At 38.0% G+C, this 127,872-nt stretch overlaps 2 protein-coding genes across 15 annotated transcripts; one reads left to right on the plus strand and one right to left on the minus strand.

The window, feature by feature from the left end:
* The first annotated feature begins 4,916 nt into the window (after positions 1-4,916).
* On the plus strand, positions 4,917-118,489 carry SLCO1A2 (solute carrier organic anion transporter family member 1A2). 14 transcript variants are annotated; one of them, XM_069585574.1, is made up of 18 exons: positions 4,917-5,288; positions 38,000-38,101; positions 61,275-61,384; positions 64,150-64,336; positions 64,686-64,802; positions 69,017-69,158; positions 71,171-71,303; positions 78,855-78,961; positions 84,772-84,918; positions 89,112-89,210; positions 90,292-90,507; positions 92,406-92,570; positions 94,964-95,159; positions 98,762-98,924; positions 101,254-101,426; positions 109,114-109,178; positions 109,725-109,842; positions 115,931-118,489. In XM_069585574.1, the coding sequence occupies exons 5-18, from the start codon at positions 64,743-64,745 to the stop codon at positions 116,145-116,147; spliced, it is 2,001 nt and encodes a 666-aa protein (XP_069441675.1). In that variant the 5' UTR covers positions 4,917-5,288; positions 38,000-38,101; positions 61,275-61,384; positions 64,150-64,336; positions 64,686-64,742; the 3' UTR covers positions 116,148-118,489. The 14 variants fall into 14 exon arrangements, with proteins under 14 accessions (XP_069441675.1, XP_069441669.1, XP_069441676.1 ...); XM_069585570.1 differs by lacking the exon at positions 38,000-38,101 and adding an exon at positions 48,070-48,130 and having other exon boundaries at positions 4,936-5,288; positions 64,681-64,802; XM_069585566.1 differs by having other exon boundaries at positions 4,942-5,288; positions 64,681-64,802.
* On the minus strand, positions 21,412-26,809 carry IAPP (islet amyloid polypeptide). Its single transcript, XM_069585590.1, has 2 exons — positions 26,724-26,809; positions 21,412-21,601 (listed from the first exon to the last, which is right to left on the minus strand). The coding sequence occupies exons 1-2, from the start codon at positions 26,807-26,809 to the stop codon at positions 21,412-21,414; spliced, it is 276 nt and encodes a 91-aa protein (XP_069441691.1).
* Positions 118,490-127,872: the final 9,383 nt, after the last annotated feature.

Below are 127,872 nucleotides of genomic sequence, written 5' to 3' on the forward strand. Positions count from 1 at the left end.
AGGTTGTAGGTGGGGGAAAAGTTTGGGTTTAGAGGTAAAACAAAACAAAAAGCGGGAGAATAAAATCTTGGAGGAAGGCAAGAGTAAGGAGAGTTGGACTGCTATTTTCAAAATGATAAGTCATTAGGTTTTTGAAGGAAGTAAGGCCAGTTATCAGGCTTTGAAAGAAAGTAAAGCCATGCTCCTATGTTCAGGGTCAGGTTGTCTGACTCGGTGGTAGGAGCTTACCTCTGCCTTCTTCCTGAGCCGTTAGTGGAGGATACGGCCTGAGGCGGTCACCGCACAGGATGATTCCCCTCAACAGTTTGAGAGATGAGTTTTCACCCCAAATCTCACTAAAGCTGTTCATTTCTGTTCAGAGTGTCTCTGATTTCCAGAAAGGAGGCGGAGAAGCTGATGATTTGTGTAGAAAGGTTTGCTGAACGTGTGTTGATTTACAACCTGGCCTGAGGTGATGGAGCCCTGGCTCACCGGACTCTTGACCACAGCGCTCCTGGAACTCTCGCGCCTTCTGGGTCAGCCTCAGGGTGGTCACTGACCCACCGAAGCTTCTCTCCAGATGTCCAAGAGATCTGACACACTGCTGTGACGGGGCTGAAGGAGGTACGAAGTTTTAATACGATGAGAGAAAACGGGACGACAGGACAAGATGGCTCTCTTCAGCTGCTGCAAGAGAGACTGGAGTAGTTTTGTGGCTTTAAAGAGCAAAATCCGAGCTGACAGGAGTTACCAATCTGAACTCAAAATGGTTCAGAGTCGGGGAGAGGAAGAATTGGATGAAGGTGGTTCAAAGTATAAGCTTCCAGTTATAAGATAAATAAGTCCTAGGGATGTAAGGTTAAACATGACTCATCTGAGTAATACTGGATGTTACATGAAAGTTGTTGAGAGTAAATCCTAAGTGTTCTCATTACAAGGAATAAATTTTTTTTTTGGTCTTAAAAAAAAATCTCACAGAGAACTACTTTTTTTTTTTTTTTAAACGGTTTTGGATTGTGAACTCATCTTCAGTGGAGTTTTTCTAAAAAATGTATTTGTTATATTTTTGGCTGTGTTGGGTCTTAGTTGTGGCATGCGGGATCTTCCTTTCGGCACAGGGGCTCCCCGCAGTATGTGGGATCTTAGTTCCCCAACCAGGGATCGAATCCACATCCTTTGCATTGGAAGGTGGATTCTTAACCACTAGACAACCAGAGAAGTCCCAAGAGTCCCTCTTAATCTTACTATGTTGACTTGCTTATTTTCATCCTTCCTTTAACCAGAATTAACAAAGTAGAAATTTAAACTACTTTGCTTATTATTATATCCTTAGTACCTAGAATAGCGTTTGGCATAGAATGTGTGCTAAGTCGCTTCAGTTTTGTCGACTCTTTGCAACACCATGGACGGTAGCCCTCATGGCTCCTCTGTCCATGGGATTTTCCAGGCAAAATACTGGAGTGGGTTCCTGTGCCCTCCCCTAAGGGAGCTTCCCCACCCAGTAATTGAACCCTCGTCTCCTGCATTGCAGGCGGATTCTTTACTGCTGAGCCTCCAGGGAAGCCCTTGGCATAGAATAGGCACTCAACAAGTGTTTGTTGAAAGAAAGAACTGTAATCTCAGCAATTCTTTTTGATTAGTGCTATAACTATCCCATGGCATAGATAAAATATTGAGGCTAATGAACTTGCTCAAGATCACAACTCATCAGTGCTGGAGCTGGGTCCAGCTGGCACTTTTAAGCATCACAATACATTTGTATTATGTTTCCCTGTTTTAACAAATCAGTCCAAACTATGCTTCAAACTTCATCTCAAATTCCATTTGGATAAGACCACCTTAGCACCGGACACTGTCCCTAATATTTCGCTCATCCAATTCTGCAAGCAAGTTGTGTGTGTGCTCAGTTGCTCGGTTGTGTCCTACTCTTATGACCTCATGGACTGTAACCCTCCAGGCTCCTCTTTCTATAGGATTCTCTACACAAGAATACTGGAGTAGATTGCCATTTCCTTCTCCGAGGGATCTTCCTAACCCAGGGATTGAACTCGCCCCTTGCATCTCATGTGTTGGCAGGCGGATTCTTTACCACTGAGCCACCTAGGAAGCCCAGGTAGAAAGTAATCATAAGAATAATTGGTAAATGGTGTTTTTCTCACCTCAGTCAACTGTTCAAAAATAGTGGTGGCACCCAGTAGAAATGAATGTTCCTGCCTAAAACAACTCTGTTCTTCAAGTTTCTGTTTGTGATATTATCTTTTCTTACATTTTCCAGTCACACAAGAAATTGAACTCATGCTTAGTATATTAGCGTCTTACTTTACTGAATGAGTAAGTGAAAGCAAAAGTTGCTCAGTTAAGTCTGACTTTTTGCGACCCCATGGACAGTCCATGGAATTGTCCAGGACAGAATACTGGAGTGGGTAGCCTTTCCCTTCTCCAGGGGATCTTCCCAACCCAGGGATAGAACCCAGGCCTCCTGCATTGAAGGTGGATTCTTTACCAGCTGAGCCACAAGGAAGCCCAAGAATACGGAGTGGGTAGCCTATCCATTCTCCAGGGGATCTTCCCAACCCAAGAATTGAACTGGGGTCTCCTGCACTGCAGGCAGATTCTTTACCAACTGAGCTATCAGGTAAGTCCTACTGAATGAGTAAATCAGTAAGTAACTCTTTGATTTACAAAAGACTTCTTAAAGCACAAAAGAAAAAACTCAGAATAGAGGTTCAGCTAGTTTATTAATGTGAACAATTTAACTGAGTTTTCCTATAGTTTCTGAACACAATGTCATAGTCAGAGCTCTGGCCAGGTAAGGGTTAACTGTTTGGACAAAACAACACAGAAAGGAGGAGCCTCTGGTTCCAGTTGACTAATCTTTTCTCTCACCTGTTTCATGCAGGCTTCAGAGCCAAAGAAATTTTACCAAAGGATTAAAACTTAGGTAAACAGAGATTCTTTTATTTCCAGCTCTGATTCTCTGGAGAGCAAGAAGCTCCAGCTTACATGTATTCAGATGTTAATTCATATTGGTTACTCAATATATAATTTTAAAAAGCCTGCTTATCTTACAGTATAGAGGCAGCAATGAATGAAGGTGATGGTGAATGCTAAGGTAAAGGAAGTTCATTTATTTGGGCTGTTGTGGGTTGCAGTTTATCACTTCTGGTTGCAAAAAGTAAAAGGTAGACTTAATGCTGAGAAATATAAGACTCCTTGGGTTTTCTAATTTGTCTTTAATTTCCTGATAGTGACACCAATTCTATTTAATGCAGGATCGTGTAATAGTAGCACTATTACTTGTTCGAAGACAAATCTGGAAATACAGATGCTGATTTTCAATCATGGAATATATTGATTTTTTTCAAATACGTAGTTACCAGTGGTTTAGAATATCTGAAGTGAGTCTAAATGAGCCAGATAATATTTCCTTCCTGCTTTTTTCTATTTTGTTTTCTTTTTTCTATTTTGTTTCTATTTCCTATTTTGTTTTCTTTTTTGTTTATCCAGTTCCTCCAAGTTCATCCTTCAAGTTTTGATCAAGCCATATGTTTTTCATATACCTGTCTCCTTCCCATGAAATCCTAGAGCATTAGTGGTCTATACTATACTGTATTACACAGATGTACACACACACACACACACACACTTTGTTGGAATTTTCTTTCAAAATTCAAAAATGAGAAAGTTAGTTTTTTAAAGCGAAATAGCACAAAAAAAGTGTAAAAAGACAAAGTCAACTTGGTGAATATCTTTTTACATGTAAAAATATATAGAACAAATATAATTGCATGAATTTATATACGTGTGTTCCCCTACTTTTATTCACAGGAATAGGATCATCATTAGATACGTGACTTGACTTGCTACTGTATTCATTTAAACTGTGTACTCTGGGTATTCCTCTAGGTCAGCACATGTGTCTCAGTCATTCTTGGCCTACTTTATTTTCTTTGAAATATGTCTATTTCTATAGAGCAGATTTCCAAAACTGAAATTATAGAACAATGTGTGCCGTAATTCACAACCCTACTGTTTCTATAGCCCGTTATGTTGAATATTATAATTCTTTAAAATTTTGTTAACTTATTATATGAAACAGTGAGAGTATTGTGTTGTTTTGAATTGTGTTTCCTTGTCTATTAGTGAGACTTAGCATCTTTTATAAACTGCTTTTAATACATTTTTTGTTTATTTGCATTTCTTCTTTTATGAACCTCAGTCCATACCCATGTTTGTTTTCTTAAATCAATCTGTAGAAGCTCTTTTTTTCACATTAGCGATATAACCTCCTGCTTCTTATATATATTTTAAACATTTCTTCCATCTCTGTTTTTCCAACATTATTTATGGTAATTTTTTTGCCTTTGTTTACTTTGTATTATGATGAATTCAACTTTGAGAACTTTTCCCATTATAGTTTCTTAAAGTTTCTTTGGTCTTTTTGAAGAAATTTTTTCCAATCCTAGCACTTTTCTATTTAAAAAAAATATGTATATATATATATATGTTTTTACATTGAAGTCTTTCATCCTTTGCTTTTTTAATTTTAAACATGATATTTAGACAGGGCTAGCAGTCTATGGGGGCTGCCGTATATGGAGTCGCACAGAGTCGGACACGACTGAAGCGACTTAGCAACAGCAGCAGTCTATTTTCTTTTCAGATAGCGATTCAATTATGATATCACTATCATTCATTAGATAAGCTCTGTTTTTTCCTGATGAGCTATCATTAATGTATTTATCATATACACATTTTCTGGTTTACTGGATGTTGTAATGCACTCAGTTTTGCACCAGTGACCCGTGTGCTTGTTTTTTTTGGCTCAGAACGTGCTGTTCTAATCAGACTAATGTTACCAATGGTTTCAGTATCTCCATGGCAGTTTCCTACCATCCTTTTTGATTTCAGGGCAGGGTGGGGGCGGTCCTTCTCTCAAACTCAAGCCCAGTGAGCAAGCATGACTTTAAGAAATTCGCTGTGAGTGGTTAATCTGTCCTCTGCAATTTGGATGACACAGGGACTGGTGTCCAACTCCTGCTGAAGTAGTTTAAAAGGTTGTGGGAGGATCCACCTGCCAGGAGGTGGAAAGAAGAGAGGGCTACGTTCAAAAAGGAGCAACGTCCCAGTCAACTGTGGGTCAGCCAGAGCTAGTTCGGGGCTGTCTTACATCTGGACTGGATTATATGGAGCAATGCTGAGATCCCAGTAGAAAGAGGCTAAACGTGTACGCTGCTCCTCGAAATTTGAAGGAGAAATTGTTCCTGATCAATTAGCGGAGGTGCATTTACCCTGCCAGGACACTGCAGGTGAGAGATGGTGAATGAGGGGTGGGATTGCCCAAGAGCCCTCAAAATGGCCACCAGAGAGTGTCAATTTCAAATATGAATCCTGGCCAAAGGAGGCAAGGATGGCATTTCCTGCTTTATTAACCACCACACCGACCCCCATCACACGCACACACCAACTCCTACAAGTTTCAAGTTTCAACTCTGCAGGAGACAAAGGCAGGCTTGTTCTACTGAGGAGGAAGAGAGGGGTGTATGGGGATGGGGAGAGGCTGGAAGAAGCTGATAGAAAACAGAAGCAACCTGTTTATGGTGATTTCAGGAATGAGTATAGAATTTTAAATCTTCAAAATAGCCACTTACTTCTCATAAGTCAATAAATAAATAGAATTACATGTCCTGTATTTGAAATGAGGATAGAAAGTAGAAAATGTCTTGCTTGTGCCAAGTTGCTTCAGTTGCATCAGACTCTTTGCCACCCCACAGAACCCTCCTCTGTCCATGGGTTTTCCAAGTAAGAGTACTGAAGTAGGTAGCCGTTTCCTTCTCCAGAGGATCTTCCGGACCCAGGGATCAAACCCGCATCTCTTGTCTCCTAGATACTTAGAGGCAGGATGTGGACAAGATGAAACTCAAGCTTGACAACTTCACTTTTCAGTTACTTTGTTAGCAATTGAGGCAGCTGAAACATGTCAGGCTCTCAGACTGGCAGTTTACATCAATCATCTCATTTTTTTGTTATATGCCAGGTGGAAGTCTAATCTTTTTAGGATCCAGCAAGAGATTTACATATCTCCTATTTAGTCGATCTAGGAAGCCTAACAAGACTTATCAAGATGTTTTCTTGGCAGTTTCTGATGCTTCAGAGAAATTTAGGTCACTTGGATTTCAGTGTTAGAATTAATTCAAATGCTGACAGCAGCTGCTTCAGTATTCCAAATATACGAAGTAAATGACAATGTAGGACAAGTATGAAAAAATGTAGACTGAATTCTGCATTGGCTTGGTTCACCAACATTTTTATTTCACAAATTAGAAATTTTTTGATAGCAACAATCTATCATTTCATCTACTTTTATGAGAATATAATATAATGATTTTAGTGAGATGGTGTAATTTTTATTTGCATTCTAAAATGGGAAAAGTGAAAGTTGCTCAGTCATATCCAACTCTATATAGTCCATGGAGTTCTCCATGCCAGAATACTGGAGTGGGTAGCCTTTCTCTTCTCCAGGGGATCTTCCCAACTCAGGGGTCAAACCCAGGTTTCCCATGTTGCAGGCAGATTCGTTACTAACTGAGCTATCAGGGAAGCCCAACAGCATATGAAATACAACAATTTATGAAAAGTCCATACAAGGCACTTTGTTTTGAAAAAGTTCTGGTTTCTTTTTCTATCCACTTTCTTCCTTTTATCTCTGTGTTTACCAGCGAGCTTATGTCATTTGTGGTTTCTAAGCTCCTGTTCTTTACGCTGTAAATCTTGTTAAAACCCATGCTAGATGAGGCTAGTTGGTTGAACTACCGATGTGAATTCAGATATTCATTCAGAATAAATAAATTCAGAAATGTCAGAAACATACACAAGTAGTGAACCTCTATCTTTGAATCTGCTATTTTATCTTTTGTTTATTTATGTGGCAGAATGAGTTGTTTATATGTGAAAGGAAGAGGGCAGAGGGTAAACTCCGTTTGAAGTTTCTGTTTTCTGGTAGGGACACTGATCGTTTGCTAAATTGGACCTTAGCCTAGTAATGTCTCAATGTATCTGGGAGCTATTGTCACATTTGGGGATAATTTTAAGGGTAAATTAAGTTTTAAATATATAGTCCTAGGAAAGGCTAGAAAGAAAAGTGTATAGGTGACACTAAGATGTAAGTTTTTCTGGAGCAAATTTCTGGATAAAAACATATTATAAAAAGTAACTCATGATTATAACTATTTTCAGACAGGTAAATGTTACATCCTATTGCCTTCCTGTATTACAAATGGGAAGACAATCTGCCTCAGATTACTGGTCATAGCCCAAGCTCATTCCTGGTGGCAAAGCAGTGCATTATCCATTTTGGGTGATTTAGCTCCTAAATGGCAACCCACTCCAGTGTTCTTGCCTGGAGAATCCCAGGGACGGGGGAGCCTGGTGGGCTGCCATCTCTGGGGTCGCACAGAGTTGGACACTACTGAAGTGACTTAGCAGCAGCAGCAGCAGCTCCTAAAAAACTCAAAAGTAACAAAAGAACAACATGTACTAGAGATATATAAGATTTAAAAGATTTTAAAGAGCTTTGGCACATCATGTCTTAAGACAGCCACATTTAAGCATACATTGTCGTTTAGTCACTACGTTGTGTCCAACTCTTTGGTGACCCCCATGGACTGTAGCCCACCAGGATCCTCTGCGCATCAGATTGTTGTATTATGGTGTTTACAATGATTAAGTACAGAAGGGTCTTTTCTACATTTGAATACACTCTAGAAGATTAATCCTACACTTGCAGATTTTCCCAGTTGTAGCTATTAGACTGTCCTAAAGCCTTGACCTGGGTTTATTTTTTTCTTATTTTTTACTCAGAAGTCTTAGAATCAAAATGGGGCCACATGTGGTGGTAGTGAAGTTGAATAGTTTTTTTTAATATCTCATGCTTTGGTCAATGCCATATTCTAGAATTTAATGAATAATAATCACAGTTAATATTTGTTAAATGTGGCTGAGACAGGTGTAATTATATTCTGAGACTTTTTCATGAATCGTCTATCTTCATATCTCTGCCAAGAAGACACACACACACACACACACACACATATATATATACATGCATGTATATGTATTTTCATATATAAATGAAGCAACTGAGGCTAAAAGAAGTTAAGAAATATATATAAAGTTTTGAAAAGGAACTAGGATTTTAACAAAGGTCAGTTAGCCTGATTTTGAAAACCCTGCCCGTCCCACTATACCAGTGGTCTTACCATAGTAGTTTTCAGCATCTTGTTGATATTTTACTCTCAAAAGCACAACTGGGAATTTTTAGAATGCTTAATTGTACTTTTAATATTATAACATTTGAACACATTTAGACAATCTGTGCTGGTACAGACAGTTATTATTCTTAAGCTCAAATTCAAATAAAGCTCCAGAAACTTTCAAGTAAGACTCCAATTATCCTGGAACTCAAAGGCTTTGGTTCTGTTTCATAGCCTCTTTTATTTTCCCGTATCCTTTCTGCAGGAGGGACTCTGGAAACAGAGAGTTCCTGAGTATGCAATACTGTCTGAGGAAGTCTGAAGAAGCTTCAGAGAAAACCAAATGATTTCCCTTGTCTTGTTCTTTTCTCTTGCCCTGCTCGCCTTTTCTACCTTGTTGGCCAGGTTAACATTTAGGATTTTCATAACTAGAGAACAACTGGTACTTTCAATATTGTTCAGGCATAGCTGTTTGCAGGGAAATGGTTGCAAATGTATGTAGGCCCCCATGCACGAACACAGATATTTTAATTGGTAATCAAGGCTCCTTTATGCCTTTTCCCTCCTTGCTCCTTTTTCTTTTCCTTATAGCTCTCCTCCTTTCTTCCCTAATCATTTTTTGTGTGTGTGTCTGCAGGAGTGCATTCCGTTCTTCTAGGCCTTTGCTCTCAGCTCCTGTTATGTGATTTCAACTAGGGCATTAGTAACAGTGATAAAGATTTCCCTGTCAAGAGGGATTTGTCTTTCAATAAGAGACTCGAACTAAAAAGTTTTTAAAATGCAAAAGAATGAATTTCAAGTTGTAGGAAGTTTGGGAGGTTAATTTGGGTCATGAATTCTTCTTGAAACCTACTTGTTATTCAGATAATTAATATTTCAAAAGTGGAGGTATGTGTTCAATAAAGAAACTGAATTATTACAAGCCAGAATCTACTTTTTTTGGCTTCTCTGGTGGCTCAGATGGTAAAGAATCTGCCGGGAGACCTAGGTTTAATCCCTGGGAGGCGAAGCTCCCCTGGAGATGGGAATGGCAACCCACTCCAGTATTCTTGCCTGGAGAATTCCATGGACAGAGGAGCCTGGCGGGCTACAGTCCATGGGGTCACAAAGAGTTGGACACAACTGAGAGATTAACATGTACACACACACGAACACACACACACAGAATCTACTATTATCACAGTTATAATTGGGACCACAGCTTCCTAGCCTTCATGTAAGCTGACAGTATTCCATCATTTCACTTATGTAGGCCTCATATTCACACGTTTATAGGATAATCAGGGCATTATACCCTTGAAGATGAAGAAGAGATTTTTTTTTTAATGTAAAAATCTCCAAATTTTAATTAAGTTAAGACAGTTACAGGAATTCCCCAGTGGTCCAGTTGTTAGGGCTCCGTGCTTTCTCTGCAGAGGGCCTGGGTTAGATCCCTGTTTGGGGAAATACAATTCCACAAGCCTCTAATCACGGCCAAAAAATAAAGATACTGCTTTAAAAAAAAAGGGTCATGATAGTTTTTTAAGTTGAAGTGTGATTGATTTACAATATTGCATTAGTTTTAGGTGTATGGAAAATATATATTTTGGTAGTTTTTAAGGATAATTTTCCGTTATAGGTCATTATAAGATGCTGAATACAGTTCCCTGTACTATACAGTAAATTTTTGTTGCTTAAGAAAGATTTTTAAAAACTTGTCTACAATTTTTTGATAAAATTCATTTTCCTTCTTATAATGCCTATCCATGATTTCAATTTTAAAAGTATTGAATTCATCAATATATGATTTGTTATGTAGGAGGTAACATTGCCAGTTGCTGAAATTCTATCCCTTTAGACATTTCAGAATTTGCTCTCACTCTTCTAATCTACTTACAAATCAGGTAATCTCTACCAGATGAGCTGTTTCTGCATTGTCTGAGATTTCCTTTATAGGATTTGTGTGACACTTCTTACTGAGCATAACTGTTGTTCTCAGTAACAAGGAATGTTCCCACAGGGAAGAAAGAGGGGGTATTTTCAGAACCTGCATCTCGTGCAGTCCTGTCAAAGATTTTGTAATTCTAGATGCGATGGTGTGGGACAAATGCCTTTGCATCATTGGTTATTGGAGCAGGCAAGGTATCCAGTGATACAAATCCTGTTTAGGGTTTGGACAGATTATTGTCATTATCCTAGTTCTCTTTTTGTTTCTTTGACCATTTCCCCATGCTCTTTTGTGCTCACTTTTGTTACCCACTTTTATGCTCCCCCCATTTCTCTCTCTTTTTAAATCCTCTGGTCTGGTTTCCTATTCATAACAAAAGTACCCATGTAATATTATATCAGTTTTTTGTTTGTGTAGAGTTATGATGGCCAGAATAGTTACCACTGACTGAATACCAGAGACATGCCCCACACTTCATGTATTTCTTTCCTAATCTTTAATATAACCCTACAATTATTATTATTATTTTTACTAAGAGACTATAAGATGTCATACTCTATCAGCATCATCATTGTGCGATATCAGAACTTTACATTGAAGTTCACGCATGCATTTTCTTGTGCTTTATTCATAGAATATATTGATTCAGCCAAAATTGATTGAGTGCCTGTTATGTGCAAAGTTGGGATTGAAATATTGTGGGGATTACCAAGGTAACTCACACATCCTTGTCCTAGATTACAGGCTAGATGAGAAAATAATGCCTGTGCATACATAACCAAAAATACAGGGCAAATCTGTAAACTTCATGATATTCTCTAAACTCTAGCCACTAAAAGTATATCAAATACCAATGCAAGCTTAATAGACATGCGTTGAATGAATGTTTTAATCAACTGATATCGGAAGAGTAATACAGATAAAAGTCTATGTAACTTAAGAGGAGAGGTTCCTTGGAGACTGTGGCATTTGTGTAAAACCTGGGTGTAAACTCCAACAGGGTGAGGGGAGGATATTGCAAGGTGAGCAAACTGTAGGGGCTGAGGTGTGGAAGTGAGCGAGTGAGGGGTGTGAAATGTAGTCTGAAGTTCCACGGGAAGGACTTTCATGGACTGGCTACTGGAAGTGGGCTTATTCACTTGGTAGAATTTTCATTGAGCCATAAAAGAAAATTTTCTTAAAGGTATACAGAACAAAGAGATGAAAGTCTCAATAGAAAAGGCAATATGTTAGGAGGTTGGGATTTACGTATACACACTGCTGCTGCTGCTGCTACGTCGCTTCAGTCGTGTCCGACTCTGTGTGACCCCATAGACAGCAGCCCACTAGGCTCCTCTGTCCCTGGGATTCTCCAGGCAAGAATACTGGAGTGGGTTGCCATTTCCTTCCCCAATGGAAGAGAGTGAAAAGTGAAAGTGAAATCGTTCGGTCGTGTCTGACTCTTAGCGACCCCATGGACTGCAGCCTACCAGGCTCCTCCATCCATGGGATTTTCCAGGCAAGAGTACTGGAGTGGGTGCCATTGCCTTCTCTGACATATACACACTACTCCATGTAAAACTGGTAACCAATGAGAACCTACTGTATAGCACAGGGAGCTATACTCAATATTTTGTAAAAAAAAAAAAGTCTGAAAAAGAATACATATATATACATATATTTATGTATAACTGAATCACTTTGCTCTATACCTGAAATTAACATGACATTGTACACCAACTATTATTGTTTTAGTTGCTCATTCATGTCTGATTTTTTTGCAACCCCATGAACTATGGCCTGCCAGGCTCTTCTGTCCATGGAATTCTCCAGGCAAGAACACTGGAGTGGGTTGCCATTTCCTTTTCCAGGGGATCTTCCTGACCCAGGGATTGAACCTGTTTCCAGCACTGGCAGGTGGATTCTTTACCACTGAGCCACGAGGGAAGCCCCCAACTCTACTTTGATTAAAAAAAAAGAAAGATCAGTATGAGCATCTCAAGTGGATTTGGGAAGGGGAATAAAGATAAGCCTCGAGCAATCTTTCAGCATTGAAAAATTTTGATAAGTGTATTAGATTTTTCAGACTTTCAGTTGAAACTTTATAAAACAAAATAAAACAAGAAAAAATGTGACACTAGGTAAAGATTGTTATCTTCAACAGCACACAAGTTCTTTATATCCTGAACACAGTTTTTGCCCTATTATTCTTTTGCCTGACTTGTTTGTCCAGTTCTAAGACAAACTTATTTGGCAGGGTTCTACACAAAATAAGCTACAGTAGAAGTAAGAAAAAAAGATTTCTGTTTGGACATGATATGGCAAAATTGCCTGGGCTTCGGAGTCTGATAAACCTTAGTCCCAGTCTTATAATGACCGTTATTAACTGTGTGATCTGGGACAAATCAGCTCATTTTCTTTTATAGCTGCTATCCTTTATTTTGACAGACATGGCTTGTTATGAGAAGGCAAAGAAATCCCTGTCATTTTATTTATTCTTATTCTTATCTATTCAGAATGAAATTTTTACATCAGCCTGTTTTTTATTCCTTGGTTTATATCAGTTAATAGTGTAACAATACCTGCTTGATGGAGTTTTATGAGGATTAACAATAGAATATATATAAAGTGCATGTAGATGGTACTTAGAAAACAGCGACTCATTTTTCCTCCTAATTCTGTCCTGATTTCTCATTTTCCTCAAAGTGCTGTGAAAGGAAGATGAGAGATTTTTACAAATCCCTGTGACTGGGGAAAGTGTTATAGCATAGTGACTTAAGAGTACACTTTTGGTACACACTATCACCCCTTAAAATTAGAAGGTAAATTCCATGAGGACAGAGGATTTTGTCAGTCTGATTTACTGCTGCTAAGTCACTTCAGTCGTGTCCGACTCTGTGCGACCCCATGGACGGCAGCCCACGAGGCTCCCCGGTCCCTGGGATTCTCCAGGCAAGAACACCGGAGTGGGTTGCCATTTCCTTCTTCATTTACTGAGACATCCCCAAAACTTTAAAGAGTATCTGGCACATAAGCGGTACTAAGCAAACATATGAAATGATGAATAATTGGGTTAATATCTTGGCTCCACCGTTGACTTGGTTTGTATTTGGTATAAACTGAGGCAGAAGAGGGTGCAATGATTTACCCAAGATCAGAAAGCCTCAGTTTCTTCATCTGTAAGATGGTGACAATAATAATATTTTTATTGAACAATCATCTGCATATAACATTAAATTGGTTTCAGGTTTTCACAGTGTAGTGATTTGATTTGTATATATGTTGATAAAGATGACCACCATCAGTCTAGTCAACATCCATCACCAAACACGGTTACACATTATTTTCTTGTGATGAGAACTTTTAAAGTCTACCCTCTTATCAACTTTCAAATGTGCAATATATTATTACTTAGTCACTGTGCAGTTCATTACATCATCACAGCTTATTTCATAATTGGAAATAACTTCATTTCACAGGGTTTTATGAGGAGTAAATGCATATGAATTTGAATGAGTTTAAAACAGCATCTGGCACATAGTGAGACTACCGTAAATGAAGCTCTAAATGGGAAGGCACTGGGGCTCAGAAATTAATAGGTACCATCGGAATTCTGCCAAGTACAAGCTGAGATAGAAAAATAGAAAGGGGAATTCAAAGGTAGGGTAGAATCTCTATTATTAAAAGGATATATCAACTGCTCCCTCAAACACCTTCCTGAGCTCTGCAGTGGGCAGATACCACCCTCTTCCAAAGTGTGATCCAATGCCATGTGCTGTGGCAAGGTGACCCTTGTGAGAAACACATCCCAGGGAGAAAGAGGGACCTTCCTCTACAAGGAGAAAGGGGGAACCAGCATTTATTGTAAGGCAAATTTGCAGCCAAAGTCTTAGCTATTCTCATCACTGACACAATCTCATTTTTTCCTCACTGCCAATCTCTTTGGTGGCTCAGACGGTAAAGAATCCACTTGCAATGTGGCAGACCTGGGTTCGATCCCTGGGTTGGGAAGATCCCCCTGAGAGGGGCATGGCAACCCACTCCAGTATTCTTGCCTGGAGAATCCCCATGAACAGAGGAGCTGGTGGGCTACAGTCCACGGGGTCACAAAGAGTCTGACATGACTGAGAGACTGAAGTACCAGCAGCAGGCAATCTCTGAGTTATTATTCTGTTCATGTCACACAAGAGGAGACAGAAGTCCAGAGTAGCTTGATCATAGTCACCCAAGTCTATGCGACTCCAGGCTACATACACATTTAGGATACACCCTTACTGGCTGTCGCTTGGTTCTCCCAAGCCGCTTTGCTGTAGAACAAACACAAATCTCTCATCTTCCAAAGCATGGTTGCTGCTGCTGCTGCTAAGTCGCTTCAGTCATGTCCGACTCTGCAACCCTATAGACGGCAGCCCACTAGGCTCCTCTGTCCCTCCAGGCAAGAATACTGGAGTGGGTTGCCATTTCCTTCTCCAATGCATGAAAGTGAAGTCACTCAGTCATGCCTGACTCTTAGCGACCCCATGGACTGCAGCCTACCAGGCTCCTCTGTCCATGGGATTTTCCAGGCAAGAGTACTGGAGTGGGTTGCCATTGCCTTCTCTGCCAAAGCATGGTAACTAACAGCAAAATGGTGTTTCCCTCCTCTGAGAAAGAAAAAGATTTTCTACTCCATCCCAGGAGAAATATAGTATCTTTCCTAAGACATATAAAAAACTTTGGATCAATAATGATACATCAAAACTCAAATCTCTGGTTCATACTGTTTTTTTTTTCTACTTCATAAGCATTTCTATGCTTGTCATTATGAAGAAATGAAAGTGAAAGTGTTAGTCGCTCAGTCGTGTCTGACTCTTTGAGATCACATGGACGGTAGCCTGCCAGGTTCCTCTGTCCATGGAATTCTCCAGGCAAGAATACTGGAGTGGGTAGCTATTCTCTTCTCCAGGGACTCTTCCCAACAAAGGGATTGAACCTGGATCTCCTGCATTGCAGGCAGATTCTTTACCATCTGAGCCATTAGGGATGCCGCATGAAGAAATAGCAGATTTGAAATGATCAAGAGTGCTATTGACACCTCTTATACAATAAAGAAGAGGTGAAGAATTTGACTGCAATTTTTGAAGAAGCTACCATTGTTTTCTTAATCCCAGCAAAGTTGTGTCTCAAACCATTAGAAGATGCCCAGAAGTAGAACAGACCTTGAACGCACAATGAAATTTTCCACTGAATCTTGTTACTCAGTGATTTCTTTAGCAGAAAAAAGTCACCGTATAATAAAGGATTTCTCCCTAAGTATAAAAAGAAAACTTAATATTAGTTGCTATGTGATAACTGTCACAGCATAATTTAATTTTCTAAGAAATTGAGAGTTTTCCTAATTCCAGATAATATAGAGTATGACAATCTTTGTAACTTTAAGAATATTAATTGCAAGCCAAATGATAAAGCTATTTTAACTCATTCACAAGTTTTTATTCACAGAAAAACATTTGGTTGTCAATATGTAAACTCTAAGCTTTTGTTTGGCTTCTAAATTGATAAATATACTTACCATGACTGCTTAATCCATTTCTCTCTTGTTTGACCATAACTCTTAAGTTTAATTATTAAGGCATGTTTGAGTATAACAAACGAATTTCAGGTGTGTTATGTGTCTTTATTTCTTCTGTTGAAAATTTCGCTGAACTATGACTCACTGTGTTTTTTGATATCTCATTGTGCTCTATTAATAGATGTTTCAAAGCAGAAACTTTCTCAGAATGTATAAAGAGCAGCATGTAGATGACTGACCAACGTATATCACTTTGTTGTCACAAAAAAGATCGAAAATTAATTTTCAGAGTTTGTCAATAGGCAAAGATTTGAATTTTGTTTATAAAATTTGCTCATGAATTAAACTTGCATTGTGAATCAATCAAGGGGAAGGAATGTATGCTAGCATACAGTATTTTTCCAGTTTTTCCAAGAAAGTGAGAAACATGACCATTTGCTCCTATCTCATTCCCCCAGAAAACCCTTTATTTATGGAATTTACTTAATCCTACTTATTATGAAAATTTAGAATCTTTATTTTGATAATTATGCTATAGAATTGAATATTGTAGAGTACAATATTTAGTTTATTTGGAGATGTATTCATTTCATAAATGGTTTCATATTTCAAATCAAGAAAACCTGTTAATGAAGATACATTTCACAGCAATTTATCAATTACATGGTAAAACACCACTGGGATAGAATGTGTTCTATAATCTTTATGATATGTTTAGAAAGCACAGTTGCTTGATTTGTTGTCAACCAAAAGATGTTGGTGGTAAATATCAAGTTATTTTCAGAAGAGGGGTTGTTTAGCTGTATGCCAGCACAATATCAAGAACAGAATATGGGAAGTGCTCAAGTAGTCCAAATTTCTCCAGATTATGTAGATAGGCTTAACTTCTTGATTGTGAAGTAATGTGTGGAATAGAAAATGACTAAGTTCCAGTCTCTTGTCCTTAGGGACCTAGCAGTATCGAAGAGTACTGTGTCATTCACACACATAATACAGCAGTAATATAATTATAATGCAGTATTTTATGAAAATAAAATACTAATAATATAATACTCTAATATCAAACTTCTTTTGAATATTCACAGTGTGAGGAGAGCTCAGTGAGTGGGGAAATCATATTCAGTAGGGCAATGATGGAAGATTCTTGACCTTGTTATTGAAGGACGTCAAGAGGTTGCACCACGGTATAGTTGTTCAATTTGGAGGAAATGGAGGAATGAGCCAGAGCCTGGGAAATAAGAGGAAATGTGATGATATCAGTTAAAGAGAAACTAAAGCAACCAGAGAATTTGGTTCAGCGTAGGAATAGGAAAAGAAATGATGTGGGGAGAAGCTGGAAAAGAGGACAGGGGTTATTTTGTGAAAGGACTTAAATGTCAGGCAAAAAGAATTGATGTACTTTTGTAGATAATGACAAGGCTTTGAAAAATTTTGTATGGAAAGATTGATTCAGTAAGAAATGTGCATTTGGAACTTGTTCTGTATCAATGTATAGAATAGCAGTAACGATTGAAGTTGGAGAACTATTTCAGCAGCCTGTTGCAGGAGTCCTGGCTTGCAGTAAAGAGGACTGGAGCTATATTACTGGCACCAGGAGAAGAAAGGAGGACGTATCTTAGTAACAGGAAGGTACTTTAGAGTACCTGTGTCTTGAAGACTAATTTGAATGTGTGGGACAAGGAATTAGAGCACTTGGTGATAATTTTAAGATTCAAGGCTGAATTACAGTGGAAGAATGGTTCTGCTACTATTAGATATCATGGAGTCAGGAGAGAAGTATTAACAGGGAAGTTAGGTATCATGAAGGTTACCTAGCTGATTGATTTTGGTTCTTGTGTGTGTGTGTTTTGGTAGGCGGTAAATAATGTCACAGAAGTTTATTTCTTGGTCACACTCCATGTCCAAGACAGATGAGAGGGAATCTTTTTCTCCATGAAGCCATTTAGAGTCCCAGCTAGAGGGACACTCATCAGGAACTGCAGTAGCAAAGGAAAGAGAAAGACTGAAAATTTTCTCATAGATTTTTTAACATATTGTGTCAGCCTAGGTGCGAAACACATCATTTCTGCTAATATTTCATTGGCCAGAATGAGCCTCATGGCACCACCTGAATATGAGGGAGCTGAGAACTACATACCCTTGTATGCTCAGGAAGAAGAGGATGTTGGTGAACGCTAACAGTGTGTATTACACATTCAGTGAGTGTAAGGAAGATGGATTTTTCCATCACTGTGGGTTATGTGTGCGTAAAAGGGAGGATAATGGGTAGAAAAAGAAAGCTTTCTCCTACTTTATATGAAAAGCTCTCCCTGCACTCAGCCAGAGGAGGTTTAGACTCACAGGCATTTATTTCTACTCTTAACACGACTGAGCGACTGAACTGAACTGAACTGATTCTTTCATTTCAGCATAATATTACCAGGTAATGATACTCAAGATTGACTGGTTTGACCAAACCAGTCAGTCCTAAAGGAAATCAACCTTGAATATTCATTGGAAGGACTACTGCTAAAGCTAAAGCTCCAATACTTTGGCTACCTGATGCAAAGAACTGACTCATTGGAAAAGAAAGACCCTAATGCTGGGAAATATTGAGGGTAGAGAGGAGAAGGGGGTGGGGCAGAGGATGAGATGGTTAGATAGAGTCACTGATTCAATGGACATGAATTTCAGCAAACTTCAGGAGATAGTGGAGGACAGAGGAGCCTTGTGTGCTATAGTCCATGGGGTCTCTAAGAGTTGGACATGAGTTAGTGACTGAATAACAATGATATTCAGGCTTCAGAAGAGTAAGAGGCTTATTGCAGAATGTTCTCTCACAATGCCTAAGAGAATTTCTGGAAGTTTTAGAAAGTAAATTCTTTGTTCTGGGTCAGTATTGCAACAGGGAACATAGGATCATTTGTATTTCTAAATCTTCAATAAAATTTAATTTGTGGCATGTACATAAGTATTTGGAAGGCTACTCAGTAGCACCTATGATTTCATGTACTACAGGCACAATAAGAAGAGTTGGAATAAGCTTAGTCACAAATATTTACTGTTGATATCACCAGTTACATCAATAAAGAAAAACTAATTATTTTCACAGGGTAATTATGAGAGGCCAAGGGAAGTATTTGTTACATTCCATGGCATAAGGCATTCCCAACCTTTATATATTATGATTTCTATTGGTTTATGAATACCAATGATGGAAAGAATGCTGACTGTGCTCAAATGTTTCACTTTGTTAATAAACATAATGAGTAAACTTTATAATAACATCAACTATTTATTTTTATTGTATCAATGTAATAAACTCTTTCCTTCTCAAAAGTCTCCTGGTTGGAGAAGTGACATAGCAACCCTAACTCTATCCTATTCCTTAGCACCAGAAGTCATTAGGTTACTATATGTTAATTCTTCTTATCTTATACCTGGGAATTGTGTCCTGTTATATACAATGTCCTTGATTACTATATGAGCTCATTAAAATTTAATTAACTCTTAAAAGATAGATTGAAAGTGAAAGTGAAAGTGAAGTTGTATCCGACTCTTTGTGACCCCATAGTCTGCAGACCACCAGGCTTGACTGGGGAGTTGATATAGATGTGAGATGCAATGCTGTTATTTAATGTAGACTATTATAGGAAAATTTTTAACTGAGTAAGTTTAAGAGATTAATTTAATTGTACCTTGCATGTGTGCTAAGTTGCTTCAGTGGTGTCCAACTCTTTGAGACCCTATGGACCATAGCCTGCCAAGCTCCTCTGTCCATGGAATTCTCAAAATGTTGAGCTTATGTCCACTCTGAAAGGGGGCTAATAGTTGAATATTACAAATAGAATTCAATCACTCATTTATTTCAGTATGCGATTCATGACATAAAATCATTATAACTAACATCTGTTTTCTCTATACCCTCCCCTCTGAGAAAAAACCAACCAACCAAACAACAATAACAAACTCTAAAGATGATAATCTAAGGTAAATTTTATGAGGAGCAATTTTAATGTAGCAGTTAAGTCAGTGAGCTGCATTCTCACTAAGACTGAAATGCTGCTTTTTTTTTTTTCAGTTTTTTAAAATAAAAGCTGAGCCCTGAGCAATGCATAATGCAGCATAATAGCCATTGATATGAGTTAATGATGCTTCCAAAATTATGGAACTCCCAGTCAGGGAAAAGCAGATACCCTGTAGGAATTTGACTTAGAGCAAAATATTTCATTTCATTTCTAGTACTGCTGCTGCTGCTAAGTCACTTCAGTCGTGTTCGACTCTGTGCGACCCCATAGACGGCAGCCCATTAGGCTCCCCCGTCCCTGGGATTCTCCAGGCAACAACACTGGAGTGGGTTGCCATTCCCTTCTCCAAGGCATGAAAGTGAAAAATGAAAGCGAAGTCGCTCAGTCGTGTCCGACCCTCAGCGACCCCATGAACTGCAGCCTACCAGGCTCCTCCGTCCATGGGATTTTCCAGGCAAGAGTACTGGAGCGGGGTGCCATCGCATGTTCCTTCAAAAAAAGTCAGGGAGGGCATCACACACATGGAACCTCTGCCAGAAAAGTCCAATTAATAAAACAAAGACAATAAGTTGCTATACAGTACATAATTTCCAGAAATCTATAGTCTTTTAAATGAAGACAGAATTAATAGGAATAAATATTGATTTTGTAGTACTCTGTATAAAAATGTGGCTAAGATTTGCTGTAAGCCACTTAAACAGAATAAAGGGCATATACATTTAATATAAGCTCACTGATAATAGCAGACAATAAAACTCTCAGGGACATTGTTTCTTTTTTTTTGTCTTAGTTATTTACTTTTAAACTTCTAATTTTGTTTTGGGGTATAGCCGATTAACAATGTTGTGACAGTTTCAGGTGAACAGCGAAGGGACTCAGCCATTCATATATATGTATCGGTTTTCCTCCAAACTCCCCTCCCATCCAGGCTACCACATAATATTGAGCAGAGTTCCATGTGCTATACAGTAGGTCCTTGTTAGTTACCCATCTTAAATATAGCAGTGTGTACAAAAACATTTCTTTTTAAATTTTGAAGCAACTTCTTAGTACCAGCAAGTACAACAAAAAACAGAATTATAAAAAGAGTATTTTGACTGAGTTAGGAGAATGCTTTAATTTATTTTGTAAGTAAACTCTTCATACCAGCAAATGCAACAAAAAACAGAGTTAAAAAAATATTTTGACTGAGTCAGCAGTAGGCTTTTATTTTTTAAAATAGCATTTTACATCATTTCAGAAATCTAATGCAAAAACGATTGCTTAACAAGGATACTTACAATTGCTAGTTTTCTAATGTTTATAATCATAACTTTATTTTTAGCTGTCTAATAATTTATCGAGTTTATCAAGTTTCAATGATCAAGTATCAAGTTTATCAATTTATGAGGTTTCCAACAACCATTTTCTCAAACTCAGGTAGGTCATAAAGATACAGGCAAAAGAAACAACGTTTAATAAGTATTTTAAAAATAAACACTACAGCAAGAACATTTCATTTTGAAAGACACTGCCTTTTTATTATGGGATCTTAATCAGTATTAATGTAAGCAGTTCTTAACATGGCATTTTATATGCGTTAGCAACAAACATGGGATGCAGAGATTCATATATTTATTCTAGTATCGGAAGAGGTACTGTTAAATAACAAAGGAAATCACTGGAGTAGTTATATAATACATTAAAGCAATAAGAGATGGAGAGGAGCACGGACCTCTAAATGGCTAAGTAACTCAGTGGCTCTCTCTTTAAGATCTCAACTTTTTTCCTCTTGCCGTGTGTATTGGATCCCATCTTCCTAGGTGAGAAAATGGCGCCAAGTTTGTTGCCGGATGGAGCTAAAAAATTTGCCAGGCGTTGAGTCGCCCAAGTGGCAGTGCCGCATTTCCGCTTTTCCATCTGATGACTGGTGACCCTGAACAAACAGGAAAGGTTAGAAACTTAGAGTTAGGATTGGATACAACTATCTCTGTGACATCAAATATCTCATGTTGATGAAAATGAAAGGAAACGTCTTCACGTCAGTAACTCAGTGTTTTGGTTTGCAAAATACTTGGATGATTTGATTGAGTTTCTGGACACCTTGAACATGCAGCTCAGAAATCAGATAGCAAACCCTCCATTATAGTTAATGTTGAATTTCCCAGTGTAATCTTTTTCTTTGGCAATTCAGAATATATTCCAGATAATGATAATAAAAGTTTTTTGTCTTATATTCTTTTAAATGTTGATTAATCTATTTCCTTCATAGCTCAGTTGGTAAAGAATCTGCCTGCAATGCAGGAGACCTGGGTTTGATCCCTGGGTTGGGAAGATCCCCTGGAGAAGGAAAGGGCAATCCACTCCAGTATTCCTGCCTGGAGAATCCCATGGACAGAGGAGTCTGGCAGGCTACAGTCCATGGGGTCTCAAGAGTTGGACACGACTTAGTGACTAAACCGTCACCACCAATCTAGTTCCCAAATTTATAAAAAAGGTCTTGAATTGGAAATTATGCATGTAATCTGGAATATGTGAATATATATATATATTTATTTCTCATACCTTTCAAACAAGAATTAAGCAGTGTTAGTTAATTTTTGTTAAGTTTCCTGATTTCACTGAATTGACAGTGTTGAGAGATGTCAGGTATTATTTCAAGGGAATAAAACTTATCACCTATTCAGGCACTCTAACTACTGTAGTGTGGGAATTCTATTACTATTAGCATAAATACATGAAGATTACTATGTCCCTGCTATGTACTATGTTCCTATATTTTCAACAATTTTAATGATAGGTTAAATGTTAAAACCAAAGGCTTTTTGTGTCAATGGTATTAATATTCATCATGTTCCTTCACTCACCTGGAAAAGTTGCATAATAATATTATGGATAAGTCATAAATGATAACTGTAAATAATTCATTTGTATCTTAACTTCTTAGTATTTATAGAATTTATTTATATCAATCCTATATTTTTGTACCATCTTTTGTTTTAGTGTACTGGAAATAGACCCAATGATTGCTTTTTTGCTGATTATTAGGAGTTCTAGGGAAATTTCAGCTCCTGTAAAAACCAAAATCTTGGTTAAATTTTGATTAAGTGTAAAGTGGAAGAGAGATACTGGTAGGAGGCTAAAAACTCAATGTCCAGAAGCCAGTGTATATACATAATTTGAAGCACTATGCGATGGCTTTTATCTCAATGTGTTTATTTTGTATGGGAAGTACTTCATTGTCTGTATCTTTGTATAGAGATAGCCTAAGAGTAAATATTTTAAAAACTTGTGTGAAACTTTATGGTTTATACTCTCAGATATTCTCCACAGAAAATTTTTCTTACAGAATTACATGAACTGAGTATCTGTTGAGCGTGAGTATATGCTGACAAACCAATTCCTCAGGCAAAGGAAACACACCTAGAAGCTTAATTTGTTTATGTTAGTCATTCAGTCATGTCTGATTCTTTGCAACCCCACGGGTTGTAGCCCACTAGGCTCCTCTGTCCATAGAATCTCCAGGCAAGAATATTGGAGTGTGTTGCCATTCCCTTTGCCAGGGCCAGGGATTGAACCCAGGTCTCTTACACTGCAAGAGGATTCTTTATCGACTGAGCCACGAGGGAAGCCCACAGAAGCCTAACTCCCTGGCTTATATATCAGTCTTATTCATATTATCTGTTTAACTCTTTCTTTTTCATGTGTGGTAAGCATGGCCAATGTGCATTTTCAAAGAACGGTTTAATGCTCCTATAAAGATTGAACCAGCAATTCATACACTGAACATTCAATTCTAAAAGGTGATAAACTTTTCCTGAAAAACAGTAGTAATCAGAATTTGACCCAAACACTTCAAACTAGTAAATTTAAAGTAATAAAAGAAACGTGGGTCAAATTGAGAAGGTTCAAAGGGATTTCTTTTCCAAGATATATTTGGTGAATGCCTTGAACAGAATGTGAAATACTCTTTGTGCTCAGTGATAATTGGTGAATGTTTGATAATTGGTCTCAAGGTCTGTAATAGGATTTAAAATTATTCTAGCTAAAATATTCTCTAATTTGAGTTAACTAGGAGGATCATGATTCTACTTTAAAGAAATATGAAGAACTTTTATGTTTTTTGGTTTCATACCTGTGAAACTGCTTTCCCAAACAGGAATTTTTATGTAAATGTGATAGTCAGGATATACCCTAAATTATCATTAAGATGAAGAAAGTTGACTAAGTTGGTTAGTGAAAGGCCCAACACCCCAACTTTTATGTATTTTCCCTCATTGACTACCAGCCAGACATGGCCTACCAGCCTACCCACCAGCTAATAACAAACACTAGTTTAAAGCTATGACCATTCACACACATGGAAATTCTTGGCTTTAAGATAACTTATTATAGAATCTTGAATATAGTTGCCTGTGCTATACAGTAGGACTCGGTTGTTTATCTATTTTATATATAGTAGTGTGTATCTGCTAATCTCAAACCAGTTTATCCCTCACTCACAATGTAAGATTGTTTTCTATGTCTGAATCTGTTTCTGTTTCATAAATAAGTTTAATATCCTGTAATAAACCCTAATGGAAAAGAACACAAAAAAGAAAAGAATATATAGAGAGAATACATATATATGTATATATATAACTGAATCACTTTGCTATACATGAAAAAGTAACACAACATTGTAAATCAATTATACTTCAATAAGAAGAGAATATAAACAGTGATAATTATAGGCCAAATTGTAACACTTAAATTGTCTCTCTTTAAAAACATCTCAGTTTCAGGGGCTTATGAAACAGTTTTTAAATGGGTCCCTTATCCCAGCTCTGAATAGTTGTCTGTAGAGGTGTGTGAGTTTCTAAAGGGAGCGTTCAGTGACTCTAGCTTGAATCTCATGTAATTATCCTTTTGGTTGCTCTCTTACTATCTGCCAGGCAGATACCACTGAACCTTATTTACTACTGAGTCTTAAAAAGTTGGTGGGCAAGTGTGGGATCTTTCTGCCTCACTCATGAGTGTCAAGTGACATAACCATGTTTTGGTATAGTTGTAAAGTCTGTTACTTCTTAATCCCATCCCATGCAAGTATAAAAGTTGAAAAAGATCTCAGATGAGATGACTGATTTTTGTGAAAAAACAATACTGAAGAATAAATCTTCATCAGCTTTATTTTTTTAAGGTGTTCGTAGTTTGAGATATTTTCTACATAGGCTTTCTCAGCTTTCTATGAGCTTTATAGAATATTATATGGTTGAATGGCTCAAAATGTTAAATTCTCTCTTTCTCCTCAAAAAACTGACCAAATATACTGATTCCGGGAAATTCAATTTCCTGAAAAGTAATTGATGAATGTCTTATAAATATTTCTAGTAATTCAAAAAGGTTGTGAGACCAGCATGAAAATATAATCGTTAATAAATAACATTGTTATTCTATTTCTCAGTGAAATTCACCACATAATTAATGAATTTCCTTAAAAACATATTGGGTAAAAATATTTAGCAGATGAATATATCTAATGAAAGAAAAGATCAAGATACAGACAAATACTACAGAATATTACAGAAATAGACATAATATCACTAATTTTTCTGTCATTGTTCAAATGTTCTGCTAGTTTACCAGAAACTTCGTGGCAGGTTTAAAATTGCTTTTATCCAGGAGAAAACCAATTGAACACTACAGTCAGTTCTGAGAAGAATGTCCCGTAAACTAGGTAAGCCTTGAAAGGAAAGGGAAAAAAACTATGTGTACAATCCATTACACATAGGTGCTTTAGAAACCTTTATGTATCACCAAAGGACCTCCACCTCAACAAAAAACACCCAGAAAGAAAAGAGACAAAATGCCGATAATTCTATGGGAAGAGTTCTAACATGACTTAAAGCAAAGATTTTTCATGAATAAACTTATTCTCCTTGGTCTTCAAGAGAGTTTAAATTCAGTTTTATAAAACCATATGGAATCAAAACCAATTTAGACACAAGCAAATCATATTATTTATGACATATACATGAATTTGGACTTAAGACTTTTTAAATATAGCATTTTAAAATAAATTTATTTTTTACTGGAGGATAATTGCTTTACAGAATTTTGCTGTTTTCTGTCAAACCTCAACATGAATCAGCTTACAGGGCTGGGATGGGGAGGCAGATGGGAGGGAGTTTCAAAAAGGAGGGAATATATGTATACCTATGGACTTAAGACTCTTTTAATAAATGGATAATAACAGTTTTAAAGGCTTTCCACTTGAAAGCTGTAAATACTGCAAACATTTTCACCCTTCACAGTTTTAAACATTTCTTAAAATTACCATTCAAATAAAATGACACCTTTCAAAATAAGCTTTTTTTTAAAAAAAAAATCCTGATGCACATGCTACTTATTGAAAACATTTTCAAGAAATATTATTTTATATTTACAGCATATTGGAAATATTCTCATGAAGAATAATATTTTAATTATAATTCTGTTTCATTAGCAGAGCAGTTAGCAATATAGAAAGAATCCCCTAAAGACTAATGGCTTTTTAACTGGATCTTCTAAATTTAACTTCTTACCAGATTTAATTTGCCACTTGATTATTTCCTAGTTAGATTTCCAGAAAGAGATGTGAAAGTTCAGGATATTGCCAGAGCTGAGAAAAATGTCTATATAAGCACACAGCAAAATTCCACCTCATATAAAATATATACTTTGAGTTTCTCCTAGTTTGCTTGAGAATCGGATTAGTAGAGTAGAAGTTACTACCTTTTGGGTTTTCTTGCTTCGTGTTCTGGATCTGCTCCTTTAAGTTCCAATAGCATATTTCTTGGCAAAGCTGAAAATATCCATTCCTGTCTGTCAGAAGTTTCATCAGAGAGATTTATCAGACTGACTTTATTCTTTAAAGAACATATAATTTAAGAAACAGTGGAAGAGCTTAATGTTCTATTCTTAAATATGACTTGGAAATCTAATGGCACAAGGGCTGTTAATTACATAGCAGTATTTGATTATAATTTTTTCATACTTTCAAAAGAAACTGGGATTTTCAAGTTACTAACCTTTTAGTGGGTTTACCACCACCTTCCAGATGGTTTAACGCAATGAAGAGCACAATGAGAACCACTGGCAGCTTCAAAATGCCCATTGCTTCTCAAATTTTCTGAAAAGAATAATTCAGCTCTAAAATCAAGAAATCTATTGTAGCTTTGTTTAATGACATATTAAACTACAGCCTACTTTAAAACATCTTTTAAAAACATAATTTCCAAGGATCATAATTTTATTGATACAGCTCAGACTGCTCATGCAATTTTCAAATATTTTCAAAATTTTCCTTTACCCAGTTTCCTTCTAAAAACAATCTAGAAAATTGATATCATTATACATTATCTCTTTAGTCTTCCTTTGAAATAAGCCATATGTTTAATCCCAAATTTGTTCTAATGCTAAATAAATAATAGTATTCTAGACACAGAAAATTCCTTACCTTTTAGTGTCTCAGTGTCAGCAATATCAGAAAATGCCTTTGTTAGCAAGGAAGCTTCACAAAAATCCCCAAGCTTGCATCCACTGGAGCATTTACCCCACAACCTGCTAGCCAGTAGTCCAGCTCATATATACACTTCACACTTTTTCTAGCTCTGACATCAGACAGTTCAGAGAGACTCTGTCATTAATTTCCATCCCTACAGAAAGAGCCTTATAGATAGGAATAGCAGGTGGGTCATTATACTAACACATCAGCAAATGTTAACTTAAAAGATACAACGTATCTTGGTGGAGTTAATGGTGTGTCACACACAGCAGAAGTTTGAATTTGCCATCTTTGTAAAATACCAGAGTGAATTTTCAAGGATTAAAGAGAAGTTTCTAGTAGTGTGTGTGGCATGTTCAGTCGTGTCCGACTCTTTGCAACCCCATGGACTGTAGCCCACCAGGCTCCTCTTCCATGCAATTTTCCAGGGAAGAATACTGGAATGGGTTGCCATTCCCTCCTCCAGGGGGTCTTCCGGACCTAGGGATTGAACCCCCATCTCTTTCTGTCTTCCACATTGGCAAGCAGATACTTTATCATTGTGCCGCTTGGGAAGCCCCAAACCATTGTGTACACTTTGTAAAATACATTGGTTATTTTCTTACAGGAAATCATTAGTCTTCTAAATCATGTGATTTTTACATTCCCTTTCAGAGTTTTTAAAAAAAAATACTGAAATTTCAGATTCATTGGTAACTAGAACAAAGATTGGAAAACAGTTTCTTTCCTCCTAAGATCTTCATAAACACCCTCAGACTATATCACTCAGTTTTAAAGAAATATATGAAATCAGAGAACTTAAAATTTATTTGGAAAACTTCCATCTTTTCTGGATTATACAGACATGCCAATTTTCACTGACAGAATTTTAGTTGTTATATATGTTCTTAAGTTGTCATAACTTAGAATATTAACTTAAATATGTCTTAGAAATACAGAAAACAGGAACAATTTGGGGAAAATAAATTTTTAAAAATAATTATAATATTTCTATGCAATAATGAAAAAAGTGAGTGAAAAAACTGCTCGACTAGGGTTGTGAAGTTATCTGTCTCTATTTAAATGCTGACAAATGAATTTGTGTATTGGAAATGATTGCTTTTATGCTTCAAACCCCCCTGCTTCATTATAAATGGCTTTCAATCCTCTTCTGTGTCTTTTTTTCTATATACCTTGCCTTTATACCTTAATATACTATTGAATATCCATGGAATTAAGCCCTTGGGGTTATTTGAATTCAAGTAGATGCTTCAATGTCCCTAGCTTCATTCTTTGCAAATACGTATATTTGTTGATATTTTTAATCACCTTTTCTTTTTTTTACCAATTCTTTGCTAAAAACTGTTGGAGATTCTCAAATGGTACAGTGGTAGAGTCTGCATGCCAATGCAGGAGACTCAGGAGATGTGGGTTTGATCCCTGTGTCAGGAAGATCCACTGGAGCGGGAAATGGCAACCCACCCCAGTATTCTTGGAAAATTCCACGGACATGGACTGTGGGCTGCAATCGGTGGGGTCACAAAGAGTTGGACGCAACTGAGCAGGCATGTATGCTCATACAATGATTTAGAAATAATACAGAGGCCCAGGGGTGTCAAATAATATGTCTGATGTCTCACATTTAGTTTGTGTTGAATCCTGGACCAGATCTTTGCTTTTCTAATTCACAGTGTAGTGTTCATTTAAACCAAAATGCTTGCTTTTAACCTACCTAGTTATTTGTTTTCCTAAATTTTTTTTCCCTCTGAGATGGTAAATGTGTCAAACATACACTCAAAAATTGATTCTCTCTCCCCCTGGGAAATAATGTTATAAGGAAAATGTTCTACCTAAGAAGGGACAGGAGCCTAATAAGGACTACCAGATATTAGGCACAGTTATTTAACTGATATGAGAAATCCACTTCATCTGCTCACCTCTAAGGTGGATATCATTTGCCCTGATTAATGAGTGATGAGACTGAGATCCAGAGAATATACATTACTTAAGGCTGCACAACTACTCAAGGGCAAAATGAAATTCAAATTTCCATCTGTCTGTCCCATGATATTTATCGCTTTGTGAAAAAAGCATCTCTATTCCTATAGACTGAATTACCAATTGCTTCTTGTAAATTTTTTGTTTTATTATAACTCTGAATGATTTTATTATAGCTAGACATTTCTTTATGTTGGTTTTGTGTACTGGCGGGGTAAGGTCAACGTTGACACCAGTTTCAAACAGTTTCCTGTACCAATGAAAGTCATGGTAGTTGTGGTGTTTTAGATAATTTTTCTGAGGCAACTTCTTTACCAGATCATAAGGACAAACACCACTATCACTCATCTTTATAATCCCTCTGACCTTGCTAGTCAAAATGTGAATAAGGCACTGGCAGCTTTGACATCACCCAAGAGTTGAGCATTGGAAAAGACTTTGATGCTGGGAGGGATTGGGGGCAGGAGGGAAAGGGGACGACAGAGGATGAGATGGCTGGATGGCATCACCGACTCGATGGATGTGAGTCTGAGTGAACTCCGGGAGTTGGTGATGGACAGGGAGGCCTGGCGTGCTGTGATTCATGGGATCGCAGAGTCAGACATGACTGAGCGACTGAACTGAACTGAAAGAGTTTGTCAGAAACACCAAATCTCAGGCCAGATCCCAGATCTACTGAATCAGAACATGAGTTGAAAAACAGATCTCTTCTGTGGCTATCTGCAAGCTTTTGAGAAAAACTGTCCTACTGTACATTCCACTCATTCATTGATTCAGTCAGGATTGATCAAGGGCCTGTTCTGTGAAAGGGAATGTTCTAGCAAAGCAAAGGTCCTGATCTCATGCAGCTTAGAGCCTGAGGAGGAAACAAAGACAGGCAAGTGAATAAGTATATATGCAATTACAAATGATAAGTACTGTGGAGAGAATGGATATGGTGGTGAGAGAAAGAAAAATGGCAGCATTTAAGTTGAATCCTAAACAGTGAGACAGAACCAAGAAGAGAGTGCTGGGAAAAAGAGAAGCAGCATGTGCAAATCCAAGGGAAGGATGAGCGAGGGGTGGAAAGATGCCGAAGACATAGTGGAAGCTTGAAGATGCAGGGCTCAGAGGCTGAGTTTAAGACTTGGATTTATTCAGAGAGCAATCTGAAGCTATTGAAGGGGTCCAAGCAGGGCTGTGACTTGCTTTCTTCTTCATCTTTAAAACATCAGCCTGACTGCTGTGTATGGAATGGTGGCAAGAGAGTGGCAAGAGTGAAAATAGAACATCTTTTGGGAGACTAGGCGGTATTACAGTTGAGAGACGATGAAAGCTTAGTTTTAAGAGATAGAGAAATAAACAAATACAAATCACATTCACAGTCATGCACGATGTGGAAAGGATCATGTATGGGGAACAAATGAGGGATAATTGAGCACAAAGATGAATGCCAGGTGAGGAAAATATGAATGCATGGGCTTTGTATAACATTTTTAAAAAGTAAAAGATTTTTAAAATGTCTTTAAAAATAATCTCTATTTTGACCAAATTTGTGTGTGCTCACAATTGAAAAAACTTTGACAATCATATATTTTTAATTTTCAAAATGTCTTGTTTACTGATTATCTTTCTGATTACAAAAATTTTAAAAGGAGTCAAACACCAGAAGATACAAATTAGTGATAAATAAAAGAAACAAAAATTGTTCTTATATACAATATTTGCTTATGAAAATAGAACACAAGTTTCTGTGTTAGAATACTAGGTTATGACTTACTTTTCTCTAAACATTTTTTATGTTGTTATATAGTTTTAAAACTATGTTGTTAATAGATTGCCACACATAGTGTAAAGATGGTCGTTATTTAGTCACTCAATTGTGTCCAACCCCATGAATAATAGTCTGCCAGGTTCCTCTGTCCATGGAATTTCCCAGACAAGAATACTGAGGTAGGATGCCATTTTCTGCTCCAGGAGATCTTCCTGACCCATGTATCAAACCCACATCTCCTACATTGCAGGCAGATTCTGTACCACTTCAGCCACCAAACAGTCTCAGAAATGTGTTTTAAATCTATGCTGCTGCTGCTGCTAAGTCACTTCAGTCGTGTCCGACTCTGTGTGACCCCATAGATGGCAGCCCACCAGGCTCCCCCCTCCCTGGGATTCTCCAGGCAAGAACACAGGAGTGGGTTGCCATTTCCTTCTCTAATGCATGAAAGTGAAAAGTGAAAGTGAAGTTGCTCAGCCCTGTCAACTCTTAGCGACCCCATGGACTGCAGCCTACCAGGCTCCTCCATCCATGGATTTTCCAGGCAAGAGTACTGGAGTGGGGTGCCATTGCCTTCTCTGTAAATCTATGCTATATGGTGTCAAATGATACTTATGTTATCCTGCTTGTTGACTAAAAAAATGCACAATGTGAGAGTTGTGTGTTAAGTTTTATTTGAGGGAAAAATGAGGACAGCAGCCCAGAAAACAGCACCTCAAATACCTCTGAGAAACTGCTCCAAAGATGTAGTGGGGGAAGGTCAATGTATATGATTTTGCTGAAGGGGGAGTTAAACAGAATCATGACGAGGAGCTGATGTCACCGTGAAAGGATTTAGTGCTTTTCTAGTTATAAGGAGATGCAAGGATTAGTTTTGCTCCTTGGAAGAAAAGCAATGACAAACCTAGACAGAGTATTAAAAAGCAGAGACATTACTTTGCCTGCAAACGTTCATATACTCAAAGCTATGGGCAATAAAAAAGGCTGAGCACCGACAAACTGATGCTCTCGAACTGTGGTGCTGGAGAAGACCCTTGAGAGTTCCTTGGACAGCAAGGAGATCAAACCAGTCAATCCTAAGGGAAATTAAACTTGAATATTCATTTGAAGGACTGATACAAAAGCTGAAGCTCCAATACTTTGGTCACCTGATGCAAAGAGCTGACTCGTTGGAAAAGACCTTGATGCTGGGAAATATTGAGGGCATGAGGAGAAGGGGGTGATGGAGGATGAGATGTTGGATGGCATCACCAGCTCAATGGACATGAGATTGAACAAGCTGCCAGAAATGGTGAAGGACAAGGAAGCCTGGCATGCTGCAGTCCATGGGGGTGGCAGAGTTGGACACGGCTGAGCAACTAAACAACAAAGGATTCAGTACAGTTTAGTTCAGTTGCTCAGTCATGTCGGACTCTTTGTGACCCCATGGATTGGAGCACACCAGGTCTCCCTGTCCATCACCAGCTCCCAGAGTTTACTCAAACTCATGTCCATTGAGTCCGTGATGCCATCCAACCATCTCATCCTCTGTCATCCCCTTCTCCTCCTGCCTTCAATCTTTCCCAACATCAGGGTCTTTTCAATTGAGTCAGCTTTTTGCATCAGGTGGCCAAAATATTGAAGTTTCAGCTTCAACATCAGTCCTTCCAATGAACACCCAGTACTGATCTCTTTTAGGATGGACTGGTTGGATCTCCTTGCAGTCCAAGGGACTCTCAGAAGTCTTCTCCAACACCACAGTTCAAAGCATCAATTCTTTGGCACTCAGCTTTCTTTATAGTCCAACTCTCACATCCATACACGACCGCTGGAAAAACCATAGCCTTGACTAGACGGACATTTGTTGACAAAGTAACGTCTCTGCTTTTTAATATGCTGTCTAGGTTGGTCATAACTTTTCTTCCAAGGAGTAAGCATCTTTTAATTTCATGGTTGCAGTCACCATCTGCAATGATTTTGGAGCCTGAAAAAAATAAAGTCTGTCACTGTTTCCACTGTTTCCCCATCTATTTGACATGAGGTGATGGTACTGGATGCCATGATTTTAGTTTTCTGAATGTTGAGCTTTGAGCCAACTTTTTCACTCTCCTCTTTCACTTTCATCAAGAGGCTCTTTAGTTCTTCTTCACTTTCTGCCAAAGGGTGGTGTCATCTGCATATCTGAGGTTATTGATATTTCTCCCGACAATCTTGATTCCAGCTTGTGTTTCATCCAGCCCAGAATTTTGCATAATGTATTCTACATATAAGTTAAATAAGCAGGGTGACAATATACAGCCTTGATGTACTCCTTTCCCTATTTGACCCCAGTCTGTTGTTCTATGTCCAGTTCTAACTGTTGCTTCCTGACCTGCATACGGATTTCTCAAGAGGCAGGTCAGGTGGTCTAGTATTCCCATCTCTTTCAGAATTTTCCACAGTTTATTGTGATCCACACAGTCAAAGGCTTTGGCATAGTCAATAAAGCAGAAATAGATATTTCCCTGGAACTCTCTTGCTTTTTTGGTGATCCAATGGATGTTGGCAATTTGATCTCCGGTTCCTCTGCCTTTTCTAAAACCAGCTTGAGCATCTGGAACTTCACAGTTCACGTACTGTTGAAGCGTGGCTTGGAGAATTTTGAGCATTACATTACTAGTGTGTGAAATGAGTGCAATTGTGTGGTAGTGTGAGCATTCGTTGGCATTGCCTTTCTTTGGGATTGGAATGAAAGCTGACCTTTTCTAGTCCTGTGGCCACTGCTGAGTTTTCCAAATTTGCTGGCATATTGAGTGCAGCACTTTCACTGCATCATCTTCTAGGACTTGAAATAGCTCAACTGGAATTCCATCAACTCCACTAGCTTTGTTCGTAGTGATGCTTTCTAAGGCCCACTTGACTTCGCATTCAGGATGTCTGGATCTAGGTGAGTGATCACACCATCACGGTTATCTGGGTCATGAAGATCTTTTTTGTATAGAGTTTCTGTGTATTCTTGCCACCTCTTCTTAATATCTTCTGCTTCTGTTAAGTCCATACCATTTCTGTCCTTTATTGTGCTCTTCTTTGCATGAAATGTTGGTATTTCTAATTTTCCCTTGGTATCTCTAATTTTATCTCCCTTGGTATCTCTAATTTTCTTGAAGAGATCTCTAGTCTTTCCCATTCTATTGTTTTCCTCTATTTCTTTGCAATGATCACCTAGGAAGGCTTTCTTATCTCTTGTTGCTATTCTTTGGGTATATCTCGTTGCTATTCAAGTGGGTATATCTTTTCTTTTATACTTAGCCTTTTGCTTCTCTTCTTTTCACAGCTATTTGTAAGTCATCCTCAGACAACCATTTTGCTTTTTTGCATTTCTTTTTCTTGGGGATGGTCTTGATCCCTGCCTCCTGTATGATGTCACGAACCCCTGTCCATAGTTCTTCAGGCACTCTATCAGATCTAATTCCTTTAATCTATTTGTCACTTCCACTCTATAATTGTAAGGGCTTTGATTTAGGTCATACCTGAATGGTCTAGTGGTCTTCCCTACTTTCTTCAATTTAAGTCTGAATTTGGCAATAAGGAGTTCATGATCTGATACACAGTCAGCTCCCAGTCTTGTTTTTGCTGACTCTATAGTGCTTCTCCATCTTTGGCTGCAAAGAATATAATCAATCTGATTTCAGTATTGACCATTGGGTGATGTCCATGTATAGAGTCTTCTCTTGTGCTGTTGGAAGAAGGTGTTTGGTATGACCAGTGCATTCTCTTGGCAAAGCTCTATTAGCCTTTGCCCTGCTTCATTCTATAGTCCAAGGCCAAATTTGCCTGTTACTCCAGGTGTTTCTTAACTTCCTACTTTTGTATTCCAGTCCCCTATAATGAAAAGGACATCTTTTTGGGGGGTGTTAGTTCTAGAAATTCTTGTAAGATCTTCATAGAACCATTCAACTTCAGCTTCTTCAGCATTACTGGTTGGGGCATAGACTTGCACTACTGTGATACTGAATGGTTTTCCTTGGAAACGAACAGAGATCATTGTATCATTTTTGAGATTGCATCCAAGTACTGCATTTCACACTCTTTTGTTGACTAGTATGGCTACTCTATTTCTTCTAAGGAATTCTTGCCCGCAGTAGTATATATAATGGTCCTCTGAGTTAAATTCACCCATTCCAGTCCATTTTAGTTTACTGATTCCTAAAATGTCAATGCTCACTCTTGCTATCTCTTGTTTGACCATTGCCAACTTGCCTTGATTCATGGACCTAACATTCCAGGTTCCTATGCAATATTGCACTTTACAACATCAGACTTTGCTTCGGTCATCAGTCACATCCAAAACTGGGTGTTGTTTTTCTTTGGCTCTGTCTCTTCATTCTTTCTGGAGTTATTTGTCCACTGATCTCCAGTAGCATATTGGGCACCTACCTACCTGGGGAGTTCATCTTTCAGTGTCCTATCTTTTTGCCTTTTCATATGTTCATGGGTTTCTCAAGGCAAGAATACTGACGTGGTTTATCATTCCCTTCTCCCACAAAGTATTGGGATTATGAAATCAGTTCCTGACAATATCTCACTATCTAAACACCTGTTTCACCTGTTTCCCTGGAGCACAGAGTGCCTCATTCTTCACCCTGGACTCTCTTCAGGGCATGTCAAAGGTCAACAGTGACAGTAGCACAGATTGAATCTCTGCAGAGGCAAATGGCAAATGCTCTTGGCAAGTGGCTGTTTGTAGTTGACACACTCAACCACAAAGACATAAGTGAGTTATTCTCTAGGCAAAAAGGTACAAATTAGCAAATTGGGTGATTTTCTGACACACAAACACTTTTACTGCTTTGTGCTACAGAATGATTTTGCTGCAGAGGAATCTAGAATTGCTATACATAGTAGTCATTTTTTCTTGACATCCTTTTTGAAGTCCCTAAGTGAAAAATGACTTTTCCAACATTCTCTTCTTATTTCCTACCAGGACTTGCATCAGACAGGCTGGAGCTGGAGGCAGGTACCAGCCAGGATATGTCCTAGGTTCAATGGCAGTCACCGTCCCATTGCGGGAGGGGCTGGTTCCCTGAGGGACTGATGCTGCTTTTTTTAGCTGGTCTCTGCCTTGGTCAGAGGCAGAATCAGGGCCCAAGGAATTTGAGCCACACTTCTATCCTGGCTGTAGGCAGAGCTGGTCCTGAGCTGGCTCTGCTTCCTCCCTGGGGTGTGCAGATACATCTGCAATGGTGATCCTTGCCTTGTGGGGAGAAGGGTTGGAGCAGAAGGGGCTGGCGCTGGAGTTCAGTGCAGGCTGAAATGCACACTGGGGTATTTCTGGCAGGCTGGCCAAAACCCCTGGCAGCTTTCAATCTGCTGCCTCTGTGCTGGGACTCAGAGCAAGTATGTTTGCTTGAATGGAGTTTTGGTCAAGAATGGAGTTTTTGTCTCCTATAGCCCTCCCTGTACTGCATGTTACAGTCCATGGGGTTGCAAAGAGTTGGACACGACTTGGTGACTGAACAACAACAACACCCCATTGGTTTTCACACCATCAAAAGTGCTTCCCACTGTCAGTCCCAAGGACTGGGGTTCCTAACATGTAGCTTAAGCCCCCTGCTCCCTTTAATGTCCCTCCCCTCTCCTGGGTCCTCCACTAAGGGTGCAGGCCTGGATCAACTCTCTTCTCTTTCCCTCCTACCAAATTCCACATGGTTTATTCTTTACAGTCTTGGCTGTAGAAGCGTGGTTCTGCAGGTAGTTCTCAGCAAGAATATGTCTTATATTCTCTCCTTTAATTCTGTGTTTTAAAACGTTTTCTCAGTAAAGGAATTTCTTTTATTATTTTGTGGTCAAGCAATGTTTTCTGTGCTACTTATATTTTAGACTTTATTAATATTTTTGTGATGTAATACATAATTAGTTTTAGTAGAACTTCCATAAGCACTTAGAAAGAGTCATACCTTCAATTCAGGTATAAAATTCAATACATATCCATACCATCTCCCTTATTGAAAACATTATTTAAATCTTCTAAATCCTTTCTTATGCTTTTCATCTTTCTCTACCTTGAACTAGGGAAAGAAATGAATTCCTATTACTTGAATCCCCTCTACCTGTTTATCTTTGCACCTCCTGCATTTTCTGTTTTATGAAATTTCCTTACTTCCACTGGGTGCACAAAAATGTGTAACACTTGTGTTTTCTCTTTAAATTGTTTTCTTTAGTACCTTTAAAGTACCTTTCAATGTCTTGTATACTGCATTTAACTCTGAATTTTACCTTGTCAAATACTGTGATCGTGACTTTTGCTTTCTTTTTCCTCTTTTCTTTTTTTTTGCATATGTTAGGAGTATCATTGCTTATTCTTTAATTTTACTCTTTGTATTTAGTGTGTCTTTTATACACTGCCTATATTGAGATTTGTTTCATGAATTACATGGAAAAATATCTTTGCTTTAATAAGCAAGTTAAGCCCATGTATTTCTTGATGTAATAGGTATGTTTGGGCTTGGTTCTGTCATATTAATAATGAAATATATTTTTCAGTGCTTAATTTTATCAGACATTGATCTAAGCATTTTATGTATATCATCTTGTTTAATCCTTACACACACACCCACCGTGCACCCCACCCCCACCCCTGGCCTCTTAGACTAGAGAGGGATTTAGTGATAGAACTGGGATTCAGATTTAGTCTAGCTCCTGAATCTTGTCTTGTATAAAGGAGGTTGTCTAGATACTGTGTTTGAAATTTAGATTGCATGTTCAAATTCACATTTTTGAGAAAATAGAGGCCATTTTCCTCTATCAGAGTCTTAAAAAACACTTGATTCTCAATATGTTAAGATCCATTGATCTATGTCAGTAACATTTCAGGACTGTCATGCTATCCCATTACACTATGCCTGTCCAAACCAAGCACTGAGCACCCCCCAGTTATAGTCCTTTATATGGATTCCCTTATTGTAGTCTCATGGTAGAGGATTCATCATAAAGGGAAGAGAGACAGACTGATAGCTCCAGGAGAGGTTAGGGTTAGGTTAAGATAACGTGTAAAAAAATGCCTGGCACTTACTAACTATATAATCAATGAATGTTTATCGACTTTTCATCAGGAAAGGAGAGTTTGGTGAGACAGGAGAGAGAAAAGATAAGATATGTTGGTATCATGTCCACGAAGAACTGGGAGGCCATGAGGTCATGAACATAACGGAGAGGTGAGTCCATGGGGAAGAGGGAAGTAGTCACTAGAAGTGTGTGTCTTTCAGAAACTGTTTCGAGTCAGGCATTGTGTTCCAATACGTTTGTCCAATACGCAACTTCATCTTCAGAGAACCCTGTGAAGTAGAGAACATTAGCTTTCACAAATGAGCATTTGAATCTTTCAGTTCAGTTCAGTTCAGTTGCTCAGTCGTGTCTGACTCTTTGCGACCCATGAATCGCAGCACGCCAGGCCTCCCTGTCCATCACCAACTCCTGGAGTTCACTCAGACTCACGTCCATTGAGTCAGTGATGCCATCCAGCCATCTCATCCTCTGTCGTCCCCTTCTCCTCCTGCCCCCAATCCCTCCCAGCATCAGAGTCTTTTCCAATGAGTCAACTCTTCGCATGAGGTGGCCAAAGTACTGGAGTTTCAGCTTTAGCATCATTCCTTTCAAAGAAATCCCAGGATTGATCTCCCTCAGAATGGACTGGTTTGATCTCCTTGCAGTCCAAGGGACTCTCAAGAGTCTTCTCCAACACCACAGTTCAAAAGCATCAATTCTTTGGCATTCAACTTTCTTCACAGACCAACTCTCACATCCATACATGACCACAGGAAAAACCATAGCCTTGACTAGGCGGACCTTTGTTGGCAAAGTAATGTCTCTGCTTTTCAATATGCTATCCAGGTTGGTCATAACTTTTCTTCCGAGGAGTAAGAGTCTTTTAATTTCATGGCTGCAATCACCATCTGCAGTGATTTTGGAGCCCCCCAAAACAAAGTCTGACACTGTTTCCACTGTTTCCCCATCTATTTCCCATGAAGTGATGGGACCGGATGCCATGATCTTCATTTTCTGAATGTTGAGCTTTAAGCCAACTTTTTCACTCTCCTCTTTCACTTTCATCAAGAGGCTTTTTAGTTCCTCTTCACTTTCTGCCATAAGGGTGGTGTCATCTGCATATCTGAGGTTATTGATATTTCTCCTGGCAATCTTGATTCCAGTTTGTGTTTCTTCCAGCCCAGTGTTTCTCATGATGTACTCTGCATATAAGTTAAATAAGCAGGGTGACAATGCACAGCCTTGACGAACTCCTTTTCCTATTTGGAACCAGTCTGTTGTTGAACAGCTTTTTCAGGTTCACCTTAAAAGTGGCAAGGGGAAGAGTCTAACCTCTACTCATCACACAGCGAAGCTGCCACACCTGGGACAGTTATACAGAGGTAAAGGAGTTAATTTGTATAGTTAAGGCTGGAATTTGAGAGGAGGGAAATTTGAGTTTCTGTTTTCACTGTCACATTGTTACCAAAAATGGAGGTTTGGCTGTTTTCAGCTAGAAAGCCAATATTCAAGAGATGAATGTTGGTTGAAAAAGAAAGTTCAGTCGTGTCTGACTCTTTGTGACCCCTTGGACTACAGCACGCCAGCCTTCCCTGTCCTTCACTGTCTCCTGGAGCTTGCTCAAACTCATGTCCATTGAGTCAGTGATGCCATCCAGCCATTTTGTCTTCTGTCGTCCCCATCTCCTCCTGCCTCTAATCTTTCCCAGATTCAGGGTCTTTTTCAATGAGTCAGTTCTTCACATCAGGTGGCCAAAGTATTGGAGCTTCAGCTTCATCAGCAGTCCTTCCAATGAATATCCAGGACTGATTTCCTTTAGGATAGACTGGTTGGATCTCCTTGCCATCCAAGGGACTCTCAAGAGTATTCTCCAACACCACAGCTCAAAAGCATGAATTCTTCAGTGCTCACCATTCTTTATGGTTCAACTCTTATATCCATACATGACTACTGGAAAAACCATAACTTTGACTATATGGACTTTCGTTGGTAATGTCTCTGCTTTTTAATATGTCTTCTAGGTTTGTCATAGCTTTTCTTCCAAGGAGCAAGTGTCTTTAATTTCATGGCTGCAGTCACCATCTGCAGTGATTTTGGAGCCGCCCAAAATAAAGTCTGTTACTGTTTCCCCGTCTATTTGTCATGAAAAGGAAAGGTTATTTGATTCAGGAGGCTGGCAACCTGGGGAGAAGGCAAACTTGAGTCCCAGTGCTCATGCTCAGTGTGTCTGACTCTTTGTGACCCATGGACTGTAGCCTGCCAGGCTCCTCTGTCCATGGGATTCTCCAGGCAAGAATACCTGAGTGAGTTACCATTTCCTTCTCCAGGGAATATTCTTGACCCAGGGAGATAACCCGTGTCTCCTGCATTGCAGGCAGATGCAGGGGCTCTTTACTGCTGAGCCCAGAACCAACTTCAAAGATTCTGCTTGGCCATGAAACTTTTTAAAGGGAAAAAAGAGGAGATAATCTTAGTTAATCATTGAGGTAAAAGGTCGCATTCTTCACTATCTCCCACTGTGTGCAGGTTTGTTGACTTGGAATCTTTCTTAGATGCTATCTTGTTCATGCAGTCAGCTCGCAGGGTTACTGAAGGGGAAGCTGGCGAAAAGTTTTAATCATTCATGATTTGTTCTTCATTCCTACTTCTTCAATCTAAGAAAAAATTCAGCAGGTTAGACAAGACACTGTGTGATCAAAAGACTTGAGAGGAGTGCTTGGGTGGGAGCTTGGTGAAGCATGGAGGCACCCGATGTAAAGGTTAAGTTAAAATATAACTTTACTAAAGCCACAAGACAATAGGCCTTCTGAGAGGAGCTGCTTACAAATGACAGAATGATCCAGTGGGAATGACCATTAGCCTGGCTTACTCCTCTCTACTGACTTTTCAGCACTGTCCCTTTGATTCCTAAAGAGAAGTCACATAGTCCTGCAGCCCCTGGGCCTGCCCTCCTTCAGGTCTGACAGCATGGAAGCTGGGACTGATGCAAACCTCTGGGAAGGAGCCAAGTTGTTTAGAGATTTTCAAGTATGAGCTAAATGGAAAGGGAGAACAAAGAGAACATTATAGATTCATCAGAGCAATCATGTGTTATTTCCTACTAAAGCCACCCAGGTTTGATTTTGTTTCTGTTGTTACTTTATTCTTTCCTGAGAAACAACCGGCAAGTACAGAAAGAGGCTGTGGAACCAGCCACATTGTAGAAGCTTTAAGACCAACCTTGTTTCCCTCTGTACAATATTACTGTTCATTTTGGTTCAAGAGATTATTAGCTCTTTGGAGCCTTATTTACATTTTTTTGTTTTATATTTAGGAACACTTTACAAATAATATTACTTTATGTTGTTTGTATTTGAGTTTTATTACAATTCAATCTCATGCTAAGTAACTTCCAAACTAAGTAGATATGTGATAAAAATTAACTGGTTTTAAATAGTCATTTTTTTTTTGTTGTGTAGTGAATGCTGCAGCTGGATATAGTTACAGTTGGTGTCTAGTCCCTAAGTTGTGGCCCGCTCTTTCCTACATCATGGACTGTATACCAGGCTCCTCTGACCTTCACTAATCTCCCGGAATTTGCTCAAATTCATGTCCATTGAGCTAGTGATGCTATCTAACCATAATTATAGAGATGAGTTTTAAGTGATAATGTGCGTAATCAAAAGAACTCTGATTTGGCTATGATTCTTTAAGCAGATCTTATAATAATCTAACAGGAACACCCTGTGATTAAGTTGTAGCACTGCTCAGAGAAATAGCATGTGATTAAAGTTGAAATCTAGCTATTTTATATTCACTCTTAAAAAGTTTAATACTGTATGCCAAAAATTCCTTTAAAGATTAGCTGTTTCCCTTTAAGTGTAAATTAATTGGTTGACAAAATTGTCAAGCTCACTGAAATAGTTTTGCCCACATCTACCCATACTCCTCTCATCTCTACTCCCATGGAAACAACCAATGAATCAACCAAACATGTAGAGAAACAGAGAAAGAGCATTTATATTTTAATGTGTTTCAGCATAAATGGACTGAAGATATTTGTTGCACTATGCTTTTGGCTTTGGATAGAACAGCCAACATCTATGTATTTTGAAAGTATATGTTCAGACTCAGAGACCCACCACAACAGAGTGTTAACATGTAAACAACAGATGAGGAGACAAAAAGGAGTGTTTACCTATGGGCAGCCATGAAGGACTCCTTGACAGTGAGTGATGGTTTTGGACACATACACAGCCACAATAACATCCTTAAGAGGAAGACTCAAAATGTTCAATTTAGAGATTTGCTCGATCAGATGACATAATTGCAATCAGATGAAGGGAGAGAAAAAGCATAATGATCCAGTAATTGGGGAAATAGAATAGGCTTAGCTGGAGTTCTACTGACACTATTGCAATGGAGTCACCAGACTAAAGCCCTTCAGGACTTAGAAATTTATCTAATTGCTACCACCCACCCCCTCTTAATTTTTCCTTTCTCTACATTTCCAGAGACAAATTAACTTTTGGGGATGTAAGTCTGAGCTCAATTACTTGGTGAAGTACAATTCAATCTTTGTAATAAAACAGCAAACCTTCCTCTTAAAGACTGTCCTGAAATACACAGGAAGGAAAGACCAGGAGGGATGGCTGGTACTAACTCAGGGTTTGAGTCACTGAAGCCCTGAAGAGTTTTAGCTCCACATGCAATGGAGGAGGTTTGTTGTTTAGTCGCTAAGTCATCTCGAACTCTTATTGACCCCATGGACCCAGGTTGCTCTGTCCATGGGATTTCCCAGGCAAGAATACTGGAGTGGGTTGCCATTTCCTTCTCCAGGGTATCTTCCCAACCCAGAGACTGAATCCTTATCTCCTGCATTGGCAGGTGGATTCTTTACCACTGAGCCACTGGGAAGCCCAAGGAGGAGGTTATGCTATGGGAAATAATCAGCCAGTCACAGAAGGACAAATACTGAGTGATTCCACTTATATGAAGTACTTGAAATAATTGAACTTCTGGAAACAGAGCCAAATGGTAGTTTTCTGGGGCTGGGAGCAGGGGGAAATGGAGAACCACTGTTCAACAGGTATAAAGTTCCAGTTAACAAGATGAATAAGTTCTAAAGATCTGCTGTATAACAGTGCACTTATGTTAACGATATTGTATTGCATCCATAGACATTTAAGACGGTAAATCTCATGTTAAGTGTTCTTGCAACAATAAAAACAACAACAAAAAACCAATATGGAAATAAAATAAAACTAAAATGTGGACAGCTAAAACCAAGACAAAACCAAACCAAACAAAAAACCCCAGCAAGAGTTTAAGAGGCTGGTGGCAATTTGGAGGCCTGACATTTTCCATAACAATATGGGGATCTGAAGGCATCTTGAATCCTTCTCAATCTATTCTACAGATTTGTCTCAAGATTTTGTTGAGGTCATAAACTTTCTTTGAAATCCAGGAGGAAATGGCCTAAGGCCAATTTCAAATCAGTATAAACTAAGCTCCAGAGACCCAGGGGCTTCCATGCTCTTTGTCTGATTTTAGTTGTTTGGGGACATAATAGCCTGGTGTTGGTAGATTTCATATACTCCCTTGATCCATGGTTCCTTTGAGGCTTTTTTTTTTTTTTCTTGCGTGTATACTCAGTCATGTTCTACTCTTTGCAACCCCACGGACTTTAGCTTGCAAGGCTTCTCTGTCCATGGGATTTTCCATCAAGAATACTGGAATGGGTTGCCATGCCTTCCTCTGGGGATCTTCCTGACTCAGGAATCAAACCTGGGTTTCCTGCATTGAAGGCAGATTCTTTACAGTCTGAGCCACCTCTATTAAAATATGTATCTGCCTGGGAGGAGCATATTAAATTCAAAATTAAAAGGTAGTAATATATCAGTATGAATTACTCAGTTAGTTTCATAGCAACTGGAAAAGAGAAGAACCAGGGCATAAAACACTGTGGGCAATGAGTCAGGTGAAGCACTATAATTTATACCTCTGTGAGGCCAAGTGTAGGGTACACTGTGGGCTTGTGGTTAAGGGGAAGAGGTACTCCTTGGATTGTGTCTTCTGTCAGGCTTTCTATAATCCTAAATGGCTCTCTCATGCTAGACCTTCTGAAAGACAGCACATAGAATTGTTTAACCCCTAACAGTAATGCTGCTTGCAAACAGTCACTCAATAAATTAGATTTATCTCTTTTTTGTTGAAGATATATAAATTCAGTTATGGAAGTGCCAGTTTTCATTGCTTAGCAGTACTTTTATCAAACTTGCCATCATCAAAAGAAAAAAAGTCTGGCCCATATCATCCTTTTGGTTTTTTCAGTCAATTCTCACACCTTATCTGTATCTTTTTAAAAATTTTACTTATTTTTTAATTGAAGGATAATTGCTTTACAGAATTTTGTTGTTTTATGTCCAACATCAACATGTATCAGCGTATACATATATCTGTATCTTGACTTTGTGTAGACAGAATTAGTGGCCTTGTAGTGGATGTGATTTAAAAGGTAGTGCAATGTTTTGTGCTATTCTATCCCACGTCCCTGCAAATGGAAACTTATTCTTTGCATGAGATAACTGAAGTGAAATTTTTTTCCTGTGTTTTACAAACATGCATTTCTTTTTATCTGGGAAAGAGGAAAAGGATAAGCAACTTCCTAATCAGAATGGTGTCTTGGGTGAGTAGGTGTTATATTGGAAAGTAGTAAAATGAAGGGAAAAGGCAATGGCACCCCGCTCCAGTACTCTTGCCTGGCAAATCCCATGGACGGAGGAGTCTGGTTGGCTGCAGCCCATGGGGTCGCTAGGAGTCGGACATGACTGAGTGACTTCACTTTCACGTTTCACTTTCATGCATTGGAGAAGGAAATGGCAACCCACTCCAGTGTTCTTGCCTGGAGAATCCCAGGGACGGGGGAGCCTGGTGGGCTGCTGTCTCTGGGGTCGCACAGAGTTGGACACAACTGAAGCGACTTAGCAGCAGCAGCAGCAGCAGTAAAATGAGGCAGTCAAGGATCATATCTAAAGAGTTAGGGAAAGGGAGTCTAGGGGAAAGGCCTGAAAAATATGTTTTCATATTTTATGAAGTTTAGCCTGACTTTGATTGATTAAAGAGAAAAAAAAAATGAAAAGGGCAGTTTACTCTCTGGAGATGACAGGTGTGGGTCATGTGGCTGCACATGTGCGTGTGGGTTTTTCATAGGTGCTTTAGCTTATTGGAGGCATGTGGTGCAACTACAAGCTTTATCAGCTGTATCTATTGACCAAATAGTTCACTATGCATAAGGCAATCTGATGGTGGCTGATATAAAATTAGCCAATCTACACATATTTATTAAGCCTCTTTTACACACAAAAATACATTTTTAACAGAGATTTTTCAAGACTTTATTATGAAGGAGTGAAGGAAATTGTACCCTCTTGAGAATGATATTTTGGAATTAGTTTTCTTAAAATCCCATCAGGGGACTTCCCTGGCAGTCCAGTGGCCAAGACTCCCCACTTCCAATGCAGGGGGTGCACATTTGATCCGTGGTCAGGGAGCTAAGATCTCACATTAAAAAGTTTTTTTTTTAAATGCCACTGTGTAGGCAACCATTTATTTTGGGTCAGTTGAAACGAAAGAGTTAACAAGCCGCCAACAGATGTTTAATTAACTCTCCCCATATTGGTAGGGCCAATGATATTTTAAACAAAAAGCATGTTAGTAAATTATACCTATTAGCTGTTCTGCTAACCAAGAACCTATTACCCTTGTATGATGAATTGGAAGACAGTCACATTTCCACAAACTCAGAATTATGGCTTGGTGAGTAATGAAAGTAAAATGTTATCTAGTTACAAAAGCCAGTGATTGATGAATCATAATTAGTGACCTTTTATGAAAACTTGAGAGAATGAAGTCTTTGTGCTACAGCCTACATTGCATTTCTTTCTGTAAACTGTATTAATCAAAGCCCTTGGTGTAACAAAGCTAATTTGCAAGCAACTCAGATGATTAGATAAACTCAAAAGGATTTCATCTACCTTAAATAATAATATCACTAAGGGAGTTGCTTAGAAAGTTGCTTGGCTAACTTTAAATAATACTTTGATCACTGGAGATACTGATGTCCATTCTATGCAGTCCCAAGAAAGGATCAAATTGGCAAGTATCCACTAATTTAAGATGCAGGGAGCTAATTTGAATATTTCAGAAGTAATTAAAATATTTTTTTTACTCTGCTGTCTCTAGCATTAAACAATGGTTTTTGTGCCTGACACAGTTACATCATTTGGGGTGCAGACTAGATTTTTATCAGCTCTGCTTTCTCCTTTATACACAATAGCATTAGCTACAACTAGGTTACATGAAGGAATTCTTTGTGGTTCTGTTACTGAAAACTAAATAGATAAATAAAATGCAGATGGCCACAGGCTACAGGGTCACTTATTTCTTCTGTTTGGCTTGAAACCAGTGACTCCTTTGGGTTAATATAGAGAAAATGGGTGTCGTTTCCTCTAGGTGTTCACCTTAGGATACAACTGCCTGCAACTAGGTAGAAAATAAGGGGAGTGTGTGTGTGTGTGTGTGTGTGTGTGTTGGGGTTTAGAAGGACAGAGTCAGGGAGATAAAAGCACAGGTGAGAGAACTGCTTTGGGAATCAGATGATGATGGCTCATTCCTACAACTACCTAACATGTTACCTTGAGCTAATCTCAGTGTTTTGGGTTTCAGTTTCCCCATCTGAAAAAGGATATAATTATTTAATTCATCCCTGTCTTTCTATACAAAGAAAACATCAGAAATAGCAAGGAAATAGCAGAGAAGAACGGTAGACAAGGACCAGAAGAGAAACAATCATCAGACATTTAGTCCTACTCCTTAGCAATTGCCCACCTTCTATTTTTGCCTGCGTGCCTGTGATGAAAATGCAGAGGTTCTTGAAAGAGCCCTGCTGCTTTTGTGCTGACTTTGTTCTTTTAATCTCCTATCTAGAATGCCTTCACCCCTCACTTCGTCTACCTAAACTCTACCTTTTAAGTTCAACTTAAGAATCACCTAATTCATGAACCTTTTCTTCCTTAATAATAGTAACTAACATTTTTGAGTACTTTCTATGTTCCAGGCATGATGTTAAGATCTCCACATATATTAATTCATTTGATTCTCACAAGGAACCCAGGAGGCAATTCTCCTATTGAGTGGATTTTACTGAAGAGGAAACTGAGGTTAGATAATTTTTCCAAGGAAACTTAGGGAGAAAGTTATGTATCGGGATCAAAATCAAGATGATCTGGCTCCATGGCCCCTTACTCCTTGGCCTCTGCATTGGCATTGCATGGCTTTGAATGATAGTTTCTGCTGTAGATATTTTATCAGATGATAGGCTTCATATAAACAGAAATCACACCTTCTAAAGCTATCTGTCCTACAAGCACCTGTGAGACTTCTGTATGTATTAAGTATATATAATATATGTTCATTGAGGGTTTCCTGGTCTCTCCGTGATAAAGACTCCACCTGCCAATGCAAGAAATGTGGGGTTAATCCTTGGGTCAGGAAGGTCCCCTGGGGAAGGAAATGGCAACCCACTCCAGTATTCTTGCCTAGGAAATTCCATGGACAGAGGAGCCTGGAGGGCTACAGTCCATGAGATTACAAAGGGTCAGATATGACAGCAATTAGACAACAACAAATGTGCTTATTGAACAAATCTGTTACATACAGGAAGAATGGGGAGAGATACGTGATCAAATAAAAGAAGAATTATTTTTCCCTTATTAAATAAAATAGTAGTGTACCATTGAAACCACATGAGACAAGATGGTGAAATGGACTAGGATGGTGGCAAAGAGAGGAAAAAATAATTGAATCAAAGGTTACTTACGAGGGAGAATAAAAACGTTAAATAAACAATATGGCTCCAAATACTTAATGATTTCCTCCCCTCCTGGGTGGCAGATCTCTAAATTAAGGTATGTGCCTGGTAAAACAGTCGACAGGACTTAGTGACTGAACAACAAAAATGACAACTGATATTTTTATCTACCTCATTTGTCCTGGTATGAGTTTCATGATGGTGAAATAATAGGCAGAGACAGCTGTCTAAACTGAAAAGATAAGGCATAGCCCATTTCTTAACCTTTATTATGTTTTCTATTTTTAGCTTTGTCAAAGGGAGAAGCAGATGGCCCCAAGATTCAGATGTATGTAGAAAATGCGGACAGGTAGGAATTAGTTTGGGAGGAGGAGCCAAGATGGTGAGTAGGTGGATGTGGAGGGCCTCTTGCTCCACAAATGCGTCAAGAATACGTCTACAGATGCAATAGAATGCCAGCTGAATACTAGCAGGAGTCCTTGACCACCGGAAAGGATTATACGGATCCACGTATCCACGAATAACTGGGTAGGATGAAAGAAAGAAGGGAGAAGGAGGAGGAAAGCGAGCAGGAATGGACCTCCACCCAGGGGTTAGGGAGCTGAAGCAGGGGAGAGACTCCACATCTGGGGAAAGCGGTTGGGACAGAAGGGAAGCGTTTGAGACTGTCAGAGAAGGGTGAAACAGCTGATCTGTGACGGTCTGAATAGAGTGAGAACCACATGGACAATCTGTGCTGTGCTCTATGGCTGTGGCTCTATGTAACCTGGACAAGCAAGTTTGTCCACCAGTGCACATGGGTGATGGGAGCTGGGGCTGTTGTGCCGTAAAGCCCAAATCATTAACTGTGAATACTATAACCAAGGTATTGTTCTTATGGAATTGTTCATTGTATAAAGAACAATTTTAAATGTTGCAAACTAATGAGTTACACCATTTAAAAAAAATTTCTTTCTTTCCTCCATCTCTTTCTTGGGGGAATACAAAAAATGTATAATACAGGTGACATTATAATGCTTGCTTAGTCAAAGAAGAGAGACTAAACAAGGGTAAAAATTTTAACGGTACAGTATTTGGTATCATTTCCTTGTCTTAATTCTGCTTGTGTCCTAAGATACAAAAGAAGTCAGTGGTTTTTGACAGTTTACAAGTAGAATGTGATTGTAAAATGTACAGTTCGGTTGTCTTTGAATTATGAACTTTCTTCAGATATAATAAACCATGACTTTTAGGCGGCTCAACATTAAAAAAAAATTAGGAGAGTGTTCCCAAGGTGAGGACTACTATTGATTGCAGGGAGATGGAGTGAGGAAATGGAAGGGAGGAGAGCCATAAATCCATAATAGGGATGCCTTTAGGGGAAAACCAGGTGGTCAGGGTCAGTAGCACCCAGAAGCAGGGTGCTACTGCTGAGTCACATATAGGGGCGAGTCACCACCGTAACTTCTCTTTCCCCACATGCCAGTACCAACAGCTGGGCAACAGGACCAGCCAGAGCTGCCCTTTGAATGTCTTTTGTCAGAGGCTAGAAAAGACTCCTATGCTGTGCTGTTCCGTGCTTAATCACTCAGTCGTGTCTGCCTCTTTGCAACTCCATGGATGGTAGCCCACCAGGCTCCCCTTTCCATGGGGATTCTCTGAGCAAGAATGCTGGAGTGGGTTGCCATGAGCTTCTCCAGGGGATCTTCCCAACCCAGGGTTCAAACTTGGGTCTCCTGCATTGCAGGTGAAGTCTTTACTGTCTGAGCCACCAGGCAAGCCCACAAAAGACTCTGAATACTGCCATATCTCTTGTGACCATGGCTGTTGACTTTCCTGCTCACGTGGTGTCACTGGGGTCTCTGCCTCCATGCACCCGTGCCCTCTCCTCACTGAGGAAGACCCAAGTCCTCCAGGGCAGCTTTAGGAGCAGACTTCTGTGGATGACCCACAAGCAGAAGTGGGGGTAAAACCACAGCTGACCTCCAGGGACAGAACAACTATGGAAGAGTATCAAAAACCTTTCCAGCAGCTGCACAAGCTGCAGATTAAATCCACATGTTTAACTAGGTAGACTCTATGCCTCTGGAATATATAAAAAGACAATGAGTGCTTCCATAAAAGAAAATTCTCTAGCTCTGGCAGCTGTGGACATCGGATGCAAACATACAAGGAAGTAGGACCAGATTATAGTCTGAGCTGTCCTCACAAAACAGGTCCAAAGCCCAGCCCTCCACGGTACTGGAGGACCTCCTAGGGTCACCAAGTCCACACGCTCTGCTTGCCACATGACAGGCCAATGAATCAGAGAGATGAGGTGTTGAGTCAAGGAATACGACTTTATTTGGAAAGCTGGCTGACAAAAAGATGGCAGGCCAGTGTCTCAAAGTAACCATCTTGTTGGGATCTGGATGCCAGGTTGTCTCACAGAGTGAGAGAGAGAAAAGCAATGAGGAACTAAAGTCAAAGGGCAGAGTGGAGAGGAAAAGGCAGTGAGGAAGTAGAGTAAAAAGGGTCTTCAGTCTTGTAAAACATCTCCGGGAAGGGCCAGCCTTTGGAAGGGGTGTGTTAATCTTTTTTGTAGCCATTCACAGGCAGGCAGGGTCAGATTATTTTTTTATGATCTGAACAAAGTCACTTTAGTTTAACAGTCAGGCAGAGGGGCAAGGTCCTTGGAGGCAGGTCATTATGTATCATTATAAAAATAACAGCAATGAAAAACAAGTCTGAAAAGAACATCAAAGAAACAGTTTCCAACATGGGGCCAGACTTGGTTCTTCTCCAGAACACTAGGAAGACAGAGACGGGCTGTGACACACAGCACAGACAAGGAAATCCTAGGAAAACATTTATTATTACTTTTATGTTTTGATTTGCTCTGCCGTTGGTTCTGGTTTTTTTTTTTTTCCCCTCCTCTTCCTTTTCCTCTGTTGTTGAAGTTGTGGTTATTATTATTTCTATTTAGGCTTTTGGAATTTCTTCTTAACCCATTTTTTTTTTTTTTTTTGGATTACACCAGGTCTTAGTTGCAGCATGTGGGATCTAGTTTCTCATATGTGTGTATCTCAGTTTGTGTGTTAGTCACTCAATCATATCTGCCTCTTTGCGATTCCATGGACTATAGCCCATCAGGGTCCTCTGTCCATGGAATTCTCTAGGCAAGAATACTGGAGTGGTTAGCCAGTCCCTTCTTCAGGGGATCTTCACAACCCAGGGACTGAACTTGGGTCTCCTGCATTGCAGGCAGATTCTTTACCATCTGAGCCACCAAGGTAAGCCCTGTTCAGGGATCAAATTCTGGCTGTCTGCATTGAAAGTAGAGAGTCTCAGGCCCTGGACCACCAGGGAAATCCCATAGGCTTTTGGTATTTTTTAAATAATATTTTTTATTTCTTTCATATATTTCTACTTCTATGCTGCTTTTTTTTTTTTTTTTGCTGTTCTGTGCTTTATTTTTGGTTGTTGTTGTTTTTCTTATATATACATCCTTTTAGTCTATTTCTATTTTAACCTTGCTTTTCTATTTTTTTCACCATTTTGGAGTGCTTGCTTTGTCTTCTTTGCTTTATTCCTCCATTAGACTCTGCTCGGTTTTATTTTCTGTTTTAGTTTTGGTTTCAACTGGCCGATTTCATTTGTGTCTTCTTTTGTTCACTGGGCCACTTTCTTGTGCTGTGGTTTCTTTGCTTTGTTCTGGTTTCTTTTGTGTGTGTATGGGTGCATTTGTCTGCATATGGGTGCAAATGTTCCTTTGTTTTTGTTTTTCTGTTTGTCTGATTGTGCTTTTACCATTTGTCTGGGTTTGGTTTTTTGTTTTTGATTTTTTAAAATGTATTTTTAATTGGATGACAATCACTTTATAATATTATGTTTGTTCTGCCATACAACAATGTGAATCAGCCGTAAGTGTACACATATTCTCTCTCTTGAACTGTTTATTTTTCTTTTTTTTCCTGATATTGAGCTGCATGCTATACTACTCAAAGCAATCTACAGATTAAGTGCAATCCTTATCAAATTACCAATGGCATTTTTCACAGAACTAGAAGAAAAATTGTACAATTTGTATGGAAATAAAAAAGATCCAAAATTTGAGAAAGCAAAATGGAGCTGGAGGAATCAACCTTCCTAACTTCAAAATATACTACAAAGCTACAGTAATTAAGACATAATGGTATTGGCACAAAAACAGAAATATAGGTCAATGGAACAAGACAGAAAGCTTAAAGATAAACCCACACACCTATGGGCACCTTATCTTTGATAAAGGAGGCAAAATTATATAATGGAGAAAAGATAGCCTCTTCAATCAGTGGTACTGGGAAAACTGGACAGCTACATGTAAAAAAATGAAATTAGAACACTAATTCTGGTGGGCTGTTAATAACTCACCACACCTTTAATCCATTCACTAAATAAGTGGCCGCAATTTGGGAAGCTCTAGTGTTAAGGAGGCAATGGCAACCCACTCCAGTACTCTTGCCAAGAAGGTCCCATGGATGGAGGAGCCTGGTAGGCTGCAGTCCACAGAATCGCTAGGAGTTGGACATGACTTCACTTTCACTTTTCATTTTCGTGCATTGGACAAGGAAATGGCAACCCACTCCAGTATTCTTGCCTGGAGAATCCAAGGGACGGGAGAGCCAGGTGGGCTGCTGTCTATGGGGTAGCACAGAGTTAGACACGACTGAAGCGACTTAGCAGCAGCAGCAGTGGTGTTGAGGAGGAGAAAGCAATGGCACCCCACTCCAGTACTCTTGCCTGGAAAATCCCATGGACAGAGGGCCCTGGTAGGCTGCAGTCCATGGGGTCGCGAAGAGTCAGACACAACTGAGCGACTTCACTTTCACTTTTTACTTTCATGCATTGGAGAAGGAAATGGCAACCCACTCCAGTGTTCTTGCTTGGGGAATCCCAGGGACGGGGGAGCCTGGTGGACTGCTGTCTATGGGGTTGCACAGAGTTGGACACGACTGAAGCGACTTAGCAGCAGCAGCAGTGTTGAGGAAAACAACCAGTTAAATATCCTACCTTTCTTCAAAGAAATTATAATGTTACAAATATCCACATATTTATAATGCAAGGGCAGTGATACAATGAAAGGCAACAAATTATATGAAGGAAGATGAAAATGGGATGGGGAGACTTCAAAGAGTGATCTTGAGGAGTAAGTGGAATTAGATAGCAGAGAAAGCAGCGACATATTCTAGTGAGATGGACCATCATGCAGGAAGATACAGTAGTAGATGAGTTTGAAAGAATGTCTAGCAGGTACGTGTAGTTGGAGCACAGCATGAATACAGAAGTGAGTATGGGTGTGATAACTTTTCAGAACCTCTGACATTATGGGTGTATATATGTCTCTAGTGAAGTGAAGTTGCTCAGTCGTGTCCGACTCTTTGCGACCCCATGGACTGTAGCCTACCAGGCTTCTCCGTCCATGGGATTTTCCAGGCAAGAATACTAGAGTGGGTTACCATTTCCTTCTCCAGGGGATCATCCCGACCCAGGGATGGAACCCGGGTCTCTCGGATTGGAGGCTGGTGCTTTAACCTCTAAGCCACCTGTCTCTACACACTGATATTGGCATGGCCATTTGGCATGTTTTGATCAGTGAAATGCACTCAAAATGATATTTCATAAGTTCCAGCATAGGCATGAAGGAGCACTGATTGCAACTGCAAGTTTCTACTCACTTCGTCTGCATTCCAGTGAACTGATATGAGAAGAATATGTATCAGATAACCTGTGTCCCTAAATGAATCAGTGAAACAGAACTAAAGCATCACAGAACTCTAAAGTCCCACCCAGCTCAACTAAGTAAGGCCTTTATCTGCCTTAGAGCCAAACAACAGACTGGAATGTGAACACACTTGTTTTAATGCCATTGAAGTTTTTGAGATTGTCTTGCAGTGCTATTGTACTCAAACCCAATAAATGTAGAAATTGTTACTGGTAATAGGGTTCTTCTGTAACAAAAACATGAAACAGACATCACTGGTTTTAGAATCAGATGGCAATGAACTAAATCTGAACTGGAAAAATAAGGTCCCATGGTATGTGCTGGTGAAACATTTGGTCAAAGAACTGGTCTGCAATAATGGAGAAAACAAAAGAGAAAATGTACCCAATGAACTTGCAGCATTGGCAAGGAAGTTTTGAGGCAGAAATGTTGATAGCATGAATTGGTTGTTGCTAATTGCAATAGATAAGGTACTACCAAAAAAAGGGGTACTCAGAGAGTGGGTTGTTTGCAAGCAGAATTGGAAGAGATTATGGAGAGCCCCTGGTGGCTCAGATGGTAAAGATTCTACTTACATTGCAGGAGACCTGGGTTTGATCCCTGGGTCAGGAAGATCCCCTGGAGAAGGCAATGGCAACCCACTCCAGTATTCTTACCTGGAGAATTCCGTGGACAGAGGAGACTGGTGGGCTATAGTCCTTGGGGTCGCATAGATTTGGATATGACTTGAGCAACTAACACTTTCACTTTCATGGAGAGCCCAGAAACTTGTGATTGCAAAATAAAATTGTTTCTCATCACAATGATGATATCTTAGTGATTAAGATGCATATGTGTGTGTGCATGCTAAGTCACTTCAGTCGTGTCTGACTCTTTGCAACCCCATGGACTGTAGCCGGCCAAGCTCCTCTGTCCATGGAATTCTCCAGGCAAAAATAGTGGAGTGGGTTGCCATACCCTCCTCTAGGGGATCTTCCCAACCCAGGGATCAAACCCAAGTCTCCTGTGTCTCCTGCACTGCAGGCAGATTCTTTACCACTGAGCCTTCCGGGAAACCCAATTAAGGCATATCCTCAGGACAAAAATCATATCCCAGAACTATTCTCTAGGTACAGCTGCAGAGCAAAGGTATGGTCTATATAAAGACTTCTGAGAGGGTGAAAACCATGCCTACTAGCTTCTTTCATTTAGACAAAGTGACTGGTCAGCAGATGCATTAACATGAAGATAAGTATCTGTTGTTTCAGGCCATTAAGATGTTGTGGTTGTTTGTTAGGCAGAATTCTCAAAGTAAAATTGCCCCTGAGTTTGGATACATTTTCACATTGGGCCATTTCTCTCACCACACAAAGTGGAGGATCAAGTGCACTGCCTGAAGGTCTGCTAACTAGGAGGACCGCCTGTCATCTCTGAGTTTCGGGCGGCCGCTCCCCAGAGGGGGCGCTAGTTCAGTGGCAATTCGTTTTCAGGTTACCTCCATCGTTTCCATCACCTGGTAGCTGCAGTCTTGATTTAGAAATCCAGGGGGTCTCTTTTGTGATTCTTACACTGAAGTTTGCCATATTCTTCACACTGTCTTTCCCCCTTTTAGCTATCTTTGTAAATGTCTACTCTTTCCTATATGAGTGCTCAGTTGCTCAGACATGTCCTCTCCTTCAGTTAATGGTTTTCAACTTGAAAAACAGCTCGAGTAGGGTAAATAAATAAGGTATTGTAACGTTTTATTAGAGATGGCATCTCAGCCTCCTGAGTATCCACCCTTGTTTTCTTTTGGTTGTGTAGGTTGAGTTATGTCCTTGTTGGTCATCTACCTATCTTGCACCTTAGGATTGTCATGTTCTGTTAACCATTCCCATAACTTTCTGTAGTTCAGATACCACTGGTTACCACCCCAGCCTTGATGCTCATTGCAATAATTGTACCTGTTTTGCTTCTGATCTTTAAATGCTACCAGCTGACTTCTGTTCTTTTGTGATTTTTATCCTCTTTTCCTCTCTGCTCTCAGAGAACTCTGTTCTTTCTCCCTTTTCTTTTTCTTTTCAGCTGCACTTTGCAGTTTGTGGGATCTTAGATCCCTGACCAAGGATCAAACCTGAGCCCCTGCTGTGAAAGCATCGAGTCCTAACCACTGGACCTCCAGGGAATTCTCAGAGAGCCCTATTCTTTAATAGCATCCCTAATGTATTCCCAAAAGCAAACCTAGGAGTATATCAAATATTTCACCTTAGAAACTTAAATTTAATGAAAGACTGGGAATATACGAGAGTATATGAAAGACAGAGAGGATGTTTATATGGACATAAAGAAATGAAGACAGTTACACATAATGCTAACATTACTGCAAAAAGAAATGAGCAACATGAATCAAACTGGGAAAAACCAATTTCGGTCTTCAACATCTGACGTGAAGTGTAAGAATTTAAGAAAAGATTTCCAACCTTTTTTGAAACATACATGTTTTCTGAAAGGAAACATCAAAAATCTGGAAGGTAATCTAATCTCTACTCATTCAGAAAATAAACACAGGCTTCAACTAAACATATATTCAAGCATGTCTGAACACCTAAAATTTAACAATGAGGGGGAAAACTCATAATATAACCAATTTGAGGGATCCATGAGCAGGGGATCATTATTCTTCCCCAAACAGATATTTTCTGTCCATTCTGAGATGTGTAATGTTGATGACAATGGAAGAGATGTAATCCAACCATCATTGTTCAAAACATATTGTGATATGGTTAATATACAACAACTTTCCATGCATAATAAGATGAGTCAGACCTTAAGTAAGAACTCCAGCTCTAATAATTACAACAGTATTTATGGTGGACTGAGAAGGTATTCAGGCAATGAAACTGGGTGTATGGTTGAAGGAGACTCAAACCTTAAGAAACATCAGGGACCCGAATTTTCAAACAAGGATTCTAAAAGCAATAAATGTAGAAATACCTTTTATCAAATGTCAGGTTTTTCTCTAGATAAGAGTACTTGTACTGGAGAGAGGGTTTGTAGTGAATATGGTAAGGTTTCTAATCAGTCTTCAGAACTTATTCAACAGCAGACTGTTCAGAACCACAGAAAGAATACAAGTGTAAGATATGTGAGAAAGTCTTTAGTAAGTCATCCAATCTAAGTAGACATAGGAAAATTCATACAGGAAGGAAACCTTTCAAATGTACAGAATGTAGCAAAGCATTTAACCATCGCTCACGTCTTACTCATCATCAGCGAATTCATACTGGAGAGAAGCCTTATAAATGTAAAGAATGTAACAAAGCCTTTATCTATCGCTCAGTTCTTATTCAACATCAGTGAATTCATTCTGAGGAGAGACCTTATCATTATACAGAGTGTGGCCAAAGCTTTATTTGTCGTTCAAAGTTAATTGTACATCAGCGAGTCCACACTGGGGAGAAACCATACAAATGTAAAGAATGTGGCAAAGCCTTTATTTCGAGTTTGGCCCTTGCTCACCATCACCGAATTCATACTGGGGATAGATGTTCTAAATGTACGAATGTGGCAAGGCCTTTATTAAGGATTTTAGTCTTAATGGCAACCCACTCCAGTACCTTTGCCTGGAAAATCCCATGGGCGGAGGAACCTGGTAGGCCGCAGTCCATGGGGTTGCAAAGAGTCGGGGTTGCAAAGAGTTGGACACGACTGAGCGACTTCACTTTCACTTTCCACTTTTATGCATTGGAGAAGGCAATGGCACCCCACTGTAGTACTCTTGCCTGGCAAATCCCATGGGCGGAGGAGCCTGGTGGGCTGTAGTCCATGGAGTTGCTAGGAGTCGGACACGACTGAGCGACTTCACTTTCACTTTTTACTTTCATGCATTGGAGAAGGAAATGGCAACCCACTCCAGTGTTCTTGCCTGGAGAATCCCAGGGACAGGGGAGCCTGGTGGGCTGCCATCTATGGGGTCACACAGAGTCAGACACGACTGAAGTGACTTAGCAGTAGCAAACCTTGAAGAAATTTTGTATGTAAGGAGTGTGTCATAAAAAGAAAAGAAAAACAGTTATAGATTGTTTTGAAATGTTGGCTATGGGGATTTTTTTTAAAAGGCAAAAGAACTCAGTCTTGCCAAATGCTGATTATAAATGTATCAGAAAATTTTCAGGAACAATGTATTTGAAAGCCTTTTGCTTAGTCTGAGAAAATTTCACACTCTTTGGTTGAATTATTCAAACCCTGACCTTGCCTTCCATTACTATTATTTTCACTTCCAACCTTAGATCAACAACCCACATATCTGGCTGTTCTGTGGCCTAATCCCCTCAAAAACCTACTTCTTATCTGATATCTTCCACTAGAAAATGTATTTCAATATTTTTTTCTTTAACCAGTAATGTTTTATTTGTCTAACTCTCTAACCTTTCAATTAGTCAACTTTTGACCTGTATCATATTACTCATAACACAACATTCCCTGGGGTTTTAATCTGTCACTTCCTTCATTCTCTCTTTCTTCTGTATATTCAAAATAACCTCATGGTCCATGACTTCAGTTCTTTACTTACTTGTCTCTTAGATTCGTTTACTCTCTCAACCCATTGCTGAATCAAAACAACCGGTTCAAAATTCTGAGTGAGCACATGCATCTATGTATCTCCCTCTTTTTTTTGTATTTCAAATTGAATATTTCTGGCGTAAAAATCACGATGACATTGATGATCTGTATATTTCATATGATCCAATCTGACACAGTCTAGCAAGCAATGCTATTTACCAATCTTTTTAATCACTTCCATTTGACTTCTTGCTTTGATATCCATGATGACTATTTTGACTTTTTTCATCCCATTGAGGTCTTCTATCACATCCCTGATGCTCTGCCTTTCTGGTGAGAATATAGGAGTCATTCCACACATATTCTTTCAACTTCCTCTTACCTCAGAATTTCCTCAGGTTTCAACAACTTTGCTTTCTCTAAGGCACCCCACATATCTTTTCTCATGCCAAGAATATCTATAAGAACATATAAAAACTGTACAAATGTGTACTGATCTCAATAGTAAGTGAGCAAGGGTTAAACAGTACAGCTAGTAATTGCTGTCTAGGGGCAGAGTGTTTAATTGCAGGAGGGAAAATTATAACAGATTCCATGATTCTGCTGAATAGAAAGAGGATGTCTTGGATCCAGTCTAAAAGTAGTGTTCTAGCAAAAAGCAAATAAGAAAATATAAAAACTTACAAAACAAATGAAAAAATACAAAAACAAACAAAACAACACAACATTGTAAATCAACAACAACCAAAAACAAGTACAGTATAGATTTCCCATTGCTTGAACACAGAGGCAATTAGCCAGAGGACAAAGGGTGCTCAGGCTTGAGTAAATCACAAGGCAACTGCAAATAGAGACACTTGTCATTCATGGATAATAATTAAAATGTGGCAAGTACTTTCTAAAAAACTTTATTTATTATTTTATGGCTGTGCTGGGTCTTCATTGCTAAACATGAGCTTTCTCTAGTTGCAGCAGATGGGGGCTCCTCTCTAGATGCGGTGCGCAAGCCTCTCATTGCAGCGGCTTCTCTTGTTGTGGAGCATGGGTTCTAGGTGCATGGGTTCAGAGTTGTGGCACATGGGCTCAGTTGCTCTGAGGCATGTGGAATCTTCCTGAACCAGGGATTGAACCCGTATCCATTGTATTGGCAAGCAGACTGTCAATCGCTAGACCGCCAGGGAAGTCCTTGCAAGTACATTATGAAGCTTAGTTTTACTTTAAATTAATAAACTAAGAAGGAGCATGAATTTTTTGGATAAAATTTCCAGGTTCTCTTGCATCTGATTTCCAGTTAGGCTGTTGATGGGAGGTACTGGTGTGAGACTGGAGTTGTAGAGGGGAAAAGATGCTTCTCCTGCTCCCTGCTCCCTGTGTTAAGTGGTGCCTCTGGCAGCGTCTGTCTGTCCCTGGTAGCTCAGCCTTTTTCACTTTCTGATATAGTCTCAGGAGTGAGAGACACTTGCCATTGACGTAAGTCTCTGGGTTGCCTACTGTCTTCCAAGTTTGGCTTTTTAACGCTTCTGATGGTTATATAACTAATTTCCCATAATTAATCCTCTATTAAATTACCTGTCATGTGTTCTATTCTTGTGTCTGAATCTTGACTGATAAAAAGATAGAGATTATCTTCATTGTATGGGTGGATTAAGTGACTTGTACAAAACAGGCTTTCAAACCAGTTGTGTCTCATTTCAAAGCCCAAGTAAAATGACTATGCTGTATGCAAAGGACATTCCAAATGAATGTTCAAATAAACAATTTTCATACAATGCTTATTTTTATTACTTGGCTCAAATTGTCTGCATGATAGCACTAAGCAACTATTATTAACATTTAACTGTCTATCTCTCCCTTTAGCTTGCGATACTGCTTGGGAGTAAGCACTTATTGTATTCAACTTTGTACTCCTAGCACCAACTACTGTGCTTGGAATGTAGTAGAGCCTTAATAAATATTTGTGGAATGAATGAATAATAATCACTACTGTTTACAGAGTGATTATTCATTCTAGTAAGTCTGTTAAGGGTCTTACATAAATTTTATAACTCAATCTTCAAAACAATCTTGCAAGGTAGGCATAACTATTCCAGTATCATAGTTAAGGGAAAATAAACTCAGAGTTTAAACAATTCACAACTAAACTAGAATTAAAGTCTGATTATATCTGGCTGCTTCCATTAATGTGAAGAAAAAAAATGTATAAATAATTGGGTTGGAAAAAAATCTAAACATATTGGATTTACAGTTTTTAGAGGAGCTTCATAAACAGATGAAGTCTTATCTCTATGAGAAAAAGGAGGAGTTTGGTGTTTTCTTGCCATAATTATATAAAAGAACAAGTTTTTGTATCTAAAACTATGTCTATGAAGGCAAAAAAAAGAGAAATTGGGGTAAAAATATGAAAAATGAAACAGTTTAAGTTGCTGATGTGAAAAAACATTGGCTACTCCCATAATTATCTAATCATTCTCTAGTTACTTGGCATGAGATGTAACACTGATGATATTCACAACCAGCTCTCCTAAAGACTTAGAAGACAGATTTTAGCTTTACTTTTCCAGGTCTTGGTTTATTATCCAATGTGTGTGCCTGCTAAGTCACTTCAGTTGTGTCTGACTCTTTGCAGCCCCATGGACTGTAGCCTGACAGGCTCTTCTGTCCTTGGGATTCTCCAGGCAAGAATACTGGAGTGGGTTGCCATGCCCTCCTCCAGGGGATCTTCCCAACCCAGGGATTTAATCTGCATCTCTGGGGTCTCCTGCTTTGGCACGTGGTTTCTTTACCACTAGCACCACCTGGGAAGCCCATGTTATCTAACACCAGACAGTAAAGTAACTGTGTAGCCAAAGTAACTGGGGTAGGTATGTCTATTGCTGGACTACTGATGATGGTTTTTACTTATATTTCTGAGTGTTCCGTTCTTTGTTTTGCATAGTAAAATCATATGTGCAAGTCTATGGCCTGATTAAGTTTTTCGCTTAGTGTTAGCAGAGTGATGCATTCCTGATACCTCCTCTGAGTTTGCACTTAAAATAATGCCTCTATTTGTAAGGGCGATTTGCAGAATCCATTGTCTTATTCTTTGATTTCTGATGAAAAGGAACTAATAGAAGCAAGACAATTTGGTAGGCATCATACAAAGGGCTGTTGTTGACTCTCCTTGTGCTTGTTTGGCATGTACTTGCCTGGATTGGTATTTGCTGATATGATTTCAGCTGGATACCACCAAGAGGCTGTTCTCTTTTTGCAGAGCAAGGAGCCATTTGAAGATTCTGGAAATAAACAAGTTTTGTAAGATTTTTGCCGGTGTGACCCTGTCTTTTTTCCCAGGGAAAGGATGTTCTCCTAAACCTTCTTCATGTATGTACTATTAGTTTTGCCATGATAAAGTAAAGCCTTTATTATGTTAGTTCAATAGTATAGAATAATATAAAATTAAATTATGCATTTCCCCAGGTGGTTTGTAAGAATAGAAGCTATGTATTTATCATTGGGAAAAGAACACAATAAGACCATTTACTTGTTTTATAAAAGATTGCATTCTTTTGTGGTTGAGATGCATCATTATGGGCTGGATACCAAGGGGTGTTAAAAACCCCAGAGTGTTGCTGTTTCATGGGTATAGACTTTCAATCACATAAGATGAAAAATTTCTAGAAATCCACTAACCAAAAACGTGCTAATTGTTCTGGAGTGAACAATTCTGTAATGTGATTTTACCACAATTAGAACAAAAACAAAAAGAAGACACAAAAAGCAGAGTTGTGACCAGTAGACATGGAAAAAATTCAACTACGTGCATGCTGCAGAATTACCTGCTCCCATCTGAATGCTCAGAAGGAGTTAGAGAAATAAACTGATTCTCTACTTAATAAAGCTGCAGCAAGGCATTTTCATCAGCAGTGATGATTGATGGGGATTGGGTCAGTGATGCTGCAGTCCTAGGAGCAGAAATCACCATGTAAACAGAGCTGTGATGAGAAAAGGGGACTGTTCATTAGGCTGGCACTAGCCTGGTCTTGAGGGTATGAAGGAAGAAACATGTGTAGTCTCTGATTTATGGCCAAAGTGCTCAGCAGTGATGGTGACATTAATTAATTTTGTTAAGTAAGAAGAATAGAGTGTGTTTATTTATTTCCACTAAAATTTTTCCAAAGCCTGAAAAGCTAAAATGTTTTCAGTGTATAAGTTAGCAAATTTGGAAAAGTTTAGTGCTCATTGAGGATTTCTCTGGTGGCTAAGATGGTAAAGAATCTGCCTGGCAATGCAGGAGACTTGGGTTTGATCCTTGGGTTGGGAAGATCCCCTGGAGAAGGGAATGGCTACCCACTCCAATATTCTTGCTTGGAGAATTCCATGGACAGAGGAGCCTGGTGGGCTACAGTCCATGAGATCTCAGAGAGTCGGACATGACTGAGGGTTAACACTAGTGGTAATTGAATCACATTTAATTCTTTTTAAATCCTTAGCTTTAAACACTGCATTTTGTCCCAGTTAAGACAATTGTTTAAAAACTTCTTTCAAGGCTGGAAACACATTTTGTAACAAATCCTTGAGGCATGATGATAAAACCTGCACAGTATCACATTGCATGTAAGGAAACACAGAATTCCCGGGGTAGTGATTTTCTTTTACCAACTCCAACTTCTATGCCTCCATAGCAATATGGGGAAAATGGGCATTTAGAATAGTCATGATTTTAGCCACCAAGATACATGAGTACAACTTTGATGCCAAGAGGAATAAGTTCTTTCCCTCTTATTGTTTGGATGGGTGGTTATATTGAACTGTCATACACTGAAATATAAGCAAGCAAGAATGGGGAAAAAAAGCATAGGAGAGAGGGATTTAAAATGTATGAGAAGGAAAAAATGAGGAAAAAGTGAGGTAAGAAATTTATGATAAAACCAGATAAAGACTGTATGTTCAGTCGCTCAGTCTGACTCTTTGCGGCCCCTTGGACTGTAGCCTGCCAGTCTCCTCCGTCCATGGCATTCTCCAGGCAAGAATACTGGAGTGAGTGGGTTGCCATTTCCTTCTCCAGGGGATCTTCCCAAACCTGGGTCTCTTGCATCTCCTGCATTGCATCCCCATAGATGAAGACCAAAGAAGAGGTGTTCCCAGCCTTTTGATAAATCATCCCTGTCTATGGGTTTATCTAAAATTAGTGTCATGAACTTGAACTGTACTTAAGGTGATTTGGAATTTTATGGGAGGGGTTTTAGTGTGAGTTCATTTGTATTGTCATTCAGAATCGTTAAGGGTGGTCTCTAAGAATTTTCACTCGTGACCTATGAATTTTTTCACCACTTACATACCAAACAATTTATATTTGATCACACACTGTCCAGTTCTATTCCAATATGTTTTATTGAAGAGGTTTACCTTTCCCAATAAATATATAAGTTCCTTGGGATCTGCATTCAAGTACCTTCTACAGAACCTTATTCTTCTCTAGTGATATATATTTATTGTCTTTAGGGCAACTTATCTGTCCTGTTCACAGCTGGAATCCTATGCTTAGCATAATGACTGGCATAGTGTAGACTTTTGATACATATTTGTTGTTTTCACAAAAGAAGAACTAAAGAGAATTAAATTCATACATTATTTTTCAGTGGCTACTGCCTTAATGTATGTAGGGAATTAGATTCAGGTTTTTAAAAATAAGGGCCAGTCTGGATATTGTTAAATGGATATGTTTCAGAGGGTTTTAATCAATTAATCCTGGGGATACTGTTGTAATAGCATCTGACAACTTGAAGTAAATTTACTAGAATAAATATTGTCAGAGTGATATAGTTTGGTTTTGGTACAAAATATTGCCCTAGTTTCAAGAAAGGAAATAGGCAAAATCTTTGACAACACATTAGTAGAATTTAAAAGACATGGCCATCTTTTTATTTTACATATAAAAGCGTGTATCTATATATTACATATATATACTTAGACACACATATATCTCTATTTATTATATATGTATACATATAGATCACCACCTTTGTTTGGTCTTCTCCTAGACCTCACTTCTTAACTGGCAGCTGTAGGATTCCTTTCCAGATCAAAGAATTATTTGTTGTTTTTACTTAGGCTATTTCCATGATTAAAATTCCATGTCTCCCCAGGTTTCCGTGAATCAGCAGTGCCCCAGAAAGCGTTTCCCTTCTTGAGACTCCAGGGAAGTCTTGGAATCCAAAGAACTTGAAGAGGGAGCCTGGCCAAACGAGATTGAGCCCTTGTAGGCTTGCTAAACCAGATACTTAACACAAACACAAATCAAAGCCCATGTGTTCCTAAAAGCAGCATTTTCATGTAAGCAGGAAGCTCATTTTGGTTTTATTTATTTTGGCTAAAGAAGTGAAAAGTTTTGTTTTAACAACGTGGGTATTATTTTGCAAGGAGACCATAACAAATTATTTTAATCTTTAATCTCACTAAAGAGTAACTAAAGTGATTCGATGTAACTTTTTCAATGGAAAACTAACAACTAAACCTTCTCTAACGTCATCACTTTCTGGATCTGAATCAGAAGCTTCCTAGGTATTTTTGTTACACAATGGATTCTTGATTCTGTTATTCAGATTCAGTGTTTTCTTCACAAGAATGACCCTTTATGACTTTGTCAGTAATTTAATAGATTTTTGTCTTCTTAAAAGACTAGAATTAAGAAATATCAAGATTTAGAACATAAATATCTTGGACTATTCAGAAGAACAACATGGGAGAAACTGAGGAAAGAATTGAAACTCATAGAATAAGATGTCTTTCCAAGTTGAAGGTATGGACTTGCTTTGTGTGGATATATGTATATGTACTGTATTTTCTTTTTAAACCTAGGTCTTGTAAAGTTGTTTATATCTTCATGCAATGATCTGATAATAACATCATACTACCTGATATATTGATAATTTCTTGCTTTAATGAAATTGGTTTGTAACTGAGAGTGTGTCTAAATAGGATTATTGATTCAGGAAATTTAATCAGAATAGCTTTGAAGGATTTAAATGGGAGACAGGATCTTAAACATTTTCAAGCACGCATAATACAGTACGATTTACTTTCCTGGATCAAAGGCCTATTTAAAGTTCACCCTTCTGGTGAGAGGAGTATGGAGATCTCTCCTGGAAAATGGTACATTGGACAGAAAAGCTTTGTTAATCTGTATTCAGTGATGACTTCACAATGATCCACTAAAGCAAATGTTTACTTCAAGCTTTGGCAGCATACCAGTCATCCTCTATAAGAAAAATGCCCATTTTGCTAGCTGTTTCGGGTATTCTTAACTACTTCAGAGAAATTCTTTTTGCATAGCCATAAAACCATTTTGCCCTCAAGCAAAATTTGAGTTTATTTTAAACCAGAAGATCTGGATACTTGTCCTGATTCTACAGCTAGTGCCTACAAGTGGTTGTCAAACTATGACACTGCCACCAATTTTCTTCCTATCAAAAGTTTGTTTTTATATGTGTGTAGGAAAAATCTACACGTGTACAAGAAAGTTGAGAATCATGATATAGAGTTAGAAAACTACTTTTGCCTGAAATGCTACATTAATTTTGTATTTTAAAAATCCCCTTAAATTATTCCTTAATTCTGATGTCCATCTCCTAAAACTGAGGGTTTAAAAACAAAGACTGAGGACCAGGCTTCCTAGATTTGTGCTGAGTTCAACTGCTGGTTTGCTATGTGCCCTTGGATAAGTTGCTTAACCTCTTTGTGGTCCAGTTTTCTCCTCTGAAAGAGATAATGATAATTTACTTTTATCTCATAGAATTTTTTTTTTCTTTTTACATGCTCCGAACAATGACTGGAATATCATAAACAGCCAATAAATACTAGTTATTATTAATAGCATTTGTGGATAAAAGTCAAGAATTGTATATTAAAAATTGGCTTTTAATTTTTTGTAATGTTGGAGTTTGGCAGGATTAGATATTATCTGAATATGACAGCCAAATATTGTGAGCACAAATTTATCAGGTAAAAGACACTTGCTTAATAAATCATTGGGGATTTTCTGATTCTCTGACCTTAGAAATATGCTCATTAAGCAAGCATTTTTAGAAAGTAATGACTCTCTTCAACAAGTTTGCTTCAAAGGCTGGGGCATTATTAAAAGCTGATAGGACTAGCTTTACAAATATCAAGGTTATTTTGTACTAGACATGAGTAGGAATAGCCACTAGTTAGACAGCCTACCTAGAAGTTTCACGAAAAGAAAAGTGGGATCATGATTTATTTAGCTTCCTTTCTTAAAATGTTAAATATATTATTCTTTCAAATATGATTTGTACTGTGCTTGGTTGGCTTTGCTTGTTTTTAAATATAAAATCTGAATTATAAAATCATGTGAAATTATTTACAGTGTACTCTGCAAAGATTTACAGGAAGATGCCAGACATGGTTTTTATAAATGGGATTTAATATAAAAGGATAAATAGCTAGAGATACAACTATGCTATCTAGTCAGTCATATGACAATATTCATTTTGACTTATATTGAGCTTGATATTTAAATTTCCTAAGTCTTTCCCACATATATTTATATTCAGATTTCCCAAATTAATTGGTGCAGGTAACTTTTGGCTTAGATGTAGTTAATCCTACTGAATTTCATCTATAGTCAGCTTACTTTCAGATCTGACTACTTTTTCAAGATGTTTTTGAATACTGATTCTGTCATTTATTCAATAAATTGCACTGAGTACCTATTGTTTGTGAGACTGAAGATTCAAAGGTAAATAATATATGGCTCCTATCATTGAGATGCTCGCAGGATAGTGAAGTAGGAGGTTATAGGCATCAAAACACATAAGTAACGTGTACTGTGGGGAATTCCCTGGAAGTTAAGTGGTTAGGACTCTGTCTTCCATTGCAGGGGACTAAGATCCCATGGGCTGTGTGGCATGGCCAATAAAAAACTAATGTCCCTTAAGAAAAATAAAGTGCACTGTGCTGAGGGCTGTAATATAGGCAGGAACACAGCAAAGTGGGAAGATAAGGAGGATACCTGGGAAGTAGAAAGACAAGGAAGACTCCACAGTAGAAATAATGGTATAGTGAATTTTAAATATTGAACATACATTTATCAGATGCACAAAGTGAAGAAAACACTACAAGTGGAGGACCACCTAGAAAAGTCACTGAGATTTAAAGTAGCATGGTGAGTTAAAAGAACTATAAATAGAATATTATGCTTGGGGACAAGGGGCAGGAGATGATAGATAGTGAGATATAGATGAGGCTTTGTTTGCCATGTAAAAAGTAAAGGGTTTTTGTTAATGGGAAGCCAGAGTCTAGCAGGTAGGCAGAGACAAATATGCATTGGGAGAGGAAATTTCAGGAAGGAAAGAGAAATTGATGATGCTAAATGACTCTGAGACATCAAGTTAGCTGAGGACCTAGAAGTATCTATTGGATGTGGAAATCAGGAAGTTGTTAATGACCTTTTACTGAGTAGCTAGTAGCTTCAGGAGGGGCTAGACTGTAGTAGACTGAAGGGTGAGTGGAAGGTTCGTGTAGGCAATGAATCTAGACTGTTCTTCCAAACAGCTTGATAGTAGCTGGAGTAACTACCAGTGCAGAAGGAAGATTTTTAGGACAGAAATATCTTGCATATATTTATACGTTAGTAGACAGGGAGGTAGTAAAGAGCATGAGGTTGAAATTAGAGGAGGGGGTTAGTAATTGATGAATTAGGACTTCAGCAATGGAAAGAATGGGTTCCAGAACATGGATGGAGAAATTCTCTGAAATAGGGGGAAGGATCCATCCTTTTAAAAGTGGGAGGAAAATTAGAGGGGCAGGGAGAGGTAAATTTGAAGGTGGAGATGTTGAGATCATTTTCTGATCAAGAGGAGCACATGGCTGAGTTGGAGCCCTCTCTTGAAGGGAGAGTATAAATTATGGGGTTGGTTCAAGATTGAGAAATTGGAGGGGTAAAGATTTTAGTGTATGAGTGTACTAGCTGGAGAGTGAATTGAATGGTCTTTCAGGATGGAAATGTCATCAGGAATTATTTTTAAGGAGTTCAAGGAAAAAGCCCCATGGTATAAGATTGGAGACCACCATTCAGGTTGACATAAATCTATTTATCCATAATTTGTTGATTTTGAAGCAGTAATTAATCTACCTAACTTATGCTTACCCAGTATATAATGCTCCTTTTTCAAATCTCTTTCTAAGATCTAAATCTTTTCCCTTCTGACTTAATAAAACTATCAAAATGTTAGCCTTTAATATTTTAACCATTCTCATTCCTGCTGATCACAATGATTCTATCTGTTAACTTGTCCTTGATTTTTGTTATGGATTGTGTCAGCCTGACAGCTGTCTAAAGTTATACCAATACACAGGAAACATGATTCAATATGTGGAATATTGTATTCATATTTATTTATCTTAGAAAGTATGTGTTCAGTTTAGAAATATTTCTGTTATTGTTTATAATTAAAATATTTTTTTAAATAAATTAACTGCCAGTAAATAGCAAAATAATGCTGTAAACATTGCATATAGCTTTGCATAAAAGAGAACTTAAGCAAATTTGCTACAGAAATAATGCCTTTGTGTAATGCTACCTTCTTTTTTCTTTTTTTTTTGCTACCTTCTTTTTTAAAAATTAACATGCATGTATTCTTTTGTTCTACGATAGCATTATAGTGCTGAAAATCTATTTAAATCACTTGCTATGTCTTATTTAGAATGATAACTTGTTTCTATGTATGTATAAGACATTTCCATAAAATAATGAGGCTACCAATGACCTACAAAATTCAATATCACTAATCGATTAATTCAACTTTGTATTTTTAAAGTTAGAACACAGCATAGAAAACAAGAAGAGTTCATTTTAAAAGGTTCTTCTAAACATAAGAGTTACTTGAACTGGAAACAATCAGTATTTTGGTAGAAGGTATTTCATCAACAAGTGGCAAATATGCAATTTGAAAATAAGTTTTTCATGTTTTCTTGTACTTTTTTTCTTCCTAGATGTTTCTGTTGGCAATAACATGTGCATTTGTATCCAAAACACTATCTGGATCTTATATGAATTCCATGCTCACACAAATAGAAAGACAATTCAACATCCCAACATCTCTAGTTGGATTTATTAATGGAAGTTTTGAGATTGGTAATGAATTGTTTTTGCATTGCTTCTTTGTATGTATTATCTATGGAGCTAGTCTGAATTTTACTTTCTTTATTTTTTGCTTTACATCATTCAATCTGACTGAATACAGTTTCTAAAATGGCTTAAATAACCTGGCTCTCTTTGAAATATGTTTTGAAAAAATTCGTTTAAATATTATCCCCAAATAACACTTAAACATTGCCACATATCCAATCACAGGACTTTTTATTCTAATGGTTAAAAATTTAAAAATCTAATAGTCGTTTGGTCAGCTAGCATGAGCAGCAGAGTGTTTAGAGTACTAGTATTTAATCTATCATTTATGACCTGTAGGGCTTTATCTTCATGTTTAGAAGATATCAAGAGGGAAAAGGGAATTCATTTTTTTATTTAAGCACATATTTTTCTTCTCCTGTTGTTTCTGGGAGGTTGACAATTCTCTTTTCTAAGTGAAGAGGGAAGAAGAAACTGTGTTCATGTCTCACTGACTTTATTTTAGAAACAGCCTGTAGGGAAGAATAAAGTCTATTCTTGGGCTCTGATATTTGTGGCTGATTGGGAAGATGTGAGGACAGAGAGAAAGAATGAGGAAGGGAAAGATTTCTCCTGTGAACAAATTGGCATGAAAATGCAAATGTTACTCCTTTAGTTTTATAGTGAATTTTACTTCCTTTAAGAGGAAAGTTGCCTTTAATACTTTTAATCAGTATCTGACAGAAAAATTAAGATTGGAGAAGGCAAATCCGAAACCAATGATGCCTGATCTTGTCTCCTAGTCTTCCCTCCTCTCAGACCTCATTTAGCACCACACATGTGGCAGATCCTGGCCATGGAGCCAGAAGTCACTCCTTGTCTAGGCCCTGTGTGAACCCAGCTCACAGTCTAATAAAGGGCATAGATGCAAAATAATTTAACTGAATGCAGTAAGTAGGGTGACATAGGTATATGACAATTCCTCTAGGAACATAGAGAAGAGACACAACCTCCCTTAAGGAAGATAGGCTCTTGAAGAAAAAGCTTTCCAGATGAAGAAACAGGGTTGATAAGTTTGAAGAGAATTCCCTTAGAAGAAGAAGCATAAGGATGAAACAGCATGGTAGCTCATGTGTAGAGCAATGTTAAGCCCAATATTATCAACTGGCCAAGCTTCAGGTGGGAATTACTAGATTATAAGTCTGTAGAAACGGGCAGGAGTGAGAAATAAGTTACTAGAGAGCTTTGTATGCTCACTACAAAACTTATCTTTTATCCTCTAGATAACGGAGAATCACTAAGAGAATTGGCCGGGGTTATTAATATTTCTGTGTCAAGGACCTCTTTGGCAATCTGATGCCAAGTGTTCTCAGAATAACATTTTAATTGCATAAATCAAAAATTATAAGAGTACAAAGGGAGCCAATTATACTGAAATAAAATATATTATCAAAATTATCAAAATTTTAAATTAGCAAAATACGAAAAATAACATATTTGCACTTTTTACCAACACATTAGATAACAATATCTACACTAGTTTTGAAGTAATCATCAGTGTCAATAATATTTTGAGGCATCTGCATCAACTGTAATGTTATATGCAAATACCTGTAACTTCTGTTGGTGATAATTGGTGACAAAATTGTACATGCTGCCAATACCCCTGGAGTTTGTGTCTGCTTTCATTGTCAAAGGAAACACTACTATTTAGCTAAGTTAGTGAAAATAAAGATGCAGTTTAATTTTTCTCACTCAAGTTCATGGAACACTGATTTCTATTCATGGACTATTTCAGGGTTTATAGACTGCAGGTCAAGAACCTCTGTTGAAACACATTATGAAACAGAGCTCTCCTTCGTGGCAGAAGTTGTGTTTTAATCACTTATTACTTCATGCACCTCTAGCACCAATTCCAGTATTTGAGATATTTATTATGTAATGAATGCTAGATAGTTAATGATTGGGTGAAGTTGTTAATTCAGACTTTGTTCATAATTATTGAAATATTCATTTCTCACATCAATTTTTTTTTCTAGGAAATCTTTTGTTGATTATATTCGTGAGTTATTTTGGAACAAAACTGCATAGACCAATAATGATTGGTGTTGGATGTGTGGTTATGGGCCTAGGGTGTTTCTTACAATCACTACCTCACTTCCTCATGGGCCGGTAAGTATTGCAGCTTCTGGTGATTTTTTAGGTGCAATTTTCAGCTGCAGGAAATAAGCTTGGATTTCCTTTCTAGGAATAATGCTTCCTAAAGTCACAGAGAACTGTCATAAGAACTGCAAAAAAAAAAAAAAAAAACTGTAGGTGCAGATTCTGTCCTTCTTGCCTCTTCTATGCTCTTGGCTATCTGACTTCCATTTAACATGTCAATTTATGAAACAGACATTTGCGACAGTGCTTTTGTGGAGTTGAGTCTGATGAAGATTCTTTTTTTAATTTTAATTTTTTTAAATTATCAAACTATGATGACACATTTATAAGAGATTTGGAAAATACAGAATGAGGTTACTATATATTGCAATTATTTTTTTAAGTAGATAAATTGAGATTTTTGTTGGAGTTTCAATATCAAACTCTCAAAAATTAATAAAATGAATATACAGAGAGGTAGAAGGATATAGTAGACCTGAAAAGCCCCGTGAACCAATTCAACATAATTAAATTTATACAGTTTTCACATAATAGTAGGATACAAATTCTATTCAAATTTCCATAGGCGGTAGACTGGGAAATTCTGGAACATAGCCAGGGACGTAAAACAAGGTGCAAAAATTTAATGGCCTAAAATCATACACAGTCTGTTCTCTTATTGTGGAATTATGTTAGAAATTGATGAAATTTCTTAGGACCTGGAAAAATTTGGGATTACTCCTTTCTATAGACAATTTTTTTTCCAGTTATTTCTGCTTAATTATGTTATTCTGTACAATTATAGTTTTTGTTTAATTATAGGTCACCAAGAGATAGACTAGTCTTCAGGATGATTTTTATTTTAACTTTTACCAAATTAATGAGTACAAAGCTGCAAAAAGTAAAATTATTTTAAAAAAGTGTTACTCTCCACCCCTTCAATATTACTCATGTTACTGCTCCTCAGAGGTGGCCACGCCCAGCTCATTTTGCTCTTCTGCTCTTTGCTTCTGTATTTCTAAGTAAAGGTTTATCCTTTTAGTTTTTGATAGTTTAGTGTTATATAATAAACATATTGCCTTCCTACTGTAAAATCATAGTCACTATTCCACGTGTGACTATGTAAATATTTTTTATATTTCAGCTGAACCATGCTATTTTTCCTTTTTTATATCACTTTTAATTTTTCCTAGATTAAATAATTGCCTCATTTTAGTATATTAAAAAATATTCATTGGTTTATTTTTGGCTGCATCAGGTCTTAGTTGCAGTATGTGGGTTCAGTAGTTGTGGCCCACGGGCTTAATTGCCTTGCAGCATGTGGGATCTTAGTTCCCTGGCCAGCGATTGAATCTGTATTCCCTGCATTAGAAGGTGGATTCTTAACCACTGGACCAACAGGGAAATTCCCCTCATTTTATATTTGATTCATTTTCACTTCCCACTAATCATCACCGAATTCTCTACCAGTAGGGCGATGTCTTCTGAATACGCTTGTACACATCAGACGGTTTCATTTTTGTCTTTGAGCTGCCTCCCCTGTCACCACTGATCCCATCTGCAATCTGAACTAGGGACTCTCCATGCCGGCTGCATGGCAGCCTCCTTGGAATTTTCACTCACCGTTCTCCTTGCGAACTTGTTTTGCTTCTTTCTTCCATTCAGTTGCTTACTTCCTGGGTATCGTATCTTCCACTTTCCTTTTCATTCTTACTCTTTGTGGAAAACATTATCTAATAGGTTTCTGAGAAAGTGTGTAAGGGATGTAATGATTTTAAGACCTTGGACATCTGAAAATATTCCTATTCTCCTTCCATACCTGGTTGAAAGTTTACCTGGTATAAAATCCTGGTTTGAGGTTTTCACCCTAGGGATGTTGAAAATATCATTTTCAATGTTTTTCTTGAGAATCCTATAGCATTTTAAACCCTGTGTCCAGTTTCTTCTCTCTGGAGCTCCTGGGATTTTTCTTTAAACTCCAGAGCTTGAATTCATGATAATCGCCTTGGTATAGGTGATTTTCCTTTATTGTTCTAGGTGCCTCCAATCTGGAAATTTGTAAAAATGATTTGTATTGTTTCTTGGATAATATCCCCTCCCCCCACTTTCATTTCCCTATGGCACGTGTGTGTGCTTGGTCGTGTCTGACTCTGCGACCCCACGGACTGCAGCCCACCAGGCTCTTCTGTCCATGGGATTTTCCAGGCAAAAATACAAGAGTGGATTGCCATTTCCTTCTCCCGGGGATCTTCTAGACCCAGGGATCCAACCTGGGTCTCCTGCACTGCAGGCAGTTTCTTTACCAACTGAGGAATGGCAACTGACTCCAGTATTCTTGTGACACAACTTGAGCACACATGCTCTGTCTGGAACTTTCACTCCTCCACTTCTTTTTATAAAACTTCCATTCATTCCTGAATGTTGTTGCACTCTGATGAGTTAACCTATAATTTTCTGATCTTTTCTCTCCAATTTTCTATCTCTTTGTCTTCTTGTTACTTTCAGGGGAGATTTCTTTACCTTCCAAACCTTTGAATGCATTTCTAACTTTTGCTGCTGCTGCTGCTGCTAACTCATTTCAGTCGTGTCCGACTCTGTGCGACCCCATAGATGGCATCCCACCAGGCTCCACCGTTCCTGGGATTCTCCAGGCAAGAACACTGCTATCATATTTTAAATTTTCAAGGTATTGTTTGTTGTTCTTTGACAGTATCTTTTTAAGAAACATCTTGCTCTTATTTTAAGAATGCAATGTCTTTTTCCATCTACATTTCTTCGCCTGTCTTCTTGTCTCTGTCTCCTTCAAGTGTACAGTTTTTTATTTGCTTTGTCTCTGTTCTTATGTTATAGGTCTTCATACATCTGGTGGTCCTTGGTTAGCTATTCATACTTAAGAAACAGGGATAAAACAACAGACTATCCAGAAGTTCTGTGTGCGTTTGTACGACATGGTTGTGGGAGGACTTCTTCCCAGCACAGGGACTAGATGGTTCAGAGCTGGCTCAGCACTGCCCATGGGTCAGTTAATCTAGGCAGGGGTTCTCCAATCTGCTGTCTGAGACATGGTGCAACTTGGCTACCAGCCAGGTGGGAGTGGGAGTCTTACTCTTCAGTACATAGATTCTTCTTTTACTTAATATCCCTAGTTTTTAGTGTAGCCTCTTATATGACTTAGGGACTAAATGACAACAACAGGCTGTCCTCAAAGTGCCCGTTCTGAGTGTCTGCAGTTTAGGCCATTTTTGTTGGGCTGGTGGACAATACCTATAAAGGTTTAACTACTCTTCATACACATTTAAAATCAGTCCTCTGATTTTTGGGGTCATATCCACTCCCACCTTTATCTAGCATTCTCTCTGAAATTTCCAAGGGTGTGTGGCTCATGTTTGGTTGCTCTCCTGCAGGCACTTCCTCAGGCCTGTATTTCTTATATTTTCTAGTTCAGTGACCACCCACTTATTGATTTTCCCATTTTCCAAATCTTATCTTCTTGTCAAAATTTCAAATTCCCTTTCTTCTTGTCAATCTTCCATTCTCTTTACCTTTGTGACATTATATTTCCTTTGCCATTTTATAAGCCATCAGCTGTCATTTTGCGGAAGTTTTCGGGATGAACGGACTTAGAATGAATTATTTTGATGAGTTTTGTGGATCAGATAAATGAAAATGACATGACATCTCCTTTCTGAAGGGATCAGGAGTTTTCAGGCAAAAAGTTTTTACTATCCTTTTATTTTCTATCCTATCCAAGACAACATCAATAATATTCAGCTATTATTTATATCTCTTTCTACCCTCTGCTAAAGCTGCTAGTCTTTTGTCTGAAGCTGGCATGTGTCACGGGATCATGAGTGTGGAGACAAAAGCCTTTGTCCACAGTTCACAGCCAAGCTCTGTGGCCATGACTGGACAATTGTTCTAAGGGGAAGGTATATTGACCCTTTTTATTATGTTCAATAGCATAGAAACTAGAATTATCAGTGACTTCCTAGTATAACATTCTTTAGCTCATTTGGAACTCAGAAGGGTAAGTTTATTTATTTATTTATTTTGGTTTTCTGTTTTCTAGTAGAAATATAGAAACTAGTCCAACATAATTTCTAACAAAGAGAGATTTAGCTGGAGATATTTTCTTCCATTATCGCAGCTTATAATTTACTTTCAGAGAAAGGGCATGGGGATCTTGATGTATACACACAATGATATTTAAAATAGATAACTATAAGAACTTGCTGTATGGCAAGGGAAATCTACTCAATGAGCCATAAGGACTGAAAAGGGAAGAGAATCTAAAAAAGAGTGGATATATGTATCAGTCTCAGTTCAGTTGCTCAGTCATGTCCGACTCTCTGCGATCCCATGAACTGCAGCACGCCAGGCCTCCTTGTCCATTATCAACTTCCAGAGTCCACCCAAACCCATGTCCATTGAGTTGGTGATGCCATCCAACCATCTCATCCTCTGTTGTCCCCTTCTCCTCCTGCCCTCAATCTTTCCCAGCATCAGAGTCTCTTCAGATGAGTCAGCTCTTTGCATGAGGTGGCCAAAGTATTGGAGTTTCAGCTTCAACATCAGTCCTTTTAATGAACACCCAGGACTGATCTCCTTTAAGATGGACTGGTTGGATCTCCTTGCAGTCCAAGAGATATCTTTAATTTCATGACTGCAGTTACCATCTGTAGTGATTTTGGAGCCCAGAAAAATAAAGTCTGACATGGTTTCTACTGTTTCCCCATCTATTTCACTTGAAGTGATGGGACCAGCTACCATGATCTTAGTTTTCTGAATGTTGAACTTTAAGCCAACTTTTTCACTTTCCTCTTTCACTTTCATCAAGAGGCTTTTGAGTTCTTCTTCACTTTCTGCCATAAGGGTGGTGTCATCTGCATATCTGAAGTTATTGATATTTCTCCAGGAATCTTGATTCCAGCTTGTGCTTCCTCCAGCCCACCATTTCGCATGATGTACTCTGCATATAAGTTAAATTAGCAGTGTGACAATATACAGCCTTGACATACTCCTTTCCCTATTTGGAGCTGTTGTACCATGTCCAGTTGTACTGTTGTACATGGTCTGTTGTACCATGTCCAGTTCTAACTGTTGCTTCCTGACCTGCATACAGGTTTCTCAAGAGGCAGGTTAGGTGGTCTGGATTTCCCATCTCTTTCAGAATTTTCCACAGTTTCTTGTGATCCACACAGTCAAAGGCTTTGGCATAGTCAATAAAGCAGAAATAGATGTTTTTCTGGAACCCTCTTGCTTTTTTGATGATCCAGTGCATGTTGGCAATTTGATCTCTGGTTCCTTTGCCTTTTCTAAAACCAGCTTGAACATCTGGAAGTTCACGGTTCATGTACTGTTGAAGTCTGGCTTGGAGAATTTTGAGCATCACTTTACTAGTGTGTGAGATGAGTGTAATTGTGCAGTAGTTTGAGCATTCTTTGCCATTGCCTTTCTTTGGGATTGGAATGAAAACTGACCTTTTCCAGTGGCCACTGCTGAGTTTTCCAAATGTGCTGGCATATTGAGTGCAGCACTTTCACAGCATCATCTTTCAGAATTTGATAGCTCAACTGGAATTCCATCACCTCCACTAGCTTTGTTCCTAGTGATGCTTCCTAAGGCCCACTTGACTTTGCCTTCCAGGATGTCTGGCTCTAGGTGAGTGATCACACCATCATGATTATCTCCATCATGAAGATCTTTTTTGTACAGTTCTTCTGTGTTTTCTTGCCACCTCTTCTTAATATCTTCTGCTTCTGTTAGGTCCATACCATCTCTGTCCTTTATTGAGCCAATCTTTGCATGAAATGTTCCCTTGGTATCTCTAATTTTCTTGAAGAGATCTCTAGTCTTTCCCATTCTGTTGTTTTCCTCTATTTCTTTGCACTGATCACTGAGGAAAGCTTTCTTATCTCTCTCCTTGCTATTCTTTGGAACTCTGCATTCAGATGCTTATATCTTTCCTTTTCTCCTTTGCTTTTCACTTCCCTTCTTTTCACAGGTATTTGTAAGGCCTCCTCAGACAGCCATTTTGTTTTCCTTGCATTTGTTTTTCTTGGGGAAGGTCTTGATCTCTGTCTCCTGTACAATGTCATGAACCTCCACCCATAGATCATCAGGCACTCTGTCTATCAGATGTAGTCCCTTAAATCTATTTCTCACTTCCGCTGTATAATCATAAGGGATTTGATTTAGGTCATACCTGAATGGTCTGGTGGTTTTCGCCACTTTCTTCAATTTAAGTCTGAATTTGGCAATAAGGAGTTCATGATCTGAACCATAGTCAGCTCCTGGTCTTGTTTAGGCTGACTGTATAGAGCTTCTCCATCTTTGGCTGCAAAGAATATAATCAATCTGATTTTAGTGTCAACCATCTGGTGATGTCCATGTGTAGAGTCTTCTCTTGTGTTGTTGAAAGAGGGTGTTTGCTATGACCAGTGCATTCTCTTGGCAGAACTCTATTAACCTTTGCCCTACTTCATTCTGTACTCCAAGGCCAAATTTCCTGTTACTCCAGGTGTTTCTTGACTTCCTGCTTTTGTATTCCAGTCCCTTATAATGAAAAGGACATCTTTTTTGGGTGTTATTTCTAGAAGGTCTTGTAGGTCTTCATAGAACCATTCAACTTCAGCTTCTTCAGCGTTGCTGGTCGGGGCATAGACTTGGATTTCTGTGATATTGAATGGCTTGCCTTGGAAATGAACAGAGATCATTCTGTCATTTTTGAGACTGCATCCAAGTATTAAATTTCAGACTCTTGTTGACTATGATGGCTACGCCATTTCTTCTAAGGGATTCTTGCACACAGTGGTAGATATATGTATATGTATAACTGATTCACTTTGCTGTACAACAGAAACTAATATAACATTATGAATCAACTACACTCCAATAAAAATTTAAAAATAATCTACTTTTTGGAAAGGGCCTAGGATTCTTGTGGTAATTTGCCTATGGTATATAAGGCATACGTTCATAATCTATTAACCATTTTGTTCTTATGAGAAGAGAAAATGTCATTACACTGCACTCTCATAGTGTTTGACTATCCAAAGGTCTCTCATTATGATGGGCAAATGTTTTGTTTTTCTTGGAGATTGGTAAATGCATGAAGAGATTATTGTTTGAATTCTCAGAAAGTGGGAATATGTATTTTATGAGCAAACCTTAGAGAAAACAAAATGGGAGACTTGATTCATTATGTTGTTCCTCTGCCCCCACAAGCCTTTATTTTTCTAATTATACGTTGTAGAGTCTATTATTTTTCTTAGTTTTTGTTTCTTATCCCACAGTAATATTCCAGGAAATGATCACCCAAAAATCACAAAAGGTTGATGGTAGGTAATCTAAAGTGTAGATATGCAGATAATCAAAAGCTAACTGTGAGTGAATCAGACATTTACACGAGTGGCAAGTTCATTTTGGCAACATCAAACCAGGATGATTGGGTGGCAAAGATAAAAAGATATCTCATTTCCTGGGTTTGGATGTTGTATCTTAAATGAAGCATGAACATCTTCACAATGCTCACGTTGTCCTCATCAACTCCATAACATGTGTGTTTTTGTGTTCATACAGATATGAATATGAATCTACAGTTTCAGCTTCTGGCAATTTGTCTTCAAACAGTTTCTTGTGTATGGAAAATGGAACCCAGATTTTCAAACCAACAGAAGACCCATCAGGTTATAAATTTCATTACTTTAGTTAATTTGTAACTGAACACTTTCTATGGAAGGGCTTTGAATGAGTTATTGAGTTTGGTTAAGTAACGTAAATGAACAAAAAGATATTTTCTCCCCAGGATTTTTGAGAGGATCACAGAGAATAGGAATGGAGAACAGAGAATGTTAGTCCTCTTATATTTGCATATACTTACTAAGACTAAGACTGCTTTGTCTATTCCTTAAAATGGTTATTTAAAAAAAGTCAGGGACTTCTCTGGTAAGCTAGTGGCTAAGACTGCATTCCCAATGCAGGGGGCCTGGTCAGGGAGCTAGTTCCCATACGCCACAACTAAGGGTTCCATGCTGCAACTAAAAAGATCCCACCTGCCATAACTAAGAACTGTTGCAGCCAAATAAATAAACAGATATTAAAAAAAAGGCAAATACATCCTGCCAAGGGCCACTGTAGAGTTAATTCCATTGTGGAAAGCATCTTAGAAGGATGGGTTTATACTGATGATTTGGTCTATCAGTTCAGTTCAGTTCAGTTCAGTCACTCAGTCGTGTCCGACTCTTTGTGACCCCATGAATCTGCAGCATGCCAGGCCTCCCTGTCCATCACCATCTCCCGGAGTTCACTCAGACTCACGTCCATCGAGTTAGTGATGCCATCCAGCCATCTCATCCTTGGTCGTCCCCTTCTCCTCCTGCCCCCAATCCCTCTCAGCATCAGAGTCTTTTCCAATGAGTCAGCTCTTCACATGAGGTCGCCAAAGTACTGGAGCTTCAGCTTTAGCATCATTCGTTCCAAAGAAATCCCAGGGTTGATCTCCTTCAGAATGGACTGGTTGGATCTCTTTGCAGTCCAAGGGAATCTCAAGAGTCTTCTCCAACACCACAATTCAAAAGCATCAAATCTTCAGTGCTCAGCCTTCTTCACAGTCCAACTCTCACATCCATACATGACCACAGGAAAAACCATAGCCTTGACTAGATGGACCTTAGTTGGCAAAGTAATGTCTCTGCTTTTGAATATACTATCTAGGTTGGTTATAACTTTTCTTCCAAGGAGTAAGCGTCTTTTAATTTCATGGCTGCAGTCACCATCTGCAGTGATTTAGGAGCCCCCCAAAATAAAGTCTGACACTGTTTCTACTGTTTCCCCATCTATTTCCCATGAAGTGATGGGACCGGATGCCATGATCTTTGTTTTCTGAATGTTGAGCTTTAAGCCAACTTTTTCACTCTCCTCTTTCACTTTCATCAAGAGGCTTTTTAGTTCCTCTTCACTTTCTGCCATAAGGGTGGTGTCATCTGCATATCTGAGGTTATTAATATTTCTCCCAGCGATCTTGATTCCAGCTTGTGCTTCTTCCAGTCCAGTGTTTCTCATGATGTACTCTGCATATAAGTTAAATAAGCAGGGTGACAACATACAGCCTTGATGTACTCCCTTTCCTATTTGGAACCAGTCTGTTGTTTCATGTCCAGTTCTAACTGTTGCTTCCTGACCTGCATACAGGTTTCTCAAGAGGCAGGTTAGGTGGCCTGGTATTCTCGTCTCTTTCAGAATTTTCCACAGTTTCTTGTGATCCACACAGTCAAAGGCTTTGGCATAGTCAATAAAGCAGAAATAGATGTTTTTCTGGAACTCTCTTGCTTTTTCCATGATCCAGCGGATGTTGGCAATTTGATCTCTGGTTCCTCTGCTTTTTCTAAAACCAGCTTGAACATCAGGGAGTTCACGGTTCACATATTGCTGAAGCCTGGCTTGGAGAATTTTGAACATTACTTTACTAGCATGTGAGATGGGTGCAATTGTGCGATAGTTTCAGCATTCTTTGGCATTGCCTTTCTTTGGGATTGGAATGAAAACTGACTTTTTCCAGTCCTGTGGCCACTGCTGAGTTTTCCAAATTTGCTGGCATATTGAGTGCAGCACTTTCACAGCATCATCTTTTAGGATTTGAAATAGTTCAACTGGAATTCCATCACCTCCACTAGCTTTGTTTGTAGTGATGCTTTCTAAGTCCCACTTGACTTCACATTCAGGATGTCTGGCTCTAGATTAGTGATCACATCATCATGATTATCTGGGTCTATACAATTATCTAAATAGGAAACAGAGGTAGAAAGAAAATTCTTAAGATTTGTGTTATATTATTGGCCACCTGATGCAAAGAACTGACTCACTGGAAAGGACCCTGATGCTGGGAAAGATTGACGGAAGGAGGAGAAGGGGAAGATAGAGGATGAGATGGTTGGATGGCATCACCGACTCAATGGACATGAGTTTGAGCAAACTCCAGGAGATAGTGAAGGGACAGGAAATCCTGGTGTGCTACAGTCTCTAGGGTCACAAAGAGTTAGACATGACTGAGCGACGTAATAGCAAACAATTGATATTCTATAGCAAAGAGGTGACCCTACTGACTTGCCTCAGACCAGAACTTCTTTTCCTGTGATGGGGACATTTTCATGCTGGATTCATATTAGTGAAAGTTATGGTGGTCCCCTAGGTTGGAAATTTCACTACCAGGATGGAATAAGAGGGAAGCAAAATAGTTTATTTTTCTTTAAATTTTCATTGATGTATAGTTGATTTAAAATGTTGTGTTAGTTTCAGGTATACAGCAGCGTGAATGTTATACATACATCCATACTTTTTTAGATTCTTTTCCCATATAGGCCATTATTAAGTATTGAGTAGAGTTTCCTGTGCTATTGTATAGTGGGTCCTTATTCTGAATAGTTCAAAGGAGTTTAAGAATAGCTGTCTCAGAAACTCTAAGCTAAAGGAACCCCCTGGGGAAACAATGGGAAACAGTGACATCAGCAGTAGCCTGTATTCTCCTTGAGCTGGTTTTTACCAAAGAATGATTCAGGTCCTATTTCCTATTTTTCTTAGTGTGCTTTGTAGTAGATAAACATGGTGTGCCTCCATATGGTGTGCCTTCCCAGTATGGTGTGCCTCCAGGATAGTGTGTCGATTCTTTGATTCCTTGGTATATTCATTTTTTGCCTTAGAGGAAAACTAGAATTTGCTTAATATCTGTAGACATAAATCTTTATGCTCGTCAAGATAAAATATGAATACCAAGAAATGGAAATTATGATTTTCTGGACTGGACATAACTGACAGATAGCCTCACAAGAAATTTCAAGATCCAGCTGTGTTCAGGGCCTTCACTTCTGCAGGTGGCACAGTTTACTACTCACTGGGAAAATGCAAATCAAAAACCACAATGAGATACCATCTTACACCTGCCAGAATAGCTGTCCTCAAAAAGATGACAAGTAACAAATGTTGGTGATGATACAGAGAAAAGGGAACTCTTGTAGGCCCCTGATGGTAATGTAAATTTGTATAGCCACTGTGAAAAGCAGTATGGAAGTCCCCAAAAGATTAAAAATAGAGCTAACATATTGGTGTTCAGTGGCTATGTTGTGTTTGACTTTTTGTAACCCCATGGACTGCAGCCTGCCAGGCTCTTCTGTCAATGGGATTTCCCAGGCAAGAATACTGGAGTGGGTAGCCATTTTCTTCAGTTCAGTTCAGTTCAGTTCAGTTCAGTTCAATCACTCAGTCATATCCGAGTCTTTGCATCCCCATGAATCGCAGCACGGCAAGCCTCCCTGTCTATCACCAACTCCCGGAGTTCACTCAAACTCATGTCTATCGAGTCAGTGATTCCATCCAGCCATCTCATCCTCTGTCATCCCCTTTTCCTCCTGTCCCCAGTCCCTCCCAGCATCAGGATCTTTTCCAATGAGTCAACTCTTAGGATGAGGTGGCCAAAGTATTGGAGTTTCAGCTTTAGCATCAGTCCTTCCAATGAACACTCAGGACTGATCTCCTTTCAGATGGACTGGTTGGACCTCCTTGCAGTCCAAGGGACTCTCAAGAGTCTTCTCCAACACCACAGTTCAAAAGCATCAATTCTTCAGTGCTCAGCTTTCTTCACAGTCCAACTCTCACATCCATACGTGACCACTGGAAAAACCATAGCCTTGACTAGACGGACCTTGTTGGCAAAGTAATGTCTCTGCTTTTTAATATTTCCTTACGATTCAGCAATTCTACTCCTGTATGTGTGTGTGTATGTATATACATATAAACAAACAAAAATGTTAATTCATAGAGATACATGCATCTCAATGTTCACAGTTGCATTGTTTACAATAGCCAAAATATGGAAGCAAGCTAAATATCCATCAACAGATGAATGAATAAAGAAGATGCGGTATATACACAATGGAATATGTTAGCCACAAAGAAGAATGAAATTTTGCCATTTACAACAACATGGAGGGTCTTATGCTTGGCGAAATAAGTCAGAAAAAGAGAAACACTGTATGTTTTGACTTATATGTGAAATCTAAAAAATGAAACAAATGGATGAATGTATCAAATTCAAAACAGACTCATAAGTACAGAGAACAAACTAGTGATTACCAGCGGAGAGAAGGATAGGAGAGGGGAAAACAGGAGAAGGGAATTAAGAGATACAAACTACTAGGCAAAATAAATTAGACAAAAGGATATATTGTACAACACAGGGAATATAGCCAATATTTTATAGTAGCCTTATATAGAGTATAATCTATGAAAACATTGAATTACTGTGTTGTTCACCTGAAACTAATATAGTATTGTAAGTCACTGTACTTCAATTTTAGAAAAAGTTATTTGGTGGTCAAATACATAGTGGACTCTATATTACTACCCAGTTAAATATTTTTAGTTTCTATACAATAATTATAACTGTAGAGAACTTAAACTCTTAAATCTTATAAATATAGTAACAATTCTAGAAAGAGATATTTGTATTTCTTCCTCTCCCCAAAGTTAGTATATAAATTGGGTAGCAGTTACAGCAGTTAACTAAGTCTAGTAGTTGCTAGTAAATTAAGTCTCTGGAGGGGGAAAAAAAAGCTATGATTTTTAGTGTTTGTAACTTTCTGTGGTGTAAATACTCTCACCAAACTACTGCTAAATACTGAATTGGGAAGAGATGTGTATACTCATCTCTCCTAACCCAGTAGGAACTGGCTCCAGGATACCACTTATTGTTGGCCATACCTAAGTATTTGTTTGAAAATGCAAAAAAGATGGCCCAATGAGTCTTTGCTGGTATAGTAAATTTTTTTCACTTTATGCAATATTGCTTTGAATTCAATATTTTTTTTATAACTTTTTATTTTATATTGGAATCAGAGAGATCTCCTGGAGAAGGAAATGGCAACCTGCTCCAGTATTCTTGCCTAGGAAATCCCATGGACAGAGGAGCCTGGTGGGCTACAGTCCATGGGGTCTCAGAGGATCGAACACAACATAGCAACTAAACAGCGACAATGAAAGAGTTGATTAATGGGCTTCCCTGAGATGGCTCAGTGCTAAAGAATCTGCCTGAAATGCAGGAGATATGAGTTTCATCCCTGGGTTGGGATGATCCCCTGGAGAAGGAAATGGCAACCCACTCCAGTATTCTTGCCTGGAGAATTCCATGGACAGAGAAGCCTGGCTGGCTACAGTCCCTGGGGTCACAAAGAATCAGACATGATGTAGCAATGAAATGACAACAACAAAATAGCTGATTAACAATGTTGAGATACTCTTAGGTGGATAGCAAAGGGACTCAGCCATACATATACATGTGTCCATTTCCCCCAATCTCCCCTCCCATCCAGACTCCGGCATTGTAAGTTGTTGGTAAGTGCTGGGGTCACATAAGAACTGTGACATGCTTACCAAAAACTGAGAGTTAAATATTGCTAATATTTTGCTACTCAAACACTAATGCAATGCCTTTTTTCTTTTAATGCAGAATGTGTGAAGGAAGTTAAATCATTAATGTGGGTGTATGTATTAGTAGGAAATATTATACGTGGAATTGGTGAAACTCCCATCATGCCTTTGGGTATTTCCTACATAGAAGATTTTGCCAAATCTGAAAACTCTCCTTTGTATATTGGTGAGTTGGAAAATCTACCTTAGCCTCTTTTCAGTAATTTCCTTGAGCATGGATATGAGTTATTTATTTAGATGCTTAGGCATTTCCAGAATGTTGAACAGAGTGCTTTGGTGCAATTGGCTGTCAATTAATGTTTGTTGAACAGAGCAGTTATAGGCTATCTCCAAGTAAGCCACTTTGCTAAAATTGCTTTTTACTATTGAAAATACCAATAATCTAGTTCCCCTGGAGTTCTATTTGCCTTCTTCAGTTTCTTGGCACCAATGTATACCCAATCTGTGAAGAAATTTAGCAGTATTTTCTCTAAAATGTCATTTATTCAAAATCTTTCTATTTTCATTACTTCTATTTTTGTTCAGGTCTTTGTTAGCTTTGATATTGGTCATTTGACCTGTAGTATTTAAAATCAATTTCTTATAAAAATTTTTGCAATATAATGTTTCTCAAATATATTAAATGTCTTCTCTCTCAAGTTGATGAAGTATGCTGACTCTTTTTTAAATATGAGCCCACCACTTATTCCTAGCTCTGCCCTCAATTTATCTAGTTTCCTATATAGTTTCTCTTTATCACAGTCTCTCTATGATATCACAACCTCCCTACAACATTTTCCATAAATATCTGTCTTCAGACCTTTGATTATGTTTCCTGAAATTTACTTTCTTAAAATCTATCACTACCTCCCACAATAGGCAACTTAACATCCACCTTTGTATGTTGTCTTACAATCTCCTAAAAGGTCTTAATTTATTATATATAATTTGTTTATATTCCTTAGTTATTCCATCTGTTGTTAGTTGTAAAATCATAACTTTGAATACTGGGACATTTTGCTATTAATGTTGAAATAGCTTTTTTAAACCAGAAGAATCAAAGAGGGTGAGAGAAGGTAGGAACAGAGCTACACATAATGAGGAGTTAAAATATTTAGGAACCATTATTTGAAGCAACTTTGGGAGATTTTTGATGACTTATTGATTTTGCAATAATCTTTTTCAGTGTCTTTCTATTCAATCCTTTCAAATCCCTCTACATACCTATATTGAAAGAATACAAAATGCTCACCTGCAATAAATTAACAAATACCTTGTTAAAATATGTATTTCTTTCTTCAACAAATATTAGAGTATATAATACATAGAAACAACTGATAATCTCTGGATGTATTAAGATGAGTAAGACATTGTCCATATAAAATTTAGTATATAAATGACTACATGTGCTCAGTTGCTAAGTTGTGTCTAACTCTTTGTGACCATCTGGACTGTAGTCTACTGGTCTCCTCTGTCCACAAGATTTTCCAGGCAAGAAATACTGGTGTGGGTTGCCATGCTCTCCTCAAGGGAATCTTCCTGACCCAGGGATTGAACCCTCATCTGCAGTTAGATTCTTTATCACTGAGCCACCTGGGAAACCAAATAACTACATAATTATAAATAAATAAAATTTGATAAATATGTATATAATTAAATTTGAAAAATTACATTAAACTTAGGGGAAAGTGAAATAAATATGGCCAGGTATAATTTAACTGGCTATACACCAAGAAAAAATTTCCATGCATGTCTGTAGAGTTTAGGAGAGAATATAAAAGCTAGACATAAAATTTGAGAATCATCAATACAGAGACAAAAATAAAATCAAGAGGGAGAAATAGACTGTGATAGGATGACTTATTCTGTATAGTGAAAGGTCCCAGGATAATATACTAAAGCAACAATTCTTATCTGTCGAGTAGAAGGGAGTAAGGGAGGAAGTGGAAGGAAGAAAATGAAAAGAAGGGGTAGTCATGAGGGAAAAAGTGGAACAATAGATGAATGCACAGATTTCTGAGTCTTAAGAGGAAGAGCATCAGAAGAAAGCTGGCCAGGTAAGAAGATGAAGACCATGAAAAGGACACCAGATAAGTGGCTGAGCAACTAACATAGACAAGTGGCAAAAGATACTGAGAGTTTTGTGAGGAGAAAGTGATAGCATTTGAGTCGAGTGAGTGGTCAGGAAGTAGATGCAGAGTGTAATGACAGGAAAGAAATCAGTGTGAATTTGATATATTGCAGAAATCAGTGGATGAGGGAGATTGAACAGATACACAAGAGAGAGTGTTTGGTTGAACAAGACATCAGAGAAGACAGAAAGGTTAGGCATCAAGAAGTCAGGTGTGTGCAGGGTGGACGAACCCATAGAACTATGGAGAAGGCATAGGCAATAAATGAAGATCTATTCTGAAGTAACGAAGAAGAAAGTTGAAGAAGCTCATGCCTTGATTTTTAACGGAAGCAGGGAAGGATCACTATAGACTCAGAATTATAGACAAGTCATGAGATAGCTGATGACAACAATCCAGATGAGTAAAAAGTCAAGTAAGGATGAAAGGGAATGTGGAGGATACGAAAGGATATGACAGTAAGATGGAAGAGAAGTATCATTAAAAGTGAGGATAGAACCAGAAAAAGTTCAAGTATTCTAACTTGAGAGTATTCCCTAAATTGATCTACATATTCAGTGCAATGCCTAGGAAAATTATAATACCAGTTGCTTTTATTTTTAGAGAAATGGACAAGCTGATCTTAAAATGCAAATGGAAAAATGCAAAGGGCACTGGGCAGCCAAAACATCCTTAAAAAATAAGAACAATGGACTTCCCTGGTGGTCTAGTGGTTGGGAATTCATCTGCCAATGAAGGGGACACAGATTTGACCTCTGGTCCAGGAAGATCCCACATGCCTGTGGCAACTAAATTCATGTACCATAGCTACTGAGCCTGTGTGCCCTAGAGCCTGTGCTCTGCAATGAGAGTAGCCTCCATTCACCACAGCTAGAGAAAAGCACAGGTAGCAATGAAGACCCAGCACAGTCAAAAATAAATGAATAAATAAAATTAAAAAAAAACCACAACAGACTCACACTTCTGATTTCAAGATTTACTACAAAATTATAATAATAACATTGTGATTCTGCCACAAGGGTAGATATATAGGCCAATAGAATAGAAGTGCTAGTCTAGAAATAAACCCATACGTCTATGGTTAATTGACTTTAAGATAGATGTTAAAATCATTCAGTGAGAAAAGATTATTTTCAGCAAATAGTTAAAGGGCAACTGGCTATCCAGGTGCCAAAGTATGAAGCTGGATTCCTACCTGGTACCATATACAAAAATTTAACTCAAGATGGATAAAAGACCTAAATGTAAGAGGTAAACTGTGAAACTCTTAGATGGAAACATAGGTGTAAATCTTCATGACTTTGAATTAGACAACAGTTTTTAAGTATGAAACCAAAAGCACAAGCAATGAGAGGAAAAAAATAGATAATTAGATTTTATCAAAATTTAGAAGTTTGTGCATTTAAGGACATTATCAAGTTGTTGATTTGGGAATGAAATTTTTCTGAAAATATGCCACAAGAAATTTATCATAACCTGACATTGCTTTAAAATTCATTCAAAAATATGACTGTGGAAAACATCAAAAGGGTTTTGCTCTGTAATGTTACTTTTTCAATAGCAAGATCTCAGCTGTAATCAAAATATCCACCCGTGATACAGTATTGAAAATTCTATTCCAAAATGGGACACAGAAATGGTTTACTCACAAAACGCAACAGAATTTGCCATAAAAGCAATCACTCTAACCAACCTATAATACCACAATAGAAAATGGTTTTGAATCATAATATAGACAGTCTATTAACCTAATCTTTGTCTTATCAATTTACCAGGTCAATTTGAGATTGTGGAATATGATGCCATAGAATTTAAAGGTTCGCATTTCCTTAGTTTCATTTCAAAATTATTATTAAGGAATGGAGTCATACAAACACTCTGATCATTTTAAGTTAGTCTTTCATAAGTGAAAAGGGATATTTTCATCTTGGAGAAGGGAATTTGCATACAATATTCTCATCCTGCTGCAGCCAATCACTTCTAATCACAAGCCTTTACATGTAACCTGGTGTGAAAGAGAATTTGGAGGCCTAGAGAAAGTGGCGTCAAATTACGAGATTCCTTTTTCAACATTTAAAGAAACAACCGTGTTACTTATTGTAAACCAAGTAAGTTTCCAACAGATTGAATACATAAGGCAAAAATATCTCAGGTAAAAACAATTCGATCCTCAGACTCTTCATGGGATTAGAACTCTTTATGTGGGTGTAGTACTTTACCATAACTTTACGTTTACTTTTATTTTTAGGGTTAATCGAAACAGGAGCTATCATTGGTCCTTTGATTGGTCTTTCATTAGCGTCATTCTGTGCAAATGTTTATGTTGACATTGAATCAGTGAACACAGGTAATTCCATAAAATCTAAACAATGTCTATAATACACAAAACATCATCAAGTATATCACATTTAAATTTTGCTTACTTGACCCTCAGATAGAAGCTCTATTTTTCAGGTGACCAAGTTGAGGTTGAGGAGTTTAAAAAATTTTTCAAGTATTTCAAACCAGTGAACAGGAGAGCATGATAAAATGCTGATGTTCTAACACAGAATCCAATACTCATTCTATTGCACAAGTCATTTTTTTTTTTTTTCAGGAGATTTAAGCACATCAGTTTGAATTTTTTAAAATCAAGCAATCATTTGTGGATAACAAGTAGAAAGTGAAAGTGAAAGTTGCTCAGTTGTGACCAACTCTTTGTGACCCCATGGACTATACAATCCATAGAATTCTCCAGGCCAGAATACTGGAGTGCGTAGCCTTTCCCTTCTCCAGGAGATCTTCCCAACCCAGTGATCAAACCCAGGTCTCCCACATTGCAGGCGGATTCTTTACCAGCTGAGCCACAAGGGAAGCCCAAGTATACTGGAGTGGGTAATCTATCCCTTCTCCAGTGGATCTTTCTGACCCAGGAATCAAACCAGATTGCAGGCAGATTCTTTACCAACTGAGCTCTAAGGGAAGTCCCCTTATAGCTAATTAATATATACCTATTTATATATTTTTTGTGTGTGCTCAGTTGTGTCTGACTCTCTGCAAACTGTAGCCCACCAGTCTTCTGTCCATGGGATTTCTCAGGCAAGAATATGGGAGTGGGTTGCTGTTTCCTACTCCAGGGAATTTCCTGATCCAGGGATCAAACCCGAGTCTCTGGCATCTCCTGCATTGGCAGGGGGTTCTTTGCCACCTGAGAAGCCCTTGTACCTATTTATTAATTCCTTACCTGGTAGGACGGATAGTCAAACTAGTTTACTGCTAGGCAATATTGTAATACCATATGTTTTCAGGCAAGTTTTATCAATGTCTGAATTTTATGCAAATTCTATACTTGGCTAGAACTTGACAGTTGTGATGGTAATAATTTTCTATAGCTTGTACAGGAAATAATGACTTAAGCTAATAAAAAAAATGTGTATATCTCTTTACAGATGATCTGACCATAACTCCCACTGATACTCGTTGGGTTGGTGCATGGTGGATTGGCTTTTTGATTTGTGCAGGAGTGAATGTGCTCACTGCCATTCCTTTTTTCTTTTTGCCCAAAACGCTTCCAAAGGAAGGACTAGAACATAATGCTGAGATCATTAAAAATGACAAAGAGAAACAAGAAGATGTCAAGAAGAAAAGGGATGGAATCACTAAAGGCAAATATAAACATTTCAAGTCTATATAATTTACTTTATATTTTCTATAATTATGTCTGTATTTCAGTCTAACAGTGTGCTAGGCTACATGAAGACAATTTGATATTAGCAGACAGCAGTCAATTTCTAGCTAGCCTGATTCTTCACATGCTATTACATGAAAATAAGCGATATTATTTAGAAGCTGAATTATCTCAGATCAGCATTTCTATAAAATTTTATGTCAACCTGGGCATTCAAATCAGTAAGTAAATAAATTTGTCCCCATTTGCTTTAAAAAACTATTTTATATAGAGCATGCTGCTGCTGCTAAGTTGCTTCAGTTGTGTCCGACTTAGTGCAACCCCATAGACGGCAGCCCACCAGGCTCCCCTGTCCCTGGGATTCCTCAAGCAAGAACACTGGAGTGGGTTGCCATTTCCTTTTCCAATGCATGAAAGTGAAAAGTGAAAGTGAAATCGCTCAGTCATGTCTCACTCTTTGCAACCCCGTGGACTGCAGCCTACCAGGCTCCTCTGTCCATGAGATTTTCCAGGCAAGAGTACTGGAGTCAGTTACCATTGCCTTCTCCTATAGAAAGCATAGATCTAATTAAAAAAGAAATTCAAACCAAGGAAAAAAAGAGGAAAGATACCTGCTAATCAAAATAAGTACTATATAGTTCTGAAACAAAAATACTAGCTTGTCTGTGAGCTTCTTGGAAGCTAAGGCAGAAAGAGAAAAGTGACAGGTCATGTAATTCTCTATATTTGATAGAGGAAAGGATAACAAGCGCTTAACTCAGTATAAGAAATCTAGAAAGTGAATAGAAATTAGATGATAGAGACTCATCTATTAGAACAGAATGTCAACAAACACGGGTAACTTAGGAAGCTTCAAAGAGCTCTGACACAAGTTTCTCCCGGCAATGACTTTATTCATAAATATGAATCCTACAACTAGAGTCTTTCCTTCTCTTCCAGTTTATTTATTGATACTTTGTTCTAGAATGATTATTAGGCAGTCTATGAAGCAAACTAAGATAGTATGTGATAAGTAAGGAAATTAAGATGAAGAATGTGAAGACAGAAGTAAAAAGAAACCATGAGTGACACTTTGACCCCAAATGCAGGAAGCATGACCCAGAATCTTTGCCAGAACTAGGTCACAAATTTGACTATGAGCTTTCTTAGTCCATACAAACAGGAAAATGCTTTGGTTAAAGCATTTACACAGTATGTACAATGTATCTTAAATGTATATACCAAATGATTTGCATGGTATATTCTTAGTATATACCAAATGAATCAGGGTCTCAGGCATGAGACCTATTTTAAGAGATTATGTGTGAACCATAAGCAGAACCACCAAAATTGTATTGCAGAAGCAGAGAACCTAGTACTTGAGAAAATTTTTATGCTGTGAATTTCCACATGTATCTTCATTTTAAATACTCAGGAATGATAATATCAATTGTGATACCTCTCTATCGAATTAATTTCCTTCCTGACTTCAGAGAACAGAACAAGAGAACAAGTATCTCTCATGCTAGATGATATCTAGAGAAAAGAGGATAGTAGTAGAGGAAAAAAGAAGGATAAAAAAGGAAATGGTGTGAACTCGAGCAATATTTTACTCATATTGCTTTTTCCTGAAGGCACGATAGTAACTTAGTGAAGGTAAATGATTGTGTTCTGATCCCTGTCCAGTCAGCAGGCTCACTGACTTGCAGAAGCTACCAAAACAATGATACAACTTTACCTTTCAAAGGGTAAGAAGAATAAAATCAATCCTTTTGTATAAATGTGCATTACAAAACAGGAAAACAGAATTTAGAGGGGAGGTTGATATTTCAGAAAAAGTCAGTCGTAAAATGCAAACCAAGTTAGTCTGACACCTTTGTCATTCTTTCCTTTCAGATTTTTTACCCTTCATGAAAAGTCTTTTATGCAACCCAATTTACATGCTTTTCATACTGATAAGTGTGCTGCAGTTCAATGCATTTGTCAGTATGATTTCCTTCATGCCTAAATATATGGAACAGCACTATGGAAAATCAGCTTCAGAGGCAATCTTTCTCCTTGGTATGTTTATTCTTTGTATTAGTAGCCCACTTTCTTCCCCATGAAATGCTGAACAGTGTGATGATGAATCTAGGAAACTCCTCAATTGAAATGTTAGGATATTTTTGCCTCTGGTACTCTCCGCCTTCTGCTTCCAGGGAAATCATGAGAGGGTAGGGAAGGGAAGTAGGCATAGAATCCTGTTTTCTTTTTCTCTTTGGGTCTTTCTCTGGGCTTCCCTGGCTACTCAGAAGGTAAAGAATCTGCCCGCAATGCAGGAGACCCAGGTTGAGTCTCTGGGTTGAGAAGATCCCCTGGAAAAGGAAATAGCAACCCACTCCAGTGTTCTTGCCTGGAGAATTCTATGGACAGTGGAGCCTGGTGGGCTACAGTCCATGAGATCGCAGAGTTGGGCATAACTGAGTGACTAACACACTTGGGTTTTTCCCTAGTCAGAATGCAAATTTGAAATGTTTGTAGAAATCTTGGGGAATGCACGGGGGATGAAAGTTTCACCCTGGTTAATTTGTTCATGTAAAAAGTAAGACAGTTAACTGATCAGGAGTTGTATTTCACTCCCAGATTTTGCTTTTCTGGCTCTAATCCATTAATTCCATGGTTTCTAACTTAGCTCCTCAGCTCCTCTGATTTTATTTATTTATTTAAGCATTTTTGCCTGTGCTGGATCTTTGTGGCTATGTCCTAGCTTTTTCTAGTTGTGGTAAGTAGGGGCTACTTTCTAGTTGAGGAGCAGGGGCTCTAGAGCGTGTGGGCTTCATTTAGTTGAAAAGCACGTGGGCTCAGTAGTTGCAGCTCCCATGCTCTAGAGCACAGGCTCAGTATTTGCGGCACCAGGATGTAGTTGCCCCATGGCGTGTGGGATCCTCCAGGATATAACCATGTCTCCTGCATCAGCAGGCAGATTCTTTACCACTGAGCCACCAGGGAAGACCCTCTTCTGCAATTTTGAGATATCTCTGCAGTACATATATTCTGATTTTCCTGCTACCACACTAATCTCTGTGGATTTAAAACATATTTACAATGTAAAAGCTGAAAATTATGGTTTATTCAGGAGAAATTTTTAGGACTTTTAGCCTGGGAAATAGCATTTCAAGTAACCCCCCGAGAGAACTGCTCCTAAGAGATAAGGGGGTGAGGAGCTATGCTATAAAGTTTTACAACAAAGGGCAGGTAGTCAGAACATCAAAAGATGATTGCTAATTAAAGGAAACCAGATATGGCAAGTTAAGGAATTTAGCACTTTTCTATCTATGGAAAGATACAAGAGTCTGGGCTCACTGAAATCATTCCTTTGAAATGCATCTCAGCTATCTGGGGCCAGTTTTGGGTGTTTTAACATGCTGAGTTTCACATCCTCCGGGCTCACCACAGGGAGTGGCTGCAGTCTGATGGCTGCTAGATATCATGTATTTTTTCTTTCCTGAGTTCCTTCAGGGCTTACCCGCTCGCCGTCTGTGGTGGCTGCAATTGCTGATGACTGTGCTGTCCTTTATTTACTGATATGGCAGGAAGCAGTCTATCTCTCAACTCCATAGTTCTACTCCACCTTGAGTTTTCCTGAGATTTTTTTTTTTACTGTTTTGAAAGGAAAATTTCCAGATTACATGTATCCACATCACTTAGGGTGTTAAAAGTCCATGTATCTAGGACCCATCTCAGTTATACTAAATTGGACTCTCTGGTATGGGACTCAAGAATGGATATTAAGCTCTTCCAAGAATGTGATTCAGTAGACAGACCCTGGTATTATATGGATGCAACCTAGGGCTGTCTTTCCCCCCTTTTTTCTTTCCTTTATTAGGGGATTAGGGGAGGGAGAGTGCTAGTCAGTAGCAGTAAGGCATGGAATGTAAAGACACTTGACAACTACAGGCTCAGCAAAATACCTTTAAAATACCTTGAGCTGAGTCAAGTTCTCAAGAATCAGAGTGGGAATAAACAGCTGTAGAATCATATAAATCATACTATTTATGATTTACTATTACTATTTATGATTTAACACTATACAATACATACAAATCATTATATATATAATCCCACCCAAAAAACAGAAAGTAATAAATGGCTGGTTGACTTTGACTTGCCACTTCTACCTGCATCCTAAGAAAAGAGATATAGAACATAACTCAGACAAGAAATTTACATACTTCTGCTATTAATTAAATACATGATAATGATAACAGTCTTCCAAAATTACTTTGATGTTGTGAGGCATTTAAAAATCTCTCTGTATGTAATATGTAACTAAGAGGGGATAAGTTTAAATTAAACTTCTTCACTATGAGTTGGACCTAAATGATTTTTTATGTAAGACATAGTAGATCAGTGTGTTATAATATTTGTTCCTTCGCTATGTCACTTTGTATATAATATTTTAATTGCATTTATAGGTATTTATAACTTCCCTCCAATATGCATTGGATATATAGTTGGCGGTTTATTTATGAAGAAGTTCAAGATTACTGTCGTACAAGCTGCCCACATAGGATGTTGGTTATCTTTTACTGAGTATCTTCTCCATTTTTTGTGTTTTTTCATGATCTGTGATAGTTCTTCAGTTGCTGGCATAACCACGTCTTACGAAGGGTATGTTATTTTCTAATGAATATTATACTCTTTCAACTGTTAATATTTTCCACAATGATTATCCATGACCAGATTAGTTGCCTATTGGAGTTAATTTGTGATCTTTCTCCATCTTATTTAAAAAGGTTGGGAATATATCACAGAGATAGTGAGTCTATGATTGTGTTTATGTGTCTTTGTGATGTCCTAGTAGATAGCAAAATGAGGAAACTACCTATGGTTTTAGGTTGTATTAGGATGTGTTATGCATACACTTCATACAACCATAAATAGGTAAAATTAAGATTTGAATATATATATATATATATAAAATCTCAATCACCTTTATATCTTTCCTTGATGGGCTTAAATTTAGCTTAACTGAATCCTAACATATGTATAGCTATGCTTTCATAAATTTATATATTTTATTTTAATATATATCTATATCATTGAATGGTTTTAGATTCACATTTTGAGGGATACATGGGTTCACAGGAAGATTTTGCATATTGATGTGAATTTTAAAAATTCATTTGTAGGACATATTTAGGATAAAGGAGTAATTAGTTAAGATGAAATTAGGAGCATCATAAAGTGGCTCCTTTAAAATTATCAAGGACTATATAATTAGAATCATATCAAATACATAATATGAGTATTTATCAGATTATGTCATGCAACTATAATCAGAGTATATCATGCAAAATGCCAGGGTGGATGAAGCACAAGCTGGAATCAAGATTGTAGGGAGAAATATCAATAACCTCAGATACACAGATGACACCACTCTTATGGCATAAAGTGAAAAAGAACTAAAGAGCCTTTTGATGAATGTGAAAGAGGAGAGTGAAAATTGGCTTAAAACTCAATATTCAAAAAACTAAGATCATGGCATCCAGTCCCATCACTTCATAGCAAATAGATGGGGAAACAGTGGACACAGTGACAGAGTTTATTTTTGGGGGCTCCAAAATCACTGAAGATGGTGGGTGATTGCATTAATTTCATGGGTGCAGCCATGAAATTAAAAGATGCTTGTTCCTTGGAAGAAAAGCTATGACCAAATTAGACAGCATATTGAAAAGCAGAGACATTAGTCAAAGGCCCATCTAGTCAACAAAGGCAACAAAGGCCCATCTAGTCAAAGCTATGGTTTTTCTAGTAGTCATGTATGGAAGTGAGAGTTGGACTATAAAGAAAGCTGAGTGCCAAAGAATTGATGCTTTTGAACTGTGGTGTTGAAGACTCTTGAGAGTCCCTTGGACAGCATGGAGATCCAACCAGTCCATTCTAAAGGAAATCACTCCGAATATTCATTGGAAACACTGATGCTGAAGCTGAAACTCTGATACTTTGGCCACCTGATGTGAAGAACTGACTCAGTGGAAAAGATCCTGATGCTAGGAAAGATTGAAAGCAGGAGGAGAAGGGATGACAGAGGATGAGATGGTTGGATGGCATCACCGACTCAATGGACATGAGCTTGAGTAAACTCTGGGAGTTGGTGTTGGACAGAGGGGGCTGATGTGCTGCAGTCCATGGGGTCACAGAGAGTTGGACACGACTGAGCAACTGAACTGAACTGAACTGAACTGAACTGAAAATCTTAATCTATGTACAAGTATTACAAATCTATGTAATCTATGTACAATTATCCTGATTCCCAGAGCAAATGTACAAAAAGGCATACTCTAGCCATAAGCCAGGACTTTAATTCAGTTTCTAGACTCCCATGCTAGGGTTCTTTTTATCATTTTACATTAAGCACAAGAAAACTATTGTAATTAGACTTTTAGATCTGTTTTTAAATTTAAAGAAAGTGCAAGTCATTCAGTTGGGTCCAACTCTTTGTGACCACATGGACTATATAGTCCAAGGACTTCTCCAGGCCAGAATATTGAAGTGGGTAGTTGTTCCCTTCTCCAGGGGGTCTTCACAACCCAGAGATTTGACCGAGTTCTTCCACATTGCAGACAGATTCTTTACCAGCTGAGTCACTAGGGAAGCTCAAGAATACTGGAGTGGGTAGCCTATCCCTTCTCCAGTAGGTCTTCCTGACCCAAGAACTGAACTGGGTTCTCCTGCATTGCAGGCAGATTCTTTACCAACTGAGCTACCAGGGAAGCCCTCTTTTTAAATTGAAATATAGTTGATTGAGGTACAATGTGTTAATTTCAGGTGTACAGCAAAGTGATTCAGTTATACACACACACACACACACACATACATACATATTTTTCAGATTCTTTTCCATTATAAGTTATTACAAGATATTGAATATAGTTCCCAATGATGTATAGTAGGTTCTTATTTGTTTTACATAAACTATTTTTTATGTAATTCCATTTATTTTCATAGTATATATCAGTTAATCCCAAACTTCTAATTTTCTCCCTCCTCTCCTTCCACTTTGGTAACCATAAATTTGTTTCCTATGTCTGTGAGTCTGTTTCTGTTTTTATAAATAAGTTCATTTGTATCATTTTTTAAAAAATTCCTCATATAAGTTCTATCATATAATATTTGTCTTTCTCTGTGTTGTGACCTTTCCCCCTGATTTTATTAAGACATAAACAATAAAAACCATCAGGTATGATCTGATGATTTGATACATTATATATTCTCAGGATCAGACTCTGCAGATTTCCCCAGTGATCCCTGAGTGGGCCTCCTGGGAAGCTTTCCACAATCTGGGGGCATTGGGCTCTCTTTTCGCACTAGAGAAACCATAAGCAGAGGGGAGCTCTCTTGAAGTGGTGTGCTAACCTGGGGGAGGAGCCATCCAGTCAGAGTTTTACTGCTCCTGTTATCCTTCTTAGGTCATCATTCTTGGTCTCTGTGGTTCAGAGGGTGCTTTGGTCTCACTGCTGGGTTCTGGGATTTACACAGTAGTGTCTGTTTAAGGGTAGCTGCAAATTGATCTTCTTGATGATCACTGAACAGTTTTTTTTTAGTAGAAGACTGTATTTGTTTACTCAAATAGTTACATTTCTGGAGCTAAATGTATTATCTGCATTATAAATTGCACTTACAGATTTTGCGCCCTTGAGATTGCTTTTATAAAGCAATAATCTTTCTTGTTATTTTGCCACCATATGGAGGTGGCTCCAGTGGTAAAGAACTCACCTGCCAATGCAGGAGATGTTAGAGACATGGGTTTGATCCCTGGAGGAGGGCATGGCAACCCACTTCAGTATTCCTGCCTGGAGAATCCCACGGACAGAGAGGAGCCTTGTGAGCTATAGTCCATAGAGTCACACAGACTCAAACATGACTGAAGCAACTTAGCATGCATGCAAGGATCAAACACAGGGATTTATTTATCTTCATTTTTGAGTTCTGATTAATACCTGGAAAAATATTTTCTGTATAGTAAGTTTTCAATTAATGCTTGTTTACTGGCTTTTATTTACTTGACAGAAATAATCGAAAAAGTAGCTATGGTCACCAAAGCAAGGTATCTGTTAGGCCTGAGTTACGATATCCAGACCATATATTGACAGTTGAAAGATTTCTGTTTCTATTTTGGGGAGCAGAAGAAATATACTTGTGAATTGAGGTAAAAAGAAAAAGCTCTAATATTCTTTCAATATCTATGGCATTATTTTAAATCATTTCAGAATACATCAAAATTTACATGTGAAAAATTTTCTTGCTGACTGCAACATGGATTGTAACTGTCCGACTAAAGTATGGGACCCTGTGTGTGGAGACAATGGCTTGTCATACATGTCAGCTTGCCTTGCTGGTTGTGAGATATCCTCTGGCACAGGAAGAAAAATGGTAAAATATCCTTTTGGCCTTTTTTTTTTTTTTAAACAGAACTTTTGTCTTATGTACTGCATTGGTACATTCCAGCTATGAACTCGGTCCATATTTGACAAAAGTAAAATTAAAGTCTTTCCTCAAAACCAAATTAGAAACTTTTGTGAAAAAAATGTTACTTTCTATAGTAAGTCTGCTACATACAAATGCATTCCATTCTGAGAGCATGTTTGGAAATCCAATTTGTTTGTAAATCCAACAGATTTAGCCTAGATACCCAACTAACACAATCGGCTCTGTAATACTGTACTGTAATAGGTTTATAATGCATTCACAGAAATAATAAAAAAAAAACCAGATGCACAAAATAAACATTTTTAATCTTGCAGTACAATACCTTGAAAGTACAGTAGTATGGCACAAGAGCTGGCACTCAGGGGCTGGCATTGAGTGAGCAATCAAGAAGAGCTACTGATGGGAGGAGGGGGAGGAGGTGGGAGATGGGAGACTGAAGGTTCGTCAGCAACAGGAGACGGAGGGCAAGCTGCGCCTTCACTCACACCTGATGTTGGTGGCACAGGTCCTTGTTTCTTGCTGGATTCAACATAATCTACCCTCTTGAAAAACTGATCTAGCGACTTCTGGATAGTAGCACTTTCTTTCTCATCGTAGATGACACAGTAGCACTAGATTGTGCCCTGTTCTACATTTGTGTTCCATGCCTCAAAAACTAACAGTGCCTCCTCAAATTAAGAAAATGCCCTTGCCCTTTCCTGTGTTGTGAATCTTTTCAGTTCCTCAGTTATTTCTTCCTCTGTCTCTGTCCTTCCTCTGGGCCTCCAGTTCTATCAGGTCTTTATTAGTAAGCTCCTTGTGTTGCACAGCAAGGAGTTCAATATTATAAGAGCAAGTGACTTCTACCATCTTTAGACCTCACTCCACTCTCTCAATTATTTTCACTTTTGTTCCCACCTTTATTGCTTGGTGCTTCTTAGCAGTGCAAGCTACATCATCGCTGCTCTTACGCTTGCTTCCAAACATCCTGTGCTTGAAATAAAGATACTGCACTATTGTACTCTGTACTGTACTATATTGTAGTGAGCTTCCCTTGTGGCTCAGCTGGTAAAGAATCCGCCTGCAATGCGGGAGATGTGGGTTCAATTCCTGGGTTGGGAAGATCCCCTGGAGAAGGGAAAGGCTACCCACTCCAGTATTCTGGCCTGGAGAATTCCATGCACTGTATAGTCCATGGAGTTGCCAAGAGTCGGACACAATTGAGCGACTTTCACTTTCGCTTTCACAGTAAAGTACACAAAACCACAACCACTTGTAGATGATACACACACGTGACAGTGTATGCCAGACACGTGAACTAACTTACATGATTGGATATGTGAACGCATACTGACATCTCTGAAAGTTCAAAACTTGAAGGTTCGAGTGTAGGGGACTGACTGTGTATGCTCGCTTGGTTTACATTTTACTTCCTAGATCTTATTTGAATGCTTTAGCATTCCTGAGCATTGATCTTTAGCTTCATAGCAATTGACATGATTACTTAACTTCATTTAAAACTATGACGTGAGTCTGAGTGAACTCCGGGAGTTGGTGATGGACAGGGAGGCCTGGCGGGCTGCGATTCATGGGGTTGCAAAGAGTCAGACACGACTGAGCGACTGAACGGAACTGAACTGAGACTGAAAAATAATACTATCGACTGAGATAAAGTTGGCAGTTTTGATCTCAATTATCCAGTCAATTGTTTTGCTATTTTTTTCCTTCTTTCTGTGTACATACACACGTGCTTTCGGAGTTTTTTTACATCCTGACAGATTTTTAAGAAGATGGAATTGGGCATGTTTTATTGCTTAAAAAATGTCACTTAAAATCTTGGTTGGTGATCAAAATAAAATATACATTTTGATTCTTATTAAAACCTGGGAACGTAAGAATTCAAAAACGGTTGACTTTATTCTGTTTGTGAAATAAACTTTATTTTAAACAAAGCTTTTTTTATTAGTAAGTATCTAAATATTTCAATTGGGCATTCTGAAGCAAATTTTGTCATATTTAGCATATGTTGAAATAGTGTGTGTTTGTAAAAAGCATGATTTTAGGACAGCTGAGTTATTGCAAATTTACTTAATAAATTAGAAAGAAGTACCATTTTTTGGAAACTACCCTTCTATGTCTTGTCACATGCTATAATCCTGAGAGAGATCATAAAGGATATGAGAATAAAGGGAGCAAACAACGTCTATCTTGATCTAATTGGGAAAAGAAAATATTTAAGATTTGTGTTCAAGAGTTTCCTTCCTTACATAAGGTAATATATTATTTTTGGCAGGTGTTCCAAAATTGTAGCTGCATTCGAACACCAGGAAATTCATCTGCAGTTCTTGGGCTATGTGATAAAGGAAAGGACTGTTCCATGATGCTACAGTACTTTTTAATCTTGTCCGTGTTCAGTAGTTTCATATTTTCCTTATCTGCCATACCTGGATATATGGTTCTCCTGAGGTATAAGAATTATTTTCTTTATTTGGATTTATTTCTGGTTATTTAGTATGGAAGCTTTTTTCTAAGAAAGTCACGTGAAGCTCACAGTATCTAAGAACTTGGTGCTCTAATATATCATACCATTTATTAAGATTTTCCAAATAAGCATTGTTGAATTTTACAAAAAATTTTGAGCTAGCAAATTTAAATGTTCATCTGCTGGTATTTCCCTCCCTATCTTTCCTACCTTATTACTTAGAGTTAAATTAGCAGACGCTTATGGTTTAACACAAGAAGAGACACATTTATATTTTAGGGTAAACCGTATGAAATGGTCATTTTCCTAGGTAAGAGTGGTTGCCTATGGTTCATTTCCTGTAGTCTGATGTATTAGGACAGTGGAATTAAAAGCTGTTGGAAGTCCCAGTTTCACCAGTTAGTATCAACAGGGCAAAGGCAGGTGAATTGATCTTTCTGAGCTCTTTTTTTTTTTTTAATTTTATTTTCTTACTTTACAATATTGTATTGGTTTTGCCATACATTGACATGAATCCGCCACGGGTGTACATGAGTTCCCAACCCTGAACCCCCCTCTCACCTCTCTCCCCATATCATCTCTCTGGATCATCCCAGTGCACCAGCCCCAAGCATCCTGTATCCTGTATCGAACCTAGACTAGCAATTCGTTTCTTACATGATAGTATACATGTTTCAATGCCATTCTCTCAAATCATCCCACCCTCTCCCTCTCCCACAGAGTCCAAAAGTCTGTTCTTTACATCTGTATCTCTTTTGCTGTCTTGCATACAGGGTTATCATTACCATCTTTCTAAATTCCATATATATGTCTTAGTATACTATATTGGTGTTTTTCTTTCTGGCTTACTTTTGTTTAATAAAAAAATGGATATAATAATGAATGCTCAACTGTCTTAAGAGGCTCTTGTGATACATAAATGTTGAAGGGCTTACTAAAACTAGGAAACTGGAGAGCTAGATTGTAAACTTACGTTTATCACACAGGCTTTTTCAATGACAGCATCTTTGTGTCTCATAAGCAATTTTAAACATAACTAGTAAACAAAGTCCATAGTTTTTTTCATCTTGAAGAAGAGTTAAATTGATTGTAATTCTCAGTTCATAGTTCATCCTGGATGGGGTAAGGTTTTTCTCTTATTTAATTTTACTTTATTTTTATTTTTTTTCATTCCATTTCCCACTTCCTGTCACCATAGGCATCCGCGTTAATATGGTAGACATACAGTCTTAAATGCATGCTTTCCTTTGTAAAATACTGTTTGTTGTGTATTGTTTTTTATATGCACAGAAACAGTACTGTGCCACAAATTTGTTTTGGTTCAAAATGCACATGCAAATATAAATTCACCAAATACTGCTTTCATTTATGAGTTATTCTCATACCATCAATTCATGCCTCTTCATTGGGTTTTCCTCATAGCTCAGTAGGTAAAGAATCCGCCTGCAATGCAGGAGATCTCAGTTCAATTTCTGGGTTGGGAAGATCCCCTGGAGAATGGCTAGGCTACCCACTCCAGTATTCTTGAGCTTCCCTTGTGGCCCAGCTGGTAAAGAATCCGCCAGCAATCTGGGAGACTTGGGTTCGATCCCTGGGTTGGGAAGATCCCTCGGAGAAGGAAAAGGCTACCCACTCCAGTATTCTGGCCTGGAGAATTCCATGAACTAGAGTCTCAAAGAGTTGGACATGACTGAGCAACTTTCATTTTCACTTTCATAGCATCACTAATATTTAGAATTACTGAACTTTCTGACTTTTACTATTCCAATGGGTATTAGATGGTAGCTCACTGGTGTTTTAATACGTGATTTCCTAAATCAATGAGTTTAAGAATTTCCTTAAACTTTTTTTCTAGCTACTAGTACTTTTACTTCAAGATGCTTATTCATTATTTTTGTCCATTTTCATGATAATTCTTATAGTTTTCTGGTGAATTATAGACGTTAATCTAATATTGTTTACTTGATACAATTATCTTCTCCTGATCTCTCATCTTTCGTTCAAAATTTTTCATAGCTTTTTTTGTGAAATTCAATCCTAACTTTTGTTGTACTGAAATCTGACAATTTACTTGCCTTAGGGTTTATGTATTGGGGAGTCACATTTCAAAAGGGTTTTTATATTACTAATTTATAAAAATATTCCCCTAAATTTTATCTTACCAGTTACATAGCTTTTACCTAGTTCTTTAAATCATCATAAGTTAATCTTTATGTGTGGTGAAAGGGAGAGAGATATTCAATGTTATTTTTATCCAAACGTTTTCCCAACATCATAGCACAAATAAGAAGTCCTGTTTCCATTGATTCATGGTGCCATCTTTATCATATTTAAAGTTTTTATATAACACAGGGTGTTTTCACACTTCCAGAGTTTTATTTGTCTGTTCTCAAAGCAGTGACACTGCATATGTTCATGTCTCATACGGTAGCTCTTCCTTATCCGTTCATCACTTTCACCTTCACTCTTCCTTTTTCTCCCCCCAAACTGACTTAGCTATTGATGCATGAATCTTTATACTTACATATGAATTTTGACTGTATGGATTATATATATTAATTAAAGAAACTCTGACAACAAATATTTGTGACCATGAAATATTTTTCCATTTATTTAAAATTTCCTGTATAGATACTACACATACACATGTATATATAGACACACACAGAAAATGGTACCATGTACAGTTATACATATATATATATGGATATGGGTTTATTTGTAATTTAATATGGTACTATTTTCTCTTACATTTTCTAGTTGGTTATTGTTGGTTTAGAGAAATGCTGTTGATTATTTAACATTTATTATTTATCCAGCAATTTTTCTTATTTGTTCTGTTAACTTGCTGACTTTGTTAGGTGTTCTTTATAGAAATATGTGCACTCAAGGAGAGTTTTATCTCTTTGCTTCTAAAGCCTATACATCTTAGATTTAAAAAAATTTTCTTATAGCGTCAACTTGGACCTCCAAAACTGTGTTAAAATGTAATGGTGATAACAAGTATCCTTTTAATAGAAACCATATAAAATTTTTCCATTAAATATGATGCTTGCTATAGATTTTTAGTATATATATTTTCATCTAGTTTCTGAGTTTTTAATCATAAACTCAGTATCAAACTACTATTTTTCCTCTTCTAGGAAAAAATTTACATATAGTCTTCCAATTCAGTACTTTTAGTGTAGTGAAAAAAGTGATAGATTTTTCTACATTGAGCTGTTTGGACATCTAAGAAAAATCACAGTTAGTCACATTTAAATAATAATCTATTTAAAATTATTGTATCTATGTTGATTGGCAAAACATAAATGTTATTATCTTTCTTTTTGTTTGTTTGTTTGTTCTGAAATCATTCTAGGCCCACAAAATGAATTGATACTATTTTTCAATTTCTGGAACTACTTCCATTAAATATCTATTTGTTGAAAGTTTTATGAACTCACTCATAAAACTACTTGTACTTTGGGCTTACTTGGTCAGTGATACTTGGTTATTATTTTCATTATTTTCATGAATGTTTCATTATAACATTTCAATTTAATGTTAGTGTCTATTTACATTTTCCATTTACACTTATACCAGATGTTACTGCATAACTCTTTATAATGTTCTTTGATCATTTGGATATTCTGTGATATATCTGAAGTATTTTCCATTTTGTCTGTATTTTGTTTATTGCATTTTTATTTCTTGATCATTGTTACCAGAGGTTGCTTTTAATTTCTTTTTTAAAGAAGCAATTTTTAGTTTTGTTGCTCTTTATTTCATCTATTTCTGCTTTTTATTTTATTTATTAAAAATTTTTTTGGGTCTTTTTTCTGTTGTTCTATATATAACTATTTGAGTTTAATACTTACATAATTTGCTCATTTTGATTAATATATATAAAATGATGAATTTTCTTCCAAGTATTGCTTTAGCTATACCTCAGCTAATATTTTCTATGAAGTTTTATTTCTAACTGTTTTGTAACTTCTTAGCTATAAGGATTTCATGTTTTTGTGAAATCATAAGGTGGTATGTTAGAGGCAGAGGAGAAAGAAAAACTCTTCAGTAAATTTAAATACCATATTTTCTATATTAAATGGTAACCATGGGAGCAAGGGGATCATGTGAGGTCTCCTGACTTTTATTACTTCCTTCTGAGTAAAATCATTGATGTTGCCTAAATAATCTGTGTTAGATAGTGAACTGGTCAACTATATCTCACTCTATTGTGCTGAAGAGTTTTTCAAAGTAGTAAAAAACTTATGCCAAGAAAATGCCCATCAGTTCAGTTCAGTTCAGTTACTCAGTCGTGTCCAACTCTTTGTGATCCCATGGACTGCAGCAAGTCAGGCCTCCCTGTCCATTACCAATTCCCGGAGTTTACTCAAACTCATGTCCATTGAGTCAGTGCTTCCATCCGACCATCTAATTCTCTGTCGTCACCTTCTCCTCCTGCCTTCAATCTTTCCCAGCATCAGAGTCTTTTCCAATGAGTCAGCTCTTTGCGTCAGCTACCAAAGTATTGGAGTTTCAGATTCAGCATCAGTCCTTCCAATGAACACTCAGGACTGATCTCCTTTAGAATGGACTGGTTGGATCTCCTTGCTGCCCAAGGGACTCTCAAGAGTCTTCTCTAACATGACAGTTCAAAAGCATCAATTCTTTGGCTCTCAGCTTAAGAGTCCAACTCTCATGTCCATACATGACTACTGGAAAAACCATAGCCTTGACTAGATGGACCTTTGCTGGAAAAGTAACGTCTCTGCTTTTGAATATGCTGTCTAGGTTGGTCATAGCTTTTCTTCCAAGGAGAAAGTGTCTTTGATTTCATGGCTGCAGTCACCATCTGCAGTGATTTTGGAGCCCAAGAAAATAAAGCCTGCCGCTGCTTCCACTGTTTCCCCATCTATTTGCCATGAAGTGATGGGACTGGATGCCATGATCTTAGTTTTATGAATGTTGAGTTTTAAGCCAACTTTTTCACTCTCCTCTTTCACTTTCATCAAGAGGCTCTTTAGTTCTTCTTTACTTTCTGCCGTAAAGATGGTGTCATCTGCATATCTGAGGTTATTGATATTTCTTCCTGCAGTCTTGATTCCAGCTTGTGTTTCATCCAGCCCAGCGTTTCTCATGATGTACTCTGCATATAAGTTAAATACAGGGTGACAGTGTATAGCCTTGACGTACTCCTTTCCCTATTTGAAACCAGTCTATTTTTCTATGTCCAGTTCTAAATGTTGCTTCCTGATCTGCACACAAATTTCTCAAGAGGCAGGTCAGGTGGTCTGGTATTCCCATCTCTTGAAGAATTTTCCACAGTTTGTTGTGATCCACACATTCAAAGGCTTTGGCATAGTCAATAAGCAGAGATAAAGTAGAGATACAGAGTTTTTCTGTAACTCTTTTCGTTTTTTCGATGATCCAGCAGATTTTGGCAATTTGATCTCTGGTTCCTTTGCCTTTTCTAAAACCAGCTTGAACATCTGGAAGTTCATGGTTCACACTGTTGAAGTCTGACTTGGAGAACTGTGAGCATTACTTTTCTAGCCTGTGAGATGAGTGCAATTGTGTGGTGGTTTGACTATTCTTTGGCATTGTCTTTCTTTGGGATTGGAATGAAAACTGACCTTTTCCAGTCCTGTGGCCACTGCTGAGTTTACCAAATTTGCTGCCACACTGAGTGCAGCACTTTCACAGCATCATCTTTTAGGATTTGAAATAGCTCAACTGAAATTCCATCACTTCCACTAGCTTTGTTTGTACTGATGTACTGATGCTTCCTAAGGCCCACCTGACTTCACATTCCAGGATGTCTGGCTCTAGGTGAGTGATCACACCATTGTGATTATCTGGGTCATGAAGATCTTTTTTGTACAGTTCTTCTGTGCATTCTTGCCACCTCTTCTCAATATCTTCTGCTTCTCTTAGGTCCATAACATCTCTGTCCTTTACGAGCCCATCTTTGCATGAAATGTTCCCTTGGTATCTCTAATTTTCTTGAAGCGATCTCTACTCTTTCCCATTCTATTGTTTTCTTCTATTTCTTTGCATTAATCTCTGAGGAAGGCTTTCTTATCTCTCCTTGCTATTCTTTGGAACTCTGCATTCAGATGCTTATATCTTTCCTTTTCTCCTGTGCTTTTCACTTCTCTTCCTTTCACAGCTATCTGTAAAGCCTCCTCAGACAGCCATTTTTCTTTTTTGCATTTCTTTTCCATGGTGATGGTCTTGATCCCTGTCTCCTGTTCAATGTCACAAACCTCCGTCCATAGTTCATCAGGCACTCTATCAGATGTAGTCCCTTAAATCTATTTCTCACTTCCACTGTATAATCATAAGGGATTTGATTTAGGTCATATCTGAATGGTCTGGTGGTTTTCCCCACTTTCTTCAATTTAAGTCTGAATTTGGCAATAAGTAGTTCATGATCTGAGCCACAGTCAACTCAGATCATGAACTATACATCATCTCTACTTAGAAAGCAAATTTTAAAAATTACTATCTTAACATATTCCGCCAGCTGGTGGAATCATATATCCTGCATGCCCCTGACTCACCACACTTCAAAGTTCCCTATTGTAAACATGTGGTGTCCACTAAAGCTCCAAAATATTTAGGTGCAGGAATTCCAGCTACACTTAAAAGGGACAAAGAAGAATCCATTAGCAAGTTAAGAAGATAATATGATAATTGGTAAGAACCAATAATATGATGTTTTTGCTTAAATGTGTTGTGTCCTTTTGTTTAAAAATTTGCTTTCATTTTCTCAGCTTTGGTTAGTCAAAGAAGGGAAGGGAATACAGAGGAAATCTCTAAGTGAATTCATTGAGCAGATAGCCATGCTAATGCTAAAGTGAGTGGAGCACAGAAAATGCCACCAGAAACGATAGTCTTTATTTCTACATATAAGGGCTTCCCAGGTGGCGCAGTGCTAAAGAATCTGCCTGCAATGCGGGAGACCTGGATTTGATCCTTGGGTTGGTATTCTTGCCTGGCAAATTCCATGGACAGAGAAGCCTGGCAGGCTACAGTCCAAGGGGTTCCAAAGATTTGAACATGACTGAGTGACTTATTACACACACACACACACACACACACACACACTTCTACCTAAGGAATTATTTCAGGCAATGGTGAAAAGGTGGGGGAATTTTTGGAAAGAATGGATGAAACTGTGCAGCTTTTAAATAGATACCAAATCACTTAAAATATGTTTGCTTTGGATTTTTAAAAATCACTTTCCTTGGAAAACTTTTATTCTTGTTTCTTTTCTGTTTACATTTACTTATGTAAATCCTTGGCTTTTCTGTATTTTGTTAATACAAATAATTTAAATACACTTAGGGTTGCATTCTTCTTTGGTTTGAGGCTAAAGGTGTAACCATTAGAATCACAAACTACTTTGAGAAGAGGATACTGGGGTAGAAATCAATTGATATGAAATGTTTTCTTCTTTGATAACTTTATGATAGAAATGAGTGAGCAAAAAGTGATGGATAGAATGCCAAAGACCAGAGGTGGGGCTTCTGTGAAACTTATGAACTGAATAATTAGGCCTTTAATAGCCAAGACTTGAGTATGCAAGAAAATTTGCTAATGCTCAGTGTGTTACTAGCATGCAAATAGTTGTTTTAAGACACTATGGCAGTTTTTAAATTTATAACTTCATTAAATTTTTAGGTTTGTCAAGCCTGAAGAGAAATCTCTTGGTGTGGGATTACATGCATTTTGCACACGAGTATTTGGTAAAAATAATTATTTTTCCCAATATCATATCAGACCACTATTGAATACTGAGTAAATGAAGTCATTCCCTCAGAGTAACAATTTAGCAAATATCCCTTCTGCTTGTAAATAGCACTTTGTAATTAGTATGAGAATAAAGAACAAGAAGAAATGAAAAATTTGTTCCTTTTACTTGAAAAAGACCTACCTGACATTCTACTTTTCATCAATAAACTTGGAAAGCAAAGAGGCAATGTTTTGTTAAAATAAAATGTGCTTGTGCTTTGCCCAAAATATTGCAGAAAAAAGTATAAATAATCATTAATTCAGTGTTTTTCTCTACTGATAATTTTTTATTTTGCCTTTATCCATCTAATTACTTACCTTTTTAAATCTAGAAACTTAACTCTAAAAGTAACTTCTAGTTTCTAAAAGTAAAATTTAAAGCTGTAGATTTATATTCTGTTAAACTGTTCTACAAATAGAGAAAATTTTAATACTTTCAAACAAAACAACATATCTTCTTACCTTGCTAATGGATTCTTCTTTCTCCCTTTTAATTGTAGCTGGAATTCCTGCACCTATATATTTCGGAGCTTTAGTGGACTACACATGTTTACACTGGGGAACTTTGAAGTGTGGTGAGTCAGGGGCATGCAGGATATATGATTCCAACAGCTTCAGGTAAAGATAGTAATTTAAAAAAATTGCTTTCTAAGCAGAGATGATGTATAAAATGGTACATGGTACCACAGTACATGTCTAACACTTTCTTTGTCAAGAGACTAGACTACTTTTGGTTTTATTTACAAAATAGGTACTGATACTATATCTCTATTTCTTATTTACATATTCATTTTATTTCTTCAATATTTTCAAAGCACTTGATAAATATAAGAACATGTGGCTTTCAAAAGGTTGTTCCTTAAATTGGTTGCAATCAGCATATTATTGAAGGCCATGTCTGTGGAGTAACTACCTATCTAAATTATATTATTCTCAAGTATTCTCGTTTAATCCTACATCATTCCAGCATTTTACTAGCTTAAATCCTTACTTCCTTTGGCCATCCATTTCTGATCTCTAAAATATTTTTTCTCCCTTAGTAAATTTCACTGACACAGTATTCTTCATGTTTCTTCAAGCCTTATTTTTTGTAAATATAGATCTGATTTTGAACAAACTTCATCTAATATCAACCTGTTTTTGAACAAAACTCTTCCATTTTTCTCTTTATTTTCAGATTCTTTTCCATTTGGAGACCTGAATTCTGTCTAGATTTGTCTTAATTGCTCACTATGGGCAGTAAGACAACTCTTTCAATTACTAAAAAATGATTTGGTATTGTTTAAAAGAGTCTAAGGTCTTCTCTTGATCAGTAAAAGGATATATATGTCAAGAACTGTGAAGAGAGCAGACAGAATGAGATTCATGTTTTCATCAGTTCCCTTTTCCTCAGTTATATTGACTATAAGACAAACAGAATTTAAAATAAGAAAAAATCATAGAGTAAAAACAGGGTATTACTTAATAATAAAAGAAATACTTCACCAAAAATATATAACAATCATGGATCCATATAAATCTATCAGTATAACTTCAAATATATAAAACAAAAATTCACAAAATTACAAGCAGATGTCTACAGAGTAGAAATTTGCAACACACTTTTACAAGAAGTGAATATAAAATACAGGTGAAAAACTCATGAGGATATAGAAGATTTGAACCATCTGACTATGCAAGCATTATCTAATAGATATAGAGTGATTTTTTTTAAGCCCAACTATCAGCAACCATAGGAAAATAATAGAAATCTCATTGTAAAATAGATTAAAAAATATTTTGCATATTATTGCTGTGATACTAGGGAGGGAATAGATACAGATACACTTAAGGACTAGATCTGCTCCCTCTGTGATTATTTATAGAATCACTATGAAAAACACTAGGAAAGGCCTAAGAACCCAGGGAGTGGGAAAAGCAAAGGGAAAAGAGCAGTTTTGGAAGAGTAAATACAGAGAAACAAAGCAAGCAAAGAAAACCAAAGTAAACAAACAACAAAATACTCAAAAAGAGCTTGTAAACGAAAACATTAAAATACATGAATAAATCCAATAGTAAAAATGACAAGCACATAAATTTCCAGTTGAAACATGACTTCATTCCACATTAAATTTACTCTAATGTAAGAGTCTGACAAACTTTAAAATAAGATGTTTAACCAGCTCAATAGGATTAAAAATAATAAAATGATAGCATAATATCCATTAAAATGAATAAGAAATAACAAAAAAAATGCTAGCAGAAATAAGACTATGAATAAGAACTCTTAGAAATATTAGAGATTAAATGGATAGCATTGAAATAAAAGGAATTCTAAATAGATAATAAATTTCAAGTCCACATAAGTTAAAATGAGAATTGGTGAACTGAAAGTGGGTATTGTAGAAATTATCTGGAATGAAAATTAACGATTTGATCTCATAAACACAGAAGAACCACCTTAGTAATTTTAAAGATCAATTAGAAATTAAAAGATATATCTCAGGAAATTTCAGAACAGAGAGCAGAAGAAATAGTAGAAATAAACTAATGAATTAATGGCTTAGAATTTCCTAGAATTTAATAAAGACATACATTTTCAGATCAAAAGTGCTCTTTAAATACCTAGTAGGATGAATTAAATAGACATATCAAAGTGAAATTACAAATGTTCAAATTAAGAAAAAAACATAAGCACAACCCAGAGAAATAAACACATGGCTTATAAAGAAATATGATTAGACCAATAGTGATAGATTATCAACAACCATAGATCCTAATATCTTTATGATCCTTATTGCCTTGGATTTGGGTTGAAACAAAAACACAAACTAGAGAATAAGAAATGGGCAAATGTGACTGACTGCATATAAAACTAAAAACTTGTTTGTAATTAAAGACACTATAGACAATGAAGAATCATAGAACATAAACCGTGAGCATCAGGAACTCTCTCATACACTGCTGGTGGTGAATAAAAACTACTGAAAATAACTCTTGGGAAATATTTACTAAGTTGCAGATATCAAAATGTATCCACTTCCCTTGTGGCTCAGACAGTAAAGCGTCTGTCTACAATGAGGGAGACCTGGGTTCAATCCCTGGGTTGGGAAGATTCCCTAAAGAAGGAAACGGAAACCAACTCCAGTACTCTTGTCTAGAAAATCCCATGGATGGAGGAGCCTGGTGCAAGCTACTGTCCATGGGCTCACAAAGAGTCGGACACGACTGAGAGACTTCACTTTCTTTCTTTTCTTTCTTTCTACTAAGTTGAAGGTGATAGTGAAAGTGAATGTGAAGTCGCTCAGTCGTGTCCAACTCTTTGCGACCCCGTGGACTGTAGACCACCAGGCTCCTCCGTCCATGGGATTCTCCAGGCAAGAATACTGGAGTGGGTTGCCATTTCCTTCTCCAGGGGATCTTTCCCGACCCAGGGATCAAACCCAGGTCTCCCGCATTGCAGGCAGATGCTTCATCCTCTGAGCTATCAGGGAAGCCCAATTGCATCCTCTAAAATCCTTACACATATTTTAGAGAAACTCTTGCTCACATGCACAAGGAGACATGTCAACCAAGGTTTATTGCAGTTTTGTTAATATTAGAAAAAATCTGAACGAAAGTGTCCAACAGGAAAATGGATAGTAAGCTGTGGTGTGTTTATTACCGAACTCAGGTTTGGTTCAGAGAAGGCAATGGCACCCCACTCCAGTACTCTTGCCTGGAAAATCCCATGGCCGGAGGAGCCTGGTAGTCTGCAATCCATGGGGTTGCGAATAGTCGGACACGACTGAGCGACTTCACTTTTGCGCATTGGAGAAGGAAATGGCAACCCACTCCAGTGTTCTTGCCTGGAGAATCCCAGGGACTGGGGAGCCTGGTGGGCTGCGGTCTATGGGGTCGCACAGAGTCGGACACGACTGAAGCGACTTAGCAGCAGCAGCAGCAGCAGGTTTGGTTGCTAGAGGCAGTGTTGGTAGAGAGGAAATGTGCTTGAGTCAGAAAAGCTGCCAGTCTTGGGAGAAGGTGAACTCATGCCCAGAGACCAACTCCAAGAATTCTGCTCAGTCATGACTGTTTTTAAAGGAAAAATATTGAGGGGAAGGATCTCAGTGAATCATCGAGGCAGAAGAGTTGGTTCTGTTTTCTTCTCCTTTGAGTGCAGACTGGCTGACTCTCTCTTCAGGTGTTATCTTGCCTGAATGATCTTCCTGCAGGATTGCTAAAAGGGCTGTTGGAGGGCAGAGAGCTTATCATTTTTTAACTATTTAGTTCTTCATTCTTACTTCTTTTTATCTAGGAAAAGAATCAACAGGTTAGGCAACACATGGTGTACATTCAAGAAAGCATAAATCAGGAATTAGTTTCAATTGTTTAGTGATTTCTTTACTATAATTAGGTTTTTAAAGTTAGAGGCGACAGAAATGGGTAAACAGAAAAGGGGCAAAACAATTGCTTTTATGTTCATCTGTTGCAATGTAGTTCAATAGTTAAAAATAAACAACGTAGAACTACATGTATAAGCCTAGTTTAAAATGGTGGACTGATAGAAAAAAATTTCAGAATAAAAACATAATATTATGCCAATTATTTAAAATGTAAAAATATATGCAATAATTGTATAAAGTATGAGTGGATTCATGTGTAATTTGTAAAGCTATAGAAATGAAGTAGGAACAAAATCCATAAAATTCAACATAGTGTTATATCTGGAGTTGGTTAGAATATAATAGGATCATAGGAATACACAGAGGAATTAAACGTATTAATATCTTTTAAATTGGTCTGAAACAAAAATGGCAAAATTTAATCATTTAAAAAACCTGGGTGATGAGTATAAATATGTTTAACTCTTTTTTTCTTTAATTCTGGATATGTTTCCTAATAAGAGAAAATTTTAGAACTAGGAAAATGAATACAAGAAGCAGAAATTCATAAAGAGACTATAGGCCATAGAGATAACAAAAAAGCTGTGCTTTTGAAAATATTAAAATATAATAACAACAATCTGGAAAGGCAAAAAAAGAGAAGAGGCACAAATAAGCACTATTAAAAATGGAAAAAATATAAATACAGATACTTAGGAATTTTAAACATTGTAATTTGGAAGCATATCAAGTAGAAGTTTTTAAGATAAATATGTATTACTAAGTTCAGTTCAGTTCAGTTCAGTTCAGTTGCTCAGTCGTGTCCAACTCTTTGCGACCCCATGAATCGCAGCATGCCAGGCCTCCGTGTCCATCACCAACTCCCAGAGTTCACTCAGATTCAAGTCCATCGAGTCAGTGATGCCATCCAGCCATCTCATCCTCGGTCATCCCCTTCTCCTCCTGCCCCCGATCCCTCCCAGCATCAAAGTATTTTCCAATGAGTCAACTCTTCGCATGAGGTGGCCAAAGTACTGGAGCTCCAGCTTTAGCATCATTCCTTCCAAAGAAATCCCAGGGCTGATCTCCTTCAGAATGGACTGGTTGGATCTCCTTGCAGTCCAAGGGACTCTCAAGAGTCTTCTCCAACACCACAGTTCAAAAGCATCAAATCTTCGGTGCTCAGCCTTCTTCACAGTCCAACTCTCACATCCATACATGACCACAGGAAAAACCATAGCCTTGACTAGACGGACCTTAGTCGGCAAAGTAGTGTCTCTGCTTTAAAATATACTATCTAAGTTGGTCACAACTTTTCTTCCAAGGAGTAAGTGTCTTTTAATTTCATGGCTGCAGTCATCATCTGCAGTGATTTTGGAGCCCCCAAAAATAAAGTCTGACACTATTTCTACTGTTTCCCCATCTATTTCCCATGAAGTGATGGGACCTGATGCCTTGATCTTCGTTTTTTTACTATAAATATATAAAAAACATGAATATTTTCATAGTCATTAAAAAATGTGAATGAGCCATAAATTCTCATCTTCCAAAGGCATCAAGTCCAGAAGCTTTGAAGGCAAGTTTTACAAATCTTCAATGAACTGATGATCCTTGCATAATACAAGTTATTCTTAGACATGGAAAAAGGAGGAAAGTTTCCCTGTTCATTTTATAAAGCTAATGCAGTCTTGATATTGACATTAGACAAGTTCAATACAAGGCAAAAAGTACAAGCTGATTTTAGTTATACATGCAAAAAGTTAACAAATTGAATCTATTAATGTGTAAAAACTAACAAATAGAGTTTGTTCAGAATAATAATAATAGTCTTGGCTATTCTGCTAACTACATACAGAAAAATGATTTGGTGGTATTTTACAAGTTCAAAACTAAAACTTTGAGCAAACTCAGAAGAGAAAGCAATTTCCTTAACCTAATGAAAATCATATAAGGAAACACAGGAGTAAATATTACAATTAGTGGTGATTCTTTGGAAGCATTCTTGCTAAACACTGAAAAAAAACTGCTATCACTGTTAGTATTAAATTTAATTTAGAAAGTATATTTAATGTAAAAAGATAAAATAAAAACAGTAACAGAAAATTAAAAAGAGGAAAATAAATTTTGATTTTCCTGGATAAAATATTCCCCAAATCATTTTAACAAAAGTTAGAATTCATCAGCTAATGAATGAAAGCTCATGAGGTTCATTCCTAATATTCATGGGATTCATTCCTAAGGCTGACATGCAAAACAATTAGCTGCTGTTGTCCTTATGGGGTAAAATATTAATAATTAAAAATATGCAAAGCTAGTTGTATCTTCATAAGTTTTAATACATTTTAACTTTTTTTTTTAAATAGATACATCTATCTTGGATTACCGGCAGCAATAAGAGGATCAAGCTATATTCCAGCCTTTTTGATTCTCTTTATTTTTAGGAAGTATCGACTGCCTGAGGAAAATGCCTCTTCAGAAACTATGCTTGTGGCAAAGTATAAAGGGAAGGAAAATGAGGGCAAAGAAGTGGATCAAAATGCCAAAGTTTTGAATGACGATGAATTGAAAACAAAGCTATAATACTCTTTTATATTATGCTTTCCAGAATTGGAGAACACAATACAACTTAATCATTTTTAAAATCAATAGAGGTACTGCAGATAACTTTTCCTTATTTTTAAGAACCTCAACATTTTTTTTTTAACTCATGGAGAAAAAATATTCATGATAGTATTTCTGAGGCAACAATGGCATTTAAGATTTTCCTCAGAGACATTTATAAACAAAACAGGATATTAAAACCAACTTTATTTTTATGTTAAATTGTTAAAACAAAAATTTCTCTTTTAACTCATGCAAAATATTTCCCACATCCCTTCCAAATTATTTTTAAAAATTTCCTATTATGAAAATCTATTTAATTCTATTGAAATCTTGCTTTGATATGATGATTATTAGGAGACTGAAATTCTTTTCTTCATATGTGAATATTTAAGGATTTTGCTCAAATTTAAGTGAACAAAGTGAAAGAGTGAACAAAGTCAAAGACTTTAAGTGAAAGAAGCTTAAATATTTTTATTCTATTTTGGAATTATTCTTTAACTCTTCCTATTCATTACAGAAATGATTCTTTTGAAATAGATTATAAAATTCTGTCCTTTATAAAATAAAGGACAGATATAGTATGGACCTAACAGAAGCAGAAGATATTGAGAAGAGGTGGCAAGAATACATAGAAGAACTATACAAAAAAGATCTTCATGACCCAGATAATCATGATGGTGTGATCACTCACCTAGAGCCAGACATTTTGGAATGCGAAGTCAAGTGGGCCTCAGGAAGCATCAGTACAAACAAAGCTCGTGGAAGTGATGGAATTCCAGTAGAGCTATTACAAATCCTAAAAGATGATGCTGCAAAAGTGCTGCACTCAATATGTCAGCAAATTTGGAAAACTCAGCAGTGGCCACAGGACTGGAAAAGGTCAGTTTTCATTCCAATCCCAAAGAAAGGCAATGGCAAAGAATGCTCAAACTACCACACAATTGCACTCATCTCACACGCTAGTAAAATAATGCTCAAAATTCTCCAAGCCAGGTTTCAACAGTATGTGAACCGTGAACTTCCAGATGTTCAAGCTGGTTTTAGAAAAGGCAGAGGAACCAGAGATCAAATTGCCAACATCCATTGGATTATTGAAAAAGCAAGAGAGTTCCAGAAAAATATCTAGTCCTTCTTTATTGACTATGCCAAAGCCTTTGATTGTGCGGACAACAAACTGTGGAAAATTCTGAAGGAGGTGGGAATACCAGACCACCTGACCTGCCTCTTGAGAAACCTGTATGCAGGTCAGGAAGCAACAGTTAGAACTAGCATGGAACAACAGACTGGTTCCAAATAGGAAAAGGAGTATGTCAAGGCTGTACATTGTCACCCTGCTTATTTAACTTATATGCAGAGTACATCATGAGGAACGCTGGGCTGGAAGAAGCACGAGCTGGAATTAGGATTGCCGGGAGAAATATCACTAACCTCAGATATGCAGATGATACCACCCTTATGGCAGAAAGCAAAGAACTAAAGAGCCTCTTTGAAAGAGGACAGTAAAAAAGTTGGCTAAAGCTCAACATTCAGAAAACTAAGATCGGGCATCTGGTCCCATCACTTCATGGCAAATAGATAGGGAAATAGTGGCAGACTTTATCTGGGGGGGCTCCAAAATCACTGCAGATGGTGATGGCAGCCATGAAATTAAAAGATGCTTGCTCCTTGGAAGAAAAGTTGTGACCAACCTAGACAGCATATTAAAAAGTAGAGACATTACTTTGCCTCAAAGGTCCATCTAGTCAGGCCGTGCTTTTTCCAGTAGTCATGTATGGATGTGAGAGCTGGACTATATAGAAAGCTGAACACCGAAGAATTGATGCTTTTGAACTGTGATGTTGGAGAAGACTCTTGAGAGTACCTTGGACTGCAACGAGATCCAACCAGTCTGTCCTAAAGGAGATCAGTCCTGAATGTTCATTGGAAGGACTGATGCTGAAGCTGAAACTCCAATACTTTGGCCAGCTGATGCAAAGAACTAACTCATTGGAAAAGACCCTGATGCTGGGAAAGATTGAAAAGGGGATGCGAAGGGGACTACAGCAGATAAGATGGTTGGATGGCATCACTGACTCAATGGACATGAGTGTGAGTAAACTCCAGGAGTTGGTGATGGACAGGGAAGCCTGGCATGCTGCAGTTCATGGGGTCGCAAAGAGTTGGACACAACTGGATGACTGAACTGAACTGAACTGACTCACTAATACGCTATCACTTGCTTTCCGTTCATTCCCTCCTTTGTGATTCATATCATATATTTTCTCATTTTTCCAGAGTACTGACAAACTTAATCAAGTAATTAAAAATCATGTAGCAAAGATTGTTGGATTTTTTTTTCTTCAGCTATTCAACCTTAGCAACTAAACTTTGCAGACCAATACGATCCCCTGAAAATTGGTTGCATCATTTAAGAAGAAAGCAACAGAGAGGACTGAGTGGAACAGGTTTGAGTGGAGGATTAAAAGTTAAATTCTGTGCTTGTGAAATTTGAGATTTCATCTCTGACTGTCTTAGAAAGAACCATGATTCAAGGCAGGAATAGTATTTACACTGGAGAGTGGAGCTAAAATCATTGCAACTGAGGAGTTCCAACTCAGGAGAGGTGTGGCAACTGTGATGAGGGACCCCTGGGTATTAGGGTGAAATGAAACTTGGATCTGCTGTATTTGGGAAGGGAGGAAATGGGGAGAGCGGTCTGGAAGGTAAAAGAGAAGCAAGGACTCACCTTGTATCCAGAGAGTTGTGAGAAAAACAGCTACCATATGAGAAGCTCTTGGGGGAAGCAGAGTCCTCAGGAGAAACCCAGATTTTGGTGAGGCTGAAGCTGTGAAAAAGAATGCTGGTTTATGAGTTTTAGAATAGGAACAGTTTTGGAGGTGAGGGACTCAGAATTCCAGAGGACTCACTGAAAGTGGGAAGATTTCAAAATTTAAGTCTGAGATAAAAAGTTGATAATTGAAAATGTGGAAATTAGACAATGAAAATTAGAATAAAGGGAATGAGAGATCATCTGGAATTCTGGGAATTTTTAGGTAATTGACATAGGGAGATGAGTCCTGATGGATTTCGGGGCAGATGGTGTTGGCAAGACCATGAGTGTCAAAATCAGGTGGTGTCATGACTGGGTTCCCTCATGACTCCTTGTCACGGAGGCAAACTGAAAAAGCAGAATCTTGAGTACCTGTGGCTCTTTCTTGACTACTATTGATGGGTTTAAAGTGATCAGGGAAAGCTGAGTCTGAACTGTATGCACGGTTCACCCACTTGAATACCCTAAATGGAGCAAAGTAGGTCAAGAGAGAGATGATTTTGGACCCAGTGTCTTGGGCTCACCCCTATTCCTTGCTGGGAAAGATGACATTTTGCTGCAGGGTTCTCTTTTGACGCTTCTTGAGTGTTGGAATGCTTTGTGACCACTCCTGACCTCTGTTGTCCAAGTTCAAGAAGCCTGGGAAAGTCAATTATTTTTCTGGGCATTTGGCCTCTCTCAGGATAGTGTAGAAGTAAAAGTATAGCAGATGAAAGTAGAGGAGAGAAACAGCAGGAAACAGGTAATAGGAAGCTTAGAGTCATTCATGGTCTTATTTAATATTGCGAGGAGCCAAAGTTCTTGGAATAAGAAATGATTTAATATATTGTTTATAATTGTAAATATAACTAATATTTATGGGAACTTTACAAATAAGTACTTAGAAAAACCATGAAAATTGGGGAAAAGCATAAAGGGAAGGAGAGGAATTTTTCATATTTTATAGCACAGAGTTAAATGTGTTTTAATCATGATAAATTCAGATAAAATTGGCAAACACATCTTATCAGAACCACAGAGAAGTGGTTGCCTCTGCTGCATCAGACCCGGGAAGAGATGCAAAGAGCAATGCATTTTCATCTCTCTTTTTAATTTAATTTAATTTTTTTCTTCTTTTTTTAAAAAATTTATTATTTATTATTATTATTATTATTTTACTTTACAATATTGTATTGGTTTTGCCATACATCAACATGAATCTGCCATGGGTGTACACGTGTTCCCAATCCTGAACCCCCCTCCCACCTCTCTCCCCATACCGTCCCTCTGGGTCACCCCAGTGCACCAGCCCCAAGCATCCTGTATCCTGCATCAAAGCTAGACTGGTGATTCATTTCTTACATGATAGTATACATGTTTAAATGCCATTCTCCCAAATCATCCCACCCTCTCCCTCTCCCACAGAGTCCAAAATACTGTTCTATACGTCTGTGTCTCTTTTGCTGACTTGCATACAGGGTTATTGTTATCATCTTTCTAAATTCCATATATATGTGTTAGTATACTGTATTGGTGTTTTTCTTTCTGGCTTTCTTCACTCTGTATATTCAGCTCCAGTTTCATCCACCTCATTAGAACTGATTCAAATGTATTCTTTTTAATGGCTGAGTAATACTCCATTGTGTATATATACCACAGCTTTCTTATCCATACATCTGCTGATGGACATCTAGGTTGCTTCCAGGTCCTGGCTATTATAAACAGTGCTGCGATGAACACTGGGGTACATGCGTCTCTTTCAGTTCTGGTTTCCTCGGTGTGCATGCCTAGCAATGGGATTCCTGTTTCATAAGGCAGTTATATTTCCATTTTTAAAAGGAATCTCCACACTGTTCTCCATAGTGGCTGTACTAGTTTGCATTCCCACCAACAGTATAAGAGGGTTCCCTTTTCTCCACACCCTCTCCAGCATTTATTGCTTGTAGAACATAGGCAAAACACTCTCCGACATAAATCACAGCAGGATCCTCTATGACCCATCTCCCAGAATACTGGAAATAAAAGCAAAAATAAACACATGGGACCTAATTAAAATTAAAAGCTTCTGCACAACAAAGGAAACTATAAGCAAGGTGAAAAGACAGCCTTTGGAATGGAATAAAATAATAGCAAATAAAGCAACTGACAAACAACTAATCTAAAAAATATACAACCAACTCCTGCAGCTCAATTCCAGAAAAATAAACGACCCGATCAAAAAATGGGCCAAAGAACTAAATAGACATTTCTCCAAAGAAGACATACAGATGGCTAACAAACACATGAAAAGATGCTCAACATCGCTCATTATCAGAGAAATGCAAATCAAAACCACAGTGAGGTACCATTTCATGCCAGTCAGAATGGCTGTGATCCAAAAGTCTATAAGCATTTTCGTCTCTTTTATATTCTGATTTCTTTTCTGTGTGATCCACTTCCTGGTGGCTCAGATGGTAAAGTGTCTGTCTACAATGCAGGAGACCTGGGTTTGATCCCTGGGTCAGGAAGGATTCCCTGGAGAAGAAAATGGCAACCCGCTCCAGTCCTCTTGCCTAGAAAATCCCATGGACGGAGGAGCCTGGTGCAGGGTCTCAAGGAGTCAGACATGACTGAGCAACTTCACTTTCCCTGTGCATGTAAAATACAATGAAAATGTAATGTTTCACAGAGAACACATCAGCAAAAGCAATATGAAAGGAAGTAAGGCATTTTACAGAAAGGGAGGAAACTGAGTCCTCCAATTGTGAGAGCTTCAAAGGTTCTCCAGTGGTTGTTTATTGAACGATTTATTTTCTATACTTGGTTTTAGAGGATATGCATGTTGGTGCATGTATGTAAGGACATGGTAATAAACTAAGTTGTAGGCTGTAAAATTTAAGTTGGTGCCATTTTATCAGGTGAATACATATACACAGAAAACAATGACAGGATGACAAACAGCACAAAGTAATTTCAAACCCTATGGACATGAGATGAGTCACAGAGTAATCAGAGGTTTGTTTGTTTTTTTTTTTCAAAAGCTTCTCATCCAGTCTTGAGGGTAATGATGACTCTGGGTTGATAAAAGAAGGATTAACATTGTTTTTTGATTTACAGAAAGGTAGAAACAAATGTTAAGAACATCTCTTTTGGTGCTGGCTACAGTTACAGAGACTCCAAGCTTTGATCAATGAGATACTGGCAGAGGCATAGATGGGAAGGGATTTCTTTCCAAAATAAGAAGACAAAGCTTTCTGGGAAGACATTTTGCCCTTTTTCCTTCTTCCTTTGGGAAGTGAGGATGCTAGACTCAAGGAGTGACAAGAAGCACTAGGATGAAAGATGATGACACACGGTGTGGCCGGGAGACAGGAAGAGCCTGGCCACTAGCAGAGGCAGGGCTGAGTTTTATGGATTTTTAAGCTTACCAAATTTGAGAGAAAGGCCTATAAAAATATTCAAAATGGGGACTTCCCTGTGACCCATTGGCTAAGACTCCATGCTATCAATGCAAGGGGCTCAGGATTTATCCCTGGTCAGGAAACTAGATTCTGCAGTTAAGACCTGGTGCAGCCAAATAAATAAATAAATATTTTTACTAAATTCAAGATTATGAATACAAAATAAAGTTAAAAGTGAATATTTATTTAGAATAGGAATCAAAAAAAGTCATAACAAATTCCATGTGCTATACTTTAAGAGGATCATGACTTTTTAAAAAAAAATCCCAATGCAACCATTAGAGTTAAATGGGAAATTTAATTTTAATAAAGGTTTCCTGCTGAGTCCCTTGGGCAGCAAGGAGATCAAACCAATCAATGCTAAAGTAAATCAACCCTGAATATTCATTGGAAGAACTGATGCTGAAGCTTCAGTATTTTGGCCACCTGATGTGAAGAGCTGAGTCATTGGAAAAGACCCTGATCCTGGGAAAGATTGCAGGCAGGGGGAGAAGGGGATGATAGAGGATAAGATGGTTGGATGGCATCACTGACTCAATGGACATGAATTTGCTCAAACTCTGGGAGATGGTGAAGAACAAAGAAGTCTGGTGTGCTGCAGTCCATGGGATCACAAAGAGTCAGACACAACTGAGCAACTGAACACAACAACTTCTAAGGAAGAGAAACTTTTCTCTTCCATGAGGACGGGCAACAAAAACTGTAGCTTGTGGTGCTGTTGAAAACTCCTGTGGCTGGGAAGGGCAGCAGGAAGAGAAGTTCCACTATCCAGGGAAGGACAGGTCACCCCCAAGATCCTGGTTCACCAAGCCTTCCTGTCTCCATAGCCATATCCACATGAGACAAGAGATAAGCTCCAGGCTAAGAAGGTGGAATTGGTGCCCTGTGGATAGTTACTCCAAAATAGCAGGAGTGAGAGAGGAGCTGAGTTCTGGTCAGATAAGAGATCAAAGACCTCATATTCCTCATTCTCAAAGTCAAGGAGACCTTCCTGACTACAAACATACAGAAAGGCTCCTTGGAAGTCAAAGGAGAGGGGGCATCACCTCATAGTGATATCAGCCTACTCATAGGCCTCTCCGCTAGAATTCATCTTGGCTAAGAGATGCGTATGCACACATGGGAGGATCCTATTGTTGTTGACTTCCTTTAGGATTGACGAGTTTGATCTCCTTGGTGTCCAAGGGACTCTCAAAAGTCTTCTCCAGCACCACAGTTCAAAACATCATTTCTTTGGTGCTCAGCTTTCTTTATAGTCCAACTCTCACTTTCATACATGACTACTGGAAAAGCCATAGCTTTGACTCTATGGACCCTGAGATCAACCAAATACAGATTCAGAACCAAGCAAAGCAAGATGATTTGCTGAAGAAAAAACCAGAAGAAATGCCCCATAAAAGGGACTCAATCTACCATGAGGGCTTGACTCTCTCTGAGCCTGCCTATGTGCCTGCTATCCGCATGGCCTCTTTTTCCTCCTAATAAACAAACACTTTACTTGTTTTACTTCTTTCCATCTCTATGCGGAAATTCATTTCTATGCAGCTGATGGGCCAGAGCCTTCTCTCTGGTCACTGGTCCCTGATGTTCTAGTGGTTGGGATTCAGTGCTCTCACTGACTTGGCCTGACCTCAGTCTCGGGCTGGGAACCAAAACCTTGCTTCAAGCTACTGCAGACTGAGGCCACCCGAGATCACACCCATAGTAACAAGGATCCAGTACAAAGAAGAGTGGGATATATTTGGGTGAGTGGCAAGAGACAGATTTTTCATGGGTAGCATGGCAAATCCACAAAGGTAATAGAGCCTAAATAAAGTTTTCCCAGAGGAATTTGCAGCTCTTGGTGCACTGAGGGTAACCACGCCTGTGTGCACGCGTGCTCACTCACTCTGTGGAGTCCGACTCTTTTGCGACTCCATGCACTCTAGCCTGCCAGGCTCCTCTGTCTATGAAGTTTTCCAGGCAAGAATACTGGAGTGGGTTGCCCTTTTCTACTCCAGGGCAATCTTCCCGATCCAGGGATCAAACCTGTGTCTCCTGCATTGGCAGGTGGATTCTTTACCACTGAGTCACCTGGGAAGTTTCTGAGGGTAAGCAGTGCAACAACACACCTCAAACCCAGCCTCACTCTTGATACAGAGCCCACACTAAAGGTCTAGTAGAAGGAAAGATGTGCTCATCTCCAAGTTTGAAAAATACTTACCTCCATGTCAACTGTCGGCTACTACATTTATAGCCTTCAACAAAGAATTAGAAGACACAAAAAGGTAATAAAAAAAACACAGAATAGACAAGACAATCATCAACCCCAAACCCGGATATAAAACAGGTTAGTCAAATAAATAGAATTATTAAAAAAATAACTTAAAAAAAGTGAATGTGACTCAAAAGGACATTTTTACAGAGGGTTTAAATGTATAGAATCATTATGGGAGGATCAGTCTTAAACATAACGGTGAATAGACAAAAGTTGTTTAGTGCTTATGATCTCACTTTTCTGTTACTTTTGCTCTTGCTTTCTGAATATCTTCGTGTTATCTACTCCCACTCCTTTCAAAAATATATTGCTTAAAAATGATTTGAATTTCATGCCCACTGTGATTGGAATCTCACTCTGGATAAATATACGATCTCTTCCAACTGAACTAGAGATGAAGTCTTAATTCAAAGGGATAATGGTCTAAGGATACAAGTTGAAACAGCCTCAAGTTTAACAGTGGAGATTGGTTGAGACTCAGAGGTGTATCTGGGGTTTTTTTTTTTAGTGATAATTTTAAAATTTTATTGTTGACTTAAAAATGCACAATGTGAGAGCTGTAAGTTAAGTTTTCTTTGGGGTAAAATGAGGACTATCACCCAGGAGACAGATTTCGGATAGCTCTGAGAAACTACTTCTAGGAGGCAGAGGGCAAGGCCAATATGTATGTGGTTTTGGTGAAGGGGGAATACATGCAATCAAGCTCATAATTTTTGCAGAAGATTTCTGTTAGTCATGAGGAGTAGGCATCACCATGAAGGAGTTTAGAACTTTTCTAGATAAGAAGAGGTACAGGTACAAGAACTGGGTTCATAAAATTGGCTCCTGAAAATATCTGACTCTCTGAAGCTCTATTATGCCATTTTTCCCAGAGCACAGAGTGCCTCATTTCTGCTCTCCACCATGAACTCCTCTTAGAGGGTATTGAAAGCAGCTGCAGCAGCGTACGATTTAATCCTTTAGAGACAGATGGCAAGTGCCAATGTGTAGTTGACACCATTTTTCATCTACTTCTGAGGACATTCCCTTTACAAAAGCTTGTAGTCTTATAGACTACAGGTTTAGAGTTGGTGTTGCTGAAACCACACTGTTTATCTAATCGTCTCATCAGGTTGGTTCTTGGTTTCCATGTGGTGAGCAAGCCTATTTAGGGTTTCCCAGGTGGTGCTAATGGTAAGGAACCTGCCTGCCAATGAAGAGACATGGGTTCGACCCTTGGGTCGGGAAGATCCCCTGGAGGAGGGTATGGCAATCCACTCCAGTATTCTTGCCTAGAGAATCCCATAGACAGGGGAGCCTGGTGGTCTTCATTCCATAGGGTTGCAAAGAGTCAGGCACGACTGAAGCGACTTAGAACAGTGCACAAGTGCACCTTAGCGAAGATGCACAAGAGGAAAGTGACAATGATCACTGCCAAATTTGTTGTGATTAATTCTCAATACTTTTTTCAGGGGGTACAGTCTCCACAAAGATGAATATTGAAATTGAGACAAGACTAGCATGGTCCCTATGAATGAGATACATGAACATTTTATTCTAATATTTATTACATTGTATATTATCATACATTTGTATTTTTAAGTCTTTAATACATTTGCTAGAATACTGCTTCTGCTTTGTGTTTTTTTTTTTTTTTTTAGCCAGAAGTCATGTGGGATCTTAGCTCCCCAATCAGGGATTGAACTCACACCTCCTACCCTCTAGTTTGGAAGTTGAAGTCTTAACCACTTGACCACAAGAGAATATATTATAATACATTTGTGCGCCTATTCTCCACCTCATCTGTGGGCTTCCAAAGGGCCAAGATTCTGTTTCATAAATGTTTTAAATCTCTTGTGCTTAGCATCAGATGGCAGTCAAAAAAATACTTTTTTGACATTTAGAATTTTATCTTTTCATTTAAAAATATTAAAGAAAATCTTCAAAATATCAGAAACCATCATTACTTATCCAATGACTTAATGCAGATATTTTTGCATGTTGTTTTTAGTTCTTATTTATAACATTCATATTTCATGTGACTGGCACTTTTGGAGTTCATTCACTCATTCATTCTTTCAAGAATAATTGATAAAGCACCTATTTGTCAGACACCAGCTAGATATTGGGGGCTTCCCTAGTGGCTCAGATGATAAAGAGTCTGTCTGCAATACAGAAGACCTGGGTTCGATCCCTGGGTGGTGAAGATCCCTTGCAGAAGGAAATGGCAACCCACCCCTATGTGGGGTCACAAAGAATTGGACATGACTGAGTAGAGAGACATTACTTTGCCAACAAAATGTCTGTCTAGTCAAGGGTATAGTTTTTCCTGTGGTCATGTGTAGATGTGAGAGTTGGACTGAAGAAAGCTGAGTGCCAAAGAATTGATTCTTTTGAACTGTGGTGTTGGAGAAGACTCTTGAGAGTCCCTTGGACTGCAAGGAGATCCAATCAGTCCATTCTGAAGGAGATCAGCCCTGGGTGTTCTTTGGAAGGACTGATACTAAAGCTGAAACTCCAGTACTTTGGCCACCTCATGTGAAGAGTTGACTCATTTGGAAAAGACTCTGATGCTGGGAGGGATTGGGGGCAGGAGGAAAAGGGGACGACAGAGGATGAGATGGCTGGAAGGCATCACCGATTCGATGGATGTGAGTTTGAGTGAACTCCAGGATTTGGTGATGGACAGGGAGGCCTGGCGTGCCGCGATTCATGGGGTCACAAAGAGTGGGACACGACTGAGCGACTGAACTGATCTGAACTGAACTGAGCAACTTTCACTTTCAACTAGATAGAAGGAATAAAATAAGTAGGTAAAATGAGTTCAGTTTCTACCCTCCTAGAGCTTGTGACTAGTGGGGTACACAGACAGTTATCAAATAACCATAATGAGTATAAAATTACTATTTTGATAAATGCGATACTGCTACAAATATATTGGAAGGTATTTTTTTTTTTTTTACAAATGAGGAAGTCAGAGACATTGAAGGAATAGTGCCTGAACTTAGATTTGAAGGCTGAGAAGCAGTTACATGGTAAAAAGAGCATTTCAAGAAAAAACATCATAATCAAAGACCCCATTTCATTAAGGTGAAAGAGAGTGTGAAGACACAGTGTAAACAAGACCTCAGTCTGGATACTCAAGTCTTTCTTCAGAGCAGGAAGTCATTCTACCACTAAATTTCTGATTAATATTTCTTTCCCAACTCCATTTCTTCCTCAAAAATAGATTCCTTA

The sequence above is a fragment of the Ovis canadensis genome, chromosome 3, assembly GCF_042477335.2.
Source record: "Ovis canadensis isolate MfBH-ARS-UI-01 breed Bighorn chromosome 3, ARS-UI_OviCan_v2, whole genome shotgun sequence".
NCBI lineage: Eukaryota > Metazoa > Chordata > Mammalia > Artiodactyla > Bovidae > Ovis > Ovis canadensis.

What these genes read in the sequence shown, in the direction of transcription:
- IAPP (XM_069585590.1), bottom strand. Translation starts at nt 26,809, where the DNA reads ATGGGCATTTTGAAGCTGCCAGTGGTTCTCATTGTGCTCTTCATTGCG. An exon ending in GGTGGTAAACCCACTAAAAG is followed by an intron (nt 21,602 to 26,723) that starts GTTAGTAACTTG and finishes CAGGGTCACCAG; the next exon opens with TCATCAGATGGAAAAGCGGA.
- SLCO1A2 (XM_069585574.1), top strand. Translation starts at nt 64,743, where the DNA reads ATGGGAGAAACTGAGGAAAGAATTGAAACTCATAGAATAAGATGTCTT. An exon ending in GATGTCTTTCCAAGTTGAAG is followed by an intron (nt 64,803 to 69,016) that starts GTATGGACTTGC and finishes TTTTCTTCCTAG; the next exon opens with ATGTTTCTGTTGGCAATAAC. An exon ending in CTGGCACAGGAAGAAAAATG is followed by an intron (nt 98,925 to 101,253) that starts GTAAAATATCCT and finishes TATTTTTGGCAG; the next exon opens with GTGTTCCAAAATTGTAGCTG.